The sequence below is a fragment of the Lates calcarifer genome, linkage group LG5 (genome assembly GCF_001640805.2).
Source record: "Lates calcarifer isolate ASB-BC8 linkage group LG5, TLL_Latcal_v3, whole genome shotgun sequence".
Taxonomy (NCBI): Eukaryota; Metazoa; Chordata; class Actinopteri; family Centropomidae; genus Lates; species Lates calcarifer.
In genome coordinates, this window is record NC_066837.1 from 18,819,642 (window position 1) to 18,963,820 (window position 144,179).

A 144,179-nucleotide genomic window follows, 5' to 3' on the forward strand; every position below is an offset into this window, starting at 1 on the left:
TCACTGTCAAGCCCCCGGGGTTTTAAATTTCGATCCCGCCATGACGTTTCCCACACCGAAAAGAGCTCACCATGGTGTGCCAATGTCGGCGTCTGACGTCATTCTTGTAGTCGAGGCGCATGCGCATACGGCGATGCGTTAAAGAATCACGGAGGGTTGAAAAAACTAAAACTTTCCCCCTATAGAAATGTTGGGTGCCTCGTCAAACTTTAAAAGATTGGAAAGATTTTTAGAGATAAAATTTTTACAAGAATTTTAAATTTAGTTTTAGTCACTTAATGAAAATTATAAGCAATAATGTCAAAAGATAAATGGCCTTAATAAACATATAGTATGGAGAGAGTATAAATTACTGTAAATGGATAAATAAATAACCAGCACAACTTAAACACACACATTTAGTTTTTATTTTAATTTGGGTCCGTGTGCATAACGGCCAGGAGTGGAAAACCAGAAACAAAAAATGATCAATTTTCTGAGATTTGGAACAATGAAATCAGAAAATAGAACGGCTAGTATTTTTGTTTTATTTTAACACAGAGAATTTAGAAATCAGTTAAGGGATTAAAATCCGTCTGTTTCGCCATGCGTTAAATTATCTTTATTTTGCCCCGGAAGTCACCTAATGAACAACCTCCTCTAAACTAGCACAGTCTTTTTCTGTCCTTTTCCCACCTCATCACTGCAACCAGCTCCATCTGTGATCTTCTACATGATGAGGATTTATCACACTGAGACAGTTTAAACCTTAAGTAAATAAATAAATAAATGTGGCTGTTCTGAATGGATGACAGATTTAATAAACTTATGTCACCACAGACTATATATAAAGGATAAGACACTGCACAGATCACATAAACTATCATGTATAAGGTAAATGACTCGTTCTTGTCCTCTTTCCCGAGAGACAACACAAAGTTTTACAAAGATTAAAGATTACTGTTGAGTTCAAATTCAGAGAATTAGGCCTCATCCATTTGAGAAACTGTATGTTATGGTGTTCATTGTTAAAACCTGGATGACAGATCTTTTATGTTATTTTATTTTTCAGTTTTGCCCCTGAGTGATTGCCACCTTATCATGGTCAGTGGGTTTGTGTGCCTCAGTGACCCTAGGGGCTATTCCAGCAGAAGCTTAGTCTTCAGGTGGGACACCCAAGCTGGACAGGTCGCAGGCTAAAGGCCTGACAAAGTGCAATCCACTTCTTCAGGCCGGTGGTTGGATATATAGCTAGAAACCCAATTCCATGGAGAAACACTCATAGGCAAAAATGCCATCCACAAAATGTGTGAAAATACTCCAACAGAAAATTGCTGCTGTAGCATGAGGTATAACCACAAAGCTCCCTTCACATTTCTGACTGCCCCCTCATATTTGTTTGCCTAGAACCGGGCCTGATGACGATTTCCACGTGAAGAATCTTGCCCTCCAGTCACATTTCACTGATGTCACATGCAAACAGGCACGTTCGAGCTCTGGTCACATTACATGTTAGCATATTACTTTGTAACTTGAGGGAAAAAAAATCAAATTCTATGCAAAACACCCACAATACTGAGAAAAGTCCAAATAGAAAAGACCAAACACCAGTTTACAGTTCTCAAAAACAAACCAGAGCAGCATCACAGCTACAATGAATATGCTTTATTTTCCTTTTACAAAAACAAACAAACAGAAAAAAATTACCATCTAGAAATACAGGTATACAAGAAATAATAAGATGGGAGTATTTGCAGTTGAATGCCTGGTTGTCAACAGCCAGCTGGATAACAATAAAAGAAACAAATGAGTTAACTACTTGTGGATGTTAAAGCTTCCAACCAAATTAAATCCTGTGCAGTGCATGAATTCCCAAAATAACTTCAGTACTTACCTGTGAGTGATTACAGGAGGGGGGAAAATATCTTAGTTCAAAAATAATTTTGGGACATGCAGCTGCCGAGGGCTCCGCTTCTCTTGTAGTTAATCATAATACTGTAATACTGATTTTGACCCAAACACTCTAGCTAGGAGGTTATTATGAACATAGAGGTACACAGCGGATATGATATGAAGCACAGCAAAAATACAAAAGAAAAAAAAAGATGAAGCGTTGAAGATCTTCATGATGTACCTGTTTTATCTTGTTAGGGTTTTGTTTCACACCTGTAATGAAATCCTTGCCCGCTTATGTTCTTATTTAGTGTCTAAGGCACGTTTAAAGAAACATACTGTTAAGTGTTAACATTTGAGGAGAGGGGCAAAGGGGTCTGTCATAGACTACCATCCTAATCAGCATATCCAGAGTAAAGGAAAAGACAAAATAAAAGTAGAGATGGTGGATGGATATGAGTACCCTGGCATGTTCTTTCAGTATGTAGTGGTTCGGCTGTTGAGGTGGCTCCTTCACTTCACTAAAAGGAATTTGGGCTAAAATTGTGAGGAAAGGAAAAAAAAAAAAAAAAAAAAGGTCACCTACGAATACTAAGTGCCAGATCAGGTCTGTGGGTAGTCAGGCTTCAACTCTCAAAATCATGGCACAAACCTAACCTAGTTTGTTCATGAGTATCATATGTTACCATTACAAATGTGTCACAGGGCGACAAGTTTCTTTTAAATGAAAATATCCAGGTATCTTTGAAAAACCTAAAGGCTGTTTAACACTAACAGTATTTTTAAAATCTTAAAAACTAAGTTCTAACCATCTAAATGACTAAAATATTATTTGTATGTTGCGCAGCGCAGACAGTGTAAAATTATGAAAAGCTCCTGTAGCTCCTACAGCTGTAGTTCTACGGGACCTTGTAGTGAAATGGTTATATCCACACATTTTTAACCTGTTTCCCTATTTCCCATCCAGAAATGACGTACCTGAATACCCAGGCTTGTTTTGAAAAACATAAATATTTTATATTTTCATAAGATGAATATTATGAAATGCTACATTAATTCAGACAAATACAACTAAAAATTAATTTTGTTTCTTGCTGCACAAATTGAGCAAAGACAAGTGTTATTTCCAGCTTCCATCTTTGTTGAAACAGGAAATAGTCCCAACTTGGGAAAAGGGTTAAAAACTGTTTTCATGGGATTACTGAATTTTTTCAGTTTTCCGAGCACTTACAGGAGAAACTTTTCAGTGGTGGCTTAAAAATTTAAAAAAGCTTAATGTGCAACAATATTTTTTTCATCCAGATGTTTTGAGGATTTTGAATAAACTTTCAGAACAGTGTTAAGTGTTGAACAACCTTTTGAAGTTTCAAAAGCTCCCTGGATATCTACTGTTGAGAAAAACCTGCTTCTCAGCTCTGTGACTTCGATGCAATGATACAAACTGGGACTAGGAACACTGAGATGTAGTGAGAAGATGATGTCTCCATTTCTAATCAAACTACAGGATTAACCTAAACTGTAACCATTTAGTGTCACATTAAAAACTGAGTGCCATTTTAGTGCTTCCAGTAACAAAGAGCTTTTTTTCCCCCCCTGTTGGTTTCCAGTTAAAAATTCAAACCTGTGCAGTTCTGTGCATTTTCCAGCATCTCTGCATCATTCGCAGCTCACGTCGGTCCACACTGCAGGAAAATAATACTTAAAAACCCTAATAGTGTTCCCAATGGTCAACAGTACAAAACAGTTAACCTTACAAGCTTTGAGATTCATAGTTAAAACCTCAGCTAGACATTCCTTCATTAAATGTTGAGATGACGCAACAGAGAAAATAAAATACCTTCTTTTTTTTCACAGTAATACATTTTCAATTCAGAGTCCATGTTGTTGTATTGCATGTCCCGAGATGTTAGTCGTTCCTGTAGTGTTGTAGTCTGTACATCAGAGGGAGACTCATGCAACAAAAGCAGCAGGCGTGGCAGTCCAGAGGCCACCGTGACCTCAGTTTTGTGTTTTTCCTCTTTGAAAGGACCGTCAGTCTCAACACTGGGAGGGAGGGAGTGTGTCGGGTATGAGATGGCTTTTACACAACTAGTGAGCAGAACACCTACAACAACACCAGAGTGAAACATGTTTTCCTTGTAGTCCTGCATTTCCAGTGTGGAGTGCGTTCACATACTTGATGTGTGCACACCTCACAGCCTCTGCCTACATCACACACACACACACAGTTTCATATGTATAAAAAGCACTTTGTACCTATGCATACTTTCTCAATAAGCTGAGTAGATAACTTCACGCCTGATGGGAGAGGGGGGAGATGTTACGTTACGACGCTGAGATGATACATGGCCGACAGACGAGCCAGGACTAGCAGCTTTGCCAGAGGAGAACAGAGTAAGGCAGAATTGTCCGTTTGCCCCCTGCGACTCTCCAAGCCTGGAGGCTTTTCTTCAGGGGAGGGCGGTGGATTTTCCCTGCAGTGTTAACTGATACAAAAAAGGGCAGAGATGCGCTGCCAGGGCACTCTGACCCGGCATTACCAAAAAAACAGCTCATCGCTTCCGATCTTCTGTCCAGTCAGTGGTTTGAAATGAACAAAGACTGTGCTGACGCCGAGGATCTCTTGGGGGCGGGAGGGAGGAACTGGGCGTAGGTCACAGGATGGGTGAGGTGAGGGGGAGGTGGGGAGCGACAAGGCAAGGAAAAGGAGACGGGGTGGGGGTGGGGGGGGGGACAGAGGAGTGAGAGTGTCAATGTAAAATTACTCAACGTTGGAGGTTTGCGTCTCAGTTGAAGTCGCTGGCGCGGCTGTCGGCGTCGTCGTCCGACAGGTCGACGGAGGCGCCGTCCAGGTTGAGGTTGCGGCGCCCTGAACGACTGGAGGAGAAGCTGCTGACGGGACCTCCACGCCTGGTAAAATAGAAATTGAGAAAACAACGATAAACCTCTGCTACTTAAAGGAATAGTTCAACATTTTGGGAAAGGTGCTCGTTTGATTTCTTGCAGAGAGTTAGATGTGAAGAGTATTGATCTTCTAACTAAACAAACATTTTCCAGAGTGTTGAACTATGTCCTTAACCAGAGAACATGGTGCAAGTTTGGTGTTATTAACACTTTTTCTTGTGTGGACGTGCACATGGAGTCTGAGGATATTTCTACCACAGAATTAGCAGAATCCTCCTTGTACCTGAGGCGGTTCTTTAGGGAGTTGACCTCCCGGGTGAGACCCTCGCTGGCCTCGGTGGCGTCATCCAGCTCCCTCTGCAGCTTCCTGCGAGAGGCATTGGCCCGGGTGGCTTCCTCCTCCGCCTCCTCCAACTGACGCTTCAGCTGCTTCATTCGAGAGTTGGCTTTCTCCATCTGACAGGAAGACGGACATGTGGGGGGTGGGAGACGGTGAGAGGTTGTGAATAGCTGGCAGAATAACCATCCGAAGTAAAAGCCGATCTTTCCATGTGTGGAACTTTGCTCGTCACGAGTCAATACCTGCTCCTTGTACTGGTCGGCATGACGACGCTCATCTTCCACCTGCATCATCACCTCCTTCAGTTTCTTCTCTGTACGTCGGACAATTTTGTTGGCTGCTGCTCTCTCCCTGGAAGTTTAAATCAAACTTTAACAAAACTGCAAAATGTGCTAAATCTCAATAAGTATCCCACTACATGAACAGGAAATCTCAACAATCGTTACTTGTCTTAAAATATTTATGGCGAGTTAGATGCTCACTTGACTTCCTGTTCCAGCTGCTCCTCCAGCTGCAGGATCTTTGCCTCCTGGGCAGCAATGGACGCCTTAAACTTTGACTTGACAGCCCCTTCCAGCTCTGCCAGCTTAGCTTTCAAATCCTGCATTTATGATTTAAAGCAACTGTCAGAATCATGCGCACTGAATGTGATAAGACGCATACTTTTTTTTATCTAAACTAATCCCTGAATGGTAATGTGCTTCCACAATAGATGAGAACAGAACAGGAGATGTGCGTTTGTACAGAGAGGACACAATAAAGCCTATAAAAATAACAGGGAGAGAAGAAAACACTTTCTTATCACTTTCATACTTTTGAGATGTTTACAAAACTACCTAGTAATGAGCTCTTCCTGTTGTTTTATCCAACCCCTGTGCGTACATTAGTATGTATTCATATTACGTTAACGTGTTTAACAAACTGTACAAGACCTTGTTCTGTCGTTCCATCTGCTGTCGAGCGTTCTCGCTCTTCTGTGCAGCGCTGCGCTCTCCGGACAACTCTGTGGTCAGACTTTCAACCTGAGAGAGAGAGAGAGGAACATGTTGAGGCAAAGAATAAATCCATGTGCCCAGTCATTGCTATCTTTTTGTCTTGGAAAGCACAAACTTTATGTTCATCTCGTGTGTAGTCAGTCTACCTGCAGGGTGCTCTTTCTGAAGCGGTCGTTGAGCATCTCCATGTTGCCCTGCTCCTCCTCCAGCTCCTCCTCCAACTGGGCGATGCGAGCCTCCAGTCCTCCTCTTCTCCTCCAGCAGCGTTGACCTGACACACACATTTCTATTCAGTTTCTCATCCCGACTCTACTCATCACTCATTTTAGCTTAAGACCCTGAAACAAAAAGTCAGCTATTTTGTGTGAAAACTGTTCTGAAAACTGGTGCAAACAAGGTGACACTGACTTTCCAGAGACACTGTTGGAGATCTCATCAGCCAGCTCGTCCCTCTCCTGCTCAGCATGTCGACGGGCTCTCTCTGATGCTGCGTGGTCCTGCACAAACACGCGTATACACGTTAGGGTTATTCATTCCACAATTTTTATATCTTCCATGCAAGAATGAAAACACATCACACACAATTAGTCGATCTCTAGTTCAAAACTATGAAAGAACTGAGAAAACAGTAAAATTCAGGATCTTGACCTCCTGTAGCTGTAAGATTTCAGCCTCTAAGCTCTTGAGTTTCTTCTCATTCTCCTTGGACTGGGTGAAGATCTCATCCCTGGAGGCTCTGGCATCCTCCAGCTCCCTCTGATAGTCCTTCATCTGAGCCTGTGGGAAGACAGAAACAATGTGGACCAGGTTCAAAGGCTGATACAGCAGAAAAGTTTCCCCTCAGGCTAAACTGAAGTATCAAGATCAGAAACATATTTACCCTGTAATGCAGGGAGCAGATGTGTGTTTATTATGGAGTGTGTACCTGCAGTTTGCGGAGCTGTTTGATGGCCTCGTCCCTGCCCTTGTTGGCAGCTTCGATCTGTCCCTCCAGTTCATTCAGGTCCATCTCAAGCTTCTTCTTGGCGGCGACAGACAGAGTCCTCTGCTTCCTCTCGTCCTCCAACTCTGCTTCCATCTCACGCACCTGGAGGAACAAAACAATACACAGCACCTCAGGTCAAATCCTGTGTTTCAGAACTCGCTGAACTGTGTGTATAGCATCAACAGTGTGGAGGATTTTCTTCATTTCTCAGGTCAAAGTTTTGTATTTTACGGCATATGTAAAACATCTGAATCCATTTTATTGTAGTCATCGGTCGTGTGCCTGTGTACCTGTTTGACCAGCGCCCTCTTCTTCTCCTCTCCCTGCTCATCTCTGGCCTGCAGGTCTCGGTCAAACTGGGCCTTCATGGCCTGCATGTTGACCTCCAGACGCAGTTTGCCGTCTTCTGTGGCCTGCAGCTCGTCCTCCAGCTCCTCCAGCTGAGTTCTCATCTCCTCCACCTGTTGCTCCAGCATGCGCTTGGACTTCTCCAGTTCATGGACCTGTGCACAGGTGTCAGGATACAGGAGACAAAATTAACATGTCAGCAAAACAAGTTGGATGAAGGTCCTTAGACAAAAGAATAATTAGGGAGATGTTAAAAAAAAAATGTATCAGGTGTGTTGTTTAAGAGGTCAAAGGTCACTCACATTCTTCCCTACGTCATCCTTGGAGCTCATCAGGTCCTCCATTTCAGCACGGAGCTGTTTATTAAACCTCTCTAGTTCCTCTTTAGCCTCCAAAGCCTCCTCAAGAGCTCTGGCCATAGACAGAGCCTTGGTCTCCTTCTCTCTGGCCTCAGCCTCGGCACGGTCACGCTCCTCAGCGTAACGAGCTGAGATGGTCTTCTCCTCAGCCAGCATCTAGTGCAGACAGAAAAACGATGGCCTTTAATACACTGACAAACATCACTGACCTCAGCCTCTCATTGTTTCTGAAACATTTGGGTGATCCAGTGTACCTGGTCAAACTTCTTCTGCTTCTTCTCCAAGTTGGAGACGATCTGTCTCTGGTGGTCCAGCTCCACCATCTGGTCGTCCAGCTCCTGCTGCAGTCGGTTCTTGGTCTTCTCCATCTTGTCCATGGCCATGGTCTTCTCCTCCAGACGCTGGCTGGTCAGCTCCATGTCCTTCTGGAGTTTCTTCTTCACCTCTTCCAGGCTCTCCATTGTTCCCACATCGTCCTCCAACTTCTTCTTTGTCTCAAACAGCTACAGGAATCAATGGATGCATAAAGATAATACAACATTTTGAAGTCAGCATCCTGCTTCCCCTTTGACCAGAGAGTGTTAGCGCTGCTTTGCACTGATTTTCTCTTGTTTTTTAGCCTGTGATAAGACAAGTTCAGTAACGGCAAGTTACATCACACATGGCAACAACTACACAGCAACATTCAGCTACCAACGCTGGCAAATCCCTTTATTGTCTGTGTGTCGTATAAAAGTAAAAACTGCACTGGCATTTCGGACCCAATTAGCAGTTAACATTAAATTTGCATTGCAGTAGACTGGATCTTTTTTGATGCAAAAATTTCACCAGCACCTGTAAATGGGCATTAATTCAGGCTTGATACAGTCCTTCTTAAAGAACAGACTTCAATAAAAGAGCATGATGAGCCCTTTATCTCAAGGTATATACAGTACGTATGGTGAATTAATCTGCTCCATCTCCTGTGCTTTTAATTTTACTTAACACCCACTGCTTATTTACTACCAACATTCAACTCACGTGAGTCCTGTCTATCCTTGTTATTCTGGACCACACATCTCAAACTGACTTGGATCCTCACTTCATAGGGTCTTTAATATGCTGCAAGGCCTCACTGCTTTACAGCAGCTGCATGCTGCTCTGCACATCAACGACAGGTGTTCACAGCTGGGAGCTTTAGCCTGGCCCTTTTCTTAGCACTGTGTGTGCCTGCCTCACACATGCATGTTTGTGTGTATCAGACCTGCAGACGTGGGTGTGTACCGAGGGTATATGTATGTAGTACATGTATATGCCAGTGACAAGCCACTGCATGTTTATGAGACTAATTAAAGTTTGTGAACATGAATCACTGTACCTGAGCCTGCACCGACTGCAGCTGTTTCTCCAGGTTGCGTCGTGCCTCCTCTTCCTCCTCCTGCTGCTCGATCAAGGTGTTCTTCTCCACCTCAAGCTGGCGGATTTGGCCACTCAGGTTCAGCTTCTGACGCGTCTCCTCCTGCCGCAACTCCTACACACCAGACAACAGACAGAACTGATGATGATCAGACAAAAGAAAAGCAGGGATACCTGTGTGTTACACCTCTTACGCTTAGTGTTACAGATACCTGTAATCTGCTAATTAGTGGCGTGTGATCACAAACCAAAAACATGTTTTTAAATACATAAAAAATCTATGTAGTAAGTATGATTTTACTGGTTCTGAAAAGTTAGATACGAGAAATATTTTGTCACAGACAGATAAAGCAGCTTGGTAGGTTTATTAATTAGTTAAGACTTGGAAGAATAGCATTCAACTGTGCATGGATGAGCTTTTGTGTTTGCATGACATCTTCTAATGGCCTTGATTCCACTGTCTGTATCAGCAACACCCCCGCCATCCTGGTAAAAGTGATTCTAGGTCACGTTTCCTTTGAACTTCTTATGACGTATGCTGATGTTGATTCTGTATTTCACACCTCTGAATCTTGCAGTTTGCTGTTCAGGTTGTCAACCTCCTTGGCCAGTTTGACACTCTTCTTCTCCGCCTCCTCCAGCAAAGCAGAAACATTGTCCAGCTCCGTCTAATAATAGACAAATTGGGTTATTACAAAAGCACAATAAACTAATCCAAAGAGTGTCATGAATCTGGGCAAACATTAACACAGAGCTGAAAACCACAGTTGTCCTTGGAAGTCAGACGCATCGAAAAATTTAACATCTGGGGATATATTCTTTAATTTTATAGCAAAGCTGATCCAGAACTTTGCTCTGTAACTGTCCGTGGAGTTTTATTTACCTGGAGTTTGTGAGAGCGTTCAGCCAGCTCTCCCTTGACCCTCTCTACTTCAGTGGCCCTGGACATAAACTCCTGCAGCTGGGCATCCAGTTTCTTCCTCTTGTGCTCTGACTCTGTCTTTGCCTGCTGCAGAGTCTTCACCTCACAAGCCATCTCTCTGTTGTCACTCTCTAGGCTCTGTTTGTTCTTCTCCAGGTTGGCCTTGAACTGCAGAGAACAAAATAAAAGCAATGCTTTTATGGATAATATTTCTATTATTAGTTATAGAAAGCTTCTGTGTAATGCTCTGGATTCAGGGATAAATAAATGTATCTAAACTGGTAATTGTTGGTGTCTGTTAATTACTTGCTAATTTTTGCATCTTCATGTCATACAGCTGGTGTATATAGGCAAATACAAGCCCTTCATGTGCGGCCAGGTGCGACCCACTCACCCTCTTGGCTTGTTCCAGCTGCTCGGACAGTTCCTCCAGCGCTATGGCGTGCCTCTGTCTCATGTCCTGGATTTGAGCCTCATGGTTTTTGGTCTCCTCATCTATGGCCTTCTTCAGCTCTGCCACCTCTTGCTCTCGCTTGGTCCTGGAATTCAGACACACGGTTTAAGAGAAGATACATCTTAAGAAACAGGGTTTACCGCTACTATTGTTTTTATAAAATCCCAACAAATGAGCATTTGAACAAGTACCTGAGTTCCTGTTGGGCGGCGGTGGTATCCAGCGTGTCCTCTAGCTCCGTCTTCAGAGCCTCCAGCTCCTCACTCAGGTCCCTCTTGAGTTTTTCAGCTTTGCTTCGACACATTTTCTCCGACTCCAGATCCTCCTGAAGCTCCACTAGCTGTGCCTGCAGCTCCCGAACCTGCTTCAAGGCGTTGTTCTTCTGGAGGGCCTCCTCGTCACCCCTGGTTGGAGACACACAGGCACTCAAATTAGTTTTTCAGAGTAGACTTTAATCACTCAATTTAGTAAGGACAACAATGAAAGCATCCCCTTAGCTTAGACCTTCATCTGAGGATCTAAATTTTTAAAGATTTCTCCTACACAAAAATGAATACCCTCTATAAAAAAATATTTTCTTTCATTATAAGAATCTTTGAGAATATTTTGATCATTATAAACATAAAGAAAATAAAGTATGTTCTTGCCGACTTTGATACAAGACTAAAGAGTATTTTCTCAATGATGTTAATTTACTGCATGTAATTATTTAAAACTTTAGTCTCTGTCTAAAGTCTGGAGTAATGACAAGTACATTAAACGAGAGGCAAGTCAGTGGTGTCTTTTTCTTTTTTTTAAGCTGAAATGAGGCCACCAGTGCACACAGGGTGGCAGTGTGGTGAACCATTCACAGCTGAAGCTGTCCAAACAAAATGTGTGTGTGTACTCTGTTAGAACGACATGGTGGTGAGCCTGAGTGAAATTCAAGCTGGCTGCAACACTCCTGTAACATTCCTCACTTATGCAGAATCCCACTGATTAAACGCTGTCATAATGATTCAGTTATATAATTAACACAATGCCACCGCTTTGATTAAAGGCACTAATGACTCCCATATAAAAGTAATTCCCCACTTTCCAAACAAAGATAATACAGTTGCTCTCAGAATAGCTGCTGAATTCATAATGAAGCACATCAAGTGTAATGAAAGCTTAATTATCTGTGGCTGTGACTAAACTCATGATTTCTGTGTGTGAAATTAGTCAGATGGACGTTTACCATCACCCTCTGTGGTCTGGACTGTTGGCCTGATGAAAGGAGGAAAACTACTGAGAAGCCACATTAAAATGTTCTGAGCTGACCTTCAGAGCAATGACCTCCATGGCTCTACGAAACCTTATGACAGGCTAAATAAAGGAATTGATTAAATACGTGTGGAAAATCAGGATGAACAGAGGAATGAGCTAAATGAAGAAAATATTTTGAAGCTGGGTTCAGAGAGGGAAGACACAAGCCTTTTCCAGCCACAACAGAAAAATCTCCTAATGAGAAAAAAACAGGCTTGTTAACAGCTTCTCCTCCACTGGGAAATGACAGCCTGATTTAGTCCAGCTCTTTGTTGCCTCATGTGGAAAAAACTACTGCAAAGCCCAGGACTGAGAGCATCAATCAGCATCAATTTGCCTGTAATCAGACACGGCTGCCTCAAAAGATGAAAGGTCTCAGCCAGTGTCGCTGAAGGAAAACACTGCAGCTGGGAGCAGGGGAACGAGGACGAGGACTGAGGCGAGTTGACGATGGAGAAAAAGAAGTGTGTACGTGTGCTGAAACACTGGCTGCAGCTGTTGAAGAGGACGTTAGCTGCTTTAAGTTGGAGATCCGTGTTGCCTTTGTTTGAATATCTATTTCAGGTCTTCCTATTGACTTAGCTGTACCACAGTGGAGTGCAGTTGTCATGGAAATGGGATGTACTGCACTAGTGAGATGTGTGTTAAATTGTGTGTTACGCACTAAAATGAGCAACACCACTAACAGTAACATTTTACCACACTGGTTCAGATTTGTAGTGATGTGAGTTTCGAGGACAACATTTGTCTAGTAGTGAGTCTAAAAATATACCTCAGTATGCTGTAAGAGTCAAATATTGAACTTTTGTACAAGTTTTATGAAATTGGCCTGTTATCATCAGATGCTTCTTATTTTTGTGCTGAAAATATCCAGATAACGTCTATAAGCTTGAGGCCAAATTACAGCCAATAAACAGCAATTGAAGAGCAAATTAAGTGATATTACAGCATTTGCTTCATTGCTGGCAAAAAATAATTATTTTACTAAACAGGACTTCACCAGCACCCTCTAAGGCTGGTTTTTGCTGAGCTTTATTGTACTGAGTCATAAGTGTAATACTGAAAAAAGCCTTCCTGACAACAAGTGAAGAGTTTTTTTTTTCTTTATTTAAGTCTCCTGAATTCTCTTTCTTTTTATGGCTTCTTTTCCTTTCTGTACCTAGAGGGTGTAAAAAAAATACATGTATTGTTAATATTTGTTCTGTATCCAGTGTAACTCTTGAGTTTGTTCAATAAAAACATTTTGGGAAAAAAAAAAAAAAAAAGAAAGAAATAAGATCGACAGAAAGAAAACATCCAAATGGTGTTATTACATTATTATTATTATTTTATTATACTATTTAATTATTATATAATAATTATTACTATTATTAAGTATCAAACTAAAGCTTGAATTTTGTTCATGAGCTGCTGAGATTATCATGGTGTCTTCAAACCTTTAAGAATCGAATGCCCAAATCAGAGTATTATTTCAGTGTGTATTATAGCAGCTCTCTTTGTGTTTTATTATATTCAAAGATTAAAAAGCTGTTGCCTTACAGATTTGAGTTGGTGAGAGACTTTACACTCTGTGAATCACTGCTAACAGGTTTGTGTTTGGATTACATTCATCTATTGCAGAAGGTGCCTGCTTTTCTCCTTTCTATTTTTTGACATTGTTTGACACTTTTTTATGTCTGTGACTGACCTGGCCAGAGCAGCCTGCAGCTCCTCCTCCTTCTTGGTCAGTTGGATCTTCAGCTCCTCTATCTGAGCCTGAAGTTCAACAATCTGGTCCTGCAGGTCGGTCGTCTCAGCATCCAGTTTGCGTTTGGCCTTTTCCAGCTCCTGACGCGTTTTTTCTTCCTTTTTTAAACGTTCTGAAGGGATGAACAAATGAAATGTATCATACACACCATTCATAATCAGAAGAGTGAATGAAACATGGTGAGTGATTATTTAAAAAAAAACAAAAAAAAACCTTCTGGCTAGAGTTAATAGGTCTTAAGAGGTAGATGGACAAAGTCACAAGTTACAGAGGTCATATGAGGTCAGGGAGGTCACAGAAAGTGACAAACCACAAACACCTAATTGCTAACAGCCTCACACAACTAAGAGTAATCACATTATCTGCAGCTCACTGAGTCACTGTACAGCTGTAAACAGTAAATTTACCCAATGAAGGCTCATGAACAGTCATACTGAATGTCCTATACCTGACCTTTGTGCTGTTCCTCTCTTATCTAAAACCTCTATTCTTCCTCTTACAGCAAGGACAGTTCATTTAAGGAGTCTACATTCAACCTCAGCCTACATTTTCACCTTTCATCAGCTCCTGGTCTGTGGCCCACTTTGTGTCTATCCTAGTCCCTCTGTTTCTTATTCTTGGACACAAGATGTAGCCAGTAGCAGCAGGCTGCAGGTAAAATCCCTTACCCTCCAGGTCAACCATCATCATCTCCTGCTTGTTCTTGATCTTGCTGAGGTTCTTCGCCTTCTCCTCCTCCTCAGTCAGCTGGGAGGTCATCTCGCCAATCCTGTCCTCCAGCAGCTTCTTCTCCTATTGGTTACAATCAAAGTGTGGGTTTTAACTGGAGGCTTTAAGACACACAACTACTTTACGGACGTGAAAAGGTATGAAGACTTAACTAGCAAGGAAGCGGTACTGTTGTCTCGCCATAAAAATCCAAGTCAAACTACAATGACCAGAAACAAGCATTCTGGTGCATTTTTCAACACAAGCCATTTCGAAAAACAAAAACCAACACACACAATGTGTAACAGTTGTCATGGATTTGTAAGTAAAATAATAAAAAATACACAATTCAATTTTTTCTAATAATCAATTATCTATATCTTATCATATGCCTCATCCATCACTTTACTTTTTATGACTCCACCTTACAGAACTAGCTCTGCCCTTTACTCACTGTTTGACTACCATCTTTCCAGATGTAATCCTCTCACCTTGAGAAACTTGGAGTTTTGGTCCTCCAGCAGCAGAATGTCCTCCTCCATCTTCTTGATCTTGGCCTCAGCTGTCACTTTATCGAGCTGCAGCTTCTGTCTTGCAGCTTCCTCCTCATCGAGCTGCTCCTCCAGGTCCTGCAGAGAGGAAAACAAACACGTGAAGATCCATAAAGCAATATAGTTGAAGTCTAAACTAATATTTATAAACTAATGCAAGTTTGACACATAAAACTCTTTAAAGCCCTCACACACTCATACTATCACCTCACTGGTAGCTTTAATCTGACATTTACACAAACCTCGCTCCTATTTTTGTTTTGATAAGATATGAACCTGGATGTGTGACTGCATCTTCTTCTTCTCATTCTGCAGGCTTTGGTTCCTCTCCTCCTCTTCCTCCACCCGTGACTCCAGGTCATGAAGGATCTCCTCCAGCTCTTGCTTCCTAGAAAGCAGACGGACTCTCATCTCCTCGGCCTCTGCAAACAGCTCCGTCTCTGCGTGGAGTTGCTCTGCTAGGATATTCTTCTCTTCTATGAGCTGGAGCGAGGGAATAGTTTGAAAAAAAAAATGCACCCAGCCTTCTGAAATAATTTACTTTTTGTAACAGAGGACATGTTTATACCTGTTGGTGTTTCCTCTCCATCTCCACCAGCTCATTCTCCACCTTGAGCTGTCTCTCCTTCACCTTTATCAGCTCCTCATCTTTGGCTTGTAGCTCCTCTTCCTGCCTGGTGACCTGCAGCAGAGGCTTCACCTGAGAGAGAGAGAAAATCAACCATTATCTATTTAATACTACATAGAACATACGTTAATACTGTTTATACTGTCGTACTGCTCAAAGAATGGAAAACCAGTAGGGAAAATAAGGCCTGTAATTATTTATTCGGCACATAAATTTATGGACATCTATACAACATTTTTGTCAGTATTTCCCAGCTGCATTTAACAATATTTCTAGAAATATAATTAAATCAGTCAACGTGACCTGGACCAAGAAAAGCTGTAGAAAATTGAATGTGGGGGAATTTTCCCTCTTCCTGTATCTCCTCTAATCTTTCATTTAGGCAGCGAATCTGTGCAGGTCACACTCACATGTCATTTGCTGTAAAAAGTAGTTTATTGTCTTTGTTTCATACAGAAACCAAGGTTGTCATACAGACCCTACACCTGTGTTAGCAGAGATAGGATTTCTAGAGCCTTCACACAAGTATGTAAGTGATGTGGTTCCATGAGGAGTAGCCATATTTGGATATGCAGTACGACGTAGTAATAAGGTCAAATAGATCATGAAGGATTCCTTCAGAAATGGGGTCGCGTTACACTACGTCAACGTGTTGTTGTGCTCATCTCTTTTCTCCTTGGCCAAGTATCAATAAATACGTCTGCTTAAGACATCTAAGTCTCCTGAGCTTCATCCATCAGCTCACAATATTTCCATCACACTGAGGGAAATATGTTCAAACTTTTTCAAGTCAACGTGGAAAGAACATCTACATTTCCATGGCAACAAACTCAGTCTGTTGATGAGGACCATGTGAGAGGCTTTAGTGTTCTCTGTTTACTCTTTATTTAACTAAAGACATTTTTGAGTCATCCAATCACAAACTCTGGAAAGGCTATTTACAAGATTGTCAACAGGTCTCAGATGGTCAGGTGTAGCACAGATGAACTACTTTGCTGGAAGAGATCGCTATCAGGGGTCTCACCTTGGTGAAAAGCCTCCACCACTGCCAGTGACGTAGCTTCAAGTAAGCAGCACAGTTCCTCTGGAGGACTTTCAGGGCACTCAGCTGCTGCTGCTTCTTAGCAAAGGCCCTAGGGAAGGAAAAAACATAATAACGCAACAAATGAATGTCTGAGTGTTAAGTGTTTTTAAAGTCTGCAGTGATTTTTTGTGCCACTTATAGGCAGCAGAAGCACGTTCTGAACACTACACTGATATATTCATCATCATTTAGCTTAATGTGGTGACCTTAGCAAACAGTTACTTATTCAAACATCATGCGGTCATGAAGCAACATTAGAATTCATTTGGAGTTGGGCCACCTGATGACTGTAAGTCTAATACTCACTCTGCTTAAGCTCTGGTTCTAGTCTCCACCGACTTGAGTGAAATATCTGGTTCTTCAGCAGCTACATGCTCCACTATGTTTAGCAGCTAGTCGTTACTTGTCTGTCAGGTAGTTTAACTATCTGGACCAAAAATGTATTGTTTAAGCTGGAGAAGCCACTGTAAATCTCCATAAAGCTGAGCAGAGCAGCAGATTCATGTGATAATCTGCAGCATCAGTGATATATATGCATGTATGTGTGATTTGACATGACAGATGTATTTCACTTGACAAAGATCTGGATTCTTTGTGTCTCAGACCCCTCTGTGGCTGGTTTGAATAACTGGGTCATTGTCTTTTAATTCATCTTGGGCATCCAAACACAGTTCATACTTTAGAAATAACACTTGAATAGAAATACAGAGATCTGACACTCACTTGCGTGCCAAGTATCCACGGCACACAGACTGGAAGTAGATGATGATGTCAGTGATCTTCAGGTCTCTCTCCTCCTCCAGGTGAGCCAGAACACCTGTTCTGAAGAAGATCTTACTTTGACCAATACGGAACAGGTTGGGGTCCTAGCTCCAGGGCTTGGATCTACAGCAATGAACACAGAGTCTTGTTGAGAAATCTGTGGACAGGGTAACATTCACATTTTGTTTTAACAAATTCAGGAAATGTTTCTTGTTAAGTTTGAAAATATTTTGCCATGACAGTTATGCAAACACAGAAAAAAGCAAATATTAGCTTGATATCAGACTGGATTACCATATGCTTCCCTTCTTTCAGCCTGACACTATGTTCATGTTGGTTATATTTTGTTGGGGAGGGCATTATTTTCTTTGGTCCAACTCCTAACCATTAGTTAGTGACTAAGGCAAGTCAATTTCATTTACTGTCAACAAGAAAAGTCATGGCAGCGGTTGCTGGGCAGCAGCCGCAGTCAACGGTATGTTTTTCACATTGATTAAAGAAATTTAAGTTGTTATTTCTGTACCTGGACTTTCTAAAACTCAGCTAACTGTGCTGATCTCTCACCTATGCTTTGTCACTATTTTTCATGGATGTAGCTTGGTAGTTAGTTAAGTCTTTTCATACAGACCAAAATCAGAAATCAAACAATTTCCTCAAGGGGCTTGATGTTCTGTACAACACATAGTCCATTCTTAGATCTCTAGCAGAAAACCCCCAAACATGTTTATAGGAGTAGATGATGTCCCAATTCTTAATCCCACCAACTAAGCTCTGATTTGAAATTTGAGACATAGCGCGATCATGGGCCTGAGACCAGACTAACTTTGCAAATAAAAGCACTACCATTCTTTCACAAGCTTGTTTCCCATCCATGAATCCCTTAGGGATTGCGTTGGGTGTGAGAATCTCATATCTGTGAACAAAAGAGAACATGAATGTCAACTGAAAATGAAGCCAATCTTTTGTCTCTGTAAAATGGAGTTTCTGACTTTGAAAAAGCGTCTTTGTTGTTTGTTACCTCTGTCTGAACTCCTGGAAGACGATGCGGTTGGGGAAACCCTGTCTGCAAATGCGAATCCCCTCCAGGACTCCATTACACCTCAGCTGGTCCAGGACCAGGATGAGGCTCCAGTTTACCAGCCTGAAGAAAGAAAGAAACACATCAAGAACAGAAACAAGTATTTGTGTACTTGTACATTTCTATAGTATAATTTTTGCTCTATAAAAAACTAAGTGACTGGCTGACACTCCACTTCTCCCAAATAAGTATGTATTTACTCTTTTTTCATGGTTGGGGATGATGCAGCGGACAAAGTTAGGGTTGGTGTTCCTCAGCGTGGCCATGAGTTTGGTGAGCGACTCCTTGTAGAGCTGTCCGACCGTACGAAACATGCCCTTTTTCGTTTTGTAGGTAGCACCAAAGGCTGTCTCGTTCATTCCTGCCACCTGGTCCAGGCCTACAATGCGGTCGACTGGTGGGGAGACAGGGAGAACTGGTTAGGGCAGGAAAACTTCACAGAGGAGCAGAGTCACTGTAGGAACAGCAGCAGCAACACAGTGACATAATGGAGCTACATGACCACGGGCAGATGGATGAAAGAGACATTACACACTATTGTCAAACAACAGCAGTCTAACAAAGTAGCACTCTAAGTCTGCAACTACCACTAGCTTCTGCAGATGGAGATGGAGCACAGAGCCTATCTATCCCTACATACAGGGCTCTATATGTTGAGTCACCTTAGAAGGAAGCATATTCTTTTACTTTGACTTGCTTGACTTAATTTAAAATTAAGTTAAAATGCAAGAACTGAAAGCTCTTCTCTGGTTCTAGTGAATGCAAGACAATACTTGATGGCAGCTAAATGACAGCTTTTTAACATTATGACATTATTGAGTCCTGAATCAATGTACTGCTGGATTAAAGCAAAAATTGGAAACATTTTAGGAACCACAAACGGTGGACACAAAAATATTTCAATACCACTTTTAATAACTTGTATTAAAAAGGGCTCTATGCAATTTTTACATATTAAATTTGGCAAATCAATCTTAACTGAGTGTCCACTCACAGCACATTTTATTGCATATGAATTCAACTTCATTTGTAAAGACTGGTGTTAATCTATCTAATCCCACTGAAAAGACCAAAATCAACAATGCATTAGTCTGTCTGTCAAATAGTCCCTGACTTCCCTCCCTCTGTAGCTCTCAGGCCCAATGATATTTGTTTATCCAAAGAATGCAAATACTTAAGAATACTTCAAAAGTACATTGTTTCATTTGTTTAAAAAATTGGGAAGGAATTTTTTTGCCAAGGATTTGGTGCGAAAGTGAGTATTTACAGAAGAATGTGGGAGTATGTGGGACTGGCTCAAATAAACTGCAGTGCATTCATTGTAATGAAGGAACATTGGCTCACTCAACTAATAGTTTCTGGACAACAGTGGACCTATATAGTAAAGTAATATACCAGGATTTAGCAACTCTGACCACACGTGTTAATAGGATAAATTCGTTGTTGGTTTTGGACTTTTCATGGAATTTGTTGAAAATAAGAAAAATACAGAATATCAACAGAATTTTCCAATAAATATGACATCTTCATATGACCTGGCAGCAATGACTGCAGAATTATTCTAAAACAGCTTAAAAAAACAACCCAGTACATGAGTTACGACTTTACACTCAAATAAATATACACTATGTCACTTATTAACGTCCCAGCAGCAAAATTAAAGTATTTGATGAGTTACAGACTGCTGGAGTTTCAACATTTAAACTGAAGTGATGCACAGCCTTCTGTCTGGACCCTCTGCACTGATGTCTGAGCTCAGAGCCAAAGCAAATACCAAGAACAACATCTGGTTTCACTTCCCTGCTACTGTGACCTTATCTAGGAAGGAAGAAGGCGGGAAATTAATGTCATTAAATATTCTTCAGTCAAGCTTCAAATCCTTTTTCTTATGGATGTATCACATCACAGAGGAGGAACAAATACAGAAATAAACAATGAAGACAGCTGCACTGGATCCTAAACGCTTGTGTCAGGGCTGTCGACCATACAAAGATCACAAGACCAATGTGAGCCCACAAGAATATTGAGACAAATTAAAGCACCCTGGTTTGACTAAAGGGAACAAATGACTATATTCTACTTGAACTTATTTAGGGATTAGGCACTACTGCTTTTGGCTGAGACAAGGGAGCCATGCAGCCTGGAAGCAAATGGGAGCCATTGTAGCTATGGCAAACACAGCAACGGCTGAAGCATGAACCATACAGCCAGATCTGGGCAAAAATATACCAATATACTTGCAAGGAATTAACCTGCTTGGGGAAGCGCTTATAATAAGCCACCCAAGCCTTTTAGCAGCATGGTTCCACAACCCAGCGCTGTTAATTTTCAGCTATTATTATTTTGGCCCAGGTCTGCTACAGCACGACCCAGTCATTCACCTGCTGGCTCATCCAAACTAGTGACATTGTCATAGAATGAAGCCCTTTGAATGTTCTGAATCTCTACAACACAGAGAGAGAGACAGGGAGGGGAGGCAATGTTACATTCATTCTTGGAAACCATAAATGTAAAGGCCTGAGACAACAAGGCAGACAGCTGTTGTTAGTAGGCTTGAGTGAGAGATGTGTCGACATGTTTTTTAACTGAATAAGCAAACAGATACATACATAATGAATCTCATAGGATGTGCTGCTGTAATCAATACCTTCTAGTACTTTACTTTTAAGTGTCTGTAGATAAAAAGAGAGCAGCCTACCATCTTTCCAAAGCTCAGCTACAAATTTGTCAGTTGACTGATGCAGAAGAGTGGCCACGTTGTCGTTCAGAGGGTCCATGTTCTTCATTAGCCACTCATCTGCCTTGTAGTCCACCTGTAAAAAATAAAAAGGTACAGCTAAGTAATAAGGATTTTTAAAAAACTACCACATACACTTGTGATAGGATCTAAAGCATGTGCTTAGCATTTCTGTGCTTTAGTTTTTGTTAGTTATCATAATATCATATATGTATGTGAGCCATACATCCAATACCAATATATCTTTGATAACCCAATATTGGTTGATTTATTTGGGTCTAATAACAGTAGTTTACCACAACATCTCAAAATACAAAAACATTAAAAATCACTCTGTAAAACATAAAACTAATCTTACTCCCACAAAGTTAAAACTTCATCCATTATTTTCTACAAAAAGACCCTAAATATATGTCCTGAAGTATTCGAGATGACACAATGTGTGACAGATTTTGATTCATTCGACTGATTCCTAGTTTTAAGGATTTTGATTAAGTGAAGAACTCTTGAACATTAACTTAACACAGATATATCAGCTTATATCTTGGCTAATAGTTAACAAGAAAGCACAGCACAGAACTTACAAAAAAAGAATATCAGTTGACAATAAGAAAAGATTTAAGATAGAAAAGATCTGAAATCTCAAATATCAATATTGGTAACTGTGGAAGTCTAAGGACATGCAACTGATAACAAGCCAGTCAAGTGCAGCAGGCACACAGATGTCAGGTGACAGGGATCCTAAAATATTTAATCAATAAAAGTCATCTAAAGCTATATTTATATCTGACACTTCACTGCAACCAACAACTTAATATACAGGCCACACTTTACTGATTAGTGATTCAGACTTGGTGCGTACCTTTGCTGACATTTGGTTTTGTAGCGCTGCAGATTTCCTCCACAGTGACGTTCTTAGAGCTCAAATCTCTGTGCTTTTGACTGAATGTGGTGTAAAACGACACAGTCCTTATAATGGTAAGCAGATGTGCTACTCAGCAGGTCTCTCTGCGAGACAAATGCTGTGTTCTTTTATTGCATAACACCACTGACAACGTCCAAATCCACTCCCATACAGTGTCATATAAATCAAACCAGGATTCAGTATTTCCCTGAAGTTCGACCACAGGAGAACCATGCGTCATTATTTTATCTGAGCCCTCACAGGCAGAAACCTTTCACTTTGCTGTTTGATTATTAAAAGAGAAGATCAGGGAGGAAAAGAGATGTCTTGGAAAATATGAACGTAGACAGATATAAAGAAGCTGGTCCAATACAGGCACAATACAGACGAGTCATCTCTACTATCCATATATGAAAAGCCTTCAACAAACTGAATCAGTGCCTTAACTATAGGGCATGTGTTTACATACTTTGGAAGTTAAACTAAAGCAATTTAAAGTGAACATACAGCAACAATCAGCTGTGACAGCTATGACTATTAATATGATCAACTTTTTCTTTGTGTCTGGAAGTTTTAAGAAGAGAGCCTGACCTTCGCACTACAAACAAGCTCCATAAAATGAAAGCTTTATGCTTCACTAAACTGTAATTTTCAAGGAAAGCCCCACTTTATTTTTTTTCCCTTTGAAAACCCGTGAGGAGAGCACTTCCCGGTTTGAAAAGAAGCAAGCACACACAACAGTGTGTTTTCAGTTAAGCTGTTACAGAAACCTGCTGAGTGTGATTTTTTTAAAGAGATTAAACCAGCATACCCTGCCGGCATAGTGGATGATGCAGAAGTCGGCCTTATCTTTGAGCTGTCGGGGCTTCTGGAACTTGGTGTGTGTGCCCTGCTCCTGGATTAGCTTGTCTACAAAGGTCTTGTCTGTGGCCTTGGGGAACCAGCACTCTTCATCCAGCAGAGCTAACACACCTGGAGGGTTTGCCTGAAGGAACAGCAACATGGGACAGAATTAAAGACTTCAGAGAGAATGAACAATGTCTTACTCCTTTACATTTTACAGCAGAGAGAGTTAAAATAACATACAATGTGAGTATTATTCTGCTGTGAGATTGCCTGTCAGCATTGTAAAATAAATTATGTATAAGTAGAGTTTAGGGAGGCATGTTTTAAAATGTTAAATGTAGGTTAAATCATCTCTTAGATTCAGTTATTAGGTAGCGATTCGGACTGACCGGCCGCTCAATGAGGTCGATGCAGGGCTGAAGGTCCAGGCCGAAGTCGATGAAGCTCCACTCGATGCCCTCCCTCTGGTACTCCTCCTGCTCCAGGATGAACATGGTGTGGTTGAAGAGCTGCTGCAGCTTCTCATTGGTGTAGTTGATACACAGCTGCTCAAATGAGTTCAACTGTAATAGGGGAGAAATACATGAAGAAGCAAATGAAAGCCTGGACATATCATCTTCTTTAAAGATTAAATAATTGAAAAGATTTTAATCCAAACCTGGAAAATCTCAAAACCAGCAATGTCCAGGATGCCGATGAAGGAGGCACCCTGTCGTTTGGTTCTGTCCAGAGCTTTGTTGATGCGGTGGACCAGCCAGCGGAACAGACGCTCATATGTTGCTTTAGCCAAGGCCTCGACAGCAAAGTCAGCCTGGAGGGAGGCAGAGAAGAGGGGAGGAGCAGGAAGAGTGGGAAAAATAGTGAGAGGAAGAGAGAAATTATATGACCAAAGGGTGAGAAGGAAAAAAAACTGTGTGTGCTCAACAGGTGTAAAGAGGGTGCAAGCAGGGGCTCAACTCAGTATAATTCAGAAATGCTGCCAGATCCTCAGGAGGAAATCTATTCTACACTGAACAAATAGACTTGCACGTCTTGGCAAGTCTGTATATCGTTAATGTTCCAAATCTTTTCTGAGTCAGACAGCTGGGACAAAAGCAGTTTCCACTGAACTGGAGGCATTATGATCAGAAGTCTGCAAGAGTACTGCATTTTAAATGGCAAATGAATGATTCATAAACAGGTGATGGACTTAGGAGTGGTTTCACAGAAGGTACATTAACATTGCCATGTACCCAGTATAATATGAATCATGTTCAGCTTCAGTTTTGACAGCACATCTTCTCACTGTTTCAGCTGTCAGTTGTAATTATTTGAACTGTGCTTCTGTGTTTTTTCCGCATTAGTTTAATGGATATCTCTTAACATGATACAACCCTGAAGCTCAGCCAGAAGTGAGACAGAGGCATGAAACTGAGTTATAGTGAATTCAGTTGGGAACTGCAATTTGGAAGAAAACACAACATCACAGACACAGAATTCATCCAACACTGACCCAGAATCTGAAAGTTAATCCATTTAACATGCAGACTGTGTTGCAGATTGTCTGTGTGATACATCATTGTTAACGTTGCTGAGGATCTCAGCCAGCAGCAAAAAAGTATATGCATCATCTTAGTTAGTAACAGAAAAAAAGTCCAACTGACCTGCTCTTTTGTTTGCGCTTTCTGGACATAGTCTCTTCCCACTTTGATCCTTGGTGAGAGGATAGCTCTGGTAAACTCCATTACATTCATACCCAGCAAGTGACACAGCTTCTGAGCAGCTGGGAAACCAAATATGCATTTAAATTAAAATACACAGTAGGATATCTAAAACTGTATATTTGATCAAACTGTTTTGTCAACACAAAAAATAAAAACACAAAGTAGAAATGACTGTTGTGAATGGGAACTACTGCTTATTTTTATTTGATTTGATAGAGATTAGGCTCTTTACTCAGTGTTATTTTGACAGAACTGTCATTTAACACATATTGTTACAAAATTCCCCAAGAACCATAGAAACAGAGGTACAATAAGTGAAGTGTCTGTCAAAGATGGAAGGTTAATTCTGATTAATAGTAAGATTTACCACAAATTTTTCAAAGATGTTTTCGTATGAAATGTAATGGAGAAAATGTCATATTTTACATGGCTTGACCTTGTGGAAAAGCAGAGAGAGCAGGATCCGGTCTAAATCAGCCAAGTCTCACTACTAAAGAAAACATCTGCTTCAGTCCTGGGCTCTGCTTGTCGCATTTGGGAATATCTGGCCCAAGCTGCATCATTGGCATTAGATTCATCCTCTCACCACCTCTCTCCCAGTCTCTCTTCTTTAAGTGCCAAATATGCAATGCCACATGTGGAGGAACTGGAAGGCTGTGCCCCATTTCCTTCAGGAGTAAATCCTCATAATGATGTGGCTTAATGGCAGGTTGACAAGGCTCGGGGAGAGAAGGGACATAAATCACTGGTTCCTCTGTTCAGTGGATAAGGTGCACAGTGTGAGGGAGGCAGGAAAAGGGGAGGAGAGGAGTTGAAGTATATATGAGAAGAGGAAAAGGAGGAGGGGAGTGTCTTGACCTGTGAGCTCCGAGCTACGAGGTTGTGAAGCAGATGTAAAAGGATTGAACAGTGTGTGTGTGTGTGTGTGTGTGTGTGTATGTGTGGGAGACACCTACCAGTATTATCAGGCATAGAGGCTTGGTCAGAGTTCCTCTCCTTCTTGAAGACAATGTTTCCAAACTGAAGCACCGAGGACACGACCTTCAACATGGCTACAAGTTAAGAAAAAATAAGCAAATGAAAATTACTGTGGTAGGACATCACTTTTGTCTCACATGACTGTGTTTAAACATAATAATTACAGTTTTTTTAAAAATATGAAAATCCCTCCCTGTTAAATGTTTAAATATTTTGGATGGCTCATCCTGCACATTAATTTACTGGCTAAATAGTGAAGTCACACATGATACAAGTTGTACATGATTTGTGGTGACCAGCTGACTCCATCCATCATATAAAACTATACTTGACCCATTAGCACCTGGGATGTAGCAGCTAGCAGAGCAATATCATAGGAGGAGGTGCAAGTTTCCACATGTTGGCATGAACTGTGTTTACATTTCCAGAGGAGAATAGTTGCAATCTATTATATTAATTTCTCCCTTGTCCCTAGTGTGGAATGAAGCCAATAGTCCTCTATGGCTCATTATGTAGTTCTGGTAGTCGACCTAGTATCAGCAAATTGCTAAAATAAAATGTCACACTGCACTTATATTCTGTTCACTCTGAAATATGAGTAAACAGAACTGCTGTTTCACTGTGATTTTAACCTGGAACAATTTCTAAAAACCATAAAAGCCTTTGGCATAGATAATTTATCAAGGTCCCTCACCTTGGTAAATAATCTATATCAAAGGCTGCTGTTCTTGCCTTAAGTCCAAGTTTAGATGATCTCACCAGGGAGTACCATGTGCAGGACATACAAAAAAAGAACAGGTGAAAGCAACCTCCTTGAGAACCTTGGTGTGTTTATGTGTTTCTTGTGCAGGTGCTTTAGAAAACATACCCAGAATCTCCTCATGGCCAAAGCTCATGATGTGCATGGCCTCCATTGTCTCATGGAAGTTGTCTTTGTCCTGCTGTCCCGGTATTGGGATGTTACCGTTGGACAGGAAACGGTAGTTGTTAAAACCTTCCAAAAGCAGGTCCGCTGTGGACAGAAAAATGGAAAAACACTTGGTTAAGATATGACTTTTTTTCCCTCCCCAAAGATAAGGATTCAGCTGGACTGGCCAAATAACATTATTATGTTACTCAAGACATTTAAAAAAAAGTATTAACTGTGAAAGTTAAGAGGGAGTGACAGATTTGATGACTAACATTTAAGTTTATATAAATTCTTGTTAATTATGTTATTATGTAATAATGTTATATGTTACATTACATTTGCCTTGCTGTTACAGTAGTTACACTGCAGAAATCAGCTGCAGCCTGGAGTTATGTCAGACAGAGGAGAATTAAAAAGTGCCTATATAATTTAACAGTCAAGCTCAGTCTACTCACATCTGAGGTGCTCTCCTGCTCCAGCCAGCAGCTGGTAGAAAATGTGGAAGGTGCGCTCATCTTTGGCTTGACGAATAGCTCTGGATTTCTCCAGTAAGTCTGACACAGACTGGTCAAGGACTACTCTATTTGGTAAGTCAGTTTGATGTAGAATGAAAACATAAAATGTCATGCCTTTTATGCATGAGACATTTCCTTCTGTACTGTTAAAATCAGTTGAGATTTCAGATTCAAAAATAATCCTCAGCCTCAATATTGGCAGCAAATGTCTATGGCATGGTATGATGAAAATTCCCGATTGGGAGTAATTTTTGTGTGTTTTTTGAATAACTATGGAAGCCCATTTCATCCAATGTGATGATTTTTTTTTTTCATGAATTTTATCTTGTGATAAAATGTTAATATTTCGATAAAGTTTCTCCTTATAATGACCTTCTTTCCCCCCCATCACATTGGTGGAAAAGGGGCTTCCATGCATAATAAACACTCCTGGCTAGACTCTTTATAAATGCATTACCTACAATGACAATTAAATGTTCCTATTGGGGAATTCATTTTAAAACAGGATACAGGTTTCAATATTGGCTCCAACAATGTATCCGGTGACATCAAAGTTGATCCGGATGAATTTCCCCTGCAGAGATAAACACAAGATAAATACTCAGGAAGTGCTCAAGACAAGATAACCAGAAATCAATCACCAACATAATGACTTTCATGTAACATACACTGAGGTTCTGCTCCATTAATATGAACACTGATGTAGATCATTTATATATTATATTTCATACATTACAAAGTGATATTTACAAGATCTGTAAAGTGATTTAAAATAATCAAAATGATGTTCACTACTTTTACAAAATACCTTCATTTTGACACAAATCAGCAACAATAAATTTTCCATGTCATACAGTACATGACAGGTCTGCTTTGGAGTTTCACAGATGACAAATGGAGGCAGTTTTTATTGTCCAAGCTCATGAAGATAAAGTTAAACCCTGGTTAAAATGTTATGAAGCAATGCAGTAACTTAATAATAGATTAATTCCCCACAGGAACATTTAAGCTGAAGCTTTACTCATGTCCCTCTTGTCCTATGTCAGTAAAAAGGAATCTGCTGAGTGGAGCTGCCTCCAGTCTGAGAGGCTCCAGTATATCAAAGGAATCATTAATGACTACCAGGCTCCTGTGTCCAGCTATATGGCCTGTGTAATTGCTTACAGGAAAAGTAAGATAACTGAATTACTTTCACATCAGTTTAACTCTGCTTATTCTCAAAAAGAAAGAAAGAAAGAAAAAAAAGTGCCAACTAAAGATCAGACAGGAGGAGGCTATCACCCAGACCCAGATTCAACAACAGAGCCCCCCGCCTTCATGAATGTCATTTTGCTCTACTTACAAATCGTGACGAGTTGTCGTTTTTCACTGTCTTAGCATTCCCAAAAGATTCAAGGATGGGGTTGGCTTGTAAGAGCTGACGTTCTAACTCACCCTGTAAAAACAGAGGGATGTTACACCAGCTCTTTGTCACCACATTAAAGTTAAAACCAACAAACCAAAATGTTGAGAAGTTAATTGTGATTTTCACTGACAACTGAAGAAAACAAAACAAACATAATAAACATGCAGACAAAAACAGGAGACACCTGAAGACTTGTGTGTTTTATACAGAAAAACCTAAAAACAAATTTCCTAACTCAGACACACAAAGATGGTGTACTGGAAATAATCAGACTAATATGAACCAAGTAAATTAAGCCCTTAATCATCATGATAACATGGATTGTGTTTTGTATGGTGGTGTAATGGCCACCATAAGGTACAGTGGTCCTTATTTCTGTGGAGTTGTTCTGCAGGTGTCCACAATGTCAAATTAGCTGAATGAGACTTCAGAACAAACTGTTTTCCTGAGTGTTGCATGTTTTTTCACCTGCAGCTGATTTTTTTTTCCTAAGGGAGCAGTGCAGCACATTACTAACCAAGTCATTTTCATCCAAAGGAAAACCAGGCAGAAACAATGTGACGCTACCATTTAAACACCAGTATATAAAAAGTTTGATTTTTATGTGACTGTAGATTCAAATGAGAAAGTAACACCTTACTGTAGTTAATAAAAGTATGCTTAAAAATAAAACTTCACCACTTCTCAATCATCTTCTTAAGTCCTTGTTTCTAGATCAACTAAGTTCATCTGATCAGTGCCAACAAAAAGTGATCTGACAAAAAAAAATAAATGGGAACAATTTTGATAAGCGATTAATCATATAAATCATTTATCAAGCAAAAAATGCCCACATTCTGTTTCCAGGAATTTAGCCGCTCTCCATTTTATGACATTGAAAATGTTTGGGTTTTGGACTGTTGTTCAGATAAAACCAGTTACTTGAGAACTTCTGACTTTCTGTTTTTGCTCAAGCACATAAAATATTAACTAATCCTGTAAACATGGTTATTGTAAAACTACATCTGAAACTTTCCACAACCTGGTTAATTCCATGTGCATAAGTTTTATCTTTTGAAGTTAAGACTGCAAAGAAAATCAATGCTGATCTGAGCCTTGCTGTGGCTGACTGACGACTAATGATGTGTCACGGTGCTTGACAGTGACCAGAGAGAAAATTTCTGGGGAAATTTCTTTGCTGTGACAAAAGCCAGACAGGCACTCTATCGTGTCAGGAAGAATATGTCCACAACACACAACAGAAACTTTTTTTTTCCTGTCTGACTGGATGCTTTTGAGAGACTGAATAAACAAATAAGTGACTTATACAGATGTTTGGACAGGTGGCTCGCTATGTTTCCATTGAAGCCACATTGTGGGCTTTGTCATGACCATAGAATCCAAAATGACTGAGTGAAAAACAATTTCTCCTGCACCGTTATTTCTCTTCTTGTGGCTAAGTGAAATATTTTCCCATTACGTCAAAAATAGCTGCACACACTGAAGGTTTGAGGAGGCCATTTTTCCACAAAAGGGAACTGAGGAATCAGCATCGCGCTCAGGATGTGAGACATGTAATGTGATCTTTGGCTGGAGAGCATGATGGGCTGCTTTTAATTGAGTTTCTGAGCAGATGGAATGAAGCAGGGCTGAACTGGATAAACCTGGTCCCTTTCCAGCTATCAGAGCAGCCGCAAAGCCCTCAGAGGCCAGAGGATTTAAAACCAAAAGCCTTTGTTTCTACATAAACACAGGCCTGTGGTGCAACTTAGTAGTTAAAATTGTTCATTGGCAACTTCTACTCATCTGTGTGGTCTGCTGTGCACGCATAAAACAAAGAGCAGATTACAAACACCAGGGGGGGTCCAATTTAGCAGCATTAGAAGTTTGACCCACATTTCTGCTGCAAAGTGAGTATGTCAGAAATCTGACAGCCAACAGAGCAGGCTCCTCTATTTGAGATGGCCAATTGTTGTGAAGCTGTGATAAAATGTAAGCAATATGACTTATTATCAGTCAACACTTTTGACTTTTTAAGCCAAAAAAGGATCATAATCATCTCCTTCAATTTTTTTTTTTTTTTTTGGCTTAATACGAAATATGTAATTGCTACAAGTTTGTCTCTTATCAAAGTGCAGTGTGTTTGGCAGGCCACAGAGCAGTGTTTTAGGACAGACTGAGTAAAGTCAAAGAGGATCAGTCAAAACTGTCTCACTAAATCTTCTGAGGCAGAGGCTAGTTGTGGATGTGTTTTCTCTGCTCAACATCTGCTCTGGAGGTCACGAGGCCAGACAAATATTACAAGTCGTTCTTTTCACCAGCAAGAAAAACGAGAGCATTTCTTGGGAAATGGCACAAAGTGTTTAAATCTGGACAGGAACAAGCCAATGTGGAAAACTAATCTGGGCCAACGGTGTCTTTTTAGGCTGACTCCAACTTAATGTAAGAAAGGGCAAAAGAGGTTCTGCATTGGCCACGAGATCAAGCGATTAGGATGAGCTGGCTTAAAAACTAGTGAAGCACTTCTATCAAATGTAGGCTAAATATCTTGTAATGTAACTTATCTAGCTTCTTTCACAGCAGAGTTATTATGACATAAAAAGCACAGATCATTTAAGGTGTACTGCAATCACAATTTTAGAGTTTATTTTGCAACATCCGTGACTTACATTATAAACAGTATCAACAGGCTCCTGCTGGTGAAAGTTTAAGCCAGCAGCTGTTGATTTCACAGTTATCTCTCTGTATGCCAGTGTCCATTTATTAACTGTCTGCTAATAATAGTTCCATCTAAGAAGAAATACCATCTGTAACATTTTTGAATTTTGAGAGAAAGAGTAGAAGTCTTGTCATTTTCTACATAAATGACATATGTGATCATCTCATGTTAATTTCAGAGAGGTATTTCAGCTGGTAGCATGGCAGCTGTATAGTGGCGAGGGGAGTGTTGAGTGGTGTTATATCATCATTTTAAGATTTCACCTTAAAGCTCTCAATTCAGACCTCTGGTATTCGGTGCTAGTTTAATTGTGCTACACTGTCTATGAAGCTAACGTTAGCTTAGGTAGCTACAGTACACAACTATCAACAGTGTTAACTGGGGTCATCAGTCCATTATCAGAATATTGTCAGATATAACTTGGGAGCAGTTGTACTATAACTGGTATGCAGTTGTTATCAACAACAAGTCATGATTATATCTGAACATACACCTCTTGACTAAGTTATGGAAAATCATAGCAATTCAAATCTCAATCGCAATATCTGTCACAAAAAATACAAGTTGAGTTGTGTTGTGAGATTGAGTTACACATTTCTCACACTTCTTCCCAAATGACAAGTGGGACACTGATGTTGTTTGAGCCCACCAGGAACTAAACTGTAAATGTTAGTGCTCACACGCCAACAGGGGGTCGTACATGGGAAACAAAGTGGAAAATACTATACATGTAGATGCAAAGTTAATAACCTGCTTCATTTAACAGGTAAATAAATAGCATGGTACCCATTAGTTTATTAAATGAAGATTAAAGCAATTAGTATTTCTATAATAGAGGAGATATCCTCATATTGTAATTAACATAAATGTTAAATATCTGAAAGAAGCAGCTGTTATCAAATTAGTCAGCAGACAAAATACAGATCATGCAAAGTTAAAGCAAAACTACAATCATGGATTAAAGTGGATGGAAAGCATCTATGGCCCAACTTCAAGCATATATTAAAGAGTTAATAGTCAGTTACTTTGAGCTTAAACAGTAACAAGAGTGGGTAAAGCACCCCTTTGATATTGTAAGTGAGGTGAGATAGGTGAGAAACTACATACTACTCACATAAAACAGGGGTCCACTCTGTAGGATATGGGGAGATTCAATTGTTATTATGGAAAATAATCAACTGCATTAATGTCATGGATACAAGTGAACCTGTAGTTTATGCTGAACATTTCTGAAATGATGCATTAGAATCACAATCAAAGCACAACCTACAGCAGTCTGTAAATGGAATTAGCCGCAGGTGTTATTATAATACCTCAGTGGTCAGTAATCCTGGCCCTCAAGACCCAGATTACTGCTGGAGTTCTAGGTTAACACATAGTTAATTGTTTGCACCCTGTATGTCAGGTATAATTCAGTCACTGGTTAGAGGACTACCTGCAGGACTCTGGGTCTTAAAGGCCAGGACTGAGAATCACTCCAGTACTGCAGGTAAACTTAAACATAACCTTGCTTCATATAGACTCTTTCAGCTAAGTGAGACAGGTGTGGTCACCAGACTCTGTCTTAACAGTCCAAAACACAGGTCAAACAACACATTAAACTGTACAGTTAGCATTTTAACGATCTCTCAACAGAAATGACTATGCTTCATACAGCACAAGATGACAGCCAAGACTAAACATGTGACTATGACAACAAATAAAAACATGCATGTGATTATGTTTCATTGAATGTGAACCACAGTAATGAAAAGCAAGTTTACAGTATGGCACATAGACATAAAACACGATAGGAGTCTGAATAATCATGCCAGCTTTAAAATTTACTTACAACTGCATTTTGAGCCTGACGGAGAAAGACAAAGTAAAAACTAAATATGCTTTTGTTTTTATTGTTCAGGCATTTTAAACTAAACGTATAATCAAGTATAATTACTGATATTCTTGGAATCACTGACACCAATGAATGATCCCTTAGTAGGCTCATGTACGACAGATATATTACGAGCTCAAATTATAGAAGAAAAAGGTTTATTTAAGAAGAAAATGTTAGTGTAGCATGCACATGAACGTGGTGTATAAAAAAGTGTAAAGACTTGCCTGCAGTTTCACTGGTTTAGGTGATTCTGGCTGTTTGTTACAGATAAACAAATGCAAATTGTTAGATTGTGTGCACACAGATCTGGTGCACAAAGCCATACTGCCTACTACAGGTACTGGGGTCTATACTTTTACTCATAGTATTTGTTATTATCATTATCAGCTTATTGGTTATTTTTAATGATTGTTACTCCACATACGGCATTCTGATGATGCACAAGATACGTTTTTTATCTCTGTAGTGTCAAATGAATAAATTGCACTTTAGGAGTTGTGGGGACATACAAAGCTATGAAATGACATTGTGGCAGTAATTAATTTTGATACAAATTCACCATTAATATTAGTATTTCGATACATTTTTATGGGATGTTTAGGTTATGGCTTAAAGCAGGCAGAGCTAGCCTAAATTTGAGAAATGAATATGGAGAATACTCACAGGAATGTTGTGGTCTTTTCTTCCTTTGTGGGAGGAGGCAACGTGTGCCAGGTACTGAATGACCTTTTTTGTGTTTTCAGTCTTGCCAGCTCCTGACTCACCTCTGCGAGACAAAAGAGGGCAACACACACACAAAAAACAGACATCTTCAGAATAGTGGAACACTAAACTCCTTTACATCTAAAGCAGAGCCACCAAGTGATCTTAAAAATTGGACTGAAGATGTACTGTCCTCCTTTAGCTTACAGATCTGCAGGTGCTCATGGGTGAGGGCAGAACCCTATTTTGCACTACAAAATACATAACTCAAACTAAACACGTGGATGTCTGACTACGTGTGTCTATATTTTTTAAGTGTCAGTTCGGGCCTGTGGTTGCGGCCGTCTGATGTTCAGCCTTGCTTTTCACTGCTCTGTCATACAGCGGCCGAGGGACAGAAAAACAGGAAAGAAGTCCTCTGAGCCATGTAAAAACTTTGGGGGAGCAGTTTAGATTTAGAGCATACCTGAGGTTTTACAGTAAGTGCAAATTTGCATACACCAAGTATGCACAAAATATTGTTTTGCTTTCAGATTGAGTGAGTGTGATGTGGCTGAGAGTAAAGTCTGGGAGAGCAGTGTGTAAGTACTGTCAGTCTCATTGGCTACTGTGCACAGAGGGTAATCATGGAGGGATTGCGTCAATGTCTCTGTTGTTGGCCTTGGACTGCTGGGTGTTACATTCCTCAGCTCCCCCATTTCAGAAGACAAGCCAATTTAACAGGGAGTGCTGACTTAATCACGTCTTCTGTAAGCTTCTGTATTTTGTTTGCGTGTCTCTATTTTGTGTTTCCATATTAGTTTGTAGGCAGTTTGTGTATCTCTGTGCCAAAAGCCCTTAATAAAGTTCATGATCCTTCGTTTGTGCAACACAATTCAATCCAAACAGAATAACCATGTAATAAATGCTAATGAACCTAATTCTATATTTTTACTGATTGTGAGATGTGTTGATTTCTCTAGATTCTCTAGAGAGAATGTTGTTCATTCAAAAATAGGAAAAATTAAATATTTGATTAATGATAATCAAATTCAAAATTACAAATAAATATCAACTCAAAGGTCCTTTTATCAGCTGTCTATTACTTTAAAAGAGCGTAATGGTCAAGAATGAACGTCCACGCAACAGGAAGCATCTTGTCTTCCAGTGGTAGTGTTCATAAAAAGTAGTCACTCTACTGCACGCCACACTGTCCAGAGTAAGTTATTGCTATTTCTCTTCATTAACACAAAAGCTAGCCTTACTGAAAGAATAATTATGACACCAAACCAGCTGACAAGTAATGTGAGGAAGCTTTTTTGGATTTCAAACCATAGATCAATCAATCAAAGATAATGGTAGGACTGTCTGCTGATTTTATAAAGTGGTTGAATTTTATTTTTTATTTTTTTAAATACAACAATTCGCTACAATATGTGGTGGTGTTGTATTAAAGTTAATCGGTTTTAAGGTGTGCAATACAAGTTGAAGGAACAAAATAAAGCTAACACCTTACTATTCACATAGAATGAGGAACAAGGTTGTTGTATGGATAATGTCTTGATACCACCACTGGCATTTTCTTTGACGACATTCCTGTCATTTGCAGACACTTGTCACTGAAAAGACGCCAGAGAGCTGTGAAGCAGAAATGTCAGGCATTTCTCAGACCCCACGTTTCTCAATTTTCTCTGAAGTAGCTGCAGTCTGGTCAGCGTCACTGAAACAGTCTGGTCTAGCGTCAACTGTTCTCATGCATGAGAACCTGCTCAGTAGTAATAGCATGCAGCATTCTCAATAAAGTACGTAAAATGTTGGGCTATTCATTTAAAATCATGCAGTAGTGGAATAAGCCTGTATACTCACGTGCAAAGAATAGATTGGTCCTCTCGATCTGTGGAGACACAAAGAGGAGAAAAAGGGGAGAAGGAGGAAAAAAGTCAGCCTCAGCAATCTGTCTTTGATCCAGTTTCTACCCTGCTGTCACAGAGTTTGAGTGACAACACCATCACCAAAACACAGTAAAGTCTTATCAGCAGGCTGTGGATTTGAAGGTCAAAGTCGAGCTTAGTGTGTACATGTGAGCTCTCCATCAAACGTTTAAAATTATCACATTTTGCACAGCCCAAAACTCATTTTTATCAGAATAACAAAATTACTTTTTATCGGGGCATATTTTTCAGTGGGCTCAGGCATCACAGCGTCTCACCACAGGTATTTCCTGGGATGCAATGTCAAAAATGCAGGAAAGCGGCACTTTGAAGTCAAATCACTGCATGGGAGAGATAAGGCTTTATATGATTAAATAGAAAGTGCTGACTGGGAGTTTAATTTTAAGACTTGGTCTCTAGCCAGTTATCCCTGATTTTATAAAGATCAAGTACAGATTATTATTATTATTATTTAGGAAAAAAAGATCCATTTCAGGCTGCATACAGCTCTATAGAACTAAGATTCTCTGCCACCAACAGCTATAAACACATTTCACGTCAGGAAAATTATTGTAAAATCTTTTCAGTTTTATTACTATTCTTTATTTTAACCAGGCAAGCCTGATTGAGTTTAATAATCCTGTTCAAGAGTGTCCTGGCCAAGATAGACAACAATAATGAGTTACAGACATACAACATAAATTACAGAATAGCCTGCAGAGTCAGAAAAACTGAAGTTATAAACATCTGTACTTCTACCTGTACCTGTGCAACAATATTTACCTCTTTATAATGGCATGTTCCTGCTAGAAGGGTGGTCATTTGGTCTGCTTTGAAAGATTTAATAGTTGTTTGACTACTCTCAACTATTAGTCTGTAATTTCATTTTCATAATTTAAGAGGATTAATTTCATGTTTGACAGCATGCATGTGCTCTCACACCAAATCATCACAGACATGACAAAAGCAGCAGCAGTGACCACCTCAGGCCAAGTTGAGTTTACTATCATGTTTACTATATGGTTTGCAGTGCAGACTCCTCATCTACACTTCTTGTTAATCCACTGTTTTCCAATCCCTATTTGCATCTTAAGTCCACATAAGTCCACTGTATGGCTCCTGAAACTGAATGAAGGTAATAGATTATTCACTTCTATAGCTTTTAGTGAACAAACTGACCATAAAAGGCCTGGCCCATATGATCGACGACAACAAGGATGTCTCAGTGAATGTGTTTCATGGCGATGGACCAGATTTAAATAAGGTTAATGAAACCTTGTAACTTGTACTTTTGTTATTTGTTTGGGATCTACTGGATGTAGACTAATATAATGGAGAACATCTAAAAACGTCAGCTAGATCAGTAAAATGAAATATGCACAAGTTTAACTGAACATGGCGCCAACCGCTTACAGTACAATGACACAAATAGTGATCCAATTCTTTTCCTGTCTGAAAATGTTAATGTGTGCTGTGCTGAGGGCAATTTGCACTGTGGTCATGTGGCAATAAAATATGACTTCTAATTTGTCTCCATAAGCCTCCAGGGTATCCCAGTTTGGTGCGTCTTGTGAGCTGAGAGTGAGGCAGACCATAGTCATCTAGAAGGCCCTATAGAGGAAAATAATGGTGATGAGGTCATGGGAAAACAGCACTTTGTCCTCCCATCAATGCTCACCCCCCCAAGAGGTCGGGCCTCCTGTCCAGTCACATGGCTGACTGAGCAGCAAGAAGTCCAAAGATTAGATAAAAGTAATCAGACTCTCTGCACTCTACTGACTTGATGCTGCACTGTTCATTCAGGGCTAAAACTGTGGCCTTAACACAGAGTTATCATTAATCCCTGGAAACAGTTGTATAGCACTTCCACATTTTAAATCACCTTACATCCTCAATTAATAATGATGCCACCACAAGATGCGACAAATTCTTATGGATTTCTCACCAAATACAAAATGCAGCTCTACATTACAGTTGCAGGTTGCCTCTGTAGACATGTTTGGGAAGCAGAAAGAAGCTCATCAAAATGCATCAAAATGCTGCAAACAAACACACGATTGGCTTGACAGTTGACAGTTTCAGATTAATTGTGCATCTCCCCCATTTTCATTCCAGCTAAGACAGTTTCCTTTATCTCTATTTGATGAGCAAGTGCCATTTCATCAAGGGGGCTGAGCTCACAGGCCATTAATACTGTAGCTGTATTGCAAAGTCTGCATGTTAGATTATTAAAGGAGTTACCAGTGACTGGTGATTGGCAAGCTGGTACATTAGCAGATTGACTTGGGAGAAGGAAGGCATCAATAAAAGAGGAGAAAGGGAAAGCCACATCTTTTTAAATATAGCTGTGTCACTGAACAAGCCATTTTTAGCTTTGACATTCAGCTTTCTGCAATCTATTCATATATTGCCTGGGGCGGACAGCTGCAAGGCAACAAGAGCCTGCAAATGAATTTACACTGGATGTGAGTGGAAAATTATCTAATATTTAATGATCAAAATATCACTTGTTGTGACCTGTTCCTGAATCAATGGATGCAGCCCACTCTATTACAACCTGCTGCAGGGATCAAACAGACCAGAATAGAAGAGAAACTGTCAGATGAGAAAAGACAAAAGTCAGTATGGATAGGTTCCTCTGCCGTTTCAGCAATGAGCTAACAAGATATACATGACTAAAACCCAGTAGCAGAGGTGGCTGGAAGAGAGACCTGATCATTTCACCATGTGGAGAAGCAGAGCTCACTTGCAGAATGCTAATGGTCTAATCCATCCAGCACGGTGAGTCTGATGGCTCCCTGATCTGCTCGTCACCTTGAAGGAGGAAGTAGGACACTCATTTTGTATTCAAACTTACAAATGACTGTAAAATATTCAAGAACACTTAAATGTAAATACTGAAATATTGGATACTTTCAATGCCCCAGGCTTCTTAAAACCTATATTAACCTAACCTAGGAAAGTAAAATCATTCTCGGGTTGAAATGTTCAAAATTCATACTGGCACTCAAAGCCATAACCTGTGATGTTGGGACATACTGTCCCATTGTGAGGGGGGTCACATGCCAAAAAAAGGCTGGGAACCACTTCTCTAAGCCATGCTGTGAATATGTCAGCTCACTGCATACATGTCGTGTCCTGGGCTGGGCTGCTCTGCCAGAGGTGAAGGTTTCCTGGACTGCCTGTGTGCTGACTGTGTTCCTTTGGGGTAAAATGATGGAGGGTTATCTGACTGAGGACACAGCTGGGTGGCTCATTAGGGACAACCTGGGTTTCCTGGCTTCGACCAGGCACTTCCTACAGTTTAGTATTGTAACAAGAGAGACTGACCTCGTACACACGCGTACAAGCGAACACACACACTAGAGCGACTCCAATCCTTCAGGATCCCTCGAGCCATGACGTCAGCTGGTGCTCTGTGCATGACAGCACACATGTAACCCCCCCCCATAAACCCCCACCTCTTTCACATCTCTTTACATTCACATCCCTATCTGAATACCACACAAACACAACACTGCTCAGAAAGCCGGTGTCTTCTTTATCAGACCGGTTGCAGACACAGTGGAAAGATATGATCCATTCATTGTGAGACTGTTCACTTCCATTCACCATCTTGCCAGCACTGCTACGACCTTAACAACCTCTCCAGACTGTAAAGCCCTGATTACTGGCAGAGCACTCTGTGTCTGTGTGGATGAGAACTACCCAAACAGGGGCTGTTATTTCCGTAACATTACTTGATGGTCATAAGGACTGTTTTGTGGGTTTCGCATGATTGGTAATGCTCTTGCCAGCCTCACATGACTCCATTATTTTGGAGGGCAGTGAAGAATCCCTCAGGATATAATATTATTAGTGTAAGTGAAAGCTGAGAAGTTTGGATATCATTCTAAATGCTTCATTTAGATCTTTTGCAGGGCTAAAAAGTTGTCAGATCATAAAAATACAGAAAAAAAAGTTGGAATAAGGCAACTGTTTCAGATCTACAAACTGAAAAGATATTACAGAACTGCTATAGGCTATGCAGATGTCGATAAAATTAGACCTCAGACAGAAAAGGTCTGCATCAATGCTTTTACAAAGTAGTGACAGTGAAAAATCTGAGGATGTCTTGCGGCTTTGACATAAACACATCAGCTCTGCATGTGGTGTTTCTCCCTGTAAGGAGAGAGGAGAAGGAGAGGGGGGAAGAGAGGGGGAGCCGATCTCTGCTTACGACAGTGAGCTCATTGTGAGGCTGTGGCACGCTGGGCCTGGGCCAGTGTCCACCACTGATGGCTAATGCCTGTATTTAGGAGTGGCAATGAAGTGCAAACACTCACCTCAGAAACCAGTCCTACACGCTGATTTAGCTGTTACTAAGTATCACAGCGCGACAAAAACCTCCACAAAACGACGTGATATAAATAGAAGAACACATCAGCTTAATGTTCAGGGTAATAGTGACAAATCCATGAACACTATGATGTGGTCTCTAACAGAACGAAACAGATCTTTGTCTTTTTGCTGTCTGTGAAGAAAATGGGTACTATAATGTCACTACAGAGAGCATATATTAAGCCATTAGCTTAGCCATCAACGAGCAGTTACAAAAGGTTTTTCAGTAAGTGAGCATCCACTCAAATGTAAAATGAAAATCAAAGACCTCATTTCCTCTTCAGCACTATACAGGGCTGTCTTAGTCTAAACTTAATCCTTTTTCCAGAAGCAAATATACACAGCTAATGCTGGTTAAAACATGTCTATTACACAGGTAAATTATGCAATTATTCTAAATGGAAACCTAAATTCTAATTACTAGTCAATAATGAACTGTGCAGCCACTGGAGATACTTCCTTTAAGGAGCTAAATATACACACTCAGATAATGTTTTCAATTACCCTAGCTAATTAGACCTTTAGCTGGATGGTGCTATGTTGCGATTTGTGGGATGTTACAAAACCATATGGGCTATAAAGAATGATAACTGCGAAAACTGTCTGACCCTAACAGGTGCCACAGAACTAACAGAAGGGAGAGGTGGATGAGAGAAAGTCAGACAGGCACAGTTTGTACACATCCACACAGTCATGAACAGAGGTCTACTTCAGGCAACATATATGAAAACACTAACAGACACTGACTCCTGTCAACATTGTTTTCTATGAACCTGGGTAACAACCATCAACCTTTGGGTCATAGTTCATTTTCTCTAGTCTTTGAGCCACGACCCTAAATTCACAGAAACCTCACAGCTTCAATTTCATTGTAAATAACTTTTTTAAAAGCAAATGACTATTGAAAATGCAATGTTTTACAAAGATCTTCTGTTGTTCAGTATTGCATCCTTCAGATACTGTTGCAGTGTTTCAGTGCTACACATTTCTAAATAATAATCTAAAAATCAGTGCAGTCCTGGAAATCTAGCCATATATCCAGAAATGACACAACTCCAGCTTAAGCTGCGGTGACCAACATCAGAAAACTTCTAAAGCTGCAATGATGACCATGCATGGATTACCACATATTTGATTTTCCAACTAAAATAGAGTAGTGGGTAAGAATCCCCTGTGGCAATTATGGGATTTGTGTCTAAGCACACTTGGATAGAGCAGGAGGGTTGGCATGAATCTTAACTGTAACAACAACAAAATATAAATGTGAATTACTGCTGATTTTGAAGAATTCTGGGCATCTGCAGTGTCTTTTCTGGCAATGAAAAAAAAAACATCTCATAAAGCAGAAGGGGCTTGCGATTGTTTATTAGTTTAACACCTCAGAGCAGTTATACTTATGACACAGCACCAAAGGGGCTTTACAGCCTATAAAAAGGCTTTAATTATGTTTTCAGTGGCATGAACCAGTACTTTTCTTTCATCTTCCTTCACCTTCCAAATATAAGAAAACCATTTACTATTGATCAAAAGAGATTGGACTATCCCTTGACACAGAGATATCTGTCAATATGGTTATAACGTCAAAACAGACACTCATTCTAAACCATTCATTTCTGGACTCTGGTGTAGCCAGAACTGGGGCTGATGCTTCAGCCAAGGACTTACAGATGGAAACAAACGCAGTGGAGATCCAGAGTGTTTGGTTTCTTATGTGGAGCATTTCTGAGAAGAAAAGTAATGAAATCTGATAGGAAGATTAAGTGTATTTGAGTAACACTGACAACAGAATTTAGATTTTTATTCAAGGTATTCATGCAAACTGAACTGATGGAAATCATTTGGGCAGTCTGCACTCAATAGGTGCAAAATAAATCAGTGAAGCTTGAGTGGCAGCCAAAGAAAGTTGACTGGAGGGAAGAAGACAGGAAATCACTGACTGGAAGAAGGGAAAATAAGACATACTGAAGGTTTTATATTCAATATACATAACAGGAACAAGAGGAAGAAAAAGCAGAAATAAGTCTACTTCATCTCATAATATTGATACGTTGTCTCCCCTCTAGCAGCTGATGTAAAAAACACAGGCACCAGGTAAAGTCTTTACATGAAGAACTATCTGAGACTTTACGAGCAAGGCTCATATAAACCAAGACTGCCAGAAATCACTTCACGCTAGTTGACAACACTGAGACGGTATTTGTACTGTGGATCAACATCTGAGCATTTCTAAGATGAATGGAGGAACAACAGGCAGCAAAAGTGGAATTAGCTGCACCGGCAATGACAACAACTAGGAATTTGGTGGGCTTTTGTTGAAGAGACATTTCATTTCCAAACATCAAAAGCTTTTTGCTCAACTGTCAGCTTGAATTAAACCTAAAAATCCCAAAGAAAGTCTGTTCTAACTGGACATAAGACACCACCTGACTGGACTCACCTATCTCTGAAAAAGCAACTTCTTTGCTAACAAAAACCCCAGACTACTTAAAATCAAACTGATGTTATTAGACACATCTCACATTGTCGTGGAATCCTGGATTAGTGCCTCCAATTATAATAGCTGAGAATTTTAAATTAAGTGAAAATCCTCTCCCAGAAAAAGCTGTATGTGGGTCTGTGTGTCAGATAAGTAAGCATTAGCTTGATGCACAAGTCTCCAGGGGGCTCCTTAATTTCAGCAGCAGTAGATATGCTTGTATTAAGCAGTCCTCCTCTGGTAGTTTTAGCCATCTGTCCAATTATGTCTGATTTAAAGAGGACAGAAGATTTTTTGATTAAAAAAAGAATAACAGTAATAGATAAAGTTCCAGTGCTCGTACTATTTAGGATAAAACTTATATTTATTGGGATCTATTACAATGGAAACAGGAGTGCTCTTCCAGTTACTGGTTGAGCAATTTCACTATCCACAACCACATCTGCTCCAGTTGTTTGTGGGGAGAGGAGCTCTGTTTGAAAGAAAAAGAACAATAGTTTCAGTGACTGTAAATCGGTACCTCATCCACAGATCTTTGCAGTATCTTTTTGAAATGTGGCAGTGGATTGCTTTTTCAAAAGATTAGCAAAAATGTCCTCTGTGCTTAATGTGCTCTGGTGTGCCCAGAAGGAGGTTTGAGGTTGAAAGAGCCCAAAAGGCCATCAAAGCCATTACTGTTTGCTATAGACCTGATTGGTGCCAGGTGAGCCTGCGTCTGCTGAGAGTGTATGCTGTGCCATTATAAACATTCCTGAACTTGTTTTATCACACACTCCTGACAGTATAGGTTACAGTGTACGGTTCCCTGATAACTTCATGGAACATACTTTACATTCTTCTTAATCTTAATATCAGTAATGGTGCTGACATGTGAGTTGAGGAGCACTTTGTTCATTGTTGATAAAATGGACAGCTATAAGAGAAATCAAGGGGGATGTGCTTTGGGAAAAACTTCACTAAGCCAAGATGGATCCAGCTGGACTTGACCTAATGCCCTGATTAAACACCAGGGAGAGACTCAAGAAGGAGGTCTTTCTCTGTTCGCACTGAAACAAAGACCCCCTGTTTCACAACCTCACCTTGGGACACTTGCACTGCTGCTGATGTACGTCCACTCTTGGAATCCATCACAACTGCTGACATGACCAGTTCCTTTAACACATGTTTTCATTCAAGCAAGCATCAGTATTTCCTTGCTACACATTTCCAGATATGATAAAATTAGCTTCTTGTATGTCAGTGACATCACATCAGTAGAGCAGTGAGGGCAATTATGTAAAGTATCTGGACCTCTAATCAATGACAGATGTGCAGTAAGTTCCAGAGGTCTGCTTACACACCCCATCTTTGTTAGGTAACACCTCATTTAACCTCCTCACTGAGTGCTGACTGGCTTCACAGCAATGTTGCAGTAATTAACAGACCCCTGCAAGGTTTAGACACCCTTCAGCCATAAATATGATTCACCCATCTTTACAGCTCCAAAGGTCGTACTTTAGAGGCAACAATTAATTTGTCTCAAATGTTCAGATTGCAACTGACAGTGCAAAGTCTAAACATGGAGGATGAAAAGTTTGGTACTAATCACTGAAATTAAACAACTAATTCAAAGAGTGACACAATATAGTGACACATAATGTGAGATGATATGTTTGTCAACAGTTTATACCTTATACCATCCATTTAATATTGTTGTTTGTATTGGACTAGGGCTGCAGCTAATGATTATTTCAACATTCAATTATCAATTCCTAACCCAAGGTGACGTCTTTGCATTGCATGTTTCAACCAACTACCACAAAACCAAATTATATACGACCTACAATGATATAAAATGTGGATAAGATGAAAACTGTGAATGTTGATAAATTACTTGAATTGTTGACAATTTTCTGGCGACTGACAGATAAACAGATGAAATGTCTCATCACTATGTTGGACCATTGCAGGCAATGTTGCAGGACTGCTTTTTGACAATACTGGATTTTTGTGGGATTCTTGAATCAAAGGGATGGAGTATCCTGATTTGCCAGGTATTTAATCTGCTGAATGAGTCAAAAACAGACATTTCTGTATTTTGATGTTCCAAAAATTTTACTACATCACAGCACATATCAATATAGAAACTTTTCCATTTTGCCATCTCCAAACAGGGACACTAAACAATGTGATGCTATCTGCCCAAGTAGTTTACTCTCCAATGCCTTTACAGTCAACTGGAGAAAAAAAACACCAGTGCTAATCTATACAGCTGGATATTTACTTATATTAACCAGGTTGTTGAAATGCTCAAGGCCACAGCTGAGCAGCAGCTGGCCACCACTAATCTCCAACCTACAAACCTCCTTTTCAACCACATCTCTGTTAATTCTGATAGGACCACAAATGGGTTGGAGTAGCAGTGCATTAAAAAGGACAGGTCAGCCCTGTGATCTCAGACACATACAGTAAATGCCTGCAGCATTTTGAAATGCTCCAAGGCAGAGGTCATCGCTTCATACAAATTAAAAGAAACAAGAAAATGCACAAATATGTTGACATGAAAACATCACTGACTGACAGGTTGTCCAGCCCTGCCCCCATGACCATCATGATCATCCATGTAGAAATGCAGTGTGTGGAGAATGTGTGAAAAGAGGAGGAGGTGACAACAAGAAACTAGCTGGGTGTGGAGAAAAGAGGAGGAGGTGACAACAAGAAACTAGCTGGATAAAATGTCGAGCTGGCAGATCCCAACATGGGAAAAGCAAAGCCTAAAAGGACTGACGGGACTGTCCAGTTTGTCACACCCCCACTGGTCGGCCTTCGCAATCACACAAAGGACCTATTGTGGAGTGCAATGGGGTCACCCTCTCTGTTCTCGCTGGTCTGATCCCAGTCAGTCACTGCTCATAGAGCCTGGAAGCATGCCAACTACCAGGCAAGGATCTTTGAAGACATCATCCAGCATGGACCGCCTTCGCTCACAAGATTTTATGTTCCTAAACGAATTAGAACTGAATAAATGCGACAACTAGGGCGAACTGGACGCCACAGATGACATCAGTGTCAAGATGTTAAATGGGGAGATTGTACTCCAAAAGATGCTAAATATGAAACTGAAAAAGATCTACTGAAACTTCAGAGCAAAGACACTACTGATATTTGATGAGACAGGTGCTTGAAAATAACAAAGTTAATGCTCTGACTGTGTGAAGGCCTAAATGGAGTCAAAAACTGGTGAATCATATCTGTACTTCATGGATTTATCATTCATACTTACTGACATTCATACTGAATTTATGCTGTAGAAACATGTAACATAACTTTCTCAACATATTCTGGACCCCTGTTCTGTGCATTCTTCAGATTACTGGCAAAATCAAAATCTTGATGTAGAAGACAGAAATGCGCCACCACAATAGTGGGGATCCATTAGGTTTTTGGTCTTTTTGAAGACCGGGTAGCAGAATTGTTAAGTCACATCTAAGAAAATGGGTCTGGGAATACAGATGTGCAAACATGTATTTTGGAAGTGTTTGAAGTGTTTTGGAACCAGTTGAAATGTTCGGCACAAACAATGACACAGCAATGAAAGCAGACACTATAGCACAGATTATCCATGATTAAAACAATCAGCTCTTAACAGTATACAGCCTAAATCACAAGGAGACGGAGACATACTAGTAGATTGACTGTGACATTCATTGACAGGTAACAGTGACACCAAACCTCAAGCTCAAGGCAAGAGTGATACTCACATCGTGCCTAATCTGAACATATAATAAGTAGAGTTGACCTTTTAGGCAGAGTGTAATAATAACCATTTCTTCACAATAAAACAGCCTATAATCTAACACAAAACCTTTGAAAGCAATACACTGGCATTCAATGACATTTTAATGTCAGGCTCAGTGCTGCTTCCTGTAAATGTGGTGGGTTGAGGTCGATAATACAGCAGCAACACTCAGACTTACCTTGTAGCATGCATCTGTATGCAGACTCTGAGATGGCGTAGATGTGAGGGGGCATTTCATGCCTCTTTTTGCCCCTGTACATCTCAATGATGTTCTCTGAGTAGATGGGCAGGTTTTTGTAGGGATTTATGACCACACAGAAGAGGCCAGAGTACGTCTATAAAAAGAAAACATAGTTACTGTTAATTCATCACACAGTAGCCATAATATCACCATTATGTCACAGTTATACTTTATAGTATTTTATTATTTATATGCATTGATTATCCTAATGGACAGTGAATAAGCACTACATTGACTCTGAGATCATTTTAGTGCCCTGCCATCTGAACAAAATGACGAATGAGGAATTTTGTGAGAACAGAGCTGACTGTGCATTTTACTGGATACAGATGTTGCTACCAGACATAGATGATTAAAATACAAATTTTATTAGTTACTATTATTACAATGGTTGGTGTAATTAGCACAGTGCATCCAGACACAAATATCACTGCCTTACTTCATAGTTTGTTTTCCTGTTTGCTCAAAAGACCATGTGTTGCGCAAATTAGTGCACAAATTCATGGATCATGCCAAAAAAACGTTACATGACAGCAGGTTGCTGGCACGCTGCCAAGCATCCTACAGTATTTAAGATTCTTACTCCACTCACTTATCCTCCTCATACAGCATGTGGCAATTCCCCACCTCCTTTTTAACTCCATATTAAACTGGTGTACATTTACACAGACATCCTTTGACTGACAACAAAAATCAGACTGAAGGGGTGGTGATTTTAATTCACAGCAGCATATCCGTCCCTCAGCTATATAATGCAGACAGACATGTAGTCAGACAGACGAGGACAGGGTTAATCCCGACATGTCTGCTGCTCCTGGATCACTCTGTGAATTTAGGGGGTACACAGTAAACAGCAGACGCCGCCGGATTAAGTCTTTTTGAATCACATACCAGTGACTGAGATCAAAAGTCTTGATTTGTGTGCAAATAAAATCTTAATATTGGTGGATAAATAACAGCTGTCATTGCACTCACGATCATGCTTTAAATTAAGATGAAAAGAAGACATCCACAACCTTTTTCTCTTTTCCTTTCTGCCTTTACACATTACTGTCCAGACGCCTCTTCTCTCATCCATATACTCTGCCAGTGCACAGTGTGCTCCAAACCTTCCCTCTGCTCTTTACTCCTTTTCACTCATCCCTTACTCTTTTTTCACCTTTCTGATCTCTGTGCTTGGTTGGGCTGCAAAGCCACATTCTTTTAATTATGTTGTCTGTGGCAGCCAGTGGGCTGCTGGGGGCCCAGGGTCTGCTACCCCAGCTGTTGACCTGGAACAATGGTGACATGACCAAAGCATGCCGTGGGAGCAGAGTGGATTGTGTGTGAGTGAGAGAAAAGACCTCAAAAAACACATCACAACAGTCACCTGGCTGGAAGTTCACACCAAACACACACACACAATGTATATCTACACTCAACCACCAGGACTGGGCATATTATACACACACACATATATATATATATATATATATATATACACACACACATATATATAATAGTGACACAGTTTAAGGCTGTCACTAGAGGTGGTCGTGTGGTGCTGTGGCCCATGTGTGTAGAAGGTGGAGACGAGATCACCAGATGGTCATCAACCCCCCTCCCAATCTCTTCCATGTGCACAGATGCTTTAGACACAGTTCTGTGCTGCAACCTGGTCATATACCGCAGAGATTTGTTACTCTGGATTCACCAGTACTATCTTCCAGCTGAACTAAAATTGTTCTACATTACCAGTTGGCACTAGCATTACTAAGACTAACTGCTAACTGGTACTGACTGTAAACATCAGTTTCAGTTTGCAGGACGTACTGTAGGGCTAATAACCCCGTCCCAAGCCCCCTATGGTGGGCACAGCGCCAAGCAGACAGATCAGTTCTCCTGACCCAGCATGGGCCACAGGCAGTGGGGCGCAGGATGACTCAGCTGGCTGTCCTTGATGGTGGACCCCAGAAGGTATTTGGGGGATTAGCGGGGCAAGGGGCTGGTCATGTGAATAAATAGGCAAAACAAGAAAACAGGCAGCAATGTTGTGGTTCATTCCTTTCTGCAAACTGCAGATTTTGCAAAACAGAAAGTCTAGTCAGTCAACAATATCTACTGATGGCTGAACTACATATTAATCTTTGAGTTCTTAATAAATAGGGTTTGAGCTATTCAACACAGCCCTGAGCCCACTACCGAAGAGAAACTATGGTCAACAGATGAGAACTGTGACACAGTTGAAAGGCTTCCCAGCTCTCCGGAAATGTCCAAATAAATGTCTGTGAACCGAGCAGTGCTTAGCAACAGGGCCCCTCTCAATGGGAGAAAGGGGAAAAAATTTCTGGGGTCTCTGCTATTGCATGAATCAGTGCCCTCTATTCTGACATAACTGGGATAACTGGGCTTTACCTTGTCTTTTAAACCCTAAAAACCATGTAAGTATCTTTAACGACTTCCCAGGTAAATGAAGAAATGCCTTTGCATCACACAGCACATTTTAGTCATTTCCAATCGTGCCCAGAAGGACCATGAAGAGTCTCATAGCTCTGTATTTGCTCTAAATCTTAAGCTGCTCTTAATATAACTCAACACCACTTGATTAAAATGACAAACCTGTCACCACTGTGCTTTTTACTGCTTACGAGAGGGAGCTAACCTAAATTCAAACAGCTTTGACAGCTGAGAGAGGATGCTACATGGGGGAAGTGTAACTAGGAAGATGAAGAAAAAACACACACACACACACAAAATGACTTTAATAAATGAATGCCAAAAATCTGTAAGGAATTACGATGGAAAACATCTTGTGGTGCCTCCGTCAGACAGTATAGCTCTACTAGTGTGAACACAGGGGAGTGTGATGTTGTACAGAAACGAGGATGTGTGAGTCACTGAGCTGGGTTTTTACCAAAGTCTCTACCTCTGCACAAGAAAAAAAAACAAGCAGAGTGGCAAAACTGTCACGATCAAGGCAAATCTGGATGAGATAGAGTTGTAATTACCATTAGTGATGATTTCTACTGCTGAGGTATCATGTGCAGCATCATGGTTCATGTACTAATGATGCACCCATGTGAAGATAAAGAACTTATGCTCAGCTGACTCATAATATTATCAGTATGTGGAAAAATAAAAATGTTGGACAAGCCTGATCTTGTTTTCTTGATAAAAGGCATTCAAGAGAGAAACGATCTTGTCCAGGTTTCAGTTGTGAGCAAACAGAACAGTGCTACAGTTAGAAGCAGGCTTAATGAACAGAGAAACATCCTGACGATACAGGCGTTCACACAAAGCTCTCAGCCTGGAGTGGCCTCTCATCCTCCTCAGGATGTACACTCCGCAACACCAACGCAACAAAGGATGAGCGTATAGTGGCCTGCATTCAATAATGCATCACAGTGACATCATTACTATATCCAGTCCTGAGAGTCATCCTTTCTCCTCAGCTACTGGGTTGAACCATATTCTGTCAACCACGCTAATCAGCAAAGCCAGGATTGACATGGGACTGTAATCCATTAAAATTTCAACTGAAACATGTCTTGAGCCCAATGAAGTTGCCAATTCCTCCAGTCTGTAAAGTCTGTATTAATTGTTTTTTACTTTTATGTCCTAATGCAAATAGGTTAGAAGTGTGATTATCATATTTCCATCCACTGTCTTCTGTGTGGATGGAATAAAGCAGGTTATGTCAAGGCTATGCTATATTACTCTGACTTAAAAGGTCACACAATCCTCAAAAGCAGGACAGGAAAACATGCAGAGTCAGGAACGCAAAGGCAGCTGACCAACAGAGTTCTTCATGCACACAACTCAAATCTCTTGTTCATTAGCTTCACACTTGGGGACTTTGGCTTTGAGCAGAAATCAAAAACATGGTAATTTAGCAGCACACAAATTGACTAAGCATGCACACTGGACCAGAATAAAAGCGTGTCTGTGACCTTGCAGACCAGCAAAAACATCAAAAACCTGACATGGAGTGGCTGTTAATTAGTTTTCTGACAACAAAACTGAAAAATGTTTCAGTTACTTGAGCAGACAGCTGTTGCTTATCAGCGAGCACAAAGAACTCTGTTAAGGCGGTTTGGTTACAGTGTGACTCAGCACAAGCCTCCCTGAGCTGAGAGATGGGGCTGGGGTCAGTTCTTTCTCCATTAAAGCTCTGTGAAAATACTTAACAACACTGAACTGAATGAGTAAAAAGCAAATTTGATGGCAACACTCTTGTAGCTCGTGTTGGAAAAAGGCTGGTGAAGTCACACTGCACCATGAATTTTCTCAGTGCGAATCAGGAACCGATTATTAACACATCTACAAAGAGATAAGCCACGATTTATGTTTTTTAAAAAGTTTCCTCTGGAAATTTCTGTCAGGTCATGGTCATGGGACGGTCATTATTGTTGTAATATTGGTTGCAAACAACGTCTGCTCTCAGGAGATACAGACAGACCAGTCGGTCTCTTGGCAGGGAGCCATCAGTAGACAGAGACCACATGGCAGAGCTCACACTGCTTCACCTTGCCTGGTCCTAACAACATAAGCCTTTCATTAACAAAACATTGACTGATGATGACATTAATACTTTTTTGTTTAAAACTTTGTTGTGATAAAAACACATGGATTTTATTATGTTGGCATCTTCACTCTTAGCTACAGAACAAACAATGAAAAACAACAATTCTCACATTAGATTTCTGGGTCTATCATGTTGTTTGGTGGTGAATGTTTATTTGTCTTGTAGATAAATGATTACATGCTGCTAAACACAATTATGTAGTGGTTAAATATTATCTTTACTAAAATGGAGTGGAACAGCAGATTGAGTTTTTTTTCCCCTGTTTATGCTGGAATTAATTATTTGTGCCACATCTGTGCATTGTAGAGCTCTTTATAACACATTCATCTATATGAATGATCATAAATCACTAATCATATTGCACACACAAGACAAACACCACCTACAGTAGACTTAATAGACCATGATGTAGCGTATCTAGAGCTGAAACAAGTAGCCTGTCAACTGACAAAAAAATAATTGCATCAGTGTTGATAATCAATTAATCATTAAGCAATTTTTGAAGCAAAAATACCACAAATGAACTGCTTTCCAGCTTTTCGTGTGTGAATATTTGCTGGTTTTCATCATTCATCATCACAAAAGTAAAAAATATCTTTCGTGTTTGGAGTGTTGGTCGAACAAAATGAGCTGTATGAATACATGACCTTGGGCTCTGGGAAAATGTAATCAAAAATTGAAAGATAAGTTGATTATTCAAGACAGTCACCATAAAAAACATTCAGAGAGCTATAAAAAGGCACAGGGAAATGTAGTAAATTGCTAACTTTAGGAAAACACACAGTATGCTGTAATGTAGGTCAAGTTAAGAGTGCAAAATATAAAATACAAGCACATCACAGCAAAATGGCTCTTGGGATGAACTGAAGATCACAGACTCTTTGAATATGAGCAGAGTAAAAGTACCTGCCAGTGGTTTTTTTCCTTAAACTGTTCCACTGAGGGACATAATGCCATAATGTTGGTGGTTTGGCAGGCTATCTACTGGATGATGACACTGACGTAATCATGCCTCATCAACACAAAGAATACTTGGTGTCTTCATTAACCTTTCAAGTGTCATGATTTCATCCATAAATCTTCCAAACACCCATCTCAGTGGCCAATGCAGAAAACCACAAAAGTACTTTTAACTGCTGCTCATCTCCCCTAGAATCTAATATAACTGCAGCAGCTGATGAATAATGACCTACAAGGAAAGATTATGTACATATAAGATGCTAATGTTTTCAGACAATCCCTGCTGGAACCAGTTTTTCGTCGGGCAACATGACTGGACAAGCAAGCATCCATCCTCCCCACACTCTGCCCCAAATAAAATCTAGTTCATTTTCTTCCTTTATGACTGGACCTCTAAGTGTGAGCCCCTCAGCCTCTGTCTCCTCCCTGGGTCTCAAGTGCCCCACAAGCTCCATGTCCGGGCTATTCCAGGAATGCATGTCACTAAGTGGGGCATAATCACAGGGGAAATCGACAGCTTATGTAGGACATGATGGCTTGTTCATTGAAGGAAATTAGCTTCTTAGCCTCTTCAGAAACTCAAATGTGAAATGCTAATGTCAAAGTTTTGCTTAGAACAAGCAAGTTTTGTATAATAAGTATAACAGGTATAATAACTAGTATCACAAACCAACATAAAGAATCACCCCCAAAGCACTATGCTTGTCATCTGTCTGCAGCTGGTTCAGTCATCACTGATGAGGCCAGCTATCAACTAAGCAAATGGTTTCTTCAAATTCACATAAGTCACTGGGACAAATAAATTATATATATATGGACTCCTAACTGAGCAGGTGGGAAGCTGCTCTTTGTCACTTAGTGATCAAAGTCGGTAAGATGGATGAACATTGACATAAAAAAAAAATGCACAGTATGTTTCAAAATTACCTTTTTCATTTTCAGGGAGGAAATTATTGTTGCTGACCACAGAGCACTCAGCTAGTGTTGTTATAAAATTTTAGTGACTGCAATAATAAGATTTTATCTCTCTGTGTGACATTTACAATTCAACAGCAGTGCTTTCATTAACTTAGGCTGACAAAGTGATATATCACTAGAATTAAACTATCAAACTGTCATTTTTTCAGACCCAAAGTTAGATGATTACAAGTTCTTAAAAGTGACTGCAACTCTAATAAAATACTCACATAGATGAGGCCAGAATAGTAGCGATCTTTGAGGTTGTGAAGCACAGATGCCTCATTCAGGCAGGTGAGTTCGGCCATGTCCTCTACTTTGCTGAACTTTGGTGGGTTCATCTTCTGGATGTCATCCTTGTTGACGACCGCCTTCTTCCCGTTCTCAGCCAGCTCCACCACCACCTCATCTCCGCGCTCCTCGCGAATGCTGGCAGCCTCGAAGCCGTGGCGCTCTGATGGGATCCATACTAGCCTCTTGGCAGTCCAGTCGGCCTGGGCGGCCGGGTTGTAGACCACAGCGCGGTCCACAAAGAGGTACCGCTCCGGGTCCTCCTGCCCACTCCTCTGTGACATTGCTGCTGGATACCAGAAGCAAAATACACTTGGTCACCTGTAGTGAGGAGAGAAAGTGTCATTAGTATCATTAGTTTCTGAGCAAATAAAAAATGCTACATTTAGCAATGATGCAGCTGAGTAATGTCACACTGTTGATTCTGTAGGGCACAAATGAGTTCACCAGTGTGACTGAATATTGTGTGGAAGTCTTGTTGAAGTAGGAAAAGCAGGTTTTACCAATAAAATTAATGATGGCTCTATTATATTTAAGTGATCCAGCAAAACATGACAGTGAACTATCTATCACTAACTAAATGCAATGTGTAGAATTTTATATCACAATATATCACTTATACATTTTTTGTAAAATCAATTTCTTTAAATACCTTACAAGTAAAAGTTGTGTAAAAGATAAATAAAAATCCAATGTGGCTTTGAAGCAGTCTTGCCCATTAATTAACATAGAACAAAATGGCCAAATACAATCAAACATGTTTAAGGCAGGAGATAGCAAAATCTCTAATTATTGATTTAAGTCTTGGGTGGTGACCATTTTTACCATTTACCACCAATACAGCTGAATATTGGTGGTTAAGTGCTTTAATGTTAACGCAGCTGCTCTATAAGATGTTAAATGCTGGACAAAGCATTCAGATCTCATCTTAAGTGACTGGAATCATATAGCATGTCATATATCAAAAGCCTATATTTCTTCCTAACGCCACTGTTTTAAGTGTTAGCTTTAGTGAAAACTACTGTTGTCTCACAGAGGAAATATTAATAACAAGTACTTCAGGGCATGTCTGATTGAATGACAAGTGTCTCAGTTTATAACAGTCATCCATGGTGGTTGCTGCTTGCCTGTCATAACTCAGCAGGGGGTTTGTGATAGCTAATAAAAAGTATATAAATACTACTAGTAGAAAAATGTGGGTCATCTAAAAACACTGGACCCTGTCAGTGTTCCTGTACATGTACACAACAAGTAGAGGTAACAACTGTTGACAAAAGAAAAATGAGTGAGCATGAAATGCAACAATGTTAGTGTCTCATTCAGCATTGCCAGACGAGTCCTCTGAATCATCATCGCTTACAAACAATGACAGAGAGAGCATGGAACTTGCTATGTACGAAAAGAGATAAATTTAAAATCAAATAAAAATGCAATGTGAGTTATGTGTATTCTGTCTTGTATCTGAGTTCATTTGCTGTCTTTCCTCTGCTTGCTTAGGGCTTTGTTTGGCCCACACAGATTGGTGTGTGTGAGCGTCAAGCCTTTGCACCTCCATTCCTGCACATAACCAACCCACATGTACAGTAACTTCACCATTTGAGCCTCCTCAGAAACCATGCCTGTGTTGTGTAATAAAAATAAGGCACAAATCTATTTTCTATCCATAAACCAAAGCAATTTATTTAACTTGATAACCTTGGAATTTATATCAATGTAATCAAAGCTGAAATGATGGCTGACAGAATATTAATCAGCAACTATTTGGATAACCAGTGTATTATTTAGGTCAGTTTTCAAGCAAAAATCTCAAACATTCCCTAGTTTTAGCTTCTCAGTTGTGAGGATTTGCTGCTTTTCTTTGTCTTATTTGATATTATATTTCATGTTTTAAGATTTTAAATGTTGGTTGAACAAAACAAGCAATTTAAAGATTTCACTGTGGTACTTTTTTATCAGTTTTACAGGATGAATAATTATTCGAGGAACTAATCAACAGATTGATGGATATTAAAAATAGGTATTTAAATGCAACCCCTAACTGAGAGGATGAAGATTTCACCTTGGGGTTTAGGAGACAGTAAGTGGCATTTTCCAGTATTTTCTTACACGATATGGATCAATAAAGTAACCTATTGATCACAAAAACAATCAGAGAATTAACTGATAATGAAAGTAATACTCTCTTTAAGATCTACATATAGTACAACATGACTGGGAAGTGCTTTTATGTTTACTACATTACACCATCAATGATAAAACTGAGCTGAAAGCAGGCAGGACAGAGTGACTTTGTAAAACTTGGCACTTGATGCCCTCAACAGCTGATGCACCACGACAGAGAGCACCTCTCCAGCTTGCTTCTTATTAATCAGAGACTACCTCAGCTGATGAATGCTCAGAGATATTTAACCTATAATCAAGTCCCATGCTTAGATCAGGCGCTGGTTAGACATGAATCTGGGTCAGGTCACGGGATGGGGGGGGGGATCAGTGTGTGGCTGCCGTGTCACTGCATCCCCTCACTCTGAAGCTGGAAAACACTTCCTTCCATCAACTCATTCAGCCCTAGACCACGGGGAATATGTAGCACGGCACACCCCCAGTGGGATATTTCAACATTAGCTGTGAAAATAGCTCGCCTTGGACTGACAAACAACGGGGCCGGGCCACACAGCTGCATCGGCTAGGTTAGCCTGCTAACGTTAGCTCAAAGTTGGCGTGCTGTGCTTCACATCCCACCCGCTCGAAAAAGATGCCTGCAAGGACACAGCACTGAACGACCAGTTGAACACAACTGGGCGGTCTAAACTTGCGGCTTTATTATTTTTGAGTCATTACATGGAGAACAAAAACTCAAAAATATTCTAATTTCTTTATAAATGTGAGTTTTAGGGATGAGCCGAGCAGCCTCCTCCTCAGGCAAAAGCCCATCATGGGTGTGGGAGGTTCAGAGACGTCTGGGTGGGGATAAAAGCAGGCGGACAATGACCACACCGTTTCACATCAGGTCTGATAAAATTAAACTTCTCAAACGGATAGCTGCAACACAAACATTAATTCAAGTCCGTATCATACTGTTAAGAACAGCACAGTGGCTCTGCGGCGCCGGCTAACATTAGCAAAGCTGACGGTCCTCCATCATTGAAAAGTCACGGCACAATAATCCGTTAGCTAACGTTAACGGTTACTGTTGCTAACCACCACATCCTCACCGAAAATGACCGGCCCTGGCTTTTCTGCTGAACTCACCACACACAGTAGATGAAGAAACTCTGCTCGGGTGTTTAACAGTATCCAGTAGATAAATATAACAGTGTTAAATTAGTCCCTTCTTTCGCCCGCTCTCTCATCAGTGGTACTCCCCCACCATCCAGCACCCTCTCAACCAAACTCCTGCCGGCCAGGGAGGATGCACCGCACCGCCGCACTCTTTTTTTTCTTTTGGCCAACGCCCACAACACAAATCTGAAATATGATTGGCTATCAAGTCTGATACCTCATCGTGATTGGTCTAAAATAATTTCCATCCCAAAACTTTGATGGTTGACGACTGCCGCCCAAGACTCCCACACCTGCAGCCGGTGGATGCTGCTGCGGTTGCATGTTGAAGGAGCTTTAATTTGACACTGATTTTATATTCAGCTTTTGTAGTGGGAACATACTTGTGTACGAATTTAATATAGATAATTAGGATTATAGAAATTATTGTATCTCAAAACTGTTGAAACTGTACACCTTACTTTATTGTACTAACTATACCTTATGTTATTTTACAGGCTACTACTAGATCCTACACTAGCTTACAATTCTGTCATTCTTTATCCTAAAGTACCTTTCTTCTTCTAGTTTTTTAATACTGTTAACTCAGTTCTTATCATTCAAGTGTATATATCTTTAATTTAATCCTTTTTGAATATTTATGTTTCTTATCTTATTGTATCTAATATCTTTTATTTAAAATAACAATATAATATATAATTTAATTATATCATACTGTATATGAACAACATATATATTTTATATTTAGTGTCAGGGAAAAGAAAACAATAAACAAACAATATAATCAAAGGCAAATGCAAATAAGAACAAGGGGAGAATTAGATCATTAAAAAAAAAAACATGCAGATAAGCAGGTACAAGAGGATAAAAATTAAAGTTAAAAATAGAGAAGAATATAAAGTACAACAATGGAAATGTAAAAATTAAAAAAAAAAAAAAAAAAAAGGGTCTTAGGCTCCACAGCCTGGGAGCATTAACTGCAAAAGTTCAGACACCCTTCTTCACCAGCTGAGACCCAGAAATTTAACATTTATCCTGTTAATACAGGTAAATTAAAGCCTGCCCTGTTTTTTTTTTTTTTTATGATTTTCCACTTGGACTGGTAACATCTTACTGTGTTTAAATAGTGCCCTCTGTAGCATAAAGACAGACATTACTACTGCCCACTATATGCCTCAGTGTAAAATAGACTGATAATGAAGAGCTGCAAAAGAGCAATAAGTAACATAGCTGGTAGATATCAGAATAATCTAAAAAAAAAAATAAATAAATAAATTTTAAAAATGCAGAAAGAGAAGATGGCTTGTTTTCTCTGTCACTAAAAATCTAAATAGTCCAGAGGAGCCTGATGTGAAATCACATTAGTTCATCATTGTTTACAGATTCATCTCTAGGGATGTGTATGAGTGTAATTCTTGGTTCTTTAATTTTAATTCACTGTGTCATTAAAAAAAAAGATGACTTGTAACACATATATCCTTTGATACTCCTACATTGCTGAGTGATCAGCTACATTTATTTTGCAATTGGATTTATTCTGAAAATTGTAGTCAACCTTGTTACATTTAATCTGAAATACAGCCTTCAAGACCAAATTTTCTCAAACCAAAGTGCAGTTAAATTGTAGTTCCCCTTGTTTCTGGATTTTTACAGAATTGAGCATCTCTGTCAAATATAGGACAGAATAAGCCTTATCAGTCCGCCATTATCAAAAAATGGAAAATAATATTCTTTAAAAAAACAAGCTGATTTGTTTGCTTATTTTACAAGAAGAGAGAGAGAGAGTGTGTGTCAGGGCTTAGAATAGAGGGAACTCATCTGTACAACTCAGAGACACTGTTATAAGTTTAAACTTCTCATCTTTGTTAAGAGCTAGGGCGTGTAAAGCACATAGAAAATCTAGGAGAGAGTGGATGGAAATCAGCCAGGATATACACTAGAAACTGATCAGGGAATTAGGAACGTTTCTCTCTAAATTGTACTGATTCTAACTGGTCACAAGATGGACCCAGAGAACCACTGTTCAATGACCCTAAGGCGCCATCGTGAAGAAAGTGTTCAACTCCTTTAAGTAAGCAAAGGAAGCCCTACAATGAAAATGTAACATAAGTAAAACTATGTAAGTATATTCTGAAAAATGTACTTGTATAAGTATAAAAGGTAAAACCCATGCAGAAAATGGTCCCTGTGACAGAAATTGGACTATTATGTATCATATAATTAGATATCTTCATGATGCTTGTCCTGTCCAACAAATAGTTCAAACATCAAAATTATTTTAAAAGAAAAAGAAAAAAAAAGAAAGAAACTAATTAAAGGGAAAAGTCCATAAATCCTCAGTGCTATAGCTGGAACCATAAAATAACCATAACCATAAGATAATTTTCATATTGATATTGATATTTGATATATTATGAAACTAGTTACCAATTCTATTTCTGTCAGTCAAGTAGCCTAGTTGATTACCTGACTAATAGTTTCAGCTGGGCAGTTTTATAACAAAGGGTCATATTTCATAAACACTTCATATGTATATGTACAGAAATTTTAATTGGTAAACAGTAACAGGAGTTATCAAATAAATGTTGTGAAGCAATTTCATCTCTGAAATGTGCTGGAGTATAAGTAGAGAGTAAAGTACAAATACTTCAAGAACTAGAGTACATGTACTTTGATTCCTCAGCTGCTGAAGAGAAGCTCACAGCAGCAGTTGTCATGGTAACGGCCCTAAAGTAGATTACTTTGGATTACAAAATGAGCTTAATTTGATAAAAAATGTCCCTTAAGAGCCCAATGTTAGACCAGGTTTGGTGTTAGGCATGATTTAAATCAAAGTCTCAAAGTCTATACTGTGAGTGGGTAAAGAGTGAGACACAGAGCTGTCTACAAAGATTTTCAGTCACGCAGGTAAGATATGTTAACTTTGTTAATGCTAATTGAAAAGCACGTGAGCAGTTGGCTTCCTGATTTACATTAAACATTATTATTTTTACATTATTATTTTTACACTGAATCCAAAACCAAAACAGTAAAGTTTATAAAACCAGCAATCAGCTAACAGTAGGTAGCTAATTTATGCCTAGCTATATGATTTTCTTCTGCTGCACAAAAATGTAAGGGGAGTCCATACTGCACTTTCTCATCATGTTATCCACTATATATATATATTTAAAAAAAAAAAAAAAAAAAAAAATAATAATAATAGTACAATAATAAGGGAGGTAAGACTCATTTTCACTGCTATTTTGACAGTTATTGACTGATCATGTAACAATGGGTGGTAAACAACACATTGAATACTAGCTGCATTATTCATTTCATTAAATGGGACATTTTGCCTCTTAAATCTCTGCTGGAAATAAATGATGCAGTTCAGCATTGCACACAATCAAAAATGTTCAATGCAACCTTAAAGTCATTTTACCTTCATCACCAAATACCCAGACCTGCAGATTGACTCTTTTGAATTTTTGGTGAACAAATGTGCATTGTGTTTGTTTTACTATATTTCATAGCTTAGATACACATATTTTCATAAGTGGCCTATACGTCGCAATATCAAATAATACACCATTACAAACAGACAGCTTTCAAATAATGAACCACTTCTAAGATGGAAAGTGGAAAATGCAAATTGCAGACCTCAGTATATTGTATTTATAGCAGTCATTTCACCTCATATGCCCTCATTACTCAAATGATCTGACATAATAGCATTGCCTTGTGTTCTGTGTGACAGACAGCAGAGGGCAGCAGCAGAAAAGGTAAATATCTGCAGACCTTCAACTTGGCAGCTGTCTTAAGGATCTGTGAATCCCATATACACATGTACTGTATATGACGATACACTGTTATGTAAGTTATACGGTGAAATTATAATTCAAACTGTGTTTAAGCTTCTGAGAGTCAGACGGATTTCTGTCAGAGGCACACATGTGTCAAGTATCTTTTTTCCCCATTTGTCCTCATATACTCCCTCCATATGTTTACTTCCAGTAACACTTCATATGTGAACCAGTCAACCAGTCATGCTCTGCCACACAGATTCGTCAGTCATAAAATAGTAGACTGAGATTTTTTTTTCTCTCTAAATTTCATGTCATATAGCGAGCACTGGCATAGCTAGAGTGACAGATGCAAGACGTCTGAGTGAGTTATTTCATCTTGCCTTGACGAGTGACAGAGTGACACCCTTTGGTGTGGCGCACAAATCTGCCATTTTGCAAAATGCTGTGACAGCTCTGTCTCTCAATTGTTGGCTTCTCCAGTCGCCTCTGTGGCATAATAGACCTGTCATCAGCATCGTCCTCCACCATCCCTCTTCTGCTTTTGTCTAGACAGCAGTTTATCAAACATCTCCATCTTTTTTTTCCCTTTTTCTCCCCTAAGCGCAGATAAGGAATGTCAAATGTGGCATTTTCAATACCACCGTGCCAGATTAGATAGAGATAAATGTTTGACCTCCTTGGGCACTGTCTTCGGTTTTCTGCACATGCATAAATTGATCTGCTCTCTGGGCACTTGCACACTGTAAACATCTCATCTCTTTTTTTCCTTTCTATCATTGAGTTCTACAAAATATATTTTCTTTAGTGGACTGAAATAGTTTTTCCAGTTTTCAATACAGATCATCTTACTTGCAATATTTCCTAGAAACAAGTCTTGTTTCTTTTTTATTGGTTATGCTGCCCTGTTCATGCAATAGCTCTTAATTCTTTAATAAACAAAACTTCTGTTGGAAACATGTGAAGTAATCTGCAATATTTGTTGTTCTCTTGTGACTGAATAGACTAAATAGGCTCCACTATATTTTTCTAGTATTTTGTCCATTTATTAATCTGCTGACAGTTTATTTGACATACTGTGGATTATTTTATGGTTTGATTCCAGTGTTTTTAGATTCTTATTTTCTTGGCAATATGTAAAAAGTGCTGAGACGTCATTTATTTAAAATATAACAGTTAACTGAATAAACAAAATATGACAAAACCCAATAGTTTAGACATTTTGGAGACTTCTTAAGATTTCTACAGTCCTGGGTACAGCCTCTTGACTATAATGACTTGTTAAGAATTAGATCTTTTGCAGCCACAGTTTGCGTTTCAATATTTATTACAGTGTGGTATTGTGTGACAGGGGTGATTAATTCAAAATTTGAAGGGTTAAAAAACCAAGACATATTGTGATTATGCAGCAGCCAGTGCGCTGACAGTAATGACAGTCTGATCTATTTCCTCTCCTGCCCCAGGTCACCCTCAGCTTCCTCCTTACCTGGCAAACTGTCTGCTGCAATGTCCACAGAGAGTTTGTGGAGAAGCAGAACCGTCTCATTGTGTCTTACTGTATGTGTACTTTGCCTAAAAGCAGGTAAAACACACAAATCTCCCTCTGACCGTGGCACCTGGTTACATGTAATGTCTATTATGTAATGGCATGTCACGTGTATACATTTATGTTTAGCATAAAAAACTGAAAGTAGTGGTGAGTATAACACAATCTGGTATAAGAAAATGATTATGAATGGAAGAGGTGAGATTGTTTTTCAGTTATTCAAGTCAGAGAACAGAAAGTTAATCAGCTGCTGTTCACTTTTCAAGCTATAAAATCAAAATATTTGCTGGCTCCAGGATCTAGTAGACCTAATATCTTTTGGTTTTGAGCTGTTAGATAAAACAAGCATCTGAATATGTTATCTTGAACTGGGAAATTATAATGCACATTAGTTACTTAAGGATATAACTGACAGATTAATTAATCAGATAAATGAGTGATGATATGATATCTCATATATCCCAACATCTTGCGTTATGCTCCCAAGTTGTAAACTCAGTCATGTCAGAAACTCCATAGGCTATATGGTAATTTTACACATTATACAGGTCATTAAAGGCGATGTTGACAGGTTATTATTATACATCTGTGTTGCCTTGTGGCTGCACATAACAAACTGAGCTGCAGAGAAGGATTTTTTTTTATCACCTGGCAGGATCAGAAAGCCTAGAATAGCTTATTCAAAACTTTGATAATTTTAAAAATATTTATTTATATATTCAGCCTTTACTTATACAAAAGAGCCTGAGCATACATGCTCTGTTGCAGCACTGCCATGTTAACAGTTGAACAGAAGAAACAAACAAAATAACAAGAACAGACAGATTCATTTATAAAACAGATAACTGACGGTAAACATGGTACAGGCTCAGTAAAAAAACAATCACAGGTCGAGTTGTTCTTGAAGTTAGGGGGAGAGGTATGAATGTTCTGATTCCAAGGCAGTCTTTGCCTAGATCAGTTCTGGTTCAGGGCTCTTGGAGCATCAAGCCAGTCACTGGAGTGGGTTAGACATGAGCCATAGTGCCAGAGGAGCAGAGATGAGATACAGTATAAGATGGGAATTTTCCAACAATGTTGTATCTGTACCAGCGGTTATTACATCATCTCAGACAGGGAAGGCCAGCCATCTTTATCAGTATTGAGTATTATCAGCAACGACGGACCTGAAGGCAGAGTGGTAAATTGAGGGGTGTCAGAGTAAAGGCAGAAGCATGTCGATATTTGAAATCCCCTTAATCAGAACTGAGAGGAAAACTGGTGCACTGGTCTCCTCCATACAATCAGAGGACAGCTGGTTTCTGAACAAAAGGCCAAGCACCCAGTTTAGCTACAAAGATGTCAACATGATATTTGAATGCTAATTTCTTACTGAGCCAGATGCCAAGATATTTTACATTTTGGAAGTGGAGAGATGTATATTATTGTTTTCTGTGTCTGTGGATGTTAACTAGTAAGAATTAAACTACCTACAAACTGCAGACAGACAAAGTTAGCAGCTAGCTGGTGAACGTAGCCAAAGAAGCAGATATTTTTCACGTTAGAAGCATGTTTCCAAACCAACAACATAACATATTGTTGCCTTATCAACTTGAAATGGGACTTAAGATAAAATGACTGATGATATGTCAATATTGTGTTCACAACTTGTTTCTACTGCCCTCAAGTGCCCCCCCCCCCAAAAAAAAAAACAAAAAAAAACACAAAAAACCACAGCTAACAGGTTTAATATGACAAACATCTTAAAGCAACAGTTGCCTACACAGCCATTACACATGGATTAAAATAAGCTTTTATTTATAGTTTGTCAAATGTGCGACAGTCACTATCCTTTTAGCTCTGTTTTGGTTTCCACCAGGGAAATATCTGTATCTTTATCTGCTGAATGCTCCACTGATGTTCACCAGCTAGTCTCAAACTGTGTCTGTCTGCTGTTTACTGCTGAGCAGGTAGTGTGTAGTGCTTTTATCTGACCTTTTTTGCAACCGCCTGCTGCTGTTGCTGCTGGAAACGAGGCTGACTAGAGCTGTGAGCGTGAACCAAAACAGTGAGCTGAAAGACACTGAAACACTCTGTAGGGCTGAGGGGGAAAGGTCAGCTGTAAATCCTCCGTGGGTTCATCTCTGTGAGTAACAACTTTCATATTATACTTTGAGCCATTGTTACTGAAAATATGTAGAGTAGCTTTAATCGGATAGAATCAGCAACACAAAAAACAGTATTGCATGCGTGAAGCTGGTTTTTCAGATTTTGGTCACATACAGAGACAATGTCTCCATAATAATTATAAAAATGATAATAAGAAAATCATTGATACATCCATGTTTTTGTCTAAAACAGACAATATGTGTCTGTTGTGTGTGTGTGTGTGTGGTGTGTGTGTGTGTGTGTGTGTGTGTGTGTGCTGGGGGATGAGAGACCCTTAACGCTCTCTTTCTCTCTCTCTCTCCCCCTCTTTATCTCCAGATTTCTCCACCCCTCTCTCTCTCTCGCTCTCTCTTTCTCTCTCTGTTTTTCTCCCCACCCCGCTCTCATTCCATCAGGTCCTCACAACACATACACCGCAGCCTCCGAACGCCTCATCTCCTCAGCCAGAGCGAGAGGATCAGAGAGAGGGAGAGTAGAAGTGACAAGAGGAGCAACATCAGCATCACTGACAAGCATCTCCCTCACTGGGGGAGAGAGGGGGACAGAAGGGAAAGTGGCAGGAGTGAGGAGAGAAGACAAGAGAGGGGGCAAAACAGTGAGGGAAATAAGTTTTTAGTCGGAAGGAGGACAAGTGAGGGAGAGTTTGGAGTGAGAGAGCTTGGTAGGTGGCAGTGGGGGGATTGGGCGCTCCATTTTCCCTTTTCTTTTTTTGGCTGTGAGCGCTGTCTGCCTCCGCTCTTCTCCTTCTCCCCTCCTCCTCCACCTCCTCCTCCTCTTCTTCTTCCTCCTCTCTGCTCCTCTTCTCACCCCGACTCTCCTCTCCCAGCTCCCGCCGTGGGGTCTCAGCTCTCCGTCTCCCTCCCCCCCTCCCTTGCTCCCTACCTCCCGCGAGCCCTGCTGGGAGCCTCCGGGCTGCTGCGCCGCAGGGGGATGTCTCGCAGGGAGTCTCCGCCGCCGCCCTCGCCACCTCCACCCCCGCAGCTGCTGGGAGTGCGGAGAGGAGAGGTGGAGTGCGAGGACCGTCCGGAGCGCGCCGAGCCGCTGTCCGACGCCGAGAGGGAGATCATCCAGGACACGTGGGGGCACGTCTACAAGAACTGCGAGGATGTGGGGGTGTCTGTGCTCATAAGGTGAGTTTGTCTCTGTGAAAAATCAAATTTGTCTCAGCTTGAGTCAACATACCGACAAGAGAGTGGTAAACCCATCTTCACAGACAAAGATGCTTAAGTTCAAGGCTGCGTGTGTTGATGTAACGCAGTTCAGTTTCCCCGCTGCTTGAGCTCTCTCTGTCTGCAGGTCTGTTTGGATGTAGACGCTTTATTCTCACAGTGAAACCTGGCACTTTCCATCAATTCTCTGCCATTAATCCAGTGCATCCTTGATAATTAGTGGTTAAAAAGTAAAGCACTCTCTCCTTATTTGTCCTCCGTCTTCTTCAGTCTTCATCTTGTTTCTACTTGCATCAAACACACAACAAAGGCAAAGGAACAGAGGTCTTTTCAGCAAAATCAGCAAAGCAAATCTTTAATGACGCCTAATTGTAGATTTTTGTTAAAAATTAATCTTTTTTTAACACAAATTCCAAACCTGTTTATTGTGCATTAAGAAACATTTTTGTGGGTTTTCTCCTGTAACATTAAAAACTCACCTGACTGGTCATAATGAATGTTTGAAATATCTGCTAATGTGAATGGAGAATTACTTAGTATAAGGTTTTTCTCAACAACCTCCTTTTCTCTTTGCTTTGCTTGTGAATAACCAAGAAACACAGTGATCACATACGTGAAAAGTAACCAGTAGCAACAAAATGTTTCATACAGTATTTGAAATGTCAGAAAAACAAACGAGGCACATCTGAATAGTGCGTCAGAAGCGTAGGTATCAGCAGCACCAGAAACTCAGGAAAGTATTAGGTGTACTAGACTAAAAATTGAGTAAAATGGTTTGAAACTTTCCTCCACATGATTTCAGATTTCATGATTTCATGATTTAATATTGTGTTTTTTCTAGTGCATAAAGGGAATCTGCTGAAATTAACGATCTGGCACTGACAGGAAACAGGCAGTGCACAGTGTAATAAAGGTAACTGTGCTGCTGTTTTGGTGGTTGCTGGTTTACAGCTATGAACGTCTCTCAATTATTTGTTCCAGAGGCTTCTGAATGGACTGACCTATTCGCCAGCTGCACAGTTTACAGAGCACTGTAGTTAATTATTTCTGTGTCATTAATGTGTGTGTGTGGAGGCAGCAGGATGTCAGTCGCCTCAGCCAGAGCAGGGAACCCAGAAGCCTGAGGAAACCTGGAAATCCTTTTCAATGAGCAACTTTAACTGGAAGAATGAGGAGCCATTTTGGATCATGGTCTCCATCCATGATGCCTTTACCATATTACTTACTTACAACAGTGGCCATTTTGAACTGAAGTTTCACAGATTTTTGTCTTCACTTTAACCATGTCAAACTCTCATCTAACCTCAGTGATCTTTAACCTCAACCTTGACCTAACCATTTACAATGTCACACTTTATCTCAAGGATTATAACTAAACACAATCTGTTTATTCCAGTTAGTGTGAACATTTGAAGCACTTTTGGCCATGACCCTGCAGTGGTTATTGATTGTGCACCAAAAATAACTTAGCGAATTTGCTATTCAGCACACCCCATACTGCTGTGTATAATATGCATATTATAAAAATCTTGGGAGAAATGAACAACCACATGTTATATGTTTACAAAGGCCCCATAAAAACAAAGCCAGAACTTAACAGCAGTTAAAAATCTTGATTTTACTGATGCCCAGGGGTTTATCTCCTTACTCTGCTGCAGTGATGTAGGAGTGCACACCAGGGTGTGTCGGTACACTGTGTCATCACTGTGGGGTGGAGTTACAGGTACAGACTTGAGACTTTTAACCAGAGAGGGCAGTGAAACATATAGATCATAAATTTGGATTCATATTGCCTTAGTCATCACTGAGTATAGGCTGCAAAATAATTTGTAATCATTATGAAATCCCTACATACAGCATGAAAAACTATTCCTTTTATGTCACTAATATTTTGAGGGACGCTTTTTGTTCATGGACAAGAAATATGCAGAGGCACACACACACACACACACACACACACACACACACACACACACACACACAGAAGTTCATGCTCTGTGCTTGTATATAGAGTAATTTATGTGTCTAAGCATCAAGATGGGTCAGCGACAGATCCTCACCCACGACGTAGGAAACCCAGTGATAACAATTAATGGAGGCTGCATTTTGCATAGGCCACACACACACACACACACACACACACACACACACACACACACACACACACACACACACACCATGCTGTTATGCTGTTCTGCACCCATTCCCTCAACCTCTCACCAATAACTGAACTGTGACAAGTGTAGGGAAGGAAGGAACATCGCATTCCTCTCTCATTAAAATGCTGAAGAAATACTTCATAGTCCACATCGTCTTACACTTTGACAAAACACACGTCTTAATAAGCTGAATTTGTAATTTGTTCCTCAAGTATTTATATTTGAGTTGGGTATAAATCATGTATAGAAGAGAGTGTAGGTGTCATAAATTTCCATCTTTGGATATACTGTATAAGCACCTTTTTTTTTTTATTATCAATGCCTCTTGCTCATCCATTGCTTCTGTCTTCTTAAGTTGTCAAAATGTATCCGTAAACAGGAAATCAAACATTTTTTCCAAGAGCCTATAATCTTCAACAGTCAGTAATTCTCTGTGAAGCTTCACTGCAAAGTGTTGCAGACCAACTGGATGTAACACAGCTTGACTGTGTTTTTCCTGCTTCTTTTCATGTTTATATATTTATATATCACACAAGAAAGACTTGATGCGTTTGAATGTCCCCAGCTAAACTGTCTCAGTGTTACACTAAAGAAGCCCATAAGGGCTTGTTAAAATGGACAGCGAGTCGTAGTCAAGGAGACCAATGTGAGTGAGACAAACTGATTTTTGGTTTGGGGTGATGAGATTCCCTGAGGGGAGAGAGCGGAAGGGGCAGAGAGCATCTTTAGTGTGGTGTGTGCATGTGTGTGTGTGTGTGTGTGTGCGCATTTGTGCGCGTGCATGTGTGTCTTGTGCTCTTATCTGTGGATAACAGCAACAAGCCTTGGCACTTAAATGTCTCCCTCCATGCTTCACTATCTGTCTTCTCCTCTGTCACTCCTCTCAATTCTTTACATATCTTTCTTTCCCTAATTTGCCACATTTTCTCCTCCCTTGATGAAAAAGTGACATCCTTCTTCCCTCCAAATGTCAGTTCATCCTGATGACCGTCAAAATCAATTATGTCAAAGCTGCCGAGCGCATTACAAATCCAGAAATTTGCTTTGCAGACTCTGGTGTTGATACATATTGACAACTAGCTTCTCACAGCCAAGGAGCAACAGAATGTGTTGAAAGTGTACAAGATAAACAATAACAGGATATACACAAGTTATTTTTTTTAACTTAAACATTTTGGGAAACTTGTTTATTTGCTTTATAAACAAATGATAATTTGAAATATTGGATAAGAAAGACTTGATTCTGTCCAAGTCCAAGTTCAGACTTAAATGCTGAAGCAGTTAGAAATGTTGTCGAGTAATTTTCTGTCAATCTACTAACTGATTTGACTTCGATTGTTGTAGCGCTTTATTTGACATTTTAATTATTCTCTGTTACTCTGTGCAATGCACAAAGAGTGTAATTACCAACAGTTGGCTGGCTGTTCCTCAGTTACCCAACATAACCTGAGGCTGACACTGGGTCAGGGTTCTTGCACGGTTGAGATCTTATTTTTGAGATCAGCGCACAGCATCGCCCCATGTGAACATGGATTTGCATTTTTACGTCGATCTATCTGCCTGGATGCATTGAGAGAATAGACAGTGACAATATAGCCGCAGTTGATCTCACCAATGCGTACAAATGCAATTGCACCAAAGAGTGAGAGCACCCCAGGCGTCGGCAGAACAGTGCATATGGCAGCTTTGTGAATACAATCAAACCCTGTGTACTTTGACTCAAATAGTGTAGCGCTCATGGGAAGATTCAAGCACGTTTTCATAAGGCGGAGGATATTTAAGTGTCACAGTGAAACAGAATTTTGAGAAAATCTCACTTGATTAATTTGAGGTATTTTCCTGGTGTATTTGTAACAGGATGTTGCAGCAGGACTCACAAATGGGATTGGATTACTGTATATCTTTACTTAAACCAAACATGTTGACATGCTGGTGACACTAGAGAAAAAAAAAAAAAAAGAAAATCACCAAAACCAGCAAGACACATCCTCTGGGGAACATGACTATCTGTACAAAGTTTCATGTCAATCCATCCAATAACTGTAAAAACTCTTCTGTCTGAACCAAAGAGACTAACTGACAGACACCAACAAAGTTTCCCAAGGAGGTATAACACCTTTCCTGTCCCCATATCTTTTAAAACCATTATCTTATGAGAAGCTGTTTTGCTAATGAATATGAACTGTTCCTTGGAAGAGGACAAGATAAGTTCCACTGCAGAAGTGATCTTCAATAAAAAATGTGTTCACTAATGCAAAGCACCTATTGTTAACTGACTGACTAATTGGTAATTTGGTCATATTTATTTTTTATTTATTCTAAGCCTTCTAAAATCAAGTCTATGTGGGTTGCTTTTTATTTGTCAATAATTAAGACACAGTATGGAGCCACAGAGTCTGCCTTGTGAAAAAGACGTCCTTGAAGTTCCAGCAGTGAGGCTCAAGGTTGTTCATGGGGCTCTAAAGAATTATAAAAAACCCCTCCAGTCTAATCAAAGTGTGATTAACAAGCCCCACTAATGGCTTTGATGACTTCATTTAAATGCAGAAACAGGTGCAAGAATGTGTTCAGAGCTCTCCAAAGTACTAAACACCAGTACTCGTCTCACACAGGGATGAAATGTTTCCCACCGTGACTCAAAATACATGAAATGTAGTTCTAAAATATACTGAGGATCAAGTTTTCGCTGTTATCACAATGTTTTTAGCGGCATGAGTGAATCACTTTGGTCCAGACTGAAATACATCAATAACAACAATTATTGATTGGATTGAAATTTTGTACAGACAAGCAAGTTTGGTGCAGATATTCATGGTTCCCAGATGATGCATTCTAATGACTGGTGAGCCTCTGTCTTTTCCTTTAGCAAGGCTGACATTTGTAGTTTTTAACTACTGCATGGAAACAACACCAGTTTTGGGATTACCTGCAGCCTGTGTTTAAAATGTGAGGTGACCAGACCAGGGGTCAAACCCCAAAGGAGTCAGTATAGTTTTTATTCTAAGAAATCATACGTCCCATTGTACAATATTGGTAAACCAAATTCCAAGGGTCATGGGATCCAACTTAAAGGGATGATAGGGACTTGTAGACATTGAAACACCAGAGCAAAAAAGCTTTCCTGTGCTTGGTGATGTGCCTGTTGCATATTTTCTTTCAATGTAGTGTAAAACCATGCCTTGGCTGGAGGGGATTAAACATTTATCATTCTAACACAAAAGGACAGGCACAAAAAGGACTCTTTTTTTCTCTTCAAAGAAAGCATCAGAGCAGCACCCTGTTTTCTTAAAGTGCTGCAGTTAACTTTCATGTTTGTCTGAGCAGAACAAGAGCTACTAGACAGTCTGTATTATTCGTGTCACCAAGGAAAAAAGTGTGTGTATGTATCGTGACAGCTGGTAGAGCCAAGGCAAGCTGAGCCTTTGTATGCCTAGCATGACATAGGATCTGGGGGATGTGGATGTAGTGTAGCAGTGCTGCCGAGGGCCAAACTCCAACTGGGAAATAACTGTACTAGCAATTCTAGTCAGCTGGAGGACTGACAAGATTTAAAGTGGGTCAGAGCAAGTGTGTGTGTGTGTATACACATGTAAATCCATCTGCTTTTCAGTCAGTGTTTGTCTGTAAAGTTCTAAAGCTCTGTGTTAGCTATACTCTGCATTGTTGTTGTCATTGTACTTAATCTGTCAAATGTTTCCCCAAACCCCTTTAGCTAAGCTTGTGGAAACTTTCTTATTCCTTTGGCATGCACTCTTTCCTCCCTCGTACTGAGCTGCCCTGAGCTCGCAGTCGGCTGTGAGGAAAACTGTCAAACCCCTGAATCATAACAAATCCTCGTAACTAGAATCCCAGAAGACAATTTACATTTTCCTTTGTTTATCTCTCCGCTTACATCTACCAGGGTGGCTCCAGAATGGAATTTACTACATCTGCAACTAAAATAACTCCTTAAAAAAAGAACCTTAAACACAATCCAGACACATCAGAGATAAGTGTCATTTTCTTCCACATCAAGAGTCTTAAATGAGGAGCAGAGTTTTGAAAAGCTTGGCAAGGACCAATTATTTTCTCTGTTAAACAACAGTCGAAACAGTTTCTCAGGTTTGTAGGAGCATTTCAGGACAGGCTCACTGAACTACTTTTTTCATCAAAGCCTAAATCTATTTTAGGGCCCGGCACCTTGGTCCAGACTGCAACATCTCAACAACTGTTTAGATAGATCACAATGGACTTTGGCTCAGACATTCATAGAGCTCAGAGGATGAATCCTACTGTCTTGAAAAGCAAATATATTATTATATTAAATATTGTTATATTATATATTATCATATTAACAATTAAGGACAAACCAAACCTTTCATAACATTATACATGCTTTTTCAGATGTACAGTGTGTTATGTAAATGGAAATTTTATATGTTAGTCTTAAAGACTTAAATTTTGTCAGATTAAAGTGACATTATGTAACAATTTTACCATAAAAGCTTCAAAAATCATTTTGATGTTATACTGACTTGTAATAGGGAGAATGAATGTGTCTCTCATTCACACTCTGTGCCCAGGATGCCTCTTTCTACACTGCTACACTAACTTGGTTTGAGCGGTTTACTGATATTAAAAAGGAACTTGTTAGAGTACTGTTAACCAGCAGAGTGATAGCTACTCATTTCAACAAAAAGTGATCATAATACTCTAATACTTTACTCTGTAGAATGTTACAACACAATGTGACACGCAGAGGAAGCTAGCTCAAAAATTCTTTCACTCATTTTCAAACCCTTTAGATGAATTTTGCGTTTGTTCTGTACACACGCAGACTCGGAGCCCGACAGAATTTAATGCACCAGCATCTTGTAATTACCACTTATACTGCAGAGGCTACTGTTGCAGCTGCTCAGCAAAAGTTACATATTGGTGCTCTGCTAAAGAATAGAGCAGCAAATGGTTCAGTCTAAACAATGATCAAGTATTCAGTATGTCTGCTGCACTCAACAGGGATAACTGACTAAAGCTTGATTTGGTAAGATTCGTGAGTATGTGTGGAAGCGTTTGTACAGCTATTTAATCTGGTTAATGTTGTGCCCTCAGTTATGTCTTTCACAAACAGCACCAGACAGGCTTGAAAATTAAACACCTCTCTTCAGCACACCTGCACCACATTACACTCAATGAGGCTGATCAGTCTTAACTATCAGGGTCTCATCGGAGCCACTGTAAAGGTTTCTGTCAAGCTCCAGTCATACTGATGCTGCAGAGATGGATTACACACTTTACACACATGGAAAAGCATAGTGCATTAGTGCATAAACTGCACTTAAATACTTCCTAAGGAAGAAAAATTACATGAGACTAATCAGAATTTATGTCATGCTGTGGATTTAAAGGCTTCAGGACATCGTTTGCATTGTTTGACTCCATTTTTGTAAGATGAAAACGAGGGACTGTGTAGCCTTGGGTCATTCATTTCTCAGTTAAATTCCAATTTTTCAAGTATGAATCCCCACATTCTCTGGTCAAATGATGTGGTACATGCATGATTCCCATTACAACAGATTTCCACTGGATTTATTGTGGGGACTCTAAAGGGATTTGTCCCAGTTGAGCCTAATAGATGTCATAGCTGTCATTTTTATTGCCAACAACAATTCAAGAATAAACAGTAACAACAACGTTAAGTGAAGATGTATTTCTTGGTTCATGGTTTTAATGCTGTCTTGTCTTTGGGATTTTAAAGCGTATCTTACTTCCTTCGCTCTTTGTGAAATTCCTCCAGAAATGCAGTACATGACAGAAAAATTATACACAGCAGGAGCATCTTCCCTCTGCTCGTATCTAATTCCTCATCTCATGGTTCTTAGCCTTTCTTCACATGAAAAATATAAACAAGACAGTAAAGAAAATAAGAAAATCCAAACTGTTATTTTTCATTTACCTAGCCTGCTCACCTCTTTGCTGAAAAGGGACAGGATTTGAAAGGTGTACCAATTTTTATTTCAATTTCTGTTACTCAACAACAAGATTACTTCAGGCTTCTTAATTCATTAATTAATTTTTTTGACAGTTTTCACCAGTGACACTGAACAAATATGATGGGAGAGAAGGAGTATGGTGTTTGTTTTGTGTGTTGTTCTTTTTCTAGAGTATCAGATAGTCAATGGAGCCACTGGTGAAGAGATGGTTGTGTGTCCAGCATCTCAAATGTGTCCTGTTTGGGGTGTGAACAGCACTTACGCATCATTATGTATGATAATCTCTGGCCCTGTCGTAACCCTGACAGTTGGCCCGGCTGATTCACACCTTTAATTTATTGTTGTTGTCTGTGACTTGCAACTATACAAGCCCATGAATTTTAAAACTCTTGCTTTAAAAGTAGAGGATTCATTGATTTGTGTGCTCACGGTGTTGATAAATGAGACCCAAAGTTGAGGCGAGATGAGCCATATTTTGCACAAAACATTTTCTGTCCTCACCTCATTTTGTTCCTGATTATTTCTCCCTTTCTCCTATTCACATTCGGCAGCACAAACCACCTCATTATTGGAATTTCAGACCACATGAAATGGCACGTCTTGCTTCCATAATAGTGATGTTTTGCTGGAACAAAATGTTGAGCAGCACTGTTCAAATACAGCAGATACACTAGTTTGTATTTCACTACCTCTAGTACCCTATTATTAGGACAGGAAAGGAGATGAAAAAATGTAGGAAGAGTTCAATATTTGTAAAATTCGCTTTACTTCAGATATTATCACATAAATGATAAGTAAAATAATTTCAACTCATGCTCTAACTAAATATGACACTAAATATTAAGACTGATGTGCCTGAACATCATTAGTTTTGCAGGTACTTGGTCATAAACCACACTACTAGACAAATTTGACCTGCTGGTGGCTCTGGATGAGAAAGATCACCAAAGTTACTACAATTAATTCTGAGGGAAACAAACTTTAGAACCAAATTTCATGAACCACAAAGAAAAAAAAAAATCAAGCTGCTGGCGAAGTCAGATGGAAAATTAGGAGTTAACCAAAGAGCTCATAATCTAAGAACCTGTTTGTACAGATTCTTTCCATAGTTTATCCATAGATGCTGAGAGGTCAGCTCATTAAAGTCATAGGATTAATTGACTTTAATGGACCAAAGTAGTTGGCCAACCAACACTGAAATCCCAAGAGCTATTCTGTTAAGGCAAATAGTTTTTTCTGTTTTCTCAGCCTAATGTGATTGGGACATCTTTTCTTCCTTAGGTTCTTTGTGAACTTCCCATCAGCCAAACAGTACTTCAGCCAGTTCCAGGACATGGAGGACCCAGAGGAGATGGAGCGAAGCAGCCAGCTTCGGCACCATGCCCGCAGGGTGATGAACGCCATCAATACTGTGGTGGAGAACCTCCATGACCCAGATAAGGTGTCATCAGTGCTGGCCCTGGTGGGGAAGGCCCATGCTATCAAACACAAAGTGGAGCCCATGTACTTCAAGGTAACTTCAGGACATAATCCATCTCTGACACTAACAAACTTTGTCGGCCTGCTACGCAATGTTTCACTTTGTGATTTTTTTTATATTTCCCAGCATTATTGCTACCAACAATCTTAAATTACCTTGCCACAGGGGTGTTGCTTTCTAGTTTTGTCCACTTGATTGGTTCGCCCATGAAACAAAGCAGACTCCACCCTGAAAGAAAATTGTCAAGCTCTCTCTTTCCTACATAAGTAGCACTCTCGAAGAATTTTCTTGCTTCACCAGCCCCTCTTGACTTATGAAAGTACCCCATTTGCATCCAAAAGACATTTTCTCATTACCAGTCTAATATCACAGGGGATTCTCCTGCCTATTTAAACCTACTCAGGTAAAAAAAAAAAATCATGTTCCTGTACTGCTCTTATCTCATTATTATTTTTCAAATGCAGTCTGTTTGTACTTGAGTGAAAAAATCTAGAATGGTTAAGTGGCTGTTTGTCTTGTTTTTATATCAAGTCTAGAAGTTATACTTTATTCAGACACGACAAAAGAGTGTACAAGAGTTTTACAGGGCCGACAATATATCACTCCCAGCTTCTTCAGGTTTTCTTGATCACAGATGTTCTGTATAATGTACGAAAGTAGCAACTGAAGGAGGATGGAGGTACTGTTACAAATCAAGCAGTAATTTACAGTGAAACCTGGCTGGAAAGCAGAGTTTGACAGTGTTTACTACAGCTGTCGCACCTGAAACAGTGGTGTCACAATGTATTGACACACCCTGCAGTACACTACACTACACAACAAAGGAGGAAGTTAAATCACTAGAGGTTAGAAAAAACAATGTTTTCAGCTGGAGTTATTCCTTAAGTATATAAATATAATATCAGACACATGACACACAGATGCTAAACAGATCACAAGAATAGCATATTTCATGTTATACTAATACATAAAAGAACTACAACGAATAATTTTAGAACCCATACCTGGTAGAGTGTTACTTAAACGGCAAGAAAATAGTAAAATAGTAAATCAGCAATATTCATGAATTGAAGACATTGACAAGTAAAAAAGCACCAAATAGAAGCAGATTGCGAAAGAATAATTAAACAGCTGTCAAAGTTATTAATATTACTAAACATTTAAATCAATTCAGTGTGCTGTTACTAGAGATAACAGTGCTGATTACCTGTGGTGGCAGGAAAAGACAGAATCAGAATAAGTATCATCAAAAATGTTAAAGATACAATGTTTAATTTGGACCCTATGGTTGCATCATTTTCAATGAGAAAATCCAATGTGCTTCCCTCTTGATCTGATTGAAGAGAGAAGCATATGCTTCCCCTCTTGAGGTCTTTTGAATGTCGTCTGCAGTTTGTTCATGAATGCAGCTGTGAAGAGAACACGCTGCCACCATTTAAGCACCGTTGACTCCCGATTGCCTTTAGAATTGGTTTTAAGATTTAATTGATCAGTTTGTGAATAGATCATTAAATGGATTAGTCGCAATGTGCACCTCCTGAACTCAAGGACAAGGGTGAACTCTTAAGGTCATAATTCAGTACTTTTGTCACGACCTGTTTTTGTCATGATAGTAGTGAATGTTTTGTTGAACAACACAGTGTATATCATTATTAACTCTGAAACTTTTACTGGTTATCATTAACATTATTAAACCTTGTTTACTCAGTCTTTGGTCTCCACCAACTGCTGAGGGAGAATATCTGACTCCTAAGCTTCATGTTCACCAGCTCATCGCTAACTGTGTGCATATGAAAACAACACAGTGAGTGCAGTGAGAGCAAACGGAAACAGTAAAATTGTGGGCTGGACAGCGAAACGATGAGCTGAAACTCACTATAAAGCTCATTAATGCCGAGGAGGGCTGCCAATTTGTGTCATATTTCTCCAAGTTCATCACCTCAAGCGATTTTGGTCACATAATAGCCGACTGTTGTATGTCACAGGGCCAGTGGACGGCTGGAGAAACATCACCTGTGACCACCTGTTGCATGGTCAGGTGACAGATCAGGTGGACAGGTGGTCAAAAGTTTTGGAAAAGCGAAGTAAATGGATATTGTGTTAAGAACATTTCACCAAAATGCAGTTTATCCTTTTTGATATGTTTGTAACCGTTTTATTGCCACACAAATGTGATACTTAAGGAGTTTCTACATGTCCCCATTTCTCATAGATTGTGTTTCATTGCTTCGACACCACTGCTCATCTACTGCTTATAAATTCACCTTTTCCCTCTCTGTCTACTACTTTTTCCACTCCCCAACCGTGTTGTCCTCTCTCTCTACTTTGTCATTTTCATTCCCTTTGTATTGCCTGTCCACCCACCGCTTTCATGTTTTACTGTTATCATTTTCAATTCTCACCTGTCTCGCCCACTTTTCTGTAACAGTGAATTGGTTTCTTTTTTCTCTACCACTTTGTTCCCACTTTACCTACCGAATACTGTTTCTCTGCATTACTCTTTCCTCCCTCAACCTGCCATTATCTTGATAGTCACATATTCCCACTCTCTCTATCCCCACTCTCTCTTTCATACCGTTTCCCTGTTTTTTTTGTGTGTTAATCAAGTTTCTTTCTCACCCTCCCTCTTCCCAGATCCTGAGCGGCGTGATGCTGGAGGTGTTGTCTGAAGATTTCCCAGAATTCTTCACGGCAGAGGTGCAGATGGTGTGGACCAAACTGATGGGGGCGGTGTACTGGCACGTTACAGGGGCCTACACAGAGGTGGGATGGCTCCAGGTCTCCAGCTCAGCAGTGTGAAGAGTTAGGAGGAAGAGGGGGTAAAGGAGTTTCCAGTGGACTTAATGAAATGGAGAAAAAGGAAAAATTATGTGTTTGTGATCATGTAAAATCTAAAAGGAGAGTGGGAAAAAAGCAAGGGGTTCTGCAAGGATGGTTTCACAGACATGGATGAGATTAACGTGGTAATCCGTGTAACTCTGTACTTTATGTTGGTGACATTTTGGTGCTAAGCCTTTGTCGCTGTGGTGTTTCTGCATCACACTTCCCAGAGATCGCTTGGACACCAAACGATGTAGCCATTTTACTTTTTAAGTTTTAGCTCATGTAAGTGGTGCTTTGGTGTGTGTTTATAGCCACGGAGGTGATCACTGCTAATGCTAACTATCCAGTTCTTCTTCTGTTTATTGCAGACAAACTGCCACCAAAAATATATAACACATCACTTCCTCTGTAGCATGGGATCTTTCCCATTAAAGATCTACCAAGTGCTTAGACATATCCAAAAGCTTTAATGAACTGGTAGATTTTTTTTTTTTTTCTGGTCTGTTACATTCATAGACAATTGACCCTCCACTATGCCTCACCTGGCCTGTTGCTAGGCTTGTCAACCTTTCCAGTTTAGTGTGGCACGTATACAGTTTACAGTGATAACAGAAGTAGATTTGTCAGTCAAATTCTTAGTTATATTTGAAGCAAGCAGTTCCTTGACTACTTCATTTTATTTTTAGAAGATTTTACCATGTGTAATGGAAACTGTAGCAGATCATCAGTTGTTGCATGCTCGCTAATTATTTTTAGATGCAAATTAAAAATTCTCAGATTGACTTGATTTAAATCAAGGGCCTTGAAGCGTTCGTAACAATTACATCATATCATGCTAAAGGACTAAGGCTGAAACTAAATATTCAAGATCTATGTAGAAGTAATAAAAAGAAATGATTTTTGTACTGCAGGATAGCTAAAATACTGTGTTACAGTAAAATATTTCAAGGAAAATGAAATAGTATTACATCCCCTGTGACTGGCTCAGATATTGGTACTATAAAGTTTAACTACAACTTGGTCCCCTCAAAATAACATAATTAGCTGATAATATGGTCCTTAGTCTAAACGCTAGGTTCCTACTGTATGCAGTAAGTTAATTAGCAGGCATGCTAATGTTTGCAGCTTGTATTTCAGCAGATAAACACACTGTTCATCCATTGTAAACTTAAGCTCTTGTATTTTTGGTTTTGTAACAGCAATGAAAGATGTCATTACATGTGCAGATATTCAAAATCTTGACAGGCTTGCCATACCTAGTTACTTAAGGTATGACTGGACAGTCGCTGTTCAGGGAGGAGTTTTAGTGAATGGTCAGTTGGGAATGTCAGAAACACACATTTACACAAAAATGTTGCGGATTATTACTTTATGGAGTTCATTTCTGTGGAAACCTGTGAGAAAAGCATCTTCTGGCTAAGCCACACATATGAATACACCTCATGATATTTTGAAAGCGAGATTAAGAAATGTTTTGACAAGGAATGATTTTTAAGCTATGAGAGGGGGGCAGTTAGTTGTTGAAGCCCCAGCTATGGGACCATGGAGCTGCTGACTGTTAATAGATTCTCTTTGTGTCCTACTACTAGTATATCCTCATGTTTAGGGGACCTGAGCCCCTTTCTCTCTCTATTGATGCATTGCGTGCTCTTAATGTCTTGTTTAACTTTACTGAGGTGTTGTTTGTATAAGTGTACAGTGGGCAAGTGTGCATACTCTTCTGCCTTTGTTTACAACTCATTGGCACAGTTGATCTGTTGACGTGTTGAAGAGGGCTGTTTTTTCTTTGCTAAAAGTCTTGGACTAGCAACAACGCTTTAAGTTCTTTTTTTTCTTGCCTATCACTTTCATTACACAAACACACATTGTGAAGAACTATCAGCAGATGGACACAGTCAGTCACCACATATGTACACATTCACACACAGGCATGCTATAAGACCTCTCCTGTGCTAATATTTACAGGACTACTGTCAGTTAGTTTACCTCTTCAAAACCCCATCACAGAGACATGCTGCATTAAAGGCTCCATTAAGGGCTTTAGAAACTCACTGGAGGTCTGCGAAAATCCATGTCAGCTTTAGAAGCGCCATAAGTCTGTTTCGTCTGTTTAGACTTCTGACCAATGCAATGCACGAAGTGACATTTAAATACAAATACATGAAATGCATAATTTGAATTGTACTGCCTACGCTCTAACACAGTGGATGATTTCTTCAAGAGGAATGGTGCCAGATTAATGTCCTCATAGTTTCTCCGTAATCTGTCCCTCCTGTGCATACCGTCAAACTTTCTTTACCTTACTTAACCTCAACTTCTTCTTGTCGCCGGTGCGTGCGCCAGTGTTTGCTAGTCCCCATCTGCGACTCTCTCTCCAGTCAATTCCCAAACATAAGCAGCAAATCTGTTTAGGATGGACATTTGATCCAATTTTCAGTTTGCATCTGCTCGAGTGACGTCCTATATCTCCCATCTGAACCCCCCTTGGCATCGGCATCTGGCATTAATGAGGAGGTAATGAGTCTCCTCTCCTCCTCATTTGGTCATTCATCTACTGTAACTTCCCATTGCCTCTGTTAGGACCGCGCCACTGACAACAAAAACAATTACGACTGGACAGATGGCCTCGAAGCCACCCTGCCATGGCAGCCATTCACAACAATTCTCGTTAAAAAAATTCATTCACTTGCAGGAAAATGAATTCAGTCCGATTACATTCAAGGATAAGTATCACTAATAGACCACTGTTTTCCAAGTGCTCACCATTTTACGCCACCCCCCACCAGTGTGTAAATTGATTGACTTTTATCAACCAGGAATAATATTGGGGAAACTACTGAAGAGAAAAAGGAGCAAAGTTAAATTTGATTGAGTTATTATCAAAAATACGAACTGCATGTTTACAGTTAGTTGGCTAATTAGTTTCCGTTGCAAGTTAAAATCTGCAAAAAACAGTCTTTGCATAAGAAGGCACAAAGCTCTCCTGCTTGAGAGAAAGATCGCCTCTTTTTCTTTTCCTCTCTGTCACACATCTGTTCATCTTGTACAAATACCTCTGATTCATTGACCTTTTCACAGCAGATATTTTTACTTGTCGAGCACAGGTGGAACTAATGACATTAACGACGGCTCTGATCCTGCAATCACTGCAACGTAGCAATTAAAGTGCTATTAGATACACCTGTGTGTCAAGTCAAAATGTCCGCTGGTCTGTTCGACTTGAGCTTCTTTTCCTCTGGTCACATGTGCTCCCTCTGTAACGGCTCTGTGCCCTCTGCCAGTTTGAGAGCCACTGCCTTAGACCAAACTCTTAAATCATCACTAAGTCTATTTCCATCTGCCTGGTTTTATGCACATTTTCAATCTGTAGCTGAAGAGAAAAAACTAGATTTGGGTGGAAAGGAAAGGATTTATTTAAATGGTTCAGGCATTTTGCTGACAGATTTATTCAGAATAATATTAATATGCTTAATATCTCCATGGTGTCATTATAATTTAATGCATATTGGTGTATGGAAGTCAAGAACAGCTATCACATTTTAAAAATCCCATTATCACAAGTTAATGTCCTGTTATCTTATAGTCTCAGTGTAGCAGAGTTTTGTTTCCTTGAGATAATGAGATAATTAACCTGCTATGTTAGGATACGGTTATCATGAGATAACAAGATAACTTGTGATGTGATAGTTACAATCGCAGCCACTCTCAGTTTCAATATCTGTAAAAATAAAATAAAATAAAATTTACACCCAACTCTTTGCAGACGTATATGGAAAGCTCCCATTAAACAAGTTCCTTTTTAAGTTGAACTGGAGAGTCGTAAGTAAAAATACACACAGGAGTCAAACAAACCTCAAGCTAAACTATTTCCACTTTGGCTCAAATAGCTCTGGAGGCAGTAAAGCTGTTGTCAGTCATGAAAGATCCATTTTAAATACACACCAGTCCCTATTCTTCTCTCGACTCCTGACATCTGCGTTCCTCCGAGGTCAGACCTCAAGCAGCTCGCAGTTCAGGAGTATTTTTGTTAAAAGCCCCCCCGATGTTGTGTTTATTAAACACTGTGTAGTGTGAAACCCATCTGCAAACACACTCACACAGAATGCAGACGTACTGTTTCTCTTGCTAAGCTGCAGGTTTTGTGTCCCTTTTCCTCTATATGCAGCATGTTCCTCATCACACTATGAACACACACACGTACAATTATGTGCAGACACATCCCAATCAAGTTCACTGAATTTCTTTATCACTTTCTCTCTCTCTCTCTCTCTCTCTCTCTCTCTCTCTCTCTCTCTCTCTCACACACACACACACACACACACACACACATACAGACGTATGGTCTTGCATCAAATTGGCTGAGTTGGGCATGTCCTTGCATGCCGAAGTGTACTACAGCAGGACTTAATCCAATATATATTTTCAGTCATTTTAAGCTGAAAATTAGACAAACTTTCCTTTGCTTGTTAATCCATCTCACACATTCATTCTCTTCCAGCAAATAAGGGCATCACAGCACATGTGGAACTATGTGTTTTTGTTGTGAAATGTTTCTGTCTATCAGTTAAAAAGTTAGGACTTTATATTTTTCTAAATATATCTATGAGAAGGAATCTATGTATTTGAATACTGTATATGAATATGTCATCGTATACTGCATTGTTGGTGGGAGCGAGTGCAGTGGCTTTGTAGTGTTTTTGAGCATGTTTGCACAGCCTACCACAAACTTGTATCTTTGCAGACCTGGTGAAAATGAATCATGACCATCAATAAAATATACTTATAAATAAATATAAATTTGTCTCTGTCTGTCCTGAAGCTTTTACAGAACTGATTATATTTCTTCTAGCTTCATCTAATGTTAGTTTTCACTACACACATGGACAAATACTAGATGTCAACATTTAAGCTTAAATCAGAAATGATCAGATTCAAGTCAAGAAGAGAAAGCAGAAGTTAAATAGGGCTTGTAGGCTGTTGCAACTGCTAGTCCATGCTCACCAGAAAATGTTACGTTCAGGTTACATCACCTGAAAAAAAAAAAAAAAAGAATTTGTACATTTGATTCAAAACATATTTTTTAATCCAGAATGATTTGAAATGTGACCGAGAGTAGGATTAACGTCACTGAGATCAGGCTATTGGCTGCACTGCAGCCTTTCGGCATATTTTTCCATTTCGCCTAGGTGGATAAAACTTTCTGAAAATACTTTGGGAAATCACTATTGGAAAAAAAATAGAGAATTGACAATGGTTTTATGAGGACAATGTTATAGTTAAGGTGTGGTTAGCTTGGTTAGATTTGGGGGAAGGTTGTGGTTTAGACACAATAAATACTCAGATATGGTTCAGGGACCTTTGTTGTCATGGTTACAATAGTAAATATCTAGCTAAGGTTATGCAACAATCACTGTCATGCTTAAAAGAGAGGTAACAGTAAACAAAATGGCTTTCCCCTTAAAAAATAATCTGATGTTTTTAATTGATTTTCTCTGGAAGACAGTTTGGTTTACCCCTGATGGCTGAGTTTACCCCAATAACCAATATCATTTTGGCATAGAAATAAGATTTATGAAATCATAAAGGTAAAACAAGTGCAAAGGTCCCAGTCAGTATGAAAGGTAAAAATATAGAAGAAACACAAAGCTATTTAAATAGACACATCTAAGAAGGATTTAGAGGAATAATGAAAAAAACAAGATAAAAAGAAGGTAAACTGGATTAAAACAGAACAAACAGAAGAATAAAAAAATAACTGTTCAGTGTGACATATAAACAGTGAAGTTTTAAGCCTTGATTTAAAGGAGCTGAGAGCTGGAGGGTGTTGCAGATATGTGGCACTCAGAAAATGAATGCTGCTTCTCCACAGGAGGTCTGGATGGTTCATAACATAGCAGCAGAGCAGAAATGTATTTTGGCTCAGTGCTTTCTAAACCAGTAGTATTTCTTAGATCAATTCTTTGACACACATGAAGCCGCAGCAAAGCTCTGAGAACTAGTGTGACGTGTGCCACTTTCTACTGTTAGTGAGGACCGAAGCAGCAGAGGACGAGGAGAATGGATTTTTTTTTCTTTCTGTTAAAAAGATTTTGTTCTTTGAGGACAAATCAGCATGTTTTATTCTGCCTTTTCCAGTCTAAACTTAGTTTCTCAGCCAAAGGTGAACTTGACCCAGATAACCCAGCATCACATGTATCTCCTACCTGCAGGTAGTCAGTGCTTGGCAGTCCCACTGTTTCAGGAACAAGAGATAATTAAATGAAATGAGATGTAAATGTTCTTAATCAATGATTAATGGTTGCCTGTTCACTGCTTGATGCTCCAGGCGAGACTCTATCTATGGCTCCAGTGGGAGGTTCATGCAGGGAGGAAGACACTCATTTTTCAAATCCATACAATAATTTATTCAGACCGTACATCTTATCATCAAATGGAAGAACGGACTTTGTTATGACTGCTTTTTGAATGCAGAGAAGTGTTTGGAGTTTGTAATATTTTGACGTACTGTCATAAAAACCATTCATACATGCTGTGGCAATTTCAGTTATGTACAATTTCTGCATTTTTTGCACTACATTACTGTGCAACGGTTGGGTTGAGGATGTATATTTTGCCTGTGGGAACCAATCTCAGGAAATCAATTTTGCCTTTCTTGCTGCCTGGCTTTGAGTAACAGGAATAGGTGAAGCAGGTAAACAACACCCGGGGAATCAGAAAATAGAGTCATTCTCCCACGAGCGTATCCGTTGTGCACAGCGTGGTCGACAGGACACTGACTTGTCACCATGGCGACACATTTTTCTACACTGCCAGATATTGTCATTTCCAGAGAGTGCCGGTAACACGGGCTCCTCGCCTCCTGTGGGACTGATGTGCAAACATACCTGGACAAAAACTACCTTCACACAACCCTGAGAACACAAAGCGGCTAACAACAGGTAATGAGATATTCAGATTAACCAGTAAACTGACAGAGTAGTAAAACTTGGTGAGAGGTCACCACTGGGGATTCACAAGCTTTGTATTGTTGGTGGCAGGAGGTACATTGGTACTGTACTGTCCACTGATCCGTGCATTTTAATGTCAATAATGATGTGTAATGTGAAAGAGGTTGATCATAGTGACAAACCTACAGGCAGTTCCCCTCAGCTCTACAGAGCCTTTTAGCATCTTTCAGCTCAGTGTTTTCATTTTATTGTTTGGTTTGCTCTCATTTGCTCTAATAAAACCACCGCTGTGCACTACCTGCCCAGCACTAAACAGCTAATAGACAAAGTTAGCCAGTAGCTGTAGGGTTGAGTGCAACCTCCTGACAACAAGAGGAAGAGCACCTGTGATTGTTGTGTTTGGCTGAACAACATCCATGCATCGATTATCTATACTGCTTAGCCTTAAGGGCGGCGGGGGGGGGGGGGGGGGTTGGGACAAGAATATAATATCAGGCCTGTTCTAGCATCCATCATCTATTTGTTGAGCATTTTCACTGCAATTCCTCAAATACAGGAACCTGGGAGTCATCTGCTCAAAATATGGACAAACTTGCTTCAATAAATCCTCTAATTCTTTGAGTCAAACAAGGCCGGAGCACGGCTAAGCCAGCACATGGGGGTCAACACAAATAACAGCTCTGTGACACTTAAAACCCCCTGAATTTTAGGCCCCGGTGAGTCCGAGCAGCTCTCCATCAACACAAAGCTTGAGAGGAGGCCTGAAGCATTTTCCAATTAGGCGGCATGAAGCTGGTCTCAAAGCTGCTAGATGAGATGCACAGCCACATCGCTGCAACTTGACATTCCTGACAGCCACTTGTGTGAACTTCCATCTGTCTGCTGTCCATGCACCAGAGGTTTCATGACAAAGCAGTGACAGCAGAGTCACAGACGCTGTTGCCGGGAATGTCATCACTGGCTTGAGAATATCCACGTCCGGCTGTCGGCAAGAAATATAACTTCAGCCTAATGAGACAGAGAATGGGGAGGCTTAGGATTTGATTTGTGTGCGCGTGTGTATCCACTGCGCGTGTATTTATAGCCATTCTCTGTCTTGGAGCTATCCTCATTATGCTTGCCAGGTTGTTGTTTTGTTCTACTTAACAACGGTCATCATGTCCTAAAAGTGCCTGAGTGGGATACGGCTTTTAACGTGGCTCGAAATGCTACAGCAGGCGATCCTCAGTTATTCACAGATTCATGTGGACATACCTTGTTGTATGAGCAGCACATGAACAGTAAAAAGTAACTTCTAGCACTGTGGGGCATTGCTTTTTATTTAACGTCTACCAATATTTATGCTACTAAACCCAGATTATCTTTCGTTTATCAGGAGACTTTCATATGTGATCATCATGAGGAAAAGTCTGGTTTGTTGCCAACAGTTTGTTACAAATGTGTGGGAAATGTATAAGATCTTATAAGTGTTGTTTGGACTCAAAGGCAGGCAGAGCAGGTAAGGTCACAAGACAATTTGACTGAAAAACAGATACTAAAGTGAAGCCTTGTTTCCTGGCTCTGTCTGGCCAGAAGCCTTTGTTGCATGTAATTTTCAATCTTTCTTCCCTCATTGTCATATCTATACTGCTGACTCGCTAAAAACTCACCACTGGACTGCCATTAGCAACAGGTAAGCACTCAACAAACATAAACAAGTCCAAAAAGGAAGCAGACAAGCTGGCAAAAACCAAAAACAAGCTGGGATCATTAGCAGGCAGGCCAGATGCTAATGCCTTGTTGTTGTCATATGGGAAGAATTCCCATGTTTACAACTTTCGAACTCAAGACTCAAGTTGTATGATTGCAGAGTTAAAGATACTAACACAAAACAACAACAAAAACTCATAGGTAGATGCTTTTCATAGGAGATTACGAACTAAACAATAACTGCACACACATCACAGCATAGCTTAGGTATGCAGCAGTGCTGTGCCTCAATAATGCACCATGTCATCTTTTCTAATCTGGGGATTGACTAATCCCCCGACGTTCCTGATCCAGGCAGGCAGGCGGAGAGGGAGAGGAGAGACAAACACCTGGTGACTGGAAAAGGTCTCCTCTGCTGTGGTGAGTGGATTCACTATGAATGGTTCATGTTGACCCTGCTGTCTCTTTAGCTGCAGGGCGGTGTGCTCTGGGGACCATGTGCACCACCATCATGTTTCTCTCCACTCTGGCTCTCGTACTGCGCCAGCACTTCACCAGCCGAGCCAAGACGTAAGTTGGGTTTTTTTGTTGACCTTTATCCATGCAGTCGTTCATACGCGCTTTGGTGCTGCCAAGTGAAATCCTTTTCATATAATCAAACTATGTCTAACAAATCATTTCCATCAGAGCCTTAGGAGGGTAACACAGGAAACTCAACCCAGACGTGACTGCAAGAAGACTCTGATTTTGAATCAGTTGAAACTTTATCATAAACCACCAACCACCAACCAAACACTGTAAGGTTTTCTAGGTATTTCAAAAGAAATCACAAAATCTCATTTATTCATTTCACTGTTCACTGTCATTTTCTGTAAATTGTGTCTCCCTACATTATGGTCTAGTGCCCGATATGTAAATATTCTGGAGGTAAATTGATCTATAAACCATTGAGTTATCACAAGAAGTCAGACTCATATAATATGCATGTGTAATCACAGATGTAAACTTCCCTTTGTGTCATTGTAGACCCCCTGAACCTCCAGATAAGTTACAGGATACATGACCTCAGTATCCTCAGTGGAAGCCCCTGGACACTAATCCTGTCTGTTGTTGGTCTGCTGAGTCCTCATAGTCATATCCGTGACAATGAAGAGCACATATGTGTCTGAGTAGCAACTATGAACACCTGCTCTTTCTTTGTGTAGCACGATACTGTGGCACAATCTTTTCTATTTTACATTTTTTTTTTAGTGAAAATGCAGGAGGGAGGGCTTGTTTCATACATGTAAAATGCACGCACACACACACACACACACACACACACACACACACACACACACACACACACACATTTATCACCAAATTTTGGCCTTTCTCTGAGCCATTCCAGCTTTAATGAGCACCCTCAGGCCAGCACTGTGTGCATATGCTCTGACTAATTAGGACGTGGTTGAAATTAATCTTCTTTAATTCAGTAGTAATCCAAATTTCAGATGTGTCTCAGAAAACCTTTGCCTGGTTAAATCTAATCACTCTGTATGACTCCAACACAATTTGGCAACATTTTTCAAGAAAACAAACAAAACCATGAGCAAACAAAATCTCTACAGTGGATTTAGTTGGATCCGGCCCAGTTTTACCCCTCAGGACCTGTAGGTTCATGTTGAAAGCTTCACTCTTTATTTTAATACAGTGAAATGGTTTTGTTTTCTTCAGATTCTCTGGATGTACAGGGTTCATCATATGTGAGAATAAAATAGCTTTAGATGTCATTATCGCCAGGTTGTCAGATATCGATCTCTCCACACAATTATGTGTAATGAGGTGCTGCGCCTCAGTTGGAGATCCGTGTCTAATGCCAGGGCATGGCAAAGTAGAGGCCACTACATGAGTCATTTTCCAAGAGCCCCTTCTTGCCTTCAGATGCCCACAACCCCCCCACCTGCCCCCTCAAGGCAGGATCTGTCCTTGGATCTTTAGCTCATTACAGTGTTGGACATCTATGGACGAACAAAGCAATTATATGGTGTGAATAACACCACGGTTTGGGGCTTGAATTGATTCCAAGGTGACTGTGTGCTGGGAAACGAGCGCTGATTACTGTGAAATGTTTTTGTCTGTCTCGGTTAGTCAGCCTCATAGTGACTGTTTTTGTCACTGAGGGGAATCTCCGAGAGCTTGGATGCTATTCTGAGATGAGCAGAAAGTGGTAAACACTGATTGCAAATGCCAAGATTATTATGTTGAGAACAGCAGTAACTCTAGCAGATTCAAAAAAGCTGATGGGCTATTTTGCATTGATGCCTTAACAAACACTTCATTATGATGAGACAGATTTTAGTTTAACTGTTAAGGTTATAAATACAGTTACATACTGTTTGTATAATATAGAAGACATATGACATTTCAAAGGGAGTTCAATATAAGACTGTGATATTTAATATAGCTTGAAGATTGAACAAACTGTATGTGATGGATTTAGACACTTTCTTTTTTCTGTTATGAAATACCACAGATCCAAACCGATAATTTTCTTAATTATACAAGTACATCCAATAATAGCCGTCCTTTTGTTTTGACATTCAACTAAGTAAACAGAGAACAGATAATTATATTATATTCAGTAGCTGTAAAATGGAATCAGACATGCAGAGAGAGGGGAAATGGACAGATTTTTTTTTCAAATCAGAAATACAACAGGGTTAAAGGCCAGTAATGAAATAGCCCCGCTGTCTTTTAATGAATTAATTTGACACTCGGCTAACAGTGCCTAATTAAATGAATTACATCTACAGTATATATAACTATTTTACACCAGCTAAATATACGTTGAGAGAACATTTGCCGTCTAGACATCTTTTATTGACATATGAACACATTTTCACATTAAACTAAATAAGGCCTCAGCTGTACTTTGTGTTTCTTGTAAATTGGTAAATTGTAGCATGCTAGTTGAATGTCGTATAAGCATTATACCATCACCATGTAAGCTTTGTCATTATGAGCGTGTTAGCTTTCTGACATTAGCATTTAGCTCAGAGCACAGCCTCATGGTGCCACTAACAAGACTTGTTACACCACATGTTCATCTTGGACATAAGAAAAAATGTTCTGTTAAATGTTGAAATTTAACATTTCTTGTCCTTCAAATATCTGCTGGTGGCAGCTAAAACATGATTGAGGCTCATGAGTTTTTGATTTTACATTATAGGCTACTTTTCCAGCCTTTGAGCAAGCAACTTCTTTATTCATTTGTCAACAAAGGGAAGGTCAGTTTACTGACCCGTGAAACTTGCTTGAGTGAGTTAATCTATCATAACAAAAAATCACATCTGTCACTAATTTAATTAGGCAGTATTTTATTACAATTTAAGTCTGTCTGATCCTGTGTTTTTGAGGCAACACATATCATATTATACTTCATTATACTTCAACATATCACCCAGTGTTAGTTTCTTTACAATGTCTGTTTATAGCAATTGAGATATTTCTGTCTTGATCAAAGTGGTGTCATAATCACATACCACACAATATCTACTACCTTAAACATATGTTTGGCTTTTCTGCGTTTACATTTCTTGTTTCCTATTGGCTGACATATACACCTACTGTATCAGCAGCTCAGTCAAGCTCTAATGAGCATGAAAGAATAAAATTAAATTAAAAACAAAATCAGATGCTAAATTTGTTGTTAACTCCAGTATTTTAAGCAACTTCTGTGAGTTGTTCTTAAACTGGTGGCTGCTTAGAAACTAGAAAAAAACATTCATTGAATCCCAGTGTGTAAAATGTTCAGTAGCAAATGCAGAATGAACTATTTACACTGTTTTCTTTCTTGATGGGATTAAAAGACATCAGCAGGGAATTCAATTGACTTTGTGTGCGCTCACTGAGTAATTGTACCAACCAGCTACAAACTGCAGTAACAACATGATTGTTGGTCCAGAAAGTGATAATGCAGAATAATCAGCTTACAAACAGGGAAAAAAAAAAAATCAGTTTGCAGTTTTATTCAAATTATTAATAGATACCAAAATAAAATTCACACACACACACACACACACACATGTATGCACACACACTGAAAAAGTGTGACTCATAACTCTATTCTCTCTACTTGGCAGCAGATTACTGTCTCTGACTTGCTGTGGTAATCGTTATCCCGCCCTCATCACTTTACTCATCACCTTCACAAGTGTTTCTAATCATTGTCTCCCTCATTTAACTCATTATAATCATAGTAATGTACAGTTCTACCCACTTCCCACTCTGCTGACCTCTCCCTCACTTCCATCTCTTTCCTCCTCTCAGCTTTCCAAAGGACTCGGGGGAGAGGGAGGCATCCTGGGTGCAGAGCAGCAGAGACTCTGAGAAATGAGACTCAGTGTGACACCAGGCATCCACCTCAGGTATACAACCATAAGTATACTGTTTTCTTGTGTTACCAATCTCCTCCACAGGTCTCCATGTCTGCAGTTTGTGGAATTTTTTTTTCCCCAACAAGTTCCTCAGAATGTGATCGCATCTATGAAAGCCTTGCTCTTTTGAGACACTGTCACCAGAACCACCAACCACATCTCAAACTGTGTCTACCGATTCTAACAGGTCTGGTGTTACTCACTCAGGCAGATGCACTGAATCTAAAACTGCCAAGCTTTTATTTAATGATAAAGTCAGTTACAATATTAATAAAATTTTCAAAATGATAAAGATATGACATTATTGTGTGTTATTAGTGCTGCCTCTTTGCTTCAGGTTTTTTTTTTTTTTTTTTTTTTTTTTTACAGTGTGTTGTTGCTGGTCATTTTCATGGCTGTAACTTTTGGTGGTGTCATTTTTACCTGTATGTTTGGAAATCTGCACCAAGCAAGTCCTCATAACATTTGTCATTAAATTTTAGGGTGAAGATTTGATTTAAGGTTAGGGCAAGATTTTATGATTATCACTCCAAAGTGATGGACACATGATGGTATAAGTGTACACATGAAGAGTAGCCATGTGTCTAATGTTGATATTTTAACCTGTAGCAGAGGCTCTTTGGGTGATACACACTAAAATAACTGAAGGTGAAGCTGTCCAAACACATTTCAAATGTCTCTGTTGTGTTCAGGTTTTACATAAAACATCTGAAATATTTATATAACAGTCTACACACTACTAACAATCACACAATTGAGGAACATCTATCTGAAATAACACTGATGCCCCACTCAGACATTTTGTGTTTTATTTCTCCACAGGTGTGTAGGCAGCCTCCAGCAGGGAACTGCATTTAAAGATCAGACTTAATAGGAATATATTCACCAGGTGAGACCTGCATTATTCTGACTGTCACATGTATCCAAACCTGGACACTGCACACTGGTGTCCTCTAATGTTTATAACACACTGCCAGTTGAAACATTTTCCATTAATCAGAAATGCTGCAGTGAAAGGTAATCAAGATTTAAAGATGTGCATTTTGTCAGCTTTTACAGGACAGATAATGGGACCACAGTGTGCCACACCATTTACACTGTTAACTTATATCTCACTAACAATAATTATTTTAATCCTGCACACAGTAACCACCCATAGTTCAGCTTTGTGTTGAGGAGTATCAGTTACTAGAGTTGGTTACTAGAGTCGAGTTACATTGTGGAGAAGTGTGTTGGACACTTGAGGGGGCGGATGTGGTCAGTGCAGTGACCCAGCACACAGTGGCTTGGCGGCGGGGACATGATGGCTAGGAGGGGAGACAGCCGGGCAACTGACGCACGTTTGCCAGAACACTGGAGGGATGTGCGACAGTGGAGCATAGAGAAGAGACAAAACTACAGAGTAAGACAGCTCCTGCACACTCACAGTGGCCTGAACAGTTTGTGGTCTTGTTTTCCAGGAACAGTCTTGCAGCTTTTGCACGTTTAAGTGGGAACAGACTGAACTGCTGTACGTTGTTTTCTCTGAGCGCAGTCGATACTAAGTCATTTAGACAGTCTGTTATGTAGGCTATTCTATGTACAACGCCTCTGGGCATTGTCAAGCAGATCAATCAATGGCCATGCTCCTTTAGTTATCTTTAAACTGTGGTGCATTTCTTATGCTGATTTCTTATGCTCTATTGGATGTTTGTGTGATTTTATAAAAATGAAAATGACTTGATGAACAATTACTGATGCACATATCATCTGTTTGACTTTTGAGTCCTTTTGCTTTCGGAGCTGCAACAGTAAATTTACCCACAGGCATAAATATGTATGCATTTCCTTGATGCTTTATGACAGAGAGTTCATTATAAACTGACATAAAAATATGTACTAATTTATGCATTAGTTATCTAACTTTACGAACTCATCAGCACAAATGATTGTATTTATTACACAGTGATTATGAGGCAACAGTGCACCATGCTGTGCTCACAGTAAATATTACTAAAAGGAGGACAAATCTGCCCGTAGGCACAGACCCATCTCCAGCTGTGTGTGAATTTTTAATTTTTCTGGAAAGAGAATTTCCAAAATAACTTGATAACCATCCGTCTGAGGACCTGACAAACAGCCATCGTGTTATTCATGAGCTGACGTGCCTGACACACAAATAAACACAAAGCCATTATGGCTGCAGCATTACTGCCCTTTGGGAAATTCTGTTTCTGTTCCTTTTATAAAAGCAATAGCATAAAATAATCTTGTGCAGGACCTCATCACACAAAGTAAGTAGCTGATCAAGGAAACTGGTTTTACAACCGATTTAAGGTGTCAGCGAAAATAAAGTAACATTTGTCCTCTAGGCCTTTCTGGTCTGTGTTCTTTACAGTTGATTGACCTTGGTAACTAAACTTAATTAAACGAAACCACCTGTCGGTTAGAAGTGTAGTGAGGTTGAGCACTTCCTGTGGCTTGCTTAATATTTAATCAACCAAAACGTGAAACTGCTCTCTTCGCTCAGAGCTGCGTTTGCTGTGATCAAAAGAAGCATGAGCCGGTTCCACTGCAACATATCTCTCTGAGTGATGAAATACTCGATTTGTCAATTTTCATTTATCTCTGCTCCCTTCCTTCCTCCCTCTCAATCCTCCACACAGATGTGGGTTTTAGATGTGGAGGGTGTCCTCAGGTCCATGGCCAGACAGCTGGTGAGTTTATCCAAGACCTTTAAGTCACATATCTACATCTAGAGGACAGTAATGCAATAACACCCGTGTCTTTTTTCAGTTGATACAAGCCATGACCTTAGAATTAGATGGTTTTATCTGTGTGGTTTGGAGATAGTGAGCTTCAAGGTTTTCACATTCTACACAGTAGAACTGATAAACAGTGAAGTTCTCTTTTATTTAGCAAAATCACAGGCAGCCTATCTGATTATATAATATCAGAATCTTGCCTTTGAATTATGAGGCTGTATCTGCTTAAGCAGCACAAAAACACAAGGACTTTCTTAAAAACTGTAGAGAGTTTAGTCTTTCTATGCTTTAATACACATAATTAATGTATTCATTAATCAATTACGTTATAAGATATTTGGGATTTGAGTTTTAGTAAAAACACAATGTAAAGCAATGCAGCAAAATTTAAAATTTCTATTTAGTGGAATAAGATTAGTAAAAATTTTAGGAACTGATTCACATTCAATATTTACCATGGATTCTTTCCAACATTATTTTAAATTATGTTATTAACAAACCCGCTTTCTTGAAAGATTACTAATGTCAGTTTTTCACTCAGTTCAAACTGATTTAAACATGTTTAAATACATTTAAACAGTGTCATTTATAATGTCCGTTATAAAATCATCATTTGCAAGGTTTTAAAATGTGGTCATTTATACTGTAGCTTAGTCTGGGCAGTGAAGCGTCAAAAGTAACTTACCTTTTCTTGTTCCCAGAATGCTTCTCTGAAGGAATATCCTTGCTACAGAAGTGGAAACAGTCCAGTGTGTCCTCCGCCACCGTCTTCAAACCACGGCAGGTCCCTCTCCAGTCGAACAAACTGATCCATGAAGGTGGTTTTCGATGTTCTTCACCTGTGTGATAGCAAAACAAACAAACAAACAGACTTTGATTTGTTATTTCGTCTAAATGTTTGCATCAAATAGGGATGTCACAGCGGTTAAAGCACCTATGGCCGAAGTAAGCTTGGCATTGTGACCACCAAAACTGTAACAGAGATTTTGGGAAACTTTGTCTGATCCCACTTATCTTAGCAAACCTCAAGGCTTCAGTCACTCATGCAGTGGTCTCTTCTCTTAAGCTGTTGTTTGACCTTCGCGAGAGGAAAGAAATTTCACACCTGAGTGTATGGTAACTCAACTGTCCCATTAACAATGAAAAGTAGTTTCCAACTTGAAGTTCTCTACTTTTTGTCATCACTCTGCTGCCAGACCAGAAATAAACCAGTGTTTTCTGTGTAGTGCACGGCCTGTTACGTCTTTATTTGGAGGGAAATCCACACCCACACAGTCAGCAGCACACAAACACCACACACACATACACACACAACAAACAAGCTACCAGGGTTATTCTTTTGTATCATCTGACATTTTCCTCTGTGCATGAAGATGACACAGCTTTAATCACCTCCATTTCCAAGAATGCCAACCAATGAAATAGCCAATACAATCATATACAGTCACAGTGTAGCCCCTATGTGCAGGATCTTGGCAATTAATGCCGATTTTTATGTCTTTTTATGAGCTGGATCATTTCCTTTGCCGACAAACGAGATCTTGTTATTTCCTCCCTGATTACATAAATGATTGAATCCTTGTTGATATTGAGGTTGTTTTCCTGTTTGTTGTCCTAGGGACACCAGTGTGCATTCAATTTACGTTCCACAGGGACCACCAGGCCGCAGACTTATTTTTGAAAAGGGACCAAAAGCAACACCGTAACAGGAATATGGCTGAGTGTTATGCATCTACTCTATTAAGAACTCTATTATCGTAAATGTCTCTGTTTGTCATTGTGACAACTGTGCACCGAATCCGTCCAGCCATAGTGCACTACTGGCAGAAGCCGGGGGAACTAATGTGCCTAATATGTCCCCAGGAACATCGCCTCTGCCAAGCGTGCACTCTGAATCCGCCTGTGTAATCAAGGCGGTATAGGACATGAATATCTGCCGATAGTGGCGGCAGCACTTCCATATCTAGCTGTTGCCTCCTGCCCTGATGAGCCTATCTGACTCAAATTACAAGGTGAAAGCGGGGCTTTTGTGTGTTGGCTTAAGTAGAGCAGCTTGGGTAATGAGTATGGTCTTCCTGCACACTCTGGCAGAGCATGGGAGTTAATCTAATGATGGGGGAGAGAGCCACGATTCCTAATGGCCTCAGAGAGAGAGAGACAGAGAAGCAGGGAAGTAGGGACAGATGGAGACTCTAATACAGAGCCCTCTTTCTGCCCCAATCATGGGGGCAGCACTCCTGTACTGCAGACTTAATCATCTCTCCACTAGACTTTGAGATTCAATATAGAAAGAACCCTGAGCGAGGACTGGCAGGATTTGAAGCAACCAAAGTAAACTTATTGGTCCTTGAGAAGATGATTATGGTTGTGATGTTGACTGTTTGCAGTTGAAGGATGTAGGGCATTTAAACATCAAGTCAATATTGTGACCTGTTTTAAAGTTATCTGTTGTGAATCATAGTAGCCTACAGGCATCATTTAATGTATGTGTTCATGTAAGTGTACCATGAGGCAGGGGTCAGCAGTTAGGTTCAGCCATGGGTCAGTTTTTGTTCGTGTTAGTGCCGTGCAGAAATGGTGGAGATACAAACCTGTAAATTTTATATAATTATTATTTTTATACATTCAAGAATACATTCATTTATTCATTTCTAAACTGTTTGTTTTGACAAAAAATGAATACACCATTGACCAGTGTATGTTCTGTGTAGCACTATGGGATTAGAGATGTAATTGATGTAAATGACACACAATAAACAGTGGCTGCTTCAGTTAGCTGAATGAAAGAACAGTTGCTGTTGTTGGAGAGTAAAAAGAAGGCTCTCCAGCAGCTCTGTGAGGCTGTACACTGCAGTGCTTTGAGCTAAATGCCAATGTCGGCATACTAATACGCACACAGAGACAATGCTAACATACAGACGTTTAGACAGGTTTACAATGTTTCACCACTTTAGCATGTTAGCATGCTAAACTTTGCTAATTAGCATTAAACACAAAGTACAGCTGATGGAAATGTCATTAGTTTGACTTTAAAAAGTCACCAATTATGACTATTAATTATGATGGGGACGTGAATGTTTGAGCCCAGTTTCATGCCAATCCATCCAGTAGTTAGAGACATTTCAGTAAAGACCAAAGGTGGTGGTCAGACCAAGTATCTAACAGATTTCCTAACAAATTTATTACTACATCTTATTTACATTATGAGAATACTGTAGTTCCTTTTCTGCTTTAGGAGAGGCTCTTCTAATGCAGTGCTCTGAAATGCCCTGCTCCATGTAACTACATTACATTTAATTTGGCAACATATATATTAATGTACGAAATAACTGTGAGATAACTCATTAAATGATTATCCATTAAGCATTAACTAATTGCATTAACTCATATATGGCTTGATCATAATGGTGAGTGATACACCCAGCAGTAATTAGATCGGCATGACTCATGCATGAGTTATGCTTTACTTAATGACATACAGTAATATTAACATTTGTACTTTAAGATAATGTCTGTGCATTTAATGTCAGACTTTAATGCAATCATTCCAAGTAACTGAGTGTTTAGGCCTATTGTCTTCTGCTTTACCTAAAAAAGATCATTTGCAGTCAAAAACAATGTTTCGTCCATGTAGAATAAAATGTGGAGTCTGGAGCCAGATGGTTATACAGTATGTGGGCTTATCTGTTTGTCGAAACTAGGAATGAACGTGCTTCTGAGGTAACCCACCCAGTGATCAGAGCACCTCATAATCAACAGCAGGCTGATACAGCGAGCAACGGCCTCCTGCAGCGAAAGCAAAAGTCTGATAAGATGCCACTCAGAGGCAATTAGCACGCACCAACAACAATAACAGTCTTCCAAACTCTCAGCCAGCCCCCTCAGACATACACAGTTGACAACACCTACACACACACATTCTCTCTCTCTCTCTCTCTTGTTCTCTATGGTTTTATAGGTTGTACTTTAGTCAGGGAGGGGCTGAGTGGGTTGGAGAGGTTGTGAGAATAGCAAGGTGTCCTCTGAGCCAGCATGATATGTTTGTTCTCTTCTCTCAGCACCACCCGGGCACCACTTCAGGAAATGAGCAGCAATATACAGAGGAGCTACTTCTAATAGGTCACGTATAAGCACCATGAGAGCTGACCCTGTGGTTGACACTGTGATGGAGGAAATGAGATGAACCACAGCAGCAAGCAGCTTGATGCATGTACTGTAGTAGTCATTACTGCCATAAATACCTGATACATCGTATTAAAAGATTTTGACCAGCGAGGGACACGACTCATCAGACACAAAAGCACTGAACAGTAGGTGAAACTCTCTCTCTTCAACTGCTTCATAGTGCCTTGAAATTTGCTTCACACATTCATGGAGCTCCTGACTCTTTATCTAGCACCATCATCAGTTTGATTTGTAATGATATTCCCATTAGCCTTTAATTTGCAGAAACACATGAATAAAGCTTATTGGTCAGAAATATCCAGACTAAAGGTCTCATACTGTAGAGTGTTATTCCCATGCCTTTTTTGGTTATAAAGCAGGTCTAGGTGCCACGTAAACACTGTGAAAGTATCAAAATGCTTAATCCACAGGCCTCTAAATGAGCCGTCAGCCATGTCCCCAGTCATTCAATCTCTGAGCTAGCAAGGCACAAGACTTAGAAACACTGAAGCCAATTTATCATTGTACAGCCTTCCCAGTGAAATAATAATTGAGACCAGTGACTAAAGTTTACTATGTCTGAAATACAAGAGCAATGTTCGTCTGAATATAACTGTCTGATTGGCTCATTTCATTGCTTATTGCTTAACCTTTTCCTCAGCTGTGGCCATCACCAGTTGCATTTGCATTTACCTGTGGTTGGACTGGCCTTGCGTCACTTAGAACACAGTCAGCCAATCAGAAGAGATGCTCAGAGACAGACACGATTCACCCTGTTCTTGCTAGAGCTCCAGAGAGAAGCATCGGAGAGGAGATGTAAAACAACAAATACAGTGTATCTTCTAATAGATATCAAAACTTCAAATAAAACACCAGAAAATATGAGACCTTTAATCTGAAAGTGTGCATACAAAGAGGTGACTGCTGCTTCTCAACAGATTACACCATCTCCTGGCACACATGACTACATCACAGCGAACACACCCCCAGGACATGTCAGATATGCCCATTGGTCTGCAATATTCAGTGTATCTCTAAAACAACGCTGCGTCTCAAGGGTTACATGGACTCCCTCTAATCGAGTCAGGCAAGTTGGTTCAGTCATTTTTCAAGAGTGCACATCACTGCTTGTGACACATATCAGTGCTCATACCATCATACTAATCCAGTTGCCTCTTTTCAAATCCCCCACAACCATGCTCCAACAACCAGGCCATGAGAATGGAGGTGACCCAATAAACCACGTCTACATATAATGAGGAGTGATTCCCCCCACTGCAGAGGGAGAGGCCTGGGCTTTCCCCCTGTCTGTTCCTCTTGGCATATCTTCAGTTCAGTGAGTGACTCAGCCCCTCTGGATGCCCCATGGCTGCTGGGTGGCAGCTGAGAAAGAGTTGAATTAAAGATGGCCTGGTGGGCCCCACAAGCTGCTTCTCTTCCCCTGGTGTTTTCAAGATGCTGGCTTTTGCTGCTGGTCATGTTACAGGTCACAACAGACCTCTGAGAAGAGATGTCCACTTAATAATACCAATGACTCACACAACAGGGATAAATACATTAAATAATAATACATACAGCTCAGCCACAGCATTAAAACAGGTTGTGGCTGATCAGTGTCTGGTAAAAGCAGCATGTATTATACGTAATAGACTGTACCTGCTGCCGACCTAATCAGTTTCTCAATGGAGAGAAACTTAATCCACCAGAATTAATTAATTCATAAATCATTTAAATAATCTTTTATGCCAACATGCCAAAAGTTTACTGGTTTCAGTAGCTAAAATGTGAATATTTGCTGGTTTTCTTCGTCTTTAATGACAGTAAATTGAATTTATTTGGGTTTTGGACCACTGGTCAGACAAAACAAGCAATTTGAAAAAGTCAGCTTTGGGGTACTTTGGAGAAATTGTGATGAGCATTTGTCACTTTTGTCAAGATTGTTTGTGTATAGAAAAAAACGGGACAAAGCATGTATGTTTCCACTGATTTAACATGAAATTATTTTTCAGACCTGCTGAATAGGAACAAATGAAGCATGGAGAGAGTGGTAGGGACACAAAGCTGGCCCTATTTATCTTACATAGAAATGGATAGTGGGTGTACAGGGCAATCATTTTTTTAAAATTCCTACCTTCATCCCTGTCTCCATCTGAATAGAACAGTAATGACAGTGCTTTCTAGCCATGCTAGCGGGGTGGCTCTAGGGAAGCATGTCTTTCTGTCGGTCTGTCGCCTGTGAGCCACCATATTGTGGAATATCATAGTAACTATTGCCACGAAATTTACTACAGATATTTATGGTGCCCAGAGGATGAATCCCACTGACTTTGGCGATCTCCTGACTTTTCTTGTAGTGATACCATGAAGTTGACATTTGTGGTTTTTGTGTGAAATGTCTCAACATCTATCTACCCCCAGGATGAATCGTCATGACTTTTCACCCAGCCCCCTTCATCATGTCAACATTTTAACATGTCCAATACTTTATACTACTACATTACAATGGCGATCATGACATACCTGATAAGCATCAGCATATTAGCATTGCCACTATGAGCATGTTAGCATGCTGACATTAGCATTTAACTTGAAACATGGCTCTGCCGTCTACCTCACAGAGCTGCTACCATGGCTTTAGAGTCTTATGTAGAATCCCACTGTCAATTTCCACAGTGGCTAGTCTAAAGATGATTGAGACTGATTTTGCATAAAATTACACAGAATGATATGATACTCCATGAAGCACCCTGGCAGCGACAACTTTATTAGTTTTAAATGATAAATGTCACAGTATGTGGCTGTGTATTTCTCATGGTTGTCACCAATAAACCTCTCATTTCAGAGCTTGAAATGTTTCATTGTTTGCCAGCGAGAGACAGGTTTGCATAACTCTTATATAATTATGGCAGCGCCTTGACAAAGGGGGTGGGCATCTGAAGAAACAGAGCAGAATTAAGGGGCAACTGAAGGAGAGCCAGGCAGACAGGCGAAACCTTTCTGCAAGCCATCAGTGCTAAGCGACCCAGACGGGGAATCTGTCATGTTGGATGCCAATGCTAACTAAATGCTGAGGTATATGACATTCCTTCCTCCCACTCCGTTATCTGTCAGTGTGTGTGCGTGAAGGGTGGTGATAGGGCAGAGACAGGCTCGGTGAGTATATGTTACATAAGCAAAAATTAGGTTAATGTATTGACCGTATTGATATGCACTGACTTGACATCTGTGCTGCATCGCCCTAACAACGGATAAAAGCTGCTTATCAGTTATTAAGCTTCTGTCAATGGTCTCATGTTCAGGAGATGAAACCAGATGGTGAGGAATGCCAGTGATGGCAATTAGTGCAAACTGGGGCATGTGTGCAGAAAGTACGCAGTGAAAACTCGCTTGTTTTCATTGCCCTTCTGAGATGAAACCTCTCAAAGCTCCACGCTTCGAGCACCGTATGGGAGTGACAGCACTGTCTCTTAAAACCCATGAAAAACACCATATGCAGGGACGGCCCTCTTCCCCCCTTCAAGGCCACGCAGCAATAGAGCTCACAGCTGGAGAACGGTGGAAGTGAGAATCTACTGTCTCCATTCATGGCTCCTCTCCCGCTCCTCAGCTGTGCCATTTTCAATCAATAGCTTTTAGGAAATCAGCATCTACCCTGCAGTTTGAAATGAAAGGCCTCTTTTGTTGTGAAGCAGATAGTGTGTATAATGATCTCACGCTGAAGAAACACGCACGTTTTTCAGAGGCATTTTTTCTCCCCCCGTTGCAGCAAATTACATAATATGTTCATGTTCAAAGTAAAGCCTGAATGTCTTTGGAGGGAAAAGCTGCATTCACAGCCAAAGTAGGAATTAAGGTGATGCCTACCTATCTTCTGGTGTGAAGTGGAGGAAAAGCAGTGCGTTTTAGAAGCACAAGACTTACATGTGAATAAGATCATCTCGTTTCCCCTCTGGCTCCAGGTGTTTACTGGGACCACTAATTCCCATTTGCATATATGCTTACCTCCTCCTCCTACTCCTCCCACTCCCCTTCCCCTCACTGTGGATCATGTGCCAGCGCCTGGAGCAGAACAGGAACGCAAGAATGACTTGATTTGACCAAGGAGAGGTCTGACAACTTCTTTATTATTCCCTCAAAGCATTATACTCCTCTGAGACACCACTGTTGCAATGATAAAGATAAATGATGTTGCCAATAATTGATTTTACTGTGGCACTGATGACAAAATACAGAGGCATGGCTGTGGTGCACATTGCACCAGTACTGGAGAAGTAATCAAATCCTTTACTTAAAATAGGATGTCCACTGTAAAAAATAATGCAAAGTTGCTGGTGGCCTACTATGAAAATGCATCATATTGTTGTATAGTATGAGCATTTGAACACATTAATTATTTTTTAAAAAAAAGCAATAATTCTCAGTGAGATGTGCTGAAGTAAAGATATAATGTCTCATAAAAGAATCAGAGGGTCAGTGCCTTAGAAACTGTACTTGACATCCTGAGATCATTGTGCTGAGTTAATTTCTGCTTTGTGCAGATGCCATAGACATTAACTATTTAGTGCAGCACAGCTTCATCTGGAGTTTAATTACAGTTTTTACTGGATTGCAAGCTGTTTTTAAGAATAACTGGAAAAGATTCTAGTTTCAAACCAAATGCATTATGGCATGGTGAGCATGAGCTGCATTTTTCTGAATCCAACATCACCATCTGTTGGTCGACTAATGCACCTGCTCCAGTTTGATAATGACTAGAAAAACTGTCAAAGTAGGAAGAAAAAAAATGAAAATTATAAGCAAAATGTGCCGAAAGTGGTATACTATATTACTGAATTCCTATTATTGTCCAGTAAGAAGCTTTTTCATACTGTAGCTGGTCAAAATGCAGCTAATGTGAATCACCATACAATATACTGTTGAGTAATTTACTATATTACAACACATTATATTCTAAAGGCTCATCATACAGCATGTTTGTGTGCAGAATCTAAATCTGCAAAGTGACTAGTAGCTGTACAATATTTCCTTCTTAACCGTAGCAAAGGGGAATAACTGATAAAATGGAAATTCCCAAGTAAAGTATAAGAACCTCAAAGCTGTATTTATTTTCTTTCTACCACCACACTGAGCTGTGTGTGTGGGCGTAATGTCAGTACAGGTACAGTGTTTCCTGCCTGATAACTGTAGTGGTCAGTATTTATAGAGTTGGGATTTATTAAAATGCATTTGCTCTGTGGGGATTTCGTTTCTCTCTGTGCCGCAGAGACAATCGTTCTTCTAGATTGATTCATTCTGTCCAGCTGATGCCCACCACACAGTTATCATTGTGACCATCTAAGGAAATGAAGCTAAACTGAACTGAAATAATTTAAACCAGGTCACGAATCTCTGTATATTATCCCTCCACAAATTAATGATTTCTATCTTGTCATTTTCTCCTCTTGCAGGCCTCCTCATATAGAAGTCCTGTGTTCTGATTTTTAATGACATATTTAAAGACTCTATTGTGATGAAATGAACATTTCATCACACTTTTTTTTCTCATCATAGTTAACATTAATCAAAGTGCATTTATACTCATGTGCTAAACTTAAACAAGGAGCCACACTGTCTGCCTCTAATCATCTGTGGTCATTTGTTGCTGTAGTTTCTGATAAAATTTTACATCAATATTCAAAAATCCATCATAGAGGAGGCAGACCAACCACTCTCTTACTTGTGAAATTTATTCAATTTCTAAAGTAGATTTTATTGCTACCTATACTAATATGTTAACTTTGAGACAAAATATTTTAGAAAGTGGAAGTGAGTGCAATATACAGGTGCATCTCAAAAAAATTTTAATATCATGAAAAAGTTCAATATTTTTTGTCAGTTAATTCAGAAAGTGGAAACTGTACATATTCTAGACTCATTACATGTAAACTAAAATGTTTCAAGCATTTCTTTTTATTTTAATGTTGATGATTACAGTCTACAGCTAAGAAAAACTGAAAATAATATATCTCAAAATATTAGAATATCTCATTTGGAGTTTAAGTAAATCACTATTTACGCAATATAAATACCATGAATCTCTCAGTCTGGTTCAGTATACCCAACCACAATCATGGGTAAGACTGCTGACTTGACAGCTGTCCATAAGACTCTCACTGACACCCTCCACAAGGAGGGTAAGCCACAGAAGATCATCGCTGGAAGGGCTGGCTGTTTGCAGAGTGCTGTATCGAAGCATATTCATGGAAAGGTGACTGGAAAAGTGTGGCAGGAAAAAGTGCACAGGCAACAGGGATGACTGCAGCCTTGAGAAGATTGTCATGCAAGGCCAATTCAAGAACTTAGGCAAGCTTCATAAGGAGTAGGACTGAAGCTGGAGTCAGTGCATCAAGAGCCACCACACACAGATGAGTCCGGGAAATGGGCTACAAGTGTTGCCTTCCTTGTGTCAAGCCACTCCTGAACCATAGACAATGTCAGAAGCATTTTACCTGGGCTAGGGAGAAAAAGGACTGGACTGCTGCTCAGTGGTCCAAAGTCCTCTTTTCAGATGAAAGTAAATTTTGCGTTTCATTTGGAAATCAAGGCCCCAGAGTCTGGAGGATGAGTGGAGAGGCACAGAATCCAAGATGCTTGAAGTGTGAAGTTTCCACAGTCAGTGATGATTTGGGGTGCCATGTCATCTGCTCGTGTTGGTTCACTGTGTTTTATCAGGTCCAAAGTCAATGCAGCTGTCTACCAAGAGATCTCAGAGCACTTCAGACTTCTTTCTGCTGAAGAGCTTTATGGAGATGCTGACTTCCTTTTCAAGCAGGACTTGCCAAAACCGGTAACTGGTTTGTTGATCATGGGATTACTGTGCTTGATTGGCCAAGCCAACTCGCCTGACCTGAACCCCATAGACAATCTATGGTGTATTGTCAAGAGGAGGATCAGAGACACCAGACCCAACAATACAGATGAGCTGAAGGCCGCTATCAAAGCAACCTGGGCTTCCATAACACCTCAGCAGTGCCACAGGCTTATCGCTTCCATGCCACGCCACACTGAGGCAGTAATTCATGTAAAAGGAGCCCCAATCAAGTATTGAGTGCATAAATGAACATACCTTACAGAAGTTTGACATTTCTACATTATAAATCCTTTGTTTGATTGATGAATTATGAAATATTATAATATTTTGAGATACTGTATTTTTGATTTTCATGAGTTATAAGCCATAATCATCAAAATTAAAACAAAAAAGGCTTGACATATTTCACTTTGTGTGTAATTAACCTAGAATATATGAAAGTTACACTTTTTGAATTAAATTACCAACAAAAATGAACTTTTCCACAGTATTATAATTTTTTGAGATACACCTGTATAAGTATAGAAATTATATGTGATTATCTGATTCTGGCTCCATGTAAATCTGTATTTGTCAGAATATATTAGGGTCATAACGCCCTTTTTGCTTGTTAATATGGTCTTGTTAGAGGTGCTGTATGTTAGTTTTGCTATTGCCACATAGCCAACATCAGCATTAACAGCTGTTTACCAGTCTAGAAGAAATTAAGTTAGCATGCTAGCTAGCCTTGGCTTGGTTGTCCTGTCTCATCACTTTCTGATAGTGACTCACTGTGGTGTCCAGACTGCCCTGAAGAAGCAGCACTGCTCACAGAGCATATTCTTCGCCTCTGAAACTCTTGGCAAGTGACCATTACCACCACCTGTGCCAACTTCCCCTCATGGTCCAACATGAAGTAATAATTAAGTTTACAATAAAAATAATAGCAACACTTTGCAAGCTATTTTGTCAGGAGAGAATACAGTTCTAGTTGCTTACACAGTGAACCAAGTGGTATAATATAACACAGGTTTATGGATAGAACTTCACAATATTGCACTTGTGTGTTTTCTCCAATAACAGACCACAGCGTCTGCTGTGAAAAAAGTCTATATTTTAGCTTTTTTCATTACGTTTTTACAAACGTATCAAATGTTGATTTTTCATGACAGATTTTCATCGATAAAGAATTGAGTAAATGCCTGACACCACAAGGAGGCAGTATACCACCTCTTTTCCGCGGACAGAACTAGTGAACAGCAGTAAAGTTCAATGGAAACTACAGCCCCGTGGAAATGTGTCAAGTCACAAAAAAAAAAAAAAACAACCACTCAAAAAATGTGGTGCCCTTAAAAATAAAAGTATGAATTTGTCCAATGGTAAATTGCTCTCAATGATTTATGGCAGTAGTTTTTGCGTAAATTCTTCTGACTAACTGTGCATCAACTAGCTTGAGCTAACTGATAAAATACATGATAAAAATGCACAGACTGCATAAACAGTGGGAGGAAAGTGGGGCTAATGTAGGCCCAGTGGCACAAATATCAAATTCTTGGTCAGTTTAGCTTACTTTGCCACTTTAATGTGCGTGAATTTAAATAAGGTTAAACATTTATACACTAAGTAAATAAGTAGTGGAATCAGAATAGCAAAATATGAATTATCCACATGTTGCTAAAAACTCCCAAAGATCTGAGGTCAGTATATGTGGCTCTTATTTTGAAATGGACCGGATGGCGTGTTTGATTTCATTACGCTTGACACCGGTCCGTTCAGTTGCAGTCGTGTGCTCTCCACTCTGCTCGCATCATTCAGACGGGTAGCTATGTGATAGTGTGGCTACGTCCCGGTGTCCCCAAAGTCCGGCGTCCGCTCAGGATGGATCAGAGGAGATCCGAACCGGACCGCAACACCGGCAGCAGCCCGGTCACGTTGTACGGGGAATTCACGGTAACTGGTAACCGAAAAGTCAGGTGTGCCGTGAGCCTGACCGAGAAGGACCTCGTTGTCCAGAGGCTTACGTCGGCACCTGTCGGGCGGAACAAGGTGGTGCTCAGTCTCAAGGACTGTGTCGGCTGCCGGGCTTTCCGGGAAGATGATAATGCGGACCCGGCGGCGTACTTATCAGCCTACTTTTACCCGCTCAAACGGCGCTGGATGAGTTCCGGAGTGGCACGGCAGAGAGTGGAGTACTGCTTTCGGCTCGCTGCGCTCCAGGACCCGCGCGCCAACCAGGATGAAGCGGAGAAATGGGCTCGCGCTGTCCGAGAACGTTCTGGCCGGCAACAGTATCTAAGAGACGGTGAGTGTTCGTTAGCAACGGGGGGTTACTTTGTTTGTTATATATGACAAAAAATATTTTAATATACTTGGTGTTTGGACTGTAGATCGAATAAAACAAGCAATTTGAATACATCTTATTGAACTGTGATTCCAGGCATTTTAAACGTTTCATGGACATAGGACAATTGATGATAATAATATTTGATCGTTAAGTTATATAAAAATGCACCATATAGGCACAATACTGAAATATTAAATGCTAGACTGGATCTTAACTTAGGGCCACTTTACAAGATACCTCAAGATAAGGTATGCAGGCATTGTCTTAAAGCCTATATCACTCCACTGTATGGTATGCTTTAGTGGTGCATTGCATATTAACACACAGCTATTTAATTAGCAAGCAAAGACATTTGCAATTAATTAAATCACCATAAACTAATTGAACCAGGAGTCTTCATGCCCTATGTGGGTCTGAGGCCTTGGGGTGGTTGCTGTTTTTGCCTGGTTGGTCTGTAATCCAGCCTTCTGTTAGATACCAGTTGTTTGAACTTAACAGCCTGAAGGGATGTTTAGTCTGACTTTACTACCAACTCCAAGAACTGGAACTTGAGGGTATTTTGCTTTAAAAATGACTTAAGTGATTAACGTGCTATCAAAATAGTTGTGGATTATTTGTCTGTTAATTGATTGTTTCAGCTGCTGTTTTGTTATTCAGTTAGGGAAGTGATCTGCATGGCCTGTTGTGAGGAGAAGTCTCATTGCTTCTCCTTTATGATTAAATAACTGATTGGCTAAAATAGCTACTGTGGAGATACTGCAAACTACCCACAGGTGTCTTAACTTGTCTTACACTAAACTATAATCTAAATACTAATGTAGTGTAAATGTTATTCTAGTACTCCTGTAGGTATAGGGGTGATACGACTGGCCACACATAACATCTACGTATTGAGTATCACACCCTCCTGTAGCCTTATTACTTGAATGTTTAATAATGATAAATTAGAAAGTACTATTGAGTTCCCATTGGACTGTTTCAGTCACTGTTACACAGTGATTTAAGATTGTGAAACCTGCAGTTAGGCAGTCATTTCTTGGAAAGTGGTAGCCTTTTTCTTTTGCCTGTTTCAGTCTCCTTCGAGTGACTCAAACTGTGTGTAACAGTGTTAATTATAACATTTAATAATTTCATAGTGATGTTTCCTGGTTTATTCTCATATGAAGTTTTCATGAAGTTAATTTTGCCTCACTGCTGTCTAATTAGATAATAGTAGTTTTCTGTACAGGACTGGTTTCTTGTCACTGTTTCAGCTGTGCCTTTGTTGGAGGCTATTATGAATAAAATGAATAAAACACTAAGACTAGACCAAGTCACATTTCAGTAACACCAGAATTCAAACAAACCCTTTTAATTTCAGTCTTTTTAAAAAAATTTATTTAACCTTGATGTAACCAAGAGGTCTGTTGAGATATATAATTTCTTTTATAAAAAAGACCTGGCTAAAATGGCAGTGGAAGATGGCACATATTTGCACATCATTAATTTACAAGAGACCTGAGAGATGTTAGAGATAAAACTTGAGTATGAAAAACAATTACATTCTTCATGAAACATGAATGTGACTGTTGCCTGATATGAATCCAGCATTTCCAGATGTTTATCTTGTTCATTTTTCCAAACCCAGGGTGCATAATAAGAGAAAGCAGTTTTATCAGGTTTCCAGCTGACTCTAGAGACTCTAAAGATGATCCATCCAGATGATCTGGCCTCATAGCTGTAGAAGAAAGCATTTCACCCAAGTAAACAGGAAGATTACTGAGGACAGCTTTAAAAGGTACACTCTTGGTGAAGTCCATCCAGTTAATTACAGTGATGAGTTCTTCTCCCAACTCCCAAGAAAACAGTCAACAGTAAACAGTCTGATGGGTTATCACCATCATCTAAAATGGTAAATGGACTGTACTTATATAGTGCTTTTCTAGTCGTATCGACCACTCAAAGCGCTTTACACTACACGTCACATTCACCCATTCACACACACATTCTTACAACGCTTGCACTACGCACAAAGTGCTCTAGCACATTCACACATCAATGTTACAAACATTGGGGGCAACGTGGGGTTCAGTATCTTGCCCAAGGATACTTTGGCACGGACTAGAAGAGCCGGGGATCGAACCGATGACCCTCCGATTAGTGGGTCTACCTCCTAAGCCACAAATGAAGTTTGAAGTTTTAAGACTGATGTTATCTGTCTTTTGGTCAGAACAGTTTCTAGGGAAAGTCACAATTTTGTTTTGCACATTTCTGGCTAATTTGAAGCTTAAAATGATAATGGAGTGTGTTGATGCAGCTTGAGATCAGTAAAAGCCTGACTCTGTATACAGTTCATTAAAGAGACGTGAAAAGCTTGAAGCAGTATTACAGCTGTTGAATTCATATTAATGTCAAGAGGTTTTTCCTGTAACTGTATTCTCGTCTCTTATCAGCTCTGGTTTGTCACAGGATATTTTGTTACCTTTCACCCACTGCTCATATGAATTAAACAATAGGACTGGTGTGGTATGGAGAGTCACATTTCAGTAACTCCAATCTGCAAACAAACAGTTTTAACACGAAAGACACCTGAGAAACACAAGGCAGTATTACCACTATTGAGTTCATGTAATGCCAAGAGGTATAATAACTCCACTGGGAAATATTCTATAATTGGAGATTTCTAAAGATAATTTATCTCATTATTTGTCCTCCTCACCAAGCCATCCTGGTTCAATGAAAAAAACCAAAATGCAATTCTTTGCCTCACACAAACTTTCTCCTTACACACAGACATGGTATCACTGGCACACTGTGACCCAGATAGCTCCTCCTCATTTACACAAAATTATTTTTAACAAGAGAAAATATGCGGCAATTCTACAATGCCCATCATTGTCAGAAGGGGTAACTGCAGATGTAGTAATCCTAGACAGTATTCTTTACTTTGAAACATATAGATGTCTCGAAATTAACCTGAGACAATGACCCAGCAAGTTTTCTACAGGGACCAAACACAGGTGTCTCCATTACTTCACCTGCTCTGGAGCCATGAATGCAACTCTACCTCCACCCAGTTTTCTCACTGACTAAAACCCACGTCTTTTCATTGGAACTTGTGAAAGAATGGCTTCTTTATCGCTCTCATTTCTACCCCAACAACTGACTGTTTTGTCAGCTGAAATTGGCAACTGTTGCCAGCAGATTTGATCAACTTTTACATCATCAAACAATAGGTGTCATTTATACAATAGAAAAGGCTTTTAGGATGAGGACTAACTGATGAATGTGGCAAAAGTAACACTTACAAGTAACTTGAAGAGTTAGGACAAATGGTGTTTAGGGGAAGGTTTTAGCAAATGGTCATTTAGTTGATTAATTTGTGGACGAACAGAAAAAGAATTGGTGACAATTTGATCAATCACTTTAACCACTTTTAAGGGGAAAACACCAAAACTTTGCTGGTGCCAGACTCTGAAATGTGAATATTTGTTGCTTTGCTTTGTCTTACACCACAGTAAACTGAATGTCTTTGGTGTTGATTGGTTGATTGGACACAACAAGAACATTAAAGACATAAATTTGGGCTCTGTGAACTCACAATGGACCTTTTCACTATTGTTTGATTGTTTAGAAAGTAACTGGCAGATTAATCAATAATGAAAATAATAATTAGTTTCAGCTGGGCTTGAAAACCTGAGTGCGTCATATGTTAAGATTTTTGTTTTCCTCCAAGGAGAGTTGCAGACCAGACCAAGGTTTTCTGTCACTGTTGTTGTTGTTTCTACAAGAATACAGAATCAAACGGAGCCAGAAGTGCTGAGCAAAAATACAGAATGCATATGTTTCTACTTCTGGGTCACCTGCTGAAGTATCACATTACTGAACATTTCTGCAGGGGTCTGTCGTTATCTCTGGAATGTAGCAACATGATTTCAGTTCGAAAAACCCTGTCCTCAGTAAGTTACTCATTATGCTCGAGGCCTTGTGAACCACATTAAATCATGTTCAGGAGCTCTGCATCCAAACCATTAGTCTAAATGAGGTCAGTGCCGCCTGTCTGACCTCTCCATCAATACTGGTGTGTGTGTCATTGGCTTGACTTGTGGTGTACTCACAGAATTACTCAGCAAGCATCTCTTTTCTACCAGATCCATTTACCTCTGACAGGTAGAGACTTGCTACAGTTTTGGATTTAGATATCAAATGTACCATATACAGTTTCTCCTTGTTAGTGTCATACCAAAAAGATTTCTTATACAAGAGGCCAGCTCTATTCTTTTAATCTTTCCTTCAATATTTGGTGGTCTTGCTGTGTAATGAACAAATACACACAGGTGTGAGGTATGTTTGCTCATGCTCAGGTTGCTCAGCGTTGCTCCTGTGCTCTAATAAATTAAACCATCAAACTGTATGATAAAGGGGCTCAGCTCTTCTGTCCATGACATCAGCAGTAATTTGCATGATAGTGAGAATTTCTGTTAAGGCTGTGATCAAAGAAGCCATCAGTTGGCTCTTGTGCATCACAGGGCTCCTAATGGCTTCCTGTGGTCAGCCATTGTTGTTGACACTTCTTGTTGAGAAAGATGTCTGACAGGTCACACGACCACAGACCAATAACACAAGTGCAAAACATGGGAACATTTTACAGTACTGCTGCAGTTTTTTAGTGCTGCACGATTATGGCCAAAATGATAATCATGGTTCTTTTCATCTATAATGAGAGCACGACTGTTTGTCATGATTATTCATTGATTTTAGGAACATGATGTTTTTTATTGCATTAAATAAACGGCACTGATGTCACTTGTCCTGCTAATTTAAGACTGGTTCTTACTCACAGTTCATCTAAAAGCAAAATTAAACAGCAGGGCACATACCTTTGTCCAAATACGACTTCATAGTTTCAGTCTGTCTTTGGGAGCTGGATGGATACGGTGATGTTCTGTTAAACGATTCTGTTATGGATGAGTGGATGCTGGACAAGGACGGGGATTATTATTCCTCCTGGCCTTCATGCATTCAACCTGCTGCAGTTTGTGTTTTCTCAGGTGGTTGAACAAGTTAGTTGTGTTGTAGCTTTGCGGCGCAGACACAAGTCTCATGCACTTCCGTCAATATGATTTAATCTTGTTTAAGATGATCCGCCCTAGATCCGAAATCCTTCCTAACAACGGATGTTAATCGGTCTCGACGGACTAACTCTTCACCTTTGACTCCAAACAATTGATTCTCCTTTTTCTTCCACCTGCCGCCGCAGGTTGTGCGCGCAGCCGCGGTGGTTGACCGGTAGTTAGGGAGCGCTTGATTTGATATGCAGCGGAGTTTTCTATGAGCGGAGCTCGCGTTTAAAACGACAGTACCACAGACGATCAGGTTTATTTAATTGTGGGAAGGAAAAATCGCGATCGATATTCTATTAGTTGTGCTGCCCTTTATTTATTTATTATTTCTTTTTTACTAAATGTATGATTAATTAGTGTTCCTAGCAGACTGTTTATACGAACAAAAACCACAGAACAACAGTCTACCAATATAATTCTGTCCCTCTGAATTACCATCTTGTTAATTCCTCTCAGGGAGAAGAAGCGCAGATTAATATTGATCAGTCATCAGTTGTCTAGTGCTTGTGGTGTGTTCACAGAAGTTTCAGTCTTCGGTCTGTCATCATATGTGTGATCCACCCTGCGTGTCATTGCCTTGACTCAAGTACCATAAACTGTCATCCCTGCTCTGACAGTTAAAATTGCTCAGATGCCATGGTCTAGTATTTCCTAAATAGTATTGATCAGAGGTTGTCAATGAATGGATTCAGTTCAGCTGTGGACAGCGTCATCATGAGTCAGGTGATGGAAGAAGGCAGAGAGGTTACTAGTATTGATTAAATTGATCACTCTGGGCTGTCATCTGGCTTCAGCACTTGGCATACTCTGTCCAGTGACAGTGAATTACAGCACATTACCACCTAACAAGAATCAATTGATTGAGATTACCTAGAATATATCTAAATAGTCAGAAAACACCTAGCAGATACAGGCTCACCTACAGGTACTGTGGTCCAGACTGTTTTCATTTTGTGAGAAACTGCATTCAGTGTCAAACAGTAACATTTTAATGTGAAGCAAACATGACATCACCATGCTGACATGTAGCCACAGTGACAGTCTGAGTAAATTCACAGCTGTTTAATAGGTTAATGAATTCAGCAGCAGTATGATCAGTATTGATGTTACTATGAATGTGAATGCTCAAACCACCAGAGATAATAGGTTATAATTGCCTTGGTGGTCTGTAGAGTTTTACTTTGTGATGTGTTTATCCCACCTCCTCTATTATTGTAAATCAAAAAGGACAAACTATTAATTCAAGCTTGTCTCAGTCAACACATCACTGGTAAAGAAAATTTTGTTGTAAGACATCAGCTGTTAAGTAAAGTTGAATGGATTGGGCCTGATGGACTGAAATATTTTGGTTTTATAGTGACTGGCTTTATGGTAAAGCTGAAATGGAGGTAGATATCAAAAGGTTTTTGGGTCCAGTGTGTATGACTAATAGTGTCAGGAGTAGAGGCCCTACACTCTCTCTTCCATGACATTGCTGGCTGCATGTGGACTGTCTTGGTAAATCTTGCATATTTTAGTATAGTAATCAGTTATCTTCTGTTAAAGCTGCAGGGCTGAGTGTTTGTCAGTGTTTCTCTGAAACACCGAAGGTCCCACTTGTTGTTCCATGCTGCTGTTGCATTTTCAGTCCTGCACTGGGCTGAGTTTGCTTTATGTTTGTTCTCACATTCAGAGCAGTGTCAGACCTTTCATCATCTCAGCATGGGACGCTGTAAACACGTAGTTTTCTCATCCCTGTCTGTCCAATACATGATGGAAGCTCTGCTACCTTTCTAGTTCCCTTCACTGTGAGACCTTCATTATCATTCATTACCAATATCATGTTATTGTGCTGCAAGCGCAGCCCCAAAAAACACCTTAGATTGAGATTATTCTCCTTCATCCTGTTTGTTCTAAATATCTGCTGATTCATCACAGGAATCGTGACCTGTGCTAATGTGCTTTAACTGAATAAGGCTGTTAGTAAAAGTGTGAAACCATGGAAACGGCAGTGATAGAAAGTTAGATAAGAAGCACCTTACTTGAAGTTCTCAGGGGGACTGGCGTTGCTCCTTTTGGCAGCAGAATCCAGGTCTCAGTCAGCCAGTCAGTGCTATTACTAATACATTACCTCTGGCCAAGACAGAGTTGAAACTGGGACAATGGCTTGTATTCTCTGTCACACACCATTTCACAGGTGCAAGCAGAAAGAAGAAGTTTATGTTAAATTATGAGAGCATCTGATGCCATTTTTTCTAGCTGTTCCAGCAGACAAAAAGAAGAAGGAAATGTCATGGTCTAAAGTTGTTTTTCAGGTTACACAGAGCTGCTTATCTCCATCAGTTCCATGGTACTCTCAGTCATCGTTGTAGAAAGTCTAACTGTCTTCAACAAGAAGCTGAAATTACACAGTATTTATGTGGGAAACCAGTGATACGAGTCATATCGAAGCACACCCATCAAAGTGTCCTATCTGTGGAATGTGCAGCAGAGGAGCTGGGAACACGAGCTGGATGAAGTCCTGGTGAAATTGTTAGCTGAATCCCTCGTGGTTGTGGTGCTGTTATTATGACAAAGCCGGGTGACTTGTGGAATTCAAGATTTAGAAACTGTTTTCAAACTTTTATAACCTTACTGTTTTCTTGTGGTTTCATTTATAAATGTTTACAAAGTCTATTGAGTAAGAGATAATCAATAATGGAGAACATCCAGCAGACCAGCTCTGACTTTTGATGATTTCTTTTCAACCTGCCACACCTTTTCTCAGCCTGGTGTCACCCATGTAAACCACGTCAGTAATGTTATTCTCTTACAGCCAAATAGTGACATAATGTAAGCTAATTAGTCCAATCCATTTGCAGATTACTCCATTTTATTATCACACATTTTCAGATTCTATCAATAGCTCAAGTGCAGAAGTCTCCAGTGTGAATTGAGCTATGTTATAGCTCTTTCTGTGTGTGTGAGGATGATTACTAATAAGCACGATTAAGTGACTGATCCCATCAAGGATCACACCCTTGGGATTTCATCATTCTTGTTTGTACAAAAATGATGAAACTTCCTGATTCTTTTACAACAGAAACCACAGGTTTCATTCATAAGAAGTTGTCCATCTGGCTGCTGTAGAAGTAAAGGAAAATAAGATGTGATATTACCAGGTTATGAGAATATCAGCACAGTCTCATATGCCCATATTTTCTCTGGGAACATTTATGTGTGTGTGTATGTGTGTGTAGTCAGGCAGCATTGGTACTGTAGCAGCAGTCCTTTCCCTGGGGACTCATTGGACGTTTGCTGTGGTGGAGCTTGATGTGCTGTTGAGACGTCTGATTCAGCCTCTCTGGAGCTTTCTCCAGCTCTGGGGGGCTCAAAGTAGTGTCCTGCCCTGTCTGTCTCACCATGACCAAATCCACATGATTGGAGGATGCAGACGCAGATTTTTTTTTCTGAATTACACTCCAGGCAAAACCCTGTCAAACTTTGTTCCGATCCTGTTTGTTGTAACAAAACTCCACCTCAGACTGCAGAGTGACTATCTATACATTACGCCGCCAAAGCATAAAAAGTGGTCCATGCTCACCCAGTTTGCTATTCTCAGAAACAGCCTCTCAAGTCACTCTATGATACGCCGACAACAACAACAACCACTAATTGACCATTCAGCCTACAGAGCAGCTGGTTCACCTCAGAGAAAGTCAGTCTTTGCCTGGTAAAAGAACATGTGGTTGTGTGTTTTTTATGGTGGGAAGTCCATTTCCTCCATACGCTGGCACTTATTGCGTTTTTATGTATATAACTGTTTTTTTCTTTTATAGCTTGCAGTAATCCTGTGTTTCCCTCTTTATGTTTTTTATGTAAAACTGGCTAATACTTGAAGGAGGTGAACATACAGTTGAACATAGTGCCAAGTGAGCTGACGTTAATTAAGACTTCAAGCTCCAGTTCCCCTTAAAAGAAAACTTATACTAAACATTAAATTAGTGGCAATGTAAGTGCCTGACTTACTCGGAAAGTTTTTGCTTTGGAGTTTGTTTTCATGCAGCAGCAGCCTAACCTCCCCTCCTTAATCTGACCCTGCTGCCTAAAATACCCATATAGAAGGCACATCGTTCCACAGAGAGACAGACGGTGGTTACATCCTCTCTGTCTCACAGCACAAAGCTCAGGATACTGCAGGGAGAGCTACATGACAGACAGCGCAGGATGATTTTAATAAAAACCTCAATGTCGTAAACTCTGTGCCTTTCTTAATATAGATCTACAGCAGGCTGACCACCAGCACCTCCTCCTCCTCGCCTCCTTCCACACCCTTTGTGGTTCTGGCTCAGCAGGAAAAAAAAACTGCTTGTGCGCCAGAGCAGCTTCCACTCTTTGATTTACAGACAGCATTACTGACAAGAGTTATCACCTCGCTGAGTCCTCAGTGTTACTGCAGTTAAGTGCTGTGAGGTGGGGCGAGCATTCTTTAAAGGTACAATCTGTGATCAGACTGTCTCTCATGATAATAATGATATCATTGCAGGTTTGAATGGCTTCAGACACATGGAAGTTCAATAAAGTTAGATGTAATCAGATGAGAAACAAACAGAATTCTTTTATCTGAATAAACCTGCAAAATGAATGGTACAACAATTATTGACTGGAGCCTTATTATGACTATTATAGTGTGATGTTTTTCATAATGGTATAAATATATTATATATGTCTCAAACTAGTCCTCATATTTAACATTTCTATACACTATATAACCATTAATTAATAAATGGCTTATAAAAGATTATAATGTAGTTGTAAGGTTAATGTATTTAGATCTCCTCTTGTGAGCAGAGGAAGCTGCTGTATAAACAGATAATGCATGACAGTATAGTAAAACACAGTTGTGGTTCTAGTTCTAACTGGTGAGAAAATACTGCAAACCTGAAAATATTCTTATGTAAATAGAAATATCTGCTCACAGCTACTTTTATAGTGCATTACAAACCATTTATTAAATGCTTCTATGGTGCCTTTAAATGCATGCAAACCCAAATGCACTGGCTGATAAATAAAAGTAAAAACAGAACAAAACAAACTAAAGAAAGAGTAAATTCAGTAGTGAATTTACTGTTCCTCACACAATCTTGTTCTGACTTTCCCCACTTCAACCTTTATATCCTATGGGTTTTATTTTTGCACTGTGAGTATAAAAAAAATAGCCATATATTTTAGCAGCCTATCACAATGAATTACCTCATTCAAACTATACACATACTGATAATGCACGTGATGTGTGCATGCACTAATAACAACGTGTGCAGTCAAACTACAGACACTCATACATATATATCTTTACATACAACTGAATGCACTGTGCAGCTGGGTTTAGATCTGAGCCTTGTGAAGCTCTAAATAAAGCATGTTACTGTGAGTGATATGATATTTGAGTGTAAGATCATCCAGAGCTGAACCTCTAATCATGACGGATACAGCCCAGACATTTTGCTGTATCTCTAAGCTGCTGTCGTGAGGTTACAGTTGGTATGTAGTTAACTACAGTACACTTGTGAAGCTCAGTTTAGAGGCGAAGCGTTGCGCTGCTATCAAATGACAATCTCATATCTGCTAAATGGGGCCTTTTGAGGGACTTAGCACAGCTGGCTGGATGCTGAAGCTCAGTTAAAAACATGTGCATAGACACAATGTAGAGAAACTCCTGATACTTTAGGTTGTGTTGTGATATTTAAACAGGTTTTTATGTTTTTTGTTGCACTCTGAACTCAGATCTCAATCTTAGCTGGTGATTGGCTGTTAAGATGTAATGCTTTTGTGATCCAATGCTTATTTTTTGGTACTGAACACAATAAATCCTCCACATACATCAGACTACATGAGGTACAGACCACCGTATTTTAGAGAGTAGCTGGCTTTTGCCCTGAGTTGGCCCGTGACAAAGCTAACATTTAGTAGATTGCGATTGGACATATCTGTCATATTACATGGGGCAGGAAGAGTATAAGCACCAGGTCAAATACATGTTAATCCATTAATCCCTTTAATGTGGAAACTGGATTCCCTCCTAATGGGTGTTTGTCAAGGCTTAGAGCCCACATCACCACTGAGCAACAGGCAGAAATGTAAGAGTGGGACACAAACCTGTTGGTGGGTAGGTGGTCATGGGTGGGTGGGTTGTGAGGGGTCTCCAGGCTCTAAGTCTGTTTTTGAACAACACAACAGATATGAGCTAACATTTTGGAAAAACAAAGCAGCACTCAATCCCTTTCTTCTTCATTCTCAGTCTTGTGTCCGTGTCCTGTGTGCGGACTGAGGGAAGTTACAGTTTGAAACCACAGGATGCCATGAATGTGCCATATGCCACAGACAGTGCCAGCTGTGACCATTTGTGGTTTTTGACTTAACTTAGAAATAGGTAGTCCCCCCCCCCCCCCCCCCCCCCACACACACACACTCACACACACTTTAGTTATGAATCAGCAACAGAGCCAATTTCCAATAAATGTTTCACACATTCATCTGTAACATTTTCCACGTGTGTAGGAGGTCTGTGAACGCAGCACACAGCATTCGTTATTATTGTATGACCTTAATGCTAAACGTGAAGCATGTAGCATGTACATAACCTAACTTAGATATTTTTGCAGTGTTATGTACTTGGAGCAGCAAATGTGTCTTGTGGAGTTTTCTTAGAAACAAACAACTTTCTGTTTACTTTCTGTGTTACTTACCAAAATCCACTGCATATCCTTAAAGGCTAACAAACATGTTGATTGTTCCTTCTTCTTGACAATTTTAAAACATTTGTCTTCTTCTCTCCCTTTGTTAGCACATGTCTTGGCATGTTACTGCCACCTGCCATCTGATAGGTGGAATGGGTGGGAAAAAACAAGACGAGGTACAATTCAAGATAACATTTCTCTACATCCCTGCTAGTGGTCAAAGACATGCCACGTGGTATTTTTAACAAATGAAAACAGACACAAACAGTGTGTAGCTCCTTTTAAATTAGCTGAGTGAATTGTATTACTGCTAGTATTGTATTTTGTTTGGATGTAACTGCCAGTGGTGGTGGCTTCGTAGTTGTGTTGCCAGCGGTTTCTTGACACTACTGTGGTTCATTTCATTAACAGACTTTTCTGACTTTGCTGCTTGTAATTACATAATGTGCACATAACATGAGAGCGTAGTCTTTTCCCAAAATTAAATGCACTTCAAACACAAAACAAAACGTGCCCTGATGCCTGTTTTTCTGTCTTTAAATCCCCAGTGACACCAGATCTGGGCAGAGCGAGACTAGTCCCATCTGAGTTGCAAATTTATGCTGGCTGAGTGGTGTGGCGTGGGCTCGGCGAAGCGTGATGAGAGCCTGACAATTTTGCAGTGTCTAGCAAGAGTGCTACTTTGCTCCTTAATCACAGACGGTTAATGCTTCGTCATGCTTTGCTGCTGATGCGGAGCTAGTATGAAGGAAGTTGAGTGAGACACCCCTATGACTGACTTATTCACAGATCAGGTCATCACACTGAGTCAGCATGACTCGTCAAGCAGTGTTGGTGCTTCAGATAGAGATAGAGTGACCATGTAAGGTCATGGAAAATATTTCACTCTTGTCCCATTTAACTCAGCACACTCAATCAATGAATGAAAATACTATAGCAATATAAGGCCATTTTATAGCTATATAAATACAAATATACACATTTTGAATATGTAATTTTGCCCTGTTTTTTTGCAGGAGACGTATATTAGAGGCTTATGATTAAACCATCATCTCTGTGTCTGGTTTATAGACACTGACATCCTGCTGAATGTGCTGGAGCGTTGTCACACAAAGCTAAGAAAGCTGTCTCCTCTCAGTCTCTATATGCACCCAGATAGCTATTATAAGCTGGAAAATGTGTTTTTTCCGGCCCCTGGGTTTTTCCCTTTCATTTAGGTTGTCATTTCCTATGGCGAATACCTCACTAGTGATTATTCCATTAAGATCTGGGGCACTTCCCATGCTTTTGGTTTGAAGTGAGCAGATGAGACATCTTGTAATCACAGATCAAGTGAATGTATTTGAAATGCGGAGCAGAGTTTTGTTGCTGTAGGTTTGTTGTTGTTTTTCTCTTTGTCTCGGCAGCTGTTTGTGAGGATGAGGATTCATTTAGCTGCTTCTTAATCTGCCGCAGTGTCATCCACTTTATTACTTCATCAAGACAGTAATATACTTTTTTTCTGCATTTGTTTCGTCTAGGTAATTATGCCTGTCACCACTCTGTCATCATTGTTTGTAATAATTATTGGTTCAGTTCACAAACTGATAACGTAACTAACCAGAAACAGATTAATGTCGCCACAGGCCTTGACTGTAATAAGTGTCTGTTACCTTATATGTTCATCAGCAGCAACGTATATCATCACTTGACAATCAGACCTACACCCATCCCTATACAAACATACCAGACATATTATCTGCTGTCATAACCCACCAATCCTCATTTGCTTTAAAATCCATTTCAAGCTGTCCAGCATGATGGATAACATCTAGCTACAGATCGATCGGGGAGCGTTGTAAAACACATTTTCTCTCTGTTTCTGTTGATTTTAGCATCCCTCATTAGACATATATCATACTTTGGCTCAGTGCCACGACGCTGCTGCAGCCGAGCTAATGATAGAGGAGGAAAACCCGGAGTGTGGAGAAACAGAGATGAGCGGGGAGATAGTGCCCTCTGGAATGTTTTGAGAAGGGGAGGGGTGGCACACAGGAAGTGGCACGGGGTTGGATTTAGTCAACGAGGTCTGTTGTGTGGGTGCTGGGGCACAGAGACAGCAAGGTCAGGGCCTTCAGAGCCAGCTGTTGTCCCAGGCTGATTCATGAGGGCACTTCTGTCACAGCCTTCAGACGCTCGTGTGTTTGTTGGACACTGATGTGAACAACGTGATCTGGAAAAAAAAGGGTGTCAAACAGCCCCAATGCCTTCTGAGATAGTGTTTGGACCCCCATATCACCCTAAACAGGAAAATTAAGCAGTAGAAAATGGATTGCTACAAAAATGTATTCATAAAAACGCATTTAATATCTGAATTTGATAAATTATGATGAATTGAAATGAAGTCAAATGTAGCTGATGGTTGTGTCAACACTTATATTCCCCTAGATGACTTGTTGCCATTTAAACTAAATAAATGAATGTAATTATGTGTGTCTACCACATTTCTATCAATGAGGACAGAGTCATCTCTCAGTATTATGTAAAACATAATGACCCCAGCCTCCATAAAGGTGAACCAACACTTCTCTAAAACATTATGAAAATATTATTTATCTCAGGACTGTTGTATTGGGCTGCATTAGTTTCAGCCCGGTGTTAAATACTGGTGGCTTAGTATACACTGAGGTTACAGCAGTCTCTCAGTTACAGTCAGGATTATCATAGAACAAGGAGCCTGAAGACTGAAGAGGTTACCACAGGTCAAACCCAAGCGACACACATGAACAGAGTTTAAGGTGTGTTAATGTGTGTGAACATTTTTCTGAACTGATTCATCGCATTCCAGCAGTATCGCTCTGACTGTGCTGGAAGTGTGGTATCCATTAAAACGAAAACCTGTCAATTAGGTTTTGAACCAGTTAGAAGTGCTTATCCCAGGAGCGTCTGCGCTTCAGTTGTTCCTGCCCATCGTTACTCATTTATCAGCTGTCAGACTTGTTTGGATGGTTTGCCTCCCTCCACCCTCACTGTGTTTTGATCTTTAAAAAAAAAATCCAGCAGGCTGCAATACAAAATGAGATTAGTCTACAAGAGGAATATAACCGCAGGGCTTTTGCCTATGGGGCTGAAATTGTTTGTTTTGCGTGTGTGTGTGTGTGTGTGTGTGTTGACAAGGCATAAACATAGGAAACGTTTTTGCTGGAGCGTGCCGTCCCTACAACAGAGAGGACTTTGTGTACCTACCTGTAAAATTATCCCACAGCTGCAGTGTGTCAAACGTGGCTGATGGCTTCTTGTCACACTTTTATTTGCCTCTTTTCCCAGCTGAGCTGCAAGAAAAACATATTTTTAAAGGAAAGAACATCGATAAGTAGTTTGCTCTTACAGGAATAAACTTTTTCCTACAGGAATCCAACATTTGAGATACCATCACCTTATCTTCCCGCTCACCTCTCTCTCTGTACTACTAGTTTCCCCATAACATGAGCACAGAGTTATTCTCACTTCCATCATATCTATATTTATATTTAGAGTTCACTGTCTTATCTCAGATATCGAATAATTATTTAATATTTTGGCAAAGCACAGTCTTATACTTGCAGCGCTCAATTAATCCTCCTCAGATGCTGTTGGACAGTCGGCCAAAACCAGCCTTTTCCACTCCCTCTCTTCTTCAGCCCCATGCTGTGCCTCTGAGAGCGTTTTAAAAAAGATCTGGGATCTGTGTTTGTAAGATCTGCATAACCCTGTGTAACCCTCTGATATTTTGAACACTAATTTACATCAACCCTGCTACTTCTGTGCTCATATGTCTTTAGATACAAGTTCAGATCAGTGTGTGTGTTGAATGGTGTGTAACCGACCACTGACCTTTGTTTTTGCTTGGATCAATTCTTTACACAGGTTTACACATCGCTGCAGACTGAGCACATGAAAACAAATCAAATATTTAAAAAATGTGCAGACATCTGCTAGTAAGTAATTTATGCTGTCATGTGTATAGTTTATACTGTGTACTGTATGGGTTTACATTGCAGTAGACATTTTATCATCATAACCTCTTCCCCCCTTGTGTTTGCCAGTCTTGTTCTGTCATTGTCCCTCTCTTTCTCAGCACCAACAAGCCTCACACACCTCCATCCTCTCCTTTATAGGAGCTTCGCCAAAGCCTGTTAGCTGAGATAAGAGTCCAATTTTGTCTGTCTATTTCCAAATATCCCAGTACACAGATTCCCTCCATGTACCTTTTCCCACTCTCTCTCTACAGGAGTGTCAGTCCTCAGCGAACTCTCAATACATTTAAATGCACTAGAAACCTGATATCTCTCTGACATAAGGTGAATGAGAAGGCTAGTTTCTGTAACTTAGATAAAGAAATAAAACAAACCAGGTAAAAATAGTCAGATTTCTTGATCATGTGCTAATTAAAATCTATTTAAATCAAATAGGGTGCATGTGAATGACAAAGACTAAAGACAGAGAAAGTACTGTATTGCTATAATAGCAGTTCAGATGGATGGAAGAATGATGATGGAAGATTATTTACCAAATGAATGAACCCAAAAGCACGAGTGAAAGTGAATGAGTTTAAAATCAAAGGTTTCCAAAACTGAACAGTGCACTACTTGTAAGATTCAAACTCTAAGAAAACCCCACAAACAAACAAACAAACAACATATAGGATGTAATTTTGACTTCTTTACTCCTTTGAAATTAGTTGAAACTGTTCTGTCTGCAGTGTAATACTGGTCTATTTGTAAGATTTTACAGTATAACTACATTTAGGTGACCTTTCTCTTTTTGTAGCAGTCAGTCATCTTTTTCTTTTCTCTCCTCTGCAGGGGTGTTGATGAGCGAGTTGTCTCGTCCACGAAGGATGATGCTGCTGGTGAATCCACAGAGCGGGAAAGGACAGGCGCTCACCCTGTACAACAACCACATCCAACGGATGCTCAACGAGGCCAGCGTCCAACACACTCTGGTTATAACTGGTGAGTTGAAGGCACAAGCACACACCACACACAGATATGCAGGTTAAGAATATACACATTATTGTACAGCATTATTGGAGAGTTGTGTATGACTGAAGGAAAGAATTTAATTTTATGTTTATTAAAGAAAGATGAGCTAAAAAAAAACAAAACAAAACAAAACAAAAAAAAACTTAAATGTCAGTGCACACACACTATGACAGTTATGGTCTATTAAATTTGAACCTGAAGCTGATGTTTTATCCTTACCTGATGTTTCCTGGGTATTGTGCATTTCTGGTTTTGTTGAGTTGCTTGATTTCCAAACAAAATTAATAGATGTTTGCACATCCAAACCTACAATACACATCCCTGTTAATGTGATTGAACACTGACTCATCTTTAAAATCTTATCTTGCAAACACATAACACAGCCTTAAGCATAGAACTAAACACATTTTTCACTCTTTTTACCGTCAAGGTCTTACTGACATTCAGCTCTTGAAATCAGTTCCCCACTTGTAATATCTTTTGCACTGAACGATCACACACGCAGCCTCACACACAGTCACACACACAGCTCAGCAAAGGCCACACTAACACCTCCCCTCATGTCCCACAGATTTTCTCCCTCTCTCTGAATCCCAGTACCCCTCCTCTAGTTTAAATCCTCCTCGTGTTTTCCTGCTGTCACCGTCATTATGCTGATCAACTGCCTCTGACCCATATGCATGCAGAGCTGTTATGTAATAAATACATGCGCACACAGTCAGACACACATATGGATAAAGACACGTCCATGATAAACTCGCAGATTCACAGAAAATCCCCCATTTGCCATGATTTGTTTTGATATAATCTTGTGTGGCCCCATATTGACGTGTTTGTAGTCATCGCACTGTAATCTACATACACTGGGTGGTAATGATTACACAGTGCAGTGCTGGTCACACTCACTCGTCCCAGGACAGATGGATAGCTCATCAGCAGATGTAATTTAAATGCTCTCAGCCTGATCATATCAGTTGTTCTGCAGAGTTTTCTTCTCTCCTCGCCTTTTTATTTTTTGAGTTTCTCCCACTGTCAGGGTTTGTTCCTAAATCAGTGCAGTGTCAGATAACAGTCAGAAAGTACGGCTTTCATCACAGTGGGAAATGCACAGACAGAGAAAAGAGGGCAGAGAGAGAGACACAGTGAGGAAGACAGACAGAGACGCAGGAGAAATCCTCTCACTGGTACTGTGCTGAAAATGTGGAAAACACACACACACATAAAAAACTGAGCTTTTGTGATTTCTGAGATGTACTTTTTGACAAGTTAATCTTGGAGAATATATAAGAATAGATTTAATCCCCAAATCTACATCTGTGAGAGAGCATGACCATTGAAATGGAAATTTGGATAGCACAGTGATAGACAATCTCCTCGACTGATAGACTTCCAAAATAAATCTTTCACTTTAATCTCTCCCAAATGTTTTAAGCCCTGAATAATTCCTCAGTAGAAGAATATTAAACTTTTTTGGTTTTACATGCAGAGTAATAACTCCCTGACAATCCTAATTGAGCCCAGTGGTAAAAGAAACTATTTAATTTAATTGAATAATCTGCCTCACAGTTAAAGCTGAGATCTCTATTACACGTCATTATTACATCCTGTATGAGTATGGTCAACCAATAAAACTCTGGAGAGTCATCTGTTGATGAGAAATGCTGTCGGGTCACACCTGTCCCTTTCATAAAGCCAGCCCCCTACAACTTTCTTACTTTTCTACTTGGTAGTTAATGGACCTATAAAGCATAACTGAATGATTAAATACATTACTTACAACCTATAAACTCTTTACACAGAGTACCAAAACATTTATTTTCTGCAGTAAACACTTAGCACAGACAGCTGTGGGCATTAGAGCGTCTGAATATTTTATACACAATCCTGAACAGTATTCAGTGTAAGACTTTACAGTTAAAGTACCACTGAATCATGAATGAATGAATTAAAAAAAAAAAATCCTGCAATAGAGTTTACCTGATGTAACACACTGCACAAGAGGGACAGATGGAGAGATGGTAGCTGCTGTCTAACTGTACAAAGCTGATTAAATGATCAAATATAAAATGAGATTTTAAATTGCTGGAAACCTGCACCCACATGAGCTCCTTTGCCTTTAATGAGCTTCAGCATGCAGACTGAAGCGCTCATGTTTGATTGATTACTGTACAGCTGTACGTGATCGCAGGCTGCTTTTTTGCCAGGTGTTTCCTCATCTGTTTCCCAGCACAGCATCAGCACACTTTGTTTTAGATATGAGACAGTTTTACTAATCACTGAATCATTTAACAGATTTAACAGCCTGAATATTGCATTAAACTTAAGAGTGAGATAAAACTCAGCAGAGAGTAAACTGCAGCAGAAAGGATTTAGTTGCTGTAGAAGTGTAACAGAGGAAAACACAAACTTCCCTAAGTCCAGTAAAGAGCAGGACAGAGCTGCTGGTGCTATCCTAAACACTGGTATATTAGAGTGCGACGCAGGTGTTTCACCTGCTCCTGTACAGTGAATGTGTCAGGCATGAATGTAGCTTTTTCTAATGTAACCTGTAACAGCTATATGGCTATCAGCATGCTAACTCTTGGCCATCTTATGCAGTGTTACTGACTGTGGGTAGTCAGCTAGTTAGCCAGACATGCTGTCATTAGAAACTTAAGGACAAACACACTGTTTAATCCATTCTCTACACTTTTATTTTCGATATCTTGGTTTTTTAAAGGTGATAAATCAATTAGGCCTCTCCATTATAAGTGAAAAATATATTTTATTATAATGTGTTTGGCCATAACACTTGCAAAGCAGCATGTCTATCTGCTCTTGTATATCACTGGCATATGTGTGAGCCGTATGGCTAGAAGTCTCTTGTATGTGGATGCTAACAGGAGTGGACAGACTCATTACTGGATCCTGAGCTGTGTGGCAGCTGTGGGCACTGCCAGGGGTGGAGGATAGATGAAGGATGACTGCTCTGCTGAGGGGGTCCGATGCACAGAGAGAGAGAGAGTGTGTGTGTTTTTGTGTTTGTTAGCGAGCTTCTGCACGTGTCTATGCGTTGGTGAAGATGGCACACTGATTCCTCCCAGGCAGCCTCTCTGGCTGTTCAGGCATCCTAAGATGTCTGTCAGACAGTATTAATTAAACAACTGCATCATGCTCGTCTTCTTCTCGTGCTCGGACTCATCTGCTCAATACAAATTACAAATATTTACCAGAAGAGACAGATGACCCCCTGAACAACCTCTCTGTGCTTTCTTTCTGCCTTTTATTCTTTCTCTCAAGGCAACAAACCACGAGCTCTCCTAAAAATCTCACTGCTCTTTTTAACAAGGTCCATACTGTGCTGCTGAGCTCCTTTCTGTGCCATGGCCCATGTGAGGATGCTAAGACAATTATTGTAACTCTAGCACAGAGGGCAAGAAGAGGACAAGGATCTTGGAAACATCCTAGATCCTACAAACTGAGGGAAAGAAGCCTTTTTATAAATGTATCAAAGCACACTGTCAAAGAAGAATCCAGCAAATCTCACTGGAGCTGGGCAAGAAAATTATACAAGACATCCGACACAGCACACTTCAGATCTGGCTACTCTGTGAGAAGCATTTTACATTATTTCCAGTTTTCTTTGGAAGAAGCGGTTTCTCACTTCTGCTCCTGTTACATTTTGATTTTGCTGTAAAATGTTAAGGTTTGTTGCCTCAGGTGGATGGATACTGGATAAAACATTTATTCACAGCAGTGATCTGAAACTACTGGCCGATTTAACAACTTCATTTCTTGTTTTTTTTCCATTTTGATTTGAGAGTCATTCATTTTTCTGGCAAGGCTGCACCATCAGAGCATAGATACTTCCATTGAATTTCGCATTTAACATCAGCTGAGCTGTCTTACTACTTGCCAAAATAAGCACTTCAGCAATGAGCAACAACACTCTGACTGCTTCATGTCTCATCTGGAAGGAGAAAGCTTCAGTTCTCTGGTAATACAAATTTCTGAAAGGATGACTTTCACACTTGAAGTCTTTTCCAGTGCAGATTTTAAAAAGCAAATCACATGGGTTGTTAGAGCACGTCCTCTGTTCATAGGCACAGGGTTTGTGAAATTTTGGCAAGTCTTTCCAGCACCACTCTGTGACCCAAAAGGATAATCATTTCCAGGATTCGCTTGTTTAATGTGGCTGGTACCACTTCATATAATTGGTACTTGGTGTAAATATTCTTTCAAAAGTTTAACCATACCTTGATTGTACGTACTTTTTCCACTCTCAGGGCTGCAAAACATTTGGCATGTTTAAACTCTTGTTAGCAGATATTTCCAGAGAAGAGACTTGACTGAGGGTGGTGTCTGAACAGGACGTGTTTATCATCACCCGTAGCTATCAGCACAACCTACTGGAGTCTCTCTGGAGCTGTGATGAGGCGTGTTTCTATTACTGCACTCTGGGAAAAAAAAACATAACTTCAGGGTTAGGTTTCACTAGTGTTAGTCAGTGGGGGGGGGGAGTAAACCTGCTTTGGTGGCTTGTTCATACTGCGCTGATGAAAGACACATGACACTTTGTCTTTCTAAACCAACAATTTAGCCTATGCATAGTACAACATACAGTCTAAGTTTGTTTAATGGCATCTGATGGTCATTGAAGTCATTCTCAAAGTATTTTCAGCTTTGAGAAGGACTGAGCTACAACATAGAGATGGTGTCACACTGGTAACAAAGTTCTGATCAAACACTGAAAATCTCACCAAAAAAAAGTCATTACAAATGTCAGTGTAAAGCCACAAATTGAGTCGAGTCACACCTCAGGCACTTCCCAATGTGTGTGTGTGTGTGTGTGCGTGTGTGTGTGTGAGAGAGAGAGAGACAGGCTGTCAGGTATTGAATGTGCATGCACTTTTGTGTGTATATGTGTATGTGTGTGCATGCATGTGTGTGTTGATCTGTGTGGCTCCACCCTCAGGCACCTCCAGGCAGCTGAGTAAGCTGTCACAGTGTTTATAGTGTTTCCTGCTGTATCACAATACACACACACACAGACACACACTCATTTAAAAGGCAGCGCTGTCATCACCTGCTGTCACGTTGGTGAATGAGCACTGCAGCTATTAGCTTGAAGAAAGCTATAACCAGGATGTGTGTGACAGCAGGGTGGAGATTCATCTGGAGCTGCTGTTAGTGGGATGAGATGAGGTCGAGGACAGAGCTACTTGTTACCTTACATGCACTTTAAGGTGCTCTGTGTAGGTATTTTAGTTTAAAACAAACAAACAAAAAAAATGTAGGTTATCAACAGAATGTGGAGAAATAAGAATATTTATTGGGCACTTGGGGGGGGGGGTTAGTCATCTCTGCATCCTTCTGCGGACATTTTTGAAAACACCATAGTCCTGTAGCTGTAACTAGGGGCCAGTAATGAAGCAGAGATCTGCATGACTGTAATGAGTTAGTCACAGTCCACTGCCTCTACCCACAGGGAGAAACTCAGCTGGACAAAAGTATTCCTCCTCTCCTCTGCTCTCCTCTCCTCAGCAACAGTGTGACTTATCTCCATCCCTCCATGATATTTGTTTTCCCACATCGCTCCTTTCTGCCGTTATCAATCTAACTGAAGAGGGGAGTTGCATACTAAAACTGCTCTCAGCTCTCCTCCCACCACACTGCAGTGTCCCTGCTTTGTTGCTGATTGGGGCCCTTCAATCCTTTTTAGTGCGCAGCGTCTGCATAGATAAGGAAATGTGATGTGACTGGACTGATAAGGAGGAATCGATTTCCTTTATTCTGTAGAGTTTAGGGAAGGGAAGGTAAGAAGAGAGGCTGAGAAATCAGATCCCTCTCCAGAGGACTCTCTGTGTGTGTGTGTGTGTGTGTGTGTTTCTGGATGGGGTAACATTGCTGTTCTCCTTTTCGGTTAAGACATTAACACAATGGCAGTGGTAAAGGGCAGAACGAGGGTAGTTACATGGAAGAGACACAAAAGAAAACAACCCACAGGTCTGTAATGTCTGGGAAATACATGGAACTGTATTTGTGGGCCTTGAAAAGAAACTTCTGAAGTTTTGTTAATATAATTTAATAAACAATAATGAAATACTATTTGTCATATACACATTTCTGTTGATAGACTTGCTGTTATTAAGTGGGTCTAGCAGCTATTGACAGGCATTAATGAGATGTGCAATACCAAATATTGGACTGGCACCTACTTGCAAGGTGCTCAAGAGCAGTCTTACCCTAACCTTAAACAAGTGTCATTTTACACTTTTTTGTTATGGATTAAACAAGCGAGATACACCTGTCAGTCAGGGAGATCTGGATGTACTTGTAGGTGGATTTTGTTTCCTATGGACAGAGCTGGGCTGTGTCCAGACTTTTGTCAGTTTGTGAGTCCCTCAGTTACTACGGCTTTCACCAGGTATTGATTAGTAACTAAGTGAACAGCTTCTTAGGTTTACAGTATTAACTGTGCCTACAGTGTACAGTGTTATGATAATTCACCTGTCCAGGAGCTTGTTAGTCTAAAGGTTTTGTTGCTCAGACTCAGTGTAGTCTAAAATATCAAGACATCTTAAATACACAAAGATTACATTATGAAGGTTGCCACTGGGCAAAAATACAATTATAATACAGCAAGGAGCAAGAGGAGCAACCACTGACTTTTCTTTGCTGAGATGAACAGCACTAAGTTATTGGACTAACGATAAAATAAAGTCCACCTGCAGCAGCTTTACAACTAGAGCGCCTGTTTACTTATTCTCATTCATTCTCTCATTCTCTTTCTGGTTTTTAAAGAACTATTTCATGTGCTTCATCGCCTCAGTGCCTTTCCTTGTCTGCAAACAGAAAATAGAAACTAAATAATATTAAATAAAATCAGGTTGGAAGGGGAAAAGGGGAAGACATTTAAGAAGAATGGTATAGAGTGAATGGTCTACAGTATATGAATAGTGAGTGTTACTGAACAGACAGACAGACAGAGAGAGAGAGAGAGAGAGGGAGAGAGAGAGAGAGAGAGAGAGAGAGAGAGAGAGAGAGAGAGAGAGAGAGAGAGAGTTGTGACTGAAGTTGTGACGGTCCATTGCACTCGACTGACTTTACTTCACACCTCACAGCACTCCTTCTGCCCTTTCACCTTCAGACAGAGGACACGGAGACAGAGGGAGGCACAGAGAGAGAGAGAGATACATACAACTCCATAGGCACACACTAAACAGACAGGAATATTCAAAAACCTGCTTCCAGAGAACAAAAACACCTCGCTGGTGCAAGAAAATCTAAATGTTAAAATATGAAAAGTAAGTGACAGTGAGGGAACTGAGTTGGACCCGATTTTAGATGCTAAGAGAGAGGACAGAGCTGAACAGTCAGTCAGTGTGGAGAACTGGATTCATCACTGTATCATGTTTTGCACAACTATGATAATGTACAATCAAATTTAAAGGAATTCTACCCAGTGATAATAACTTAGTGTATATACAGTAAACACAATGTCACAGTGCAAAGTTTTCACATTGTGCAAGACACTGACAGACCATTATTAAATATCTGAATATCTCGTCTATCTCTTGCTTCATCTCACTGCCTCAAAAACTTGATGACAAAACGTATAAGTCTGATTTTCAGCGTGTGATCTGCACCAGGCATAAAAACAGAAAAACAGAAACATTGTAATTTCTCTTCACAACAGTTACAGATTTTAGCATTACCTGCAAAACAACAATTATCTATTGGTGTGACAGTAAATTTGGTAACGCTTTATTCTATGGGTATAATAAGGTTCATGAGTAGAGTTGCAGCTGTAAGGAAAACTGGTCTTTCCTTGAAGAAGCAGCTTTATTTAAACAATTTTATTATTGGACACTTAATTCTTCATATTTGTCTAATTATGCTTACCTGTAGACAGATTTTTGTGTCTTCAGCTGACCTGCTGTCCACTGACTAGACAAGACTGTAGATTATTCATGATGCAATTAACTAGAATTAATTAATTGAACTTTACTGATTAAAGACTGTCGCTATTTCCTGTATAATTAGGACCCAACCACAAAGTTCTTTTCATGAAACTTTGAGGAAATTTCAGATGTGTTAAATGAGGCATTACTCTAAAAGTCAGGTGGTGTCCTGCGTGTCTGTTTGGGGTTTGAAGCCATGACAGTCATGACTTTACTTTTCATATTTACTTAACTGTATTTTCTTATAACTTCTATTTTCTCCCACATTTAATCAGTGCTGTTTTACAGTCATGCTGACAATTAAGAATAAATCAAAAAGTTTTTCTTGTGTTATCCACCTTAGGAGGCAGCTGGCCTTGTCACCAAAGTCCCACTTCGTCAGTTTATAAAGCCCCAGATTAATCTGACGAAGTGCTCCTGGGTAATTTAGTTGTTCCAATCTAATTGGCAGTGTGGCAGACGCTTCATTTAACACCATAGATCAACTTTCCCTCCCACGGTGATACTTTAATTTGGGAACTGAAGGGAAAAAGAGAAAGAAGATTAAAAGTGAGGAGGGCCAGGAATCCTCTGTTACCTCAGCTCTTAACTCTTCTTGTTTGTCATAGATCTCACATACGTATTGGTGTAACTTAATCGCTAATTTACGCACACACAGGCCTGCTTGTACTTCAGCTGGATCATAAGTAGGTGCCGACAGCAAACACCTGCAGTCTGTCACACCTCCATTAGAGCTGACCATGACCTCTGACCTCTCTGAGGAGGGAGGAAGCTGACGGGACAAATTTTCTCTTTTAGCGATCAGAGTATCTCTTGTTCCAGATTTCTCAGTCAGGAAAGACACACCTGCATGACCACACACACCATTTCTGCGTGCGTGTCTTGTTTTTGCAGAGCGGCAGAACCACGCCCGAGAGCTGGTGAGAGAGGCCGACCTGTCGCAGTGGGACGCTTTAGTCATCATGTCAGGAGATGGACTTCTGTATGAGGTAAAAAAAAGACATAAACACAATATTCATGTCCAAACTCACGACTGTTTGTCTGGATTTAGCGTAGAAGAATGAATAAAAGTCAACATTGCAGACATTTGTCATTGCTTTAAACTAAAATGTCTGTTTTTCCTGCTGTTGTATATCGAGATGAACATCATCAGCTATAAAAGTTTTCCAAATAAAAATCTATCATAGATGGACCTTGTGAATTTTGGTTGCATCTCATCACAAACCTCACATTGTTATGTCCTTACTACATTAAAGCAGTTGTTGTAGTTCCTGTTCTCAACACATTTACGCATAAACTAAACTATACTAAACAGTACATCCTGATTTCCTTCACACCAGGTTTTTACAAAACAGAAAACAAACAAACAAAAAAAGGAATAGAGCCTATGCAACATTGCTTGGGTGGTGTCTGTTTATGGTTGTGAAATAAAGTGTATTATTATTATAATATTACATTAATAAATTAGATGATCTTTTAATAACTGAATCATTGTTTAAGGTGGTTTTTGCAGCAAAAACGATTTTCCAGTTCAAGCTTCTCTAATCTGATGTTTGTTGTTTTATATTGTTGTAAACTAAATATCTTTGAGTCAACACAAGCAAGGCGAATTTTACCTGATAAACAAAAGTCTAAAATTGTCAAAAGTGTGATTTAAATCAGTAGATGTCTGACAAGAAGACTATGAATCTGTTCAATTTTCAGTGCTTGACAGCTTTTGTTACTCTCTTTGAACACGTCATTATAAACGTACTGTTGTTTGGTATTCAGCGCTGTGAGCTGTGTGATAGTTGTGTGGGATGGAGTCTGTTTCTTCTGTGGCCTCTAAAAAACAATAATATGTATTTTTTTTATCTGTCCGCCTAATCAAAGCTGTACTTTCTGTGTCTGTCAGGTGATAAATGGCCTGCTGGAGAGAGCAGACTGGGAGGAGGCCATCCGCACCCCTCTGGGTATCCTTCCTGGTGGATCAGGCAACGCCTTGGCTGCATCCATACATCACTACTCTGGGTGAGCCGCACGCAGAATCATGAATAAAACCAAGCCTGTGTTGACCTGACCAATGTACTTACAACACTGTATGTCTCATGACTGCACACGCACCTCTTCTCTAGCCGGGTGATGTAACAGGTTAATTAATTATTAATCGATTAGCTGACAGAAAATGTGATACGTTACATACTCAAGTAATCGAGAAAATCACTGTCAGATTAATAAACACTGAAAATAATTGTTAGTTACTGTAGATAAAAATATCTTTTAAAGAATCTAATCTGCAGACTAACCCTTAACATAGTGCTCCATAGAAACCAGTCTAACCAGTTAGCTCACACACTGAGTTGTTACACATCATTCCAGGCTTAGAGGTTTTGAGTTTCATTTGCGTGCATACAATACATACATACTGTACATAGATAACTGTGGTTTAAATCAGATTATGCAATGGGTAGTTTTAGCCAAATGGTGGTTTAAGATGTGCTCCAAAAATATCAGCTCATCTCTCCCATCAGACAGAACTACCTGTGCTTTATACTTTTTTTCTAATAATTTTTCACCTATATTCAATAGTCTCTAATAATAGTTTTTATTCTGTTATTGTATTAGATTTTGTCACTGTATTTTCACTGTTTTTTGGAGCTATGTCTGGCACAGGAATTTCCTTCGGGATTAATAAAGCTCTATCTTATCTTACCTTCATGAAAAGACTAGACCAGACACAAGGAACTAATGTAGCTGTCAGGAGAAGTAGTTCTGTCTGTTTTTAGTCGTCTGTGCAGAAGACGAGGACATGCAGTGTGTAATGGCTATAATCCCCCTGAGTCTGGTGTAGTTCAGCAGAGCCTGCAGTACTGATGGTGTGCAGTACCTCAACTGTCTTGTTATAATAACAGGTATTTTTGCTGTAGTGTGAAATCCTGTGGCCAGCTCCAGACAGAACCACTGGGTTATGATATGATGATTAAATCAGAGTTAGTATTTTTTTAGTATCACTGTAGATACAGTGTTTTTTTTATAAGTGAGCCTCAGACACACATGGTCAGTCGGTCCTGCCTCCCTGGTGCCTTTCAAAGTAAAATGGACTCATCTCATCTGAATTAATTATTAATGATTTGCTCATTTGAGTGACTGTTTGCAGTTCGTTCAACCAGAACAAAGAGGAACAGAGAGGAGAAGCTGAAGGACAGAAAGAAAGGAGGAAAGAGCGAATGAATGAACAATATTAGAAACTGATCAGACTCAGAGATGGATAAACTCACTGATTGCTCTTTAAATAATATGCAGTTTACTATCATATATGACAAAGATAAGCAGCAGATCTTCACCAAGTTCGAACTTTCAAATACCATTTTGCTGTTACTTTTACTTTAAGAGAGCGTACAAGTTTCCTCAGGCTTAACGTGTGTTATGATATCCATATTTAACTTTTCTCCAGCTTTTACATCCTGATAGTTCCTCAGTCTGTGGTGCAGCAAAGTCTGTGAACCCCTGCACCATCATGGAAGAGGTATTATTTCAGTGCACAGTGGCCTTCCAGTGTAGGTAGTAGGTGTAGTTTAATGAAGATGTTACTCCATTGCCTGTGTTTTGTGTCCTTTCTTCTTAAAAGTCACTTGGTGTCACAAGGAAATGAAAAACCTCAACCTTTAAGCTGCTCCTGCTGTTTGTAGATCACATGAAGACATATCTTGCCCTTTTGCCTTTTTGCATTTATTTTTCAAACTGTCACTTTGGGTCTCATTGTATTTATCGATTTTTTTTTCAGCCTTTTTGCTGCTTTTTGTTTTTTTCTCAGTTGGATTTCTGACTAAGTAAAGGCTAAATTAAATAGATTAAGAATAAAATGAAATGAAGGAAAACATCTCCCACTGATGGTTCTGTCTTCACCAAAGAGCCACATTCATTCATCCCTTCGACTGCATCTGCCAATCAGCTTCTCATCAAACAATGGTCCTCCAGCCGGAGCGTCAACAATGAGAGGAAGGGACCAGACTCTGTATTGTTTACCCTCCTCTCACACTCCCGGGGCGTCCAGAAAACATCTCTCTCTCGCTCTCTCTCTCTCTCTCTCTCTCTCTCTCACTGTGCGGTTGCTGCAGGCTGTCCTGCAGTGGCCCTGGCCAGAGTGTATTTGGTATTATTCCCAGCTGAATGTAGGGTTCACTGAGGCTGCGTGGATCAAACGAGTGACAGCTAGAATGTATCTGGTATTATGCAACGCAGTGAACAGGTTCGCTGAGTGAGGGTTTAATGTGTTTCTGTACACAAACATGAGCACGAGCTGGAACATCATCTGTGAGTGCTGATGGTTTCTGAAGTGACAGGTGTGACACTTCAATGTGAGTGAGAGTCTCCCTCCCCTGGTGGTTCACAGGCACTGCATAAAAATACTTAAAGTAGATGATGGGATGTGGAAAGATAAGGAGCTTATGTAGTTTGTGGACAAAACAGTTGCTGCACCTTGAACCTGATTATCAGTTTGACTCTCAGCAGTAGAGGAAGAAGTGCTTCGATCCTTTACTGAACTAAAAGTACCAGTGCAAAATACTGACCAAGAAGTACAGAATTGTGTCCCCCGTGAATGATATATTATTGTATATGACATAATTCTTCAATACATAAGCAGCATTTTACTGTTGGTTGAAATGGAGCTTCTTTAACTACTCTATATATTGTCACATAGTTTAGTTGAGTGGTTCCCAGACAAAGTAATTTTAGAGCGATTGCGATTGCATTTGTGCATCGAGTCAATGATTAGATGCAGATTTGCTGAGGATGGTGTGAGTTGAAGATTGTTAGAAAGAAATTGTGCATAATGACAGAAAGAAGCAGCGTTTCTGAGTTTCTAAGCACAAACACATGTTCCTTTGTTGACTAGCTTTCAGCTAACATCTGAGCCGTTGGTGTACAGGCTGTTTAGGGTGAATAAATGCAAACGGTGCCAATGATGCTGTAAAAAGAGACGGCCCCTCCAAAGAATCACGATAAATCTGTGGATCATTGAGATGATTCGAAAAAACAACTTCAATATAAATTTATATTTATTTTACATAGAATTTTCTATACTTATGAATTGAAATAATTTGAACAGCGTGTTTAAATAAAACCATCTGTGAAGTTAAGAGGGCAAAGCTTTTTTAGGTTACTCACAGTCATTTAAATAACTTGTGTTTTTTTTGTAAAATGTTCATCTTTAAATAAACTATTGTCTGCAACTGTCAGATGAATTAGTGGAGTTAGAAGTAGAAAAACTGCCAGCACTAAAGTAAAGTGCATGTCCCTCAACATCGTACAAAAGTTCAGTAATTGAATAAATGTACTTAGTTACTTTCCACCCATAATGATACAGACAAACTGTGAGGGGAGGTGAGATCGTATTATTTCTTGACCTTCTCACCAGATAATGATTAGAAAGAAACAGAGTCGTGGAAATGTAGATGAGACTGTTTGGACGTCAAGACTGGTGGATAAATTCAGGATGATGAATATGGAGATATCTGCAGGGCCACAGCCAGTGAACTCCACTGAGACGTCCAGTCATCACTGTAATTGGCTGTGGGTGGTAACAGCAGGCAAATCTGTGTGTGTGTGTGTGAGGGGTGTTATCATGACCTTCCACCCCTGTCTCCGTTCTCCCAGATGGGGTTGTCTTTGTTGTCTGACTGGCCTGTCATGTCTGAAGGCCCATAAGCTGATTCTGTCCCACCTCCAAGATTTGTCCTTGAGCCACCCCACCCCCCACCCCCGACTCACCCTACTACTCCCCCACCCTCACCCTTCTCCCTTCATAGCTCATCTACCTCCTCTCTCCCCTCTGTATTTTTACAATTACACAATAAGGTCACAGTTACCCTGGTATTGTATAACACTCCTCTCATAGCTCATTCCCCAAAACACACACAAGCCTCGACCCACTTCCTAACCCAAAAATATTAAGTGCACCTTCCTGTTTATATTTTGGTGTCTGCATCTTACTTTTGAAGCTAGATTTTTAACTGTCTCAGCATTGAGGGCTGGTGTATGGCTGAAACGAAAAAGAGTGCAGTTGTTACCAGCTTCTCTAAATGTGTTTGCTGTTTTTACTGTTAATTACATTTCTTTGGGTTTTTGACTGTTAATTGGACAAAATAGTTTCTTTATAGAAATCATCTTAGCCTGTGGGAAGCTCTGACAGGCATTTTTCACTATGTTCTGACATTTTTTTCGACTGAGAAGAGAATTAATAATAAAAATAAGCATTAGTTGCAGCCCCATGCTGGTGTCCACCTTGGATGTGCTGCATCTTTGCCCTCTAAATGAGAAGACCTTGGCCTATTTAATTAGAGCCAAAGCTGCCTCATAGACAAGCTCCTACTTCTAAGTATAGAGGCTGTAAACACAACCTGTCACACATCAAGTGCATTTGGTTGGAAATATATACACTAAACACACCCTGAGATGGAAGTAGTTCTGTGGTTGCTGTTGTTTTATTGTAAAAATAACACTTCACAGAGCTAACAGACTAAACAGAGGCATGTTATTAATATTGGTCGCTGTGACAGTGTATTGTTATTAAACCTTAGGAACTCTCTTGAGATACATGATCTCTTTAACAAGAGAGACCTGGTCAAAATAAAGCCAGATAAAAAGTCCATTCAAACACCTTTCACATGCAGTTTATATGAGCATGTCTTCAGATGACACTTGTAGGCAGTGTAAAATGATCTCTGTGGCTTCAGGGATTGTGACTAACCTTCATTTCTCCTCCTCCAGAGCGTCTCCGGTGTCCAGTGAGGAGCTCCTGGTCAGCTGTGGTTTCCTGCTCTGTAAAGGACTGGTGTCCCGTATGGATCTGGTCTCCATCCATCTCTTCTCCAGCCCTCGTCTCTTCTCCTTTCTCTCTCTGGCCTGGGGATTTGTGGCGGATGTGGACATAGAGAGCGAGAAGTACCGTCATGTGGGAGCCGCCAGGTTCACTGTGGGCACGCTGGTGAGGCTGGCTTCTCTCCGTGTCTACAAAGGAAAGCTGGCTTACCTGCCTGCCGCCAAAGACTACAGCAATGAGGAAGGCATGAGAAACAACATGACACTGCACTGCAACAATCAAGCGTCCTCCCTGAGTCTGGCCTCTGCGCTGTGCCGCCAGTCCAGAGACTCTTCCTGTCAGAACACCTTCCATAACTCCTGCCACTCCAACAACTCCCTCAAAGTGCGGAGGACGGAGAGCACGCCTTCCAGAAGCGCCACCAAAGCTCTCCCTGGCCCACCTGACTCCCTGCTGCTGCCCCTGGACCAGCCGCTGCCCAGTGATTGGGTGGTGGTCCAGGAGGAAGACTTTGTCCTCATTCTGGCCATGTACCAGTCCCACCTGGCGGAGGACCTGCTGGCAGCGCCAGACGCCACCTTGGACGACGGGGTCATCCATCTTTTCTACGTCAGAGCAGGAATATCACGCACTGCTCTGCTGAGGCTTTTCCTAGCCATGGAGAAGGGCGCACATCTGGCTACTAACTGTCAACATCTGGTGCACACCAAGGTGCGGGCGCTCAGGCTGGAGCCATATTCACCCAAAGGGATAATAACAGTAGATGGAGAAGTGGTGGAGTACGGGCCAGTGCAAGCAGAGGTGCACAGAGGTCTGACGAGATTAATCACTGGATGAACTGAACAAACACCACCAGCTTTTATCTTTGCTGTTAAAGGTTGAAGGTGTTTAATAAACAACTTTTAGCATTTCAAATGAAGAGGTACAGGAGCAAAGTTATGGATGTAAAACTCATTTACTTTTATCTGCAATGGGGTTTGTTTTCTCTTTTTTTTTGAAGAAAATGCTGTGACACTGATGGGATATTACATGAAACAAGTGCCGTGTATGGAGACTCAAAGTGTCCAAAATTAGATAATTTGTCAAAGATAAATAATCATAGGAAAAAATGCAGAGAAAGCATAAAATATAACCATTAAATCTTTTTTCAAATTCAGCTTATTGTTATGAAATTATTTCATCCTGCTGTTTTTTTACAATAAGAGCATTTGTGGCAGCCAATTTTTAACATTTCAAAATGCCCTTTTTGCTAAATTTGTTTTTATTTTGCATATATTAATTAAAACTGTCTTTATTTGTCAGTCAGGACAAACGGGGCAGAGCCTGTTATGTGATTAGTTTGGCTTGTTGAGACCAAAGCCACATCACATAACAGAGTCAGACTGATGCACAAAGACCCACTAAAGTCCTAAACTAAGATATATTTTGAAGAACTTAAAAAAATAAAACTTGTTAAGACACTGACTTGTGCGCACATAGTAATAAAATATCACCCCTCAGGGCCTCCATACTTTGAAAGGAAAAGGAAAATAAATAGTCTTACAATACTATTATTGTGAAAATTTCATAATGATGAGCTTAGATTTTATTAATGTATTGATGCATTTCACTGTTTAATACCTCTCTTTATTTAATATTGAACACTTTCGAGTCTCCATAGCCACTATTGAACGTACTGTAGTAGATAATGTCAGCCTTGCTTTACAGGCACAAACACGAACACATACAGACTCATGTGGAGTGTTTCGCCTCCACGGAAAGAAATTCATCACCATCTGTAGCCTGCGGTATCTCATCTTGTTTATTGCTGCATGGAGAGCATTTCGTCTCTATCCTGAATCTGACATATGAGCCTGAATTACAGCATCTTACGCAACAGCGAAAGATTGGATTTATGCCTTCACAGCTCCTCTGCAGTACGATGGAGACAATGTGTGTGTGTGATGCGGTAAATGTGAGGTAGTGGGGATGTCAATGTGGAGTCGTCATCACCCTGGTTTGGAGGTGATGAAGCTTTGTGTTTATTGAAAACAAAGGGTCAGAAGTAGTTGAGTCACCATCGGTGCTCATCTGCTCTGCCATGGCACACTGCTGAGTAACGTGGAGGACGGTTTACCTCCAGTTTGTGCTCCAGCAGGAGTAAAACAAATCCCAAGAAAGCACATTGCAGAACACATTATTAAATATAACTATTTATATATAATTTATTTCCTCATATCAAGGCTGTTTGGGATGGTCTCACCGCCTGGTCACCAGACCAATATAGTGTCAGATTAGTTGCCTTAAAATCTTGTTGGCGTCATCCTGGGTTCCTAAACCAAACATGTTACCTTTGTTTTTTAATCTTATTATTTTTATTTTATTCTGATATAAAGACACAACTCTTCGTAGTGAAGAAGTCATGTTAAAGTCTCCAAGGTGCTACAGAAGCACAGGAGCAATTAAATGAAAGTGAACAGTGAGACTGCAACATATTTAAAGGGTCAGCTAACCCAAATCCTTTTTTTTTTTTTTTTTTTTTCCTGTAGCAGATCCTCCTTTTAGATTCTAATGTTTTATGATCATTTTGGAGGAAACAGTTTGTGATGCTGTTGAACTGTATTACATTACCATTATCATTAATGACTAACTAATAAATAAATTCCAGAGGCTGATGTCAAAACCTGCTCAAATAAGACCTATCTGCAACTATCTGCAGGACTAGATACTGTTAAAGGTCAAAGAAAATACTGGATGAACTGACCCTTTAATCCAGCTATTCATTGCACTCTGCGTGATCACAGGGTTTATTTAATTGTTTAATTAATTGGTGTTTTTCCTGTACCTGTGTATCACTGACTAAATTAGCAACCACTCTATTGGAACTAATGTAAGAAATCACTGAAATGAAGTAGATACAAAATGACAAAGAAAGTAGACAAGCTGATGATAACTGTGTGAAAGCAGCTGCAGCTCTGCTCCTGGTCAAGTGACTGACATGTTTTAGTGCCTCAATGTGCTCCACGGCTGCATCCTCCCTCCCTCCATCCCCGACATCTCATTCTTCTGCTTTCATCCATCCATCCATTCGCTGCTTTAAGTACTGCAGTGCTCTGCAGAGCAGTTTCTGGCCACAACTGTATATATATATATACATACACACACACACACACACACACACACACACACACACACACACACAAACACACAGGCTTTCCCCCCATGTAGGATTTATCAGTGATCACCTAGGTGTCCTTACCATTGAGCTTTAAGTTGCATGGAAATGGAAATGATGACTAAGGTTTGTGGCCTACACAAGGAAAAGTCAGATGTTGTTTGCCTGTTTAGTTTTGGGCTTTCAGAGTCAGGGTGAAATGAACTCTAGGTGGTCATGCCTTAAACAGTGGGTCTGGGGGTTTAAGTTGGTTAAAACAGCACGGTGAGAGGGAGGGGGGAGCAGAGAGGGAAGAGAGAGGGAGAAGGAAAGGAGGAGGAGGGGGGAGATATTGACTTGTTAAATGCTGCATGAGGTAGGCGGCGTTGTGTTCCTGACTGGGCGCCCTCATTCTTCCTCCTCACCGCAAGAAATCCTGTGGGAGCATTAGCAAACTGTCCTAACGCTGTGAGAAAAAAAGAGGAGGTGAACACACACACACGCACACAGTAACAATAATTGTAAAATTAGGAAATGTGACACAGACATTATCGAACCATTTTCTGGTTTTAAATAGGAACAAGAATGACAAAGGTCAGATTTTGAAACCTTGACGTGCCTACATGGCTGCAGTAAAAAATGCAAAGATGTTTGTGCTTCGTGTTTTAAATCAACATGCCACGAATACATTTGACACTGTAAAGACCAAAATTATTTTTTTCTAAACAGACATTCTTTCATACATGTTTTTGCACACGTTTGTTGCCAGTGCCAATGACATAGAGTTCATTTAACTGATTCATAGGCGCTAATTTAGTTAGTTTAAATTATGTTTATTCATGACAACAGGAATTCAGTTGAGGTTAACAAGCACATAAGATGGAAACAGTACTTGAAAACATGCTTGTTACACTTTGTGTTTGCTGTTATTTTAAGGGACAAATGTGGTCTGTAGCACCAAATCTCTGAAAGAAATGCAGCCTCAAGATGTAAAAAAAATTTAATTTTGAGCAGCAGAAATATATATTTTCTGCTTTTCAGTTGTTTTTTCCAGGTGTTTCCCCCCATATCTAACAAAATAAATGATACACTTTCTTTTTTATGCCACAGAGTGCTACAGACCACTTTTCTCATCTTTTTATTTTCTATGCAAAGTCAGACTTCCTGTGTGTGATGCAGCGGTCCTTTTAACTGTTTGATGTGCCTTGATTGTGCTGCCTCCTGGTGGTTTGAATACAGCGGTGCATTCACTGAATTCACTGAATGTGAAAATCAACTCATTAGTTTTCTCACCACATTTTTTTTTAAAAACTGAAGATTGAAGTCCTCCAGTATGAACTGTTAAATGATGCTGCCTTTGTGCCGCCTCATCAATAACTATAACTAAGAATAACTAAGAAACTGGGGTGACAGAATCTAGTTTCTCTCTTTAGGTCAGTATGATTGAAAGTCAGGTTGTCCCAGTTAAATCAGACAAATGAAAAATCAGATGACGAAGGACCTGATGTACATTCCTCTGCTGTTTGTCTTTACCTGCTGCTTCTGTTGATTTGTGTGTTTTAAATGTTTACGGTGAAGGGAAACTTTTTTTTCTTCCACACTGAAGATTGAATGATTCTTTATTCAAAGAGAGATCTATTTTTCCATGTAGACAAATGTCTGTAATTTTCTATCATCAAGTTGAACGTCGAGTGTTTTTGATTGAGAAATAAATGATAACAAAAGACTTGTCTGGGATTTGGTTTATGAAACGTTTCCTTCATCTGCTTTTGGGACACTAAGGTGGAGTATTTTCTTTACAGACCAGCCTTGATACAAATTTACATTTGTGGACAGTTTCTGTGCACAAAGTAAATTTGTTTAATTTGTCCAAAAGTTACACTTTAACTCACCAAACCTGATGCCGATATAATCATTGTCACTGAAAGAGATCTTAATTTGTGAGAGGGGGATTCTCCTCTTACATTTTCCCAGGGTGCAGCAACAAACTCATCAGTTCACTCAAATATTTTCAGTTCAATCAGTTAGCATTTAAACTGCTGACATAACTCAGCTTTTTCATAGTATGCCCACATACTATATTATCTTGTAGGATAAGTAAGGAGAGAGCTGAATAAATCAAGTAAAATAGCAACATTATTCATTAAATAAATGTTGTGGTGAAATGCAATTACTTTGTGCTCCATCAACCTTCACATTAACACATTCATCCCTTTCCTTTGAGCTGCTCACCTTCTACCAGCAGAAGACTCTATTTAAAGAAGAGCTGCTGAACAAAATATTGTATATCTGAAGCGATAATCACCTACATAATATTTCCTTATGATGACTGGAAATGTCAACAACTTGTCCATGTTTGTGCTACTACTATTCAACTACTGTGTATTTAAAAAAAAAAGGCTAGGTCTAAGCAAACAAGTATTGTGTCGGTTATTGTCAGCATGATGATGGAAAAATGAACCAGGTACACCAACCGATTTAGGAGATAAGCAATGATTTTTCTTGATACGATGCAATACGAGTCGACTCTGTTGACTGTTAAGACGTCCCAGCACATTCCTGGTTGTGATTGCCAAATTTGGCAAAAATGTACAAACATCGCGTCAGAGGTTTGCATTGTTCATGAATGACCATAGTGTGTGTTTAATCAGTAGCTGAGCTATGCAAAGCTCGCAAATCAGACGTTTGCAGACTTGACAGTAACTCAGACGTGGGGTCTGGAGATAAAGGCTGTGTGCAGGGCTTGGTGAACTCAGGT

General features: G+C 39.9%; 3 protein-coding genes across 3 annotated transcripts; 2 read left to right on the forward strand and 1 right to left on the reverse strand.

The window, feature by feature from the left end:
- Positions 1–1,629: 1,629 nt before the first annotated feature.
- On the reverse strand, positions 1,630–56,660 carry LOC108875847 (myosin-10-like). The gene is given in 48 exon segments (XM_051070706.1): positions 1,630–4,660; positions 4,662–4,782; positions 5,060–5,232; positions 5,359–5,467; positions 5,599–5,717; positions 6,049–6,138; positions 6,258–6,353; positions 6,355–6,382; positions 6,520–6,608; positions 6,760–6,888; positions 7,037–7,198; positions 7,387–7,599; positions 7,747–7,959; positions 8,058–8,306; positions 9,161–9,313; positions 9,762–9,866; positions 10,082–10,288; positions 10,515–10,659; positions 10,766–10,978; positions 13,549–13,720; positions 14,277–14,400; positions 14,808–14,945; positions 15,144–15,350; positions 15,436–15,567; positions 16,520–16,628; positions 17,303–17,445; positions 18,161–18,254; positions 18,360–18,460; positions 18,462–18,482; positions 18,620–18,813; positions 21,118–21,232; positions 22,872–23,045; positions 23,296–23,469; positions 23,565–23,717; positions 24,550–24,668; positions 25,566–25,661; positions 26,456–26,599; positions 26,953–27,051; positions 27,523–27,586; positions 28,355–28,447; positions 32,230–32,247; positions 32,947–32,961; positions 33,216–33,245; positions 33,655–33,757; positions 35,539–35,566; positions 46,416–46,572; positions 53,190–53,571; positions 56,500–56,660. Coding segments are annotated over 47 exon segments (6,003 nt in total). The 5' UTR covers positions 53,535–53,571; positions 56,500–56,660; the 3' UTR covers positions 1,630–4,633.
- A 7,629-nt stretch (positions 56,661–64,289) lies between these two features.
- cygb2 (cytoglobin 2) lies at positions 64,290–81,438 on the forward strand. Its single transcript, XM_018665012.2, has 3 exons — positions 64,290–65,138; positions 74,587–74,818; positions 77,420–81,438. Exons 1-3 carry the CDS (start codon positions 64,939–64,941, stop codon positions 77,582–77,584), a joined length of 597 nt encoding a protein of 198 aa, XP_018520528.1. The 5' UTR covers positions 64,290–64,938; the 3' UTR covers positions 77,585–81,438.
- Positions 81,439–106,115: 24,677 nt separating this feature from the next.
- LOC108875844 (sphingosine kinase 1) lies at positions 106,116–143,147 on the forward strand. The gene is made up of 5 exons (XM_018665009.2): positions 106,116–106,701; positions 123,364–123,513; positions 132,381–132,475; positions 133,381–133,496; positions 138,237–143,147. Exons 1-5 carry the CDS (start codon positions 106,278–106,280, stop codon positions 139,123–139,125), a joined length of 1,674 nt encoding a protein of 557 aa, XP_018520525.1. The 5' UTR covers positions 106,116–106,277; the 3' UTR covers positions 139,126–143,147.
- Positions 143,148–144,179: the final 1,032 nt, after the last annotated feature.

Bases quoted from the DNA above. Each gene is read 5' to 3' on its own strand.
- LOC108875844 (XM_018665009.2), top strand. From the start codon at position 106,278: ATGGATCAGAGGAGATCCGAACCGGACCGCAACACCGGCAGCAGCCCG. The intron at 132,476-133,380 runs GTAAAAAAAAGA...TGTGTCTGTCAG, and splicing joins GAGATGGACTTCTGTATGAG to GTGATAAATGGCCTGCTGGA. The intron at 133,497-138,236 runs GTGAGCCGCACG...CTCCTCCTCCAG, and splicing joins TCCATACATCACTACTCTGG to AGCGTCTCCGGTGTCCAGTG.
- cygb2 (XM_018665012.2), top strand. From the start codon at position 64,939: ATGTCTCGCAGGGAGTCTCCGCCGCCGCCCTCGCCACCTCCACCCCCG. The intron at 65,139-74,586 runs GTGAGTTTGTCT...TTTCTTCCTTAG, and splicing joins GGGGTGTCTGTGCTCATAAG to GTTCTTTGTGAACTTCCCAT. The intron at 74,819-77,419 runs GTAACTTCAGGA...CCCTCTTCCCAG, and splicing joins TGGAGCCCATGTACTTCAAG to ATCCTGAGCGGCGTGATGCT.